This window comes from Pinus tabuliformis, chromosome 1_2 (genome assembly GCF_031772625.1).
Source record: "Pinus tabuliformis cultivar Carrire ecotype Pingquan chromosome 1_2, CPIR1, whole genome shotgun sequence".
NCBI lineage: Eukaryota > Viridiplantae > Streptophyta > Pinopsida > Pinales > Pinaceae > Pinus > Pinus tabuliformis.
The window spans coordinates 1,054,096,515-1,054,240,693 of record NC_142298.1 but is presented as its reverse complement, the minus strand read 5'-3'; the positions used below and the strand labels follow the sequence as shown (position 1 = coordinate 1,054,240,693).

Here is a 144,179-nt window from a genome sequence, read left to right as displayed (position 1 = left end):
TATATATATATATATAGCCTCTAGATCTACCAGACACTCAGGAATCAAATCTGTCCAGGTGAAAATCCTTGCTCAAGTTTTGCACTCAAAAAGAGATCAAGTATCTAATCAAGTGGAAGAACTTACCCGCGGAAGGGGCATGTTAGGTCCCTATAATACTAGTGTATTCCCTCATTGTTATTAGTGTAGCCCCCTTATTGTTATTGTTGTGCCCTTACATTATTATTGTTATGTTGGCTCTGATTATACTGTAACCCCTTAGACTCCTATATATAGAAAGGAGGTTGCCCCCTTGAAGAGGCTGATTTTGAAGTTGTTGATCTATCTTTTCTTCTATTTTGTGAGTTGGTTGCATAACATTGTTTCATCACTTCAAAAGATATCACTGTGTTGCCAAGGCATTGCAAGTAAATTCACCAAATCTGAATACTTGACCATCAGTCTCTATGTGTGTGTCTTATGCTAGATATTGGCTCTAAGGGTATCACTAGATTGGTTCTCTTCTCCCTCTCTTTTGCATTTATCGCTACAATGTTTTTATTCTCCTCTTTCTTCAATTCCTGCTTCTTACCATCAATGTTGAGTTCATCTACTGAAAACGAAAGAAGATACAATGCAGAGTATAAGACATGAAATACGATCAATACTTGAATATAAACTAAAGTATACTATAAAAAAATTATACGACATATACCTCAACATCAACAACCTCACTTGAAACACCTCAAAATACCCAGGTTATTACAATATAGGTATAATATGATTGATTATATTCCAAGGGTAAAAACTACAGGGTTAGATCCATGATATTATTTGTCAAGTATATATGCCAATGAGAGCATGCACAAGTATGAACTCATTAATTCAATGGAAAAATACCTGGTAGGTTGTGGGCCAACGACCTCACAAAGTTCATATAACTGGTTTGCCACCATATAATGAACTCGCCAAGACTTTTCCTGTAAAAGAAAGTGTAGTTTTAAAATAGATTGAGATAAGTTTTAGAATTTTGCTTAAAAACAAAATTGTAATATTTTCCAAACACTATGGATCAAAGGCCATTGTGAAGAACACATACAACATTAAACTCATCTAATTTATATAAAAAAAGGTCACTATATTCACTAACAAAAGACAAAGACATAAAAAATAAAAAATCTTCAAATATGTAATTAGTTGTTACAAATGAAAATGAATATAATGGATCTATCGATGTCATCAAGAATACAAAGTGAAAAATAGAAACATAATTAATTTTCCAAAATTAACAAAATCCTAAGAACTTTGTTGGACAATAGAAATGTTCTTCTCATCATTGTCCATGCCTTTCAAATCTAAATTTATAACAGGCTTGATTTTTTATTTTTATTTTTAACTGAAACAGTTAAGTTTTATTGATAGAAGGCAGGTCGGGCAAAGCCTATGACGAAATCACTCTTTCCACTTAAGGAATAGTTGCCTTGATCGGTGTTTCTGCATTTATGCTAATCATTCCTTCTTGCAGAGAGCATCCAATATTTGCCAATCTGTCCACGTTCTTGTTTAATCCTCTGAGAATGTGGCATATTTGAACTCAGGGGACGTCTTTCAGAGTTCTGTTTACTCTTGCTAGCTGTTTATTCAGTGCCGGATCCTTGAGCCTTTTCTTTTTTACCATTGTTTTTATCAGCAATTTTGAATCACCTATGATTAGAATTTCTTTTGGGTTTTTTTTACTGGCTATTTGACAGGCTTTCAAGAGACTGAGAATTTCAGCTTGGTTGTTGGTTTTCAATCCAAGACCCCAGCTGAATTCGTCTTTTTCCCATTCTGGAAGAAAATCACACCTCATGCTCCTGACCTCCCTGGGTTGCCTTTTGAGGCTCCATCAAAGAAAATAGTGCACTTGTCCTGGGATTTCCACCACTGTTGGAAGTTGTCCTCTGATTCACGGATCTGTCATCTTTCCTTTTGAATTGGACGTGTATTTGTTGAGTGTCAGGCCTTTCCTGTAAAATCTTCCAACCACACCCTTTCTTCGCTTCTAAGGGAGTTGTCATCCTTAACTGAAAAGTGGTTAAGAGTTTCTAGGAGGAGGTTCTTTGCCTGTTCCGCCACCTTTGCTGCGGACAGCTCAGTGTTATTGAAAATAATCTCATTCCAGGCTAACCAGATTTTCCAGCAAACATATTTTGGAGCAGCTATCCACTTTGTGTCAAATTGATTTACTGACAGTACGGTGGGGATAACTGGCATTCCAGGAGGTGAACATGGTGGCTATCGTGCTTTGAGTAGGGGGACTCACATTCAGCCCGATGAAGAAGATGGACCATACCTCCTTCGCAAATTCACACACTATGAACAGATGATTTGCAGTTTCCAGATCTCTTTTGCAGAGGACACATCTGTGTGGCCCTGCTATATTCCTTTTGCATAAATTTTCTCTTGTCAGAATTTTGTTGTGAAATAAAGCCCAGAAAAAGAAATTGATTTTGGGGATGTTGAAGCTGTCCCAAATCTGTTTCCACACAATTTCCGAGTTTGGCGAGTCTTGTTTGCTTTGCATTTGGTAGTATCCTTGGCTTGCTGTGTACACTTCATTCTTGCCCCAGCCCCAAGCGTCTTCGTCATCAGTATGAACTGGAGCGAAGTCTGAGATTGCTTCCTTAAGGGCAGCCAACTGAGCATTAAGTTGCTCTGGAACTCTGGGGAAAAACCATCTCTGCCAATTTCCTTTACTATCCCATTCCGAGATATCTTCGATTTTCTGAATGCCTTTTGCTCGAAGCCAAACTCTAATCTCAAAAATCTCATTGTTTTCAACAAGAGGGCGGTGTCCCATGACGCAGTCTTTCCATAGCTTTGTTTTTTTACCGTTCCCAAGAATACGATACAGGTGGGTTCTGAAAAACTCGATGCCTCTGATGCACAGTTTCCAGGCCTGCGTGCCTTTTGGTGATTTCTCTGGCTTGAAGGTCATAATAGACTGGTTTTTGAGATATTTCTGCTTGAAGATCTGGCTGACTGGGTGGCTAGGCTCAGCATAGAGCTGCCATAACAACTTGCATCCCAAAGCTATGTTTGCGTGCACAGGGTCACGAATTTGAAGTCCTCCCTCCACCTTCGGTTGTTTCACAGTTTCCCAACAGATTAAATGAAATCTTTTGGTGTTCCCGCACCCTCCGTTCCACAGACAATTGCTCATGATTCTGGAGATTTGATCTGAGATGGATTTTGGAGCCATTATGAGAGAAGCTTGGAATGTGGGCAAAGCCGAGAGAACAGATTTGAGGAGCGTAAGTTTGCCACCTGTAGATAGCCAAAAGCCTCCCCACACTACTATCTTCTTTTTGAATTTTGAGATTACTTCCTCCCACAGATGATTTCTGTTGGAGCCCATCGTTATAGGGAGACCCAAGTATTTGATTTTTTCCCATTCTACGTGCCCTGTATATCCCAAATCATCTGCGATTTGTTCAATTGTGTGTTGGTCTGTATTCCAACCATACACCGCACTCTTCCTCTCACTTACCAGTGCTCCCGAGATGCTATAAAATTTATGGAGAATGGTTCTGAAGGTATTTGCTATTGTTGAAGATGCCCCCCCCCCCAGCAGAAGAGAGTCATCGGCGAAAAGTGCATGATTCACTGGTTCTATACCTTTCACGATTCTGATCCCTGGTATACTGCCAATTTTTTTTTCCAAAGTCAACTTTCTGCTTAAGGAATCTGCCATCAGGATGTAGAGAAAAGGTGAAAGAGGACAAGCCTGCCTCAAGCCCCTGGTGGCTAAGAAGAAATTTGCAGGTCTACCATTTATCATTGGTGCTATCCATATCTTCTCCAGGCAAGCTTTGATTAGATTGATGAAGTCCTGGCTGAAACCAAAAGATGAGAACCCTGTACAAGAAAGAACGATTAACTCTGTCAAAGGCATTACACATGTCTAGTTTAATGAGCATACCTTGTTCTTTTCGTAAATGACTGGAGTGCAGAGCTTCCTGTACTTGAATGACATTATCCAGAATGTGTCGCCCTTTCACAAAACCCCCTTGGGCGGGAGAGATTAATTTTTGTAGAAGGGGTTTGATTCTGTTTGCCAGCAGCTTGGCCACAATCTTATAGGATGAATTACACAATGAGATAGGCCTGTATCTATCGAATGAGCCTGGGCTTGCTTCCTTTGGGATTAAGGCGAGGAAGGTGGAATTTATGCCGCCTCCGACCTTTGCCTTCCTCATGAAACCTTGAACCATTCAAAGAAGATCAGGTTTAATTAGCTCCCAACATATTCTATAAAAGTGGATTGAGAATCCATCAGGCCCGAGGGCTTTATCTGGCTCCATGGACCAGACAATATTTGATATTTCTTCTTCCGAAACTGGGCTTAGGAGTGTATCATTGTCGTCTAAGCTAACCAGATGAGGAATGTTTGTGAGGAATTCTACGATATCCTCCTCGCTCCCATCTTTGCCAGCGCTAAGGAGGTTTTGGTAATGCTTCACAGCGGCTTCCTTAATTTGTTCAAATCCTCTGCATACCTGACCACTAGATGTAGTGATTTCTGCAATGTGGTTTCGCGAAAGGCGAGCCCTGTATTGTCTATGGAAATATGTAGTATTTCTGTCCCCTGCTTTGAGCCACAAGCTGCAGGACTTTAATCGCCAGTATTCTTCCTCATGTCTGAAGGAGATGTATGTTTTCCTTTGGGTGGATTTTTCTTTGTCTAAATCTGTGGGTGAAATATCTTTCTCTTCCAAACCAAATTGAAGTTCTTCCAACTGATTTACTGCTTTTTTCCTCTGGCTGGTGGGGGTGTTAGTGGCTTTCTTTATCCATTCTTTTAGTGCCTTCTTGGTGTTTTTCATTTTTTGCTCCCATACAAAGCTTGGGGAGCCTGAGACATCTGTTTTCCATGCTATTTGAACAGTTTCAAGGAACCCTTCCCTTTCGACCCAGAGAGGGCTGAATCTAAATGGAAGAGGACCAAGGTCTTCTTCTTCCTTTAAGCACAATAGAATTGGTTTATGATCTGAAGTTAGTTTAGGAAGGATCTTGGAGAAAACAATTCTATTGTCCATCATGATAGAGCTGCTAGTGAGGAATCTGTCCAGCCTTGCTGAAATATGATGTTCCCCTGTTCTATTATTTGTCCAAGTGTATGCTCCTTTCACAGGCTTAAAGTCTACTAAATCCCATAGCTGAATGAGGTTTTCCACTGTGGAGAGGAAGGGGTCTCTTGTAGAGGATCCACCTCTCTTTTCTTTGGGGTCTAGGATTATGTTCAGGTCTCCTCCTATGACAATATTTGTAGGGTTGAGATGCTCTAAGTAATCCGAGAGTGTCTTCCAGCACTCTTTTTTTTCCTCATAATGCACCGGGACATACATATTAAACAAGGCTAGTTTAGTATTACTTGTTGTATGACGAAGTTTTGTATATATCCAATGTTGGGTCTCATAGGATCGATCTAGAGTGAAGGAATTTTTGGACCAGAATGTGCCTATTCCTCCAACCGAGCCTCTAGCACTGACTGCCTTTCCTGAATCAAATTTCCATTTTGTATTACTAGTGTTAAGAAGGATCTCCCATTCTGTTTTTGTCTCTTGGAGCATGAGTATGTCTATGGGTTCCATTTTCATTAAATCTTTGATGGCCTCAGCCTTAATGAGATTCCCCAAACCCCTGCAATTCCAAGAGACCAGCTTCATCATTTACAACTTGTTGGGGTGGGTCCACCTCCCTTGGAAGCCCTTGGTCTAGTATTCCTCCCAAGAGTCATTTCAATAGTGGCTTGACTTCCAAGGATTTTTTGCCTTTCTGATTCTTCTTCCCTAGTTTCCTTGTTTGATCTCCTTCCGACTCACTTGGATGGCCTTTCAAGGCATTCATCATCCGAGAAGCCCACATTTTCTACCTTCTTCTTCTTCTGTTTGATTATGTCAGCATATGAAGGGGAAGAATTATTACTTAGATTCGGATTTGGAGTGTTACCTGGATCTTGAAAGTCGATGTTGTTTGGCTGGGGAGGATCTTCCTGTTCTGTCTCCGGAGGATCTGAGGGAGGAGTGAGAGATTCGAAGGGATTTTTGTCCTCCACTGTGTTGATTGCTTCCTTGTTTCCGGCGTTTTGAAGGCTTTCGTTTTCTTGCCCTGATTTGTTCCCTGTCTCCTTGCCTTTGTTTTTGTTGTTCTGCCTGTTATTTGTTGTTTTCTTTACTTGCTTCCATTGCTCTCCTTTTTCTTTTTCTGTGGTTTCCTCATTTTTCTTCTTACAATATCTTGCGAAGTGCCCGTATTTGTGGCAGTGTCTGCATTTGAAAGGAAGCTGCTCATAATCGAGCTCTTGGATGTGAGTCCAGTCCGCCACTAATAGTTTAATGGCTTCAGGCAGCCCAATTTCAAGGTCAACCTCTACGTAGATTCGAGCACAAGAGTATTGATCCTTCCTTGGCGCCTGATCTATATATCTGCCGAGTGTATTTCCGATGGACTGCAGTGAGTTCTGACTCCAGCAGTGAAGGGGAAGATGAGGAAGGCGAACCCAAACTGGCACCGCCGTGGGCACATCTTGAGTTGGATCAAAGTCGGGGGACCATTTATTCAAGTAGAGTCCTTGAGGGCCCATGAAATATGGCCCATTTCTGAAGATCAGGCTTCTATCTTCCGCGTTTTCGAACACGAACACAAAAAAACCTTTGCCCACGAAATGACTTTTTATTCCTTCTTTGACCAGGGGAGTCCAGTTACGCTTTACCCACTCTTCGACAGCTTTCGGGGAAGGCCATAACCCTGTAAACTGACCAATAAGGCCTCTTTCGGCAAGATTCAGCGTTGTTCTACAAGTATCTTCCACCGGTAGAGACACCGTTGGAATGCTTCCCAGTTTTTTAACGAACCTGAGCTGAGGACCAGAGGACTGTCGTTTCCCAGCAGCTGCGATGAGAGACCTGAACGCTTCAAGCTCAGGAGGAGGAGGGGGAGAATCTTCAGAGCCGCCGCCAAGATCCATGGCGAAGAAGGCCACCCACGAAAAAAGGGGACCAACCAACCGCAGCTAGGCCACAAGCGGAGCCCCCATGCGAGGACACAATGCCAAGACCCAGCAAAAAAGGCTCGGTCCTGAGCGCTGAGCGATCGACAACAGGATGCTGCCAAGAAGAAACAGCGGGAGGCTGTGCAGGGTGAGGGAACGCTTCAGGGAGGGCCAAGCCCGAGCTTAGGAGAGCTCAGCAGCAGGAGGCTGCCAAGAGGAGGAGCTACAGGAGGCAGCAAAGGCTGCTAGTTCAGACCTGTGTGCGCTAGAGTCCGCTCAAATTATCCACGATAGGCTTGATTTCTTTTCAACCTATAGGTAATACTTAATTATGATTAAAGGTTCACTACGCCTACACTATTCAAGAAAAATATTAAGATTATTATGCTTAAAGTTTTACTAAGCCTCCACTATTCAAATATGAGATTAAGATTATTATGATTAAAGTTTCAATAAGCCTCCACTATGCAACCATGACAGTAAGATTGGAGGAATCACTTTAATTCAATTAATAGTAAAGTTCATAACATTAGTTTTAGTCAAATCAAGGTCAAAGGTGTATCAAATAAAGATGTGAGGATAACTTATGCATAGAAGGCATGTCAACACAGTTTGGGGAACTAGAATCACTAAACTAAAGGCCATGTTTTGTGTAGCTTAACTCCAAATACTTTGATGTTTCTTTTGGGTACTTGTAATGACATACAACTATTTGACAGATGAAACTAAAAGCTATAATACTTAGTTGTTTTAAATACTTGAACAACCAGTATTGGACCATAGACTACAATGTTAACATTATTGCTTTTAAAATACTTGAACAGGTTGAATTGGTGGCTTTAGCTGAAATAGATGGGATAGTAGGAATCAAAACTATTCCTTGTCTCCACATGTGATGCTATTTTTTTCTCATCTGAAAGAGGAATCCATATAAATTTTCAAGAATCAACATTCAAAATTGTTCTCTGTTAAGTGACAAGTAATTCCTATCCTCATATGTCTACCTAAGTCTTAATACATTGCTAATTACAAAGCATGTACTTATCATTTCACTAGGAACTAGCAACACTAGATGGTAAAAAATGTTTCAACTTTAACCCAAGGATATACAAGAACACTGCAAAACATGTATTGTTTACTGACATCCATGTGCCAATTTCAATGAATGCAAGCATTCAAATTTTCAAATTTTGATAGTTATACTTCCTTGAATGGACTAAGCATAAAATAAGAGTGTTTTGGTTCAATAATAAAATTTGATCTGATTTTTGTTATTCGAATATAGCAACAATAAATTTAGGTTATGCATAAGTATACAGAATTCTAGTCAACAGTGCAAGGAGTATTTTTATAGTGAAATGACAATATTTTGATCTATTGAGGAGGAATAGTCATAAAATATCAACATTTCTTCAAAATCAAATTGGACACTACAAGACATGCTTGAAAAGGACATTTATACAATCTCGGTACATTAGTTGCAAGGGCCATGAAGGGATTGTATACTAGAAATGATTGAGTGAAGTTTAAAATGAAAGGATATCCACTTCAAGGATTTCACTTTTACCTTGACACTACCTGCAAAATGAGATACATACTTCCTCCAAATTGATACCAATTACAATCCCCATAGATCCTTCTTTAATAAGAGTACAATCTCGACTTTTTGGTCTATGTTTGGGTTCCAAATGCTCTCAACCCCCATAACATGAACAATGCTTTAAAACTCGAAATTAGCTTTGGGTGAAACTGTACTTAGATCAAATTCAGTTGATGATTCTACTTATAAACCATTTCACTAAAAAACTCCATAAAATATGAAAATTTTAATCACTAAAGAAACAAACACACACACACATCAATCATTCAATGTAAATTCAAATTAGTAGAGACCCAATATGTAAAGTTTGTTCATGTATATACCATTTAAGGGTGAATATAACAAAATGGAACTAATAAAAATGCATATCCAAAACAAAATACATAAAGAGTGGGGCTCTAGATGGCCTCTAGATCCAAGAAAAAACATGTCACTCATCTATATGCCATGTAAGGACGAATATAGAAAGTGGAACCAAGTGCAATACAAATCTGAAACAATATACATAAACAATGATGCTCTAAGTGTCCTCTAGAGTCCAAAACACAACACGATACAAGCTACTACATAACAATGCTTTAGGGTTTCAGGGGGCTGAGGGGTTTTGGGTTTTTTTAAAAAATGTTTCATCCTCTAGATTTTGTTGCAACCACACCCATACTGGTTTGGTGCAGAATCAAAACTAGTCAATCTCACAAGATTGGTTTTCAAACTAGTCATTTCAGTATGGGAAAGATCATCAAACCAGTCCAAAGGCTAGTTTAAAGGGTTCTACTGTAAAACTGATACCAAATTACATGATGTCAAAATCTTTTTCTGTGGTTTACCAAATTGGAAACCAAACCGACAACAAAACTTAATATAGTTTGTCCAAAATTTCCATATACTAACTAGATACACACAAAAAGGTATACTAACAAAGACTTCATTATATCAGACATTATGCCATAGTAATGGTAAATTCAAAGTGAAATAGAAAAACCATAAGTTAACTGAAATTTCATGAGCTTACCAATGCTGCCACAACATACCTTAATCAGGACTCCCGTGATGGATGCAAGGGAGAAGGTGATGGAAGCACTCAATAGAAAAAGCAAGAGAATGGGAGTACATTGGTTAATGAGATCAAAAAAGGGGATCTACAAATCAAGAGTTGAAGAAATTTGAGCTAACACCTCTGTAAAAAATTATGCCACACATACCACATTCTATGCACTGGAATGCTAAGTAATTTACTTTTGTGGTTAGATAAACAAGAAAGAGGAAGGGTTTTCCTAAGTATGAAGACATGTATGAGTTATATGCCTGTGTTCGCATATAAAAGGCCTTCAGGTTCAACAACACCTTAGAAAGAATAAAAGGCAATAGATTCGGGTTATGGGATTCAATCAGTAGCGGAGTGCCCCTTCATCGGGAGAATAAGGAAAGCCTAAGTTCATGGATTGCAGGAAGAAGCCATTGCCATCTTCCTAGAGAACATCATAGATAGTTTCTATGGATTGAGGCCATTATTTTGATGTAAAGAGGAAACATGATTTACTTTTCATCTTTATGAACAGATCAATTTGTTAATTGAAGCGAACCCAGAGATGTAGCCCATATGAGCAAACTTTGTTATTAATTGGTTGAGTATTTCCCATGTCATTTTAGTTCTTTTAAATTTTAGTCTTTAAATTCTGATTTTAAACATGAACCTTTAGCACTAACTTCAGATCAATGAGTAAGAGGTTTAAAAGTCCCAACATGTTCAAAGTCCTCCATGTAAAATTCCTAGCATGTTCAAAGTTCATACCCTAGTCGTTTTGATCATGGTTGAGTAAGTGAAATCTAAAGTTTGAAACCAAATGAGAAGGAACTCAATTTACCAGGTTAACAACTTGAAATCAAAGTCAGATTTAAAATTGGGAAAAAGGCCTTTATGTTGTCCATACACAAAATTAGAGGGCCTAAAGAAAACTATTGTTGATCAATTTGGGACAAGGAAAAGCACTAGGCTAGAAAAATATTGTTTTTATAACATTGCTTATTGAAGACAAAATTGGCCTTCACCTTTTTTTGTTTTCTCCAAGGTTCATTGGATGAATAAAACACTGGGTGATGTCAACTCCTGCTATTTTATTTTGTTGACCTTTAGATTTCAAATTATTTTGAAGAGTTTTCACTGATGAATTAGAAATGGTAGCCGTAAAATAGTGATATATTCAGGTAGTCAATACAAGTATTATTTCCAAGAACAACTTATACATATCCTCCTTATCAAAGGCTAGTTCAAGATGGTTTTCCATGGATGTGTTAATATGGAAAATATTGGTGAGTATTTTATATTATTAATTAGCATTAAAGGAGGAAAATGTAAGCAACAGACAAAAGGAAAAAATGGTTGGATTTATCCCTGTGTAGTGGGAAAATAACTATTAACATGAAAACAATTACACATAAATACTATTGCAAAAGGGTCTTCTATAGGTAGTTTCAACATTATAGGCCATCAATCAGCATCATTTCAACTAGTAAAAAGGTATTGTGTACAACTACTTCAGCCTTGAATAGGTTTTAGAACTGTTGGGTGTGGAGCCTCATTATCTTCTTTAGAGGTATTGCCGCATTGGACCCCAAATTTTTCGCCACTAGGGGGGCGACAACGATTTTTTACAGCGCCCCCCCCCCCTCTGGCAGGGGTTCGGGGGTAGTACCCCGAAGCTAAAAAAAGATGTAAACTTTCTTTGTAAAATATTGTAATTTCGTAGTCAATCTGCGTCGTTCATTAGGCGGATGATCTGATGGTAGAAGTTATATTTAATTTAGGGTTTTTTTCCCTAGAAGGCAACCCCTTGCTATATATGAGGGAATTGTATTGCAGCTTAAGATATGTGCAATCTGAGCAAGAAAGATAGAGGATTCTGTGTGAGAGCGAAGAGGAAATTATAGTGGATCAGATGTAGGTTATATCTCTTCATTTTGCTGGATAATATAAAAAGAAGGACTGGCTGTTTCTCCATGGACATAGCCCAAATTGGTGTAGGTTTTAACCCCGTACAGAAATTACCTACATACGAATTCTAAAACACAGAAAATAAACAATGTGAGAGCATAACACATAAAACACATATACACAAAGATTTTCCCCTGGATCCCAAAACCGGGACTACTGGCTTGATTTTTCATTATGTTCCTTTCAATGTTACAATACATATTTATACATGCCGAAGTATCCAATACCATGGACCGAAAACCATAGGTAGGTCCGCCCAACCTAACATAGGGTCCACAAAAAAAAATTCCCAGGGCACTGCCCCGGACCCCGTAGAGGGGGGCTACCGGCCCCCCGTTGCGCAATCGGTGCAATGAAGGGGGGGCTTCGCCCCCCTCTAACCCCCCGTTTCACTACGTAGGTTAGTCGTGGAAAGAATATAACACAACCCAACATTCTCCCACTTGTTTTCTTTCCACAGGGGGCCACAGGAGAGCTTAGTCATTTATCCAACCCTGAAACGCCCATTGTTTCTCTACACAAAGAGAACTCCTCAGAGCTCACAGATTTTATCAATCCATCTGTAGTATTCTTCAAAGTGTCCACCTTTACCAGCAACACCTTTTTGTCTTGTATCATATCCCTCACAAATTGATACTAAACATCAATGTGCTTTGTCATTGAATGATAAGTAGGGTTCTTCGCCAAGAAAATTGCACTTTGGCTATCACAGTCTATCCTTATAGCTCCCTGTGCTAACCCCATACTTGAACACAATCTCTGCAACCAAACGACTTCCTTGCTTGCATGAGTGGCTGCCATGTATTCTGCCTCTGTAGTTGATAGTGCCACTACAGATTATTTCTTACTCATCCAACTAACTGCACCTCCAAACAGGTTAAACACATAGCCACTTGTAAATCTTCTCTGATCTAGATCTCTAGCCCAGTCTGCATCAAAAAAGCCACGAATATCCAACACTTTGTCCAATCCTGGTCTTCCTTGGTATCTCAAACCATAATCACTAGTGCCACGCAAATACCTGAAAACCCGCTTCACTGATGTCCAGTGCTCCTTCCCTGGTTTTGACATAAACCTGCTCAATACTCCCACTGCATGTGCAATGTCTGGTCTAGTACAGACCATCGCATACATCAGGCTACCGACTGCACTTGCATATGGAACATGGGACATGTCCTCTTCCTCTTCTTGTGTCTGGGACACTGTTCAACAGATAAATTTACACCTACAGGAATAGAAACCTTCACCGGTTTACTATCATGCATATTAAACCTCTGCAATATTATCTCGACATGCTTCCTTTGGTTTAACCAGAGCTTCCTCTTTGTTCGATCTCTTATAAATTTACACCTACACGAATAGGAACCTTCACCGGTTTACTATCATGCATATTAAACCTTTGCAATATTATCTCGACATACTTCCTTTGGTTTAACCAGAGCTTCCTCTTTGTTCGATCTCTTTTAATTTCCATGCCCAAAATATAGTTTGCAGCACCAAGATCTTTCATGTCGAATTTGGAGGACAATTGTGTCTTCAAATCCTGGATAATTTCTTTGTCATTTCCAACCAGCAACATATCATCCACATACAAGACCACATAAATAACACGGTCACCAATTAATTTAAAATACACACAGTGATCTGCTTTGCTTCTAGTGAAGCCAAGTCCCTGTATAAATGTATCAGATTTATGATACCACATCCTTGGTGACTTTTTTAACCCATACAGAGACTTCTTTAACTTGCATACCAGTTCTTTCTTACCCTTCACCACAAAGCCTTCAGGTTGCTTCATGTAGATTTCCTCTTCTAGATCCCCGTGAAGAAATGTTGTCTTCACATCCATCTATTCTACCTCAAAATCAAAAGAAGCAGCAACAGATAAAAGTAATCTAATAGAAGCTACCTTGGCAACAAGAGAAAAAATATCACCAAAATCAATTCCCGGCACCTGGGAATAACCTTTTGCTACCAACCAAGCTTTGTATTTCTCCACCTTTCCTTCTGCATTTGTCTTCTTCTTGAACACCCATTTGTTTCCAATGGGTTTCCTTCCAGCCGGCAAATCCACCAGATCCCAAGCCTCATTTTTGTGCAAAGATGCCATTTCATCAACCATGGCCTCTTTCCAGAGTTTTCCATCCTCTAAATCTATTGCTTCCTTCGCAGTTCTGGGATCATCATCAGTAATAGATAAAGTAAAATTTGAACAGAAAGCAGATGGACTATACCTTTCTGGCTGCCTTCTTTCTCGAATTGATCTTCTCACACCCGGAGTTTGTGGCTCTTTATCTTCTGATTCCTCCTCTACTGTAGAGTCTGATTCTTCCTCCTTTAGCTCAAACTACATCTTCTTAGATTCCTTTGGTTGGACTTCATGTTTAATAACATCTTTCACCTCTCTGAACACCACATCTCGGTTGTACACAACCTTCCTTGTTACTGGGTTCCAAAGCTTATAACCCTTTAAACCATCCTTATACCCAATAAAGATGCACTTTTCAGATTTACTATCCAAATTGGTTTGTTTCTCCTTTGGAACATGTACATATGCATCACATCCAAATACCCTCAGATGTGAAAGAGAGGGTTTCTTACCAGTCCATACCTCTTGTGGAGTCTTATCCTCCAACGCTGATGAAGGTGATCTATTGACCAGGTAACATGTTGTCTCCACTGCCTTTGCCTAGAATTCTTGTCCTAACCCGGCACCACTGAGCATGCTTCTTGCCCTTTCCATCAACGTCTTGTTCATTCTTTCTACAACTCCATTTTTCTGAGGTGTATATGGAGTAGTCTTCTGTCATGCTATACCACACTTCTTACAGAATTCTTCAAATTCCTTACTACAAAACTCTCCACTGTTATCTGTCCTCAACACCTTTATCTTCTTCTTTGTCTGGTTTTCCACCAGAGCCTTAAATTCTTTAAACCTGTCAAAGACTTCAGATTTCTTCTTAAGGAAATATATCCATGTATTCCTTGAGAAGTCATCTATAAATTATACATAGTACATAGACTTGAACCTTCACAGGTCCAAACACATCACTGTGCACAAGCTCTAATATCTGTTTCACCCTCTAACCACTAGAAGGGAAACTCACCCGATTCTGCTTCCCCTATACACAATTTTCACAGAAGTCAAAATCCAGAGAGCTATTACTCATACTGTTGTGGGGAAAAGTATCCGATGCGGATGACCCTATCCCTACTCTAAAGGTGACAGTCTTTAGCAACAACTGAAAGTAAAAGCTTTGATGTTTTCCTTTATGAAAGTACAGAGAGAAGGAAGAAAAGATTAACCAACCTGGTGTCTTTCGCTTAGTCGATCCTTGTCCTCTCTCTTTGTCTCTTGTTCCCAGCTCCTTGCTCTCTTTGCCGGTCCAGCTACACACAGATCCTGCACAAAACAAGAGAGGAAACTACAAGATACATGTACTCATAACTGATGCATGGATTAGAGTGAATCAAATATACAAGTAAATACAATCCATCAATGTAATACAAGTATATAGGAGAACATGCAAAACTTTATTGATAGAAGTAACAGGGTTCTGAGAAGGTTACAACCAATGATGGCTCCAATCCAGCAGCACCTCCCCAGCAGCAAGAACTCTCCTCTTCACCTCTAGTAAAACAATCACCCAATAGCTCTAACTGTAAACCAACAGCACCTCCTTGCTTTACACAAAATTCCAGCCTCCTTAGACCTCATAGAAGAGCTCTATATATAGGAGAGAAGAAGAGAGGATGAGTCAGCTTGAGGCTGGCATAGAGCTGACTAGTGTCCTCTCCCTCTTCAGTTAATCTTCAGTTCTTGAGTCCACTTGGAGATCCTTGCTTACACATGGTGATCAAGTACCTCTTACTCATCACAGGGCGAATCTTATGAACCAAGTGTCAGTTTGGAAGCTTCCTGGGCAGTTGACACCTTGCAGGATGACTGTGCCACTTGGCCAATCTCGCCCAGCGCAGGTACAAGGAGGGACAGTTGCATTCCAGCGCAGAAGCTCAGTGGAGCAGCTGACATGATCCAAAATAAGCCTGTTTTGAAGTGTTTTCAGGTGGAGAACTGATTGGAAGTGCTGTTGTTTGATGACCTTGTTCTTTTAGGGGTAAGAACAACATGTTTAGGGACTGAGGATCCCTGTAATTATCGACATTTCATGCTCCATGCTGCGAGGCACAAAAATGTCTATAACAGTTGCCCCCTAAAGTATGAGGCCGTTTATCGGGTGAAATGCTTTATCTAGAGGGTCCGAAGTTCGTTCCAGTGCTGAGGAGAAGCCCTGTAATACAATACAATACAATACATTATTTTTCATTCTATTTTCATGATCTAGCTGAGGCGGGCATTCCCATGCTCAGCTTTTATAAATACATTTTGGTACATATGACAGACGATCGTCTGAAGGTAGACTGATAATTTTCTGCTGAAATTATTATCCTTTGAATAGGATGATCATCTGCTGCAATGATGTACATGGCAAATGCTTTTATATTTCCTGAATATATATTGCAGCCCGGATGGATGAAACTAGATCCGGGGTCTTCAAACTCGTTTGATCTTCACTCTAAGTACAAGTCGATCCATGTGAGAATTGCGCTGAAGTCGAACATGGAAAGACATCGCTTGATTACCGGTCAATAATGAAAACCGTTAACAAGCGCGAGAGGAATCACCAATAATGACGATGACCCTCAAGGTACTGTAGTACAATTCACGTGGCGTGAATAAAGGACTTGGCATCGAACGCCACGCAAAATCTTCTGGTCGAAGGTCATTGATGTATACCTGTCGCCGGAAGTGAGAAACTTGCCATTGAGGCATGCAAGCTTCAAAGTACTGATGGGGGTGTTCCTAGATCAACTTCTTGGATAATGAGCTGAAGTCGACAAGAAGCGATCCGTCAAAGGAGGGCCTTAATGAATCCCACATCAATGACACGGAACGGAGCTAATGATTTTAGTGGAGGTGAAAACAAACTGTGACATATGATTCAGGGTGGCGATCATGAATGGATGAAGGATAGTGTATGGTAGTGGATGGGACACGGTTGACACTTTCAGAATGACCCCTCTTGAACATATAACGACACTGATGCGATGGATCGGTAGCATTACCCCAAATGTGGATGGTTTGGCGAGGACCATGGCGATGAGACCGGTGAATGAAACAACCCAACCCGATGTGGTACGGAGGAAAAGTGTCATGTTCAAGAGTGACTTGCTACCATTAAACTTTGAATGTTCTCCCGATTTTTCCCCAGTCATTTCTGACCAGTACCTCTTTATTTTTGTCAAGCTTGAGGAGGATAACATATGCTTGTTCTATAACCTGCCCTTCGGGCAAGCCCATCGCTATGATTTAACGAGCCTAGCGATAGGGAAACTCGTTCTCGTCTAAAGACAAGTTTGTCGCTATTTAATCATTTTAACGAGTCTAACGACAAGGAAAACTCGGTCCTTTTCATTTTTAGAGAGTCTGAAAAGGTACAGAAAGTCAACTCCATAATTCCTTTTTCGTCATCTAATCCCTTAAGTCCGAAAAAGTATAAAACAATACAGAAGGGATGGCTATTCGGTACTTTTACGAGCCGAACAAGACAAGCGCTCGATCTTTTTGTGTAATAATCCCTCAGGTCCAAAAGATTAAAATCTAGAGGAGGGATAGCTTTCCGGTCGTTTAACGAGCTGGAAGGCCAAAACTCGGCAAACTTTTCATATTTTTCGAGTCAGTGAAAAGAGCTCAAAGAAGACTCGTCTTTTGAGGAACGAGTGATAAACAGGGATAGCAACTGATTCCAGGTACAAATTGGATTTTTCCAATCACGGTAGTGTCACAAGGATGGCTAGGTGAAATCACTCTTCGCAGCTGTTCCTCAAAAAGGGTAAACACACATATGGGGGTGAACGACCGGCCAAATGAAATGGAGGTGGCGGATGAAAACACAACCAAGGCTTTTAAGGCTGATAAATTTACGATCGCAATGGTTATTTACCGAGATAGGTTCATTTTTTAATGAGCTTGAACTTTGGCGAAAAAAATTTGCTCACACTTTTCTATTTTTTAACGAGCATAAATTTTGTGGTAAAACTGCTCGATTCATGGTCAAATTTAATTTTTTTACTTTTACTAGCTTTTCTCTTTTCAAATGTAGTGCTTCATCTTTAATTGCTGCAACAAATTTTGTTAGAAATGGACAATATTTGCATGAAAACGAGATTATAACCCTAATATTTAACTTTAAACTGTGTAAAAAGTCATAAAAAGGGGTTTTTACCTCTCATTTACCATTTCATTTGCATTTTGCTTGTTGGAGCTCTGGAGGTGCCTCTTCTTCCTTGATTTTCACCAGCTGATTCCGGGAGATTCTGTGGACGATTTTCGGCGCCGTTTGGACCAGGTAGGAGCTAAACCTTAGCCCTTCACTTTCATGGTTTCCTTTTTCAGTTTCATGCATGTTTTTCAGAGTTTCTGGGTCCCAGGGGTTTCATTAGGGCGCCCTGGCATCAGCGCAGGTTTCCCTTTCGAAATCTGCGCTGTATTTCAGGCAGCCTTAAGGCAGACTGCCTTACAGCGCAAGGGAAAGCCTCTCTGCCTGCGCTGGGCCTAGAAAAGCTGACCTTGCATGTGTTTTTTGATGATTTTTTCGCCAGATTTTCATCAAAATCAGGAACTTACTCCTTCTCTTGTTTGATTGTAGGGAACTTTGGACAAAATGTCCCTTACATGGCGAGAACGAGAACATGAAGCAGAGGACATGGTTGCACTCCATGACCCAGTCACGGTGAACGCGCTTCGGAACTGTGGCCTGCTGAAGTTCTTCCGTATCTCTAGCATGAGAGCACAGATTTCTTTACTGCAGTATATGCTTGATGCTTGGGATCCTGTTAACCAAGTATTCCAGATTAGGGGGAAGTCCTTCCCCTTGACCATAGAGGACATGTACTTCTTGACTGGGTTGTCAAGGCGGGGTGCCCCCATTTCTTTGTCAGGTACGGCTCGAGGGACTACTTCCACCAGAGACTATATCCGTCAGTATTGCCGGGAAGGTTCACAGCCGAGCAAAGACGGCAAGATCAATATCCGTGACATCACTGACAGGTCTCTCAGGTCCATTCTGTTTACCATTGGTAGGATGGCCGGTAGCGCAGCTTTACATGTTGCCAACAGATCTTATATGCAGCACGCCTTGGAGTGTCTCCGACCGAAAGTGTTTAACTGGTGTGATGCAGTACTTGTCCAGATGAAAAGTCAATTGACCAAGGTAAAGGACGGGGGGCTGAAGAACTTTGGATTTGGTTCTATTCTGACTGCCTTTGTCTTGGAGAAAATCCCATTGATGCAACCTCAGTACATCTTGCTTGATTTGCCTTCTCCGACCGAGCCACGCATGCAGAGGTGGGTTGACCATATGTCCCGGCATGCTGGTCAACCTCATATTACTTTCACTGAGTCCTTCTTTAGGTGGTTCGAGCGCCAGGAGATGGCATTTTCTGAGTATCCATACGTGGGTATGGACTACCGAGGTGATCCGGACTTGGTGCTTCCGGATGGTGAGCAATGGGGCGCTATTGGTAAAATCTCTGACCATATCACTGTTTATTGTTTTTATTCATGATGTTTACTGTTCAAAACTGATCAAACTCTTGGGTGCATGCAGATGTTGGTCCTGTTCGTCCAGTAGCTCGTCCACGATCGCCAGTTGCTACCCCAGCAGCAGAGCCTGCTAGGAGAGTTGTTATCCGCGACCTTGGTGATACTGAGATACTTGCAGCTGTGCAGGAGCAGGTTGAGAGCCTTACTCGTGGTCTTCCGGATGTACAGATTGACGAGTTACCTTTACAGTTGCAGCGGCACACCATTGGCGTGCCTAGACGATGGACTCGTCTCTTGCGCATGATCGCACAGACCGTGACGTACTTTCATGAGCACCACTAGGCTAGGGTGCCCCCTAGCATCTTTTTGAGTTCTAGGTCATATGACCAATTTTGTTTTGATTACAGCACATTATGTACAAACTATAAACAGCTTTATATATTTTGATTTTCGGAGTTTATTTCAGTTTATTTGTGATCCACTTACATAGCACCGATGCATCTTTTTTTATATATGTTGTAAATGTCTATCTAATACATAGTTTGCTAATGAATCTGTTAATGTGTTCAAGTTTCTGGAAATATGTTGGTATTGAATTGAATCAAACTCTCTTTCCAAAATCTTAACTCTTAGAAACATACGATAAATAGCTGGATTGCGGACTGAATATATACCAGTGAGTTGTAGTATCACAAGTTGTGAGTCTAGCCTGACAATTAGTCGGCGTATACCATGAGCGATGGTATCAGAGAGGAGTTCAATCAACGCACTATACTCAGCGATATTGTTCGTTGATCGTCCAATACACACACCTCTGAAACTCACTAACTCGTCGCTTGGATCAAAAATGGCCCAGGCTGCGGAGGACAAATTCCGCGTACTACGACTCGCTCCGTCGGCATATCCCACATATGTATCAGAATAATTCGACATCTGCAACAAACGAGAAAGGTGGATTACTTAACCGAAACAAACATTTTAGCGAAAACAAAATACAACAAAAGCACTCAGGTTACTATTCAGGCATAGTAACGCTTGAGGTACAACCCGTTACGGGGTTGCGCCAGTGGTATTCCGTCATAATCCATTAACTCGTAGGCCCCTTTTGCTAACACCCTTTTAACAATATAGGGACCCATCCATAAGGACTGAAATTTTCCTGCTCCTAATTTGTCGGATTCTTGGTCGTAAAGCAAAACCAAGTCACCCTCAGAGAAGTTGCGAGGTTTGACATTCTTGTCAAACTGTGCTTTGACTCGTTTTTTATGGGCTTCGTTCGCCAAAGCGGCGTCACGACGGTTTTCATCCAACTGGATCAATTCCAAGAAACGAGCCTCTTCTTCTGAGGTTCCGGGGAGGAGGTCAATTGCGAGTTTAAGAGACGAAATTTCGCACTGGATCGGTAATACTGCCTCTAGGCCATACACCAATTGGAATGGTGTGAACCCAGTGGCGTTCTTTACCGAGGTTCGGTAAGCCCATAATGCTGAGTACAGGATTAGATGCCATCTTCTCTTGTGAACCCCGATCATCCTTTGCAACATACGCTTCAGGACCTTGTTGATTGCCTCAACTTGTCCGTTGGCTTGTGGATAATACGGGGTAGAGCTGTCGTGCGATAGCCCTAGTTTGGCAGCTAACTCAACCATCATGTGATTGCGAAAATGCGATCCATGATCTGTCACTATAGCTTGCGGAACGCCGAACCTGGCGACTACATGATTGAAAAAGAAAAGGGCAGTTGTTTCACCAGTGTTATCCAATGTAGGCATCGCCTCGGCCCATTTGGTAAAATAGTCAACAGCGACTATAATATACCCATGCCCCCCGGTCGAGGTGGGGTTACATTGCATGAAATCGATGCCCCACTTGGCGAAGGGCCCAACAGCAACTATCGGCTGTAAGGGTGCGGGTGGTCTTCTGGTTTTGCTATCAAAGATCTGACATGCATGGCAACTTCTGACAGCTATTATGCAATCTTTAAACATAGTTGGCCAGAAGTATCCTGCTCGTAAGATTTGTTGTGCTGTTGCATATCCAGATTGATGCCCCCCGCACGCGCCTGAATGACAATCATTCAGGGCTTTTTCGGCCTCCTCATGGGTAAGGCACCTCCTCAGAACCGTATCGACGCCACGACGGTAAAGTGTATCACCGACGATCATGTAGTCTTTAGATCGGTATCGTATACGTTTCCGTTCCGAGTGTGAGGTATTAGGCCTAAATATTTGGGTTTGGAGATAAATAATGATGTCTCCATACCACTCATCGCTTACTAATATCAGAAACAAATTTTCATCCACGATTGACTCTTCTGATGTTTCATCGTTGGACGACGATGGGAGATCGCATAATAATTCCGCGAAAACTAGAGCTTTCTTCGATTTGGATTTTACAAAATCTAAATCGAACTCTTGAAGGATGGCTATCCATTTTGAATATTTGCCCCCAAGCAACTGTCGCGACAGTATATATGTCATGGGATTGCAATCTGACAGAACGGTAGTTTTCCTAAAGAGGACATAATGTCGAAACCTTTGAATCGCTTGAACAGCAGCAAGCGCTAGTTTTTCAACATAGGAATATTTACTTTCTGTTTCATTTAAGTTTTTACTTAAATAATAAATAGGATGTTCAGTTCCATCGACTTCTTGCACTAAGACCATCGCAATGGTCGTATCTGCTGCAGCTAGATACAGGTTAAAATCTCTTTGATAGTCCAGGGCGTACATTAATGATGCTCTTACTAGACAATCTTTCAGAGCGTCAAAGGAAGCTTGCGCAACCTGGTCCCAGACAAAAGGTACATCCTTTTTCAAAAGACGAGTATAACCTTTGGCAAGTTCTGCGTAATTTGGAATGAACCTCCTCAGAAAGTTTGCTTTCCCTTGGAGTTTCTGAATCTGAAGCAAATTTGAAGGTGGAGGCAAATTAATGATTGCCTGAACCTTACAGGGGTCGAGACGAATCTCGTCCTTAGAGACCACAAAGCCAAGTAAACGACCAGAACCGACGCAAAACACACACTTGTGCGGATTGAGTCTTATCTTGTAATGTCGACAACGTAGAAATATTGCTCTCAAATGCCGCGGATGATCAGTCCGCTTCCGCGAATGAGCCGGAAGATCGTCGAGGTAAGGTTGAACAATGTTCTTGATGTCATGGAAGGCATAATTCATTGCCCTCTGAAACGTCGCCCCTGCGTTCTTCAATCCAAAGGGTAATTTTCGATAGGCGAATGTGCCCCACGAACAAATAAATGCAGTCTTAGACTGGTCCTGTGGGCGGATATTTATTTGATTATACCCGGAAAATCCATCCATAAAGGAAAAGATTTCACATCCGGCGCATTCATCAATTATCTGGTCGATGAAGGGTGTAGGGTAGTTGTCCTTTGGACAAGCTTGGTTTACATCCCTATAGTCGACGCACACTCTTATCGTCCCTTGTTTTTTCATAACAGGGACAATATTCGATACCCAATCGGTTAGAGGAACCGGGTAGATGAATCCAGCATGGAGAAGTTTCTCAACTTCTACCTTAATGGCAGCGGCTTTCTTCGGATGTACCTGTCGAAGCCGTTGTCTTACTGGTTTGACATCAGGATACATTTTAATCTCATGTTCAACTATGCTCGAGTCAATGCCTGGCATTTCATCATATGACCATGCAAAGACATCTCTAAATTCGCGAAAAAGAGCACTATATATTTCCAGTTCTGAAGGGGAACAACTTTTGCCGACATGAATATTCTCAACAACATCAGATTTTGTCGAGATGTTTATGGCTACGGTCTCTTCAATATTGGATAGGTTTCTCTCTGAATCCACCGTATTTACAGTATTTGTTAGGAATTCAAATACTGAAGGGTGGTATAGGTCGTGTTGAGTTTCTTCTTCACACTCTGGAAGAAGGGAACGATGGTGGTGATCATTCCATGGTGCCCCCTCAATCATCATTGATTGTAAGATTCCTTCGTCAGTCCCATGAACTTTTGACCATGGATCTAATGGGGTACCATATTCTTCGGACCTATCTACCCAAACGCTTGACGAGCGTTCATTTGGGCTCGCCTCCCATGCCTGAAACATTGATTGCTACAATATTTCAATAGGGCTAGGTGGCAACACCACTTGATAATCCATGACGACTTTGCCTTCTGCGACCTTCGACGAAGATACCATGTTGCATGTTGCTACAAACGGGATATCCACTATATGGAAAGGAGGTGGCAACGCGAAAGTTCCCATCATTGTGGGATCTTTTAGCAAGCCTACTCCGATATCTTTTATCGAATGGTCGCTCCCATGGATCAGGGGAATGCTTCCAGTAACTTGTGAACCATTAGGGAGGAAATTATGTTGGTCGACGATCGTAATCCCTCCTTCAAACGGGAAAGCGATCTTCCTAAAATATGTCGACACTACAGCTGCCATGGCATATATCCATGGTCTTCCCAGTAGGATGTTATAGTCAAGATTGCCATCAATGACTTCAACATCAATCTCTACTGTTTTTCCTCCTAGTTCAACCTTAAAGTTATTTAGGATACCGTACGGAGTGTACGACCTACCGTCAAAGGCTTTCAATGTCGTCGAAGATCGCGACAAGGTTGGAGATCCAAGAGTTTTCCAGCAACTCATCGACATGATACATGTCGATGCTCCCTCATCAATAATCGTTCTATGAACAGTTTTGTTGAGTGCTTTCACTTGAATAAGGAAAGCTCATTGCGCTGGTAACTGAGGATCATATCCTTTGTGATCAAAGGATACAAGATTGGAATCTTTAGGATCCACTCCACCAATTGCTGATAACAATGCCTGTCTTTGGGATGGGCAATTTTGTAGTACCTCAAGAGTCGACATAGCAGATGGCGATTGGGCCAAATCCTCCACTATATTATAGTGTTGCGCCGCTCTGGCGCGAGGGTTGAATGTCGATTTGTGGACTACTCCCTTAGGCGGCTTTATTGTTAATTCATGCGTGAGGGGGGGTACAACTTCTGCCGAAGTTGTTGTCGAACTACTGGGTTGATCTTTCCCTTTGTCGTTCGACACCGGCGGATTCCCATAATCTTTATTCCTAGTCGAGATCAAAGCATCATTTTGCTTAGAAACCGATAGCATAAGTACTTGAGATGGGGAAGCATTTCCACTATCAACCATATTTTGACCTGGGGTAGGAAATGGATCAGTCAACACAGCTGTAGTTTGGGAACTTTTAAAGAACCTCTTTAACTCAACTTTGAACGGACAGTTCTTTGTCGAATGATTTTCATCGCATATTTGACATGGAGGAAATTGTTTCCTTTGCCCAGGAGGGTTTGAAGAAGTTTTTTGAGGGGATGACCCACCTTGTTTCTTCTTCTTCCCTTTGTTTTGTTTCTTCTTTCTTCCTGGTTGATTGGAGTTTTTGTCTTTATCCGTAGATACAGCATTTACCTCCGAAGCAAGAATCTCTTGATTTGCTTTTTGATTCGAAGTCTTACGGGCTTTCTTATTCGAATCCCTTGTCGACTTAGCGTTTGCAGTTCCAATCACGCCATCACTGGCATGAGAGTCACTATTCGATCCGGGAGGAGGAGGGATTGAAAATTCCGGTCTCGGGGCATCAGGTATCATATCATAGAGCGTGCCCGACTGAGTATACACTAAGTCCAAATATTGAGCACGAGCAATAACTTGCTCCTCTGTTACGACGCCTCCCTTGGCCACATCTTCTGTTATTGCCGGCAGAAGCGACTTTATAAACCACTCAGCTAATAGCTGATCTGGAACATAGGTCTTTACCATTCTGCGACGACGACGCCACTCATGTATATGATCTGATATATGTGTGGCTGTTGTCTGCTTGAAATTGGTCAAGATCTCTGTTCCAGTTTCGTACCTTATAGGTAACTGAAAGTGTGTTAAGAAAGTCGTGGCTAGGGAACTAAAATTGTCGAAAGAGGCTCTAGGTAATTCAATATACCATTTGGCCGCCGGACCAGTCAATTTCCTCTGGAAAAGACGAAGCCTTATCGAATCATCATTCAAGGTATTCGACGAACACCACAGATGGAATGTCATCACATGATTCGACGGGTCTTCGCCAGGATTTCCATTGAATTTAGGAATGTCCGAAGGAAGTTTGTGAGGAATCGCTGGCCACCAATGGGCATAGGCGATTGGATCGTTCGTCAATCGATGTAAGTCTGGTAATTCTAAGGTCACCACGAATGGCAACTGTTGATTCAGGTTTGGCGAGGCGTACCCAGGATACGACGGAATCGCCTGAGCAGTAGGTCTTTTCATACCAGCATAATGCAACTGATGTTGATATGACTGATATGGTTGGTGGGCTTGGCCACTGTAAAGTGGTTGGTTTAACCCGTTCTGAATATAGGGTTGCCCACTATTTGCAAAGATCTGTTGCTCAGACCCTTGGTACACCTGTTGAAACTGAGGTTGTTGGTATTGCACCATCCATGGTTGTGAAGCCATGTTTTGCTGTGCGACACTAACCGACGGACCAAGATGCGGGGTTATGGTTCCCGTTTGTATCTGTGTCGTCCCGGCAGTTGGCGATTGTGGTTGTGTTGCAGGGTCAATAGGCTGTTGCATTACAACTTGGGGTTGCATACAACAGGCATCGATTGAACTTGCGACACGGTTACAATTGCTGGCGTCGTCGGGATACTAGACATAGGTACACATTGTTGCATGGAATATACAACTCTTGGTTGTTGGGGTAACATAGGTACCCAACCACTCGTCGTTACTTCAGTCAAACCTGAATGTGGTTGAAAACTGCCGTATGGGTATCCCCCCGAAAGGGGAAGTGAAAGGGCATATTGCCCCCCATACGGTAACAATCCGGAGCTCAAGGGTATAGATGGCCTTTGAGGACTGGATGGCCCAAACTGATTCCCAAAGGGATCAATTTGTCTAGTTTCAACATAAGAATTACCGGGTATTATACCGGAAGAACAAACTGGAACAGACCAAGTTGTCATAATAGTCCCTGGGTGGACTCCTTCTAGCTGATGAGAGCTTGTCGGGACGGCTGGTATGCCGGCAAACATCGTTGGATTGGCAGCAGGAGCTTCTGCTGTCGCTGTGTCGTTTTGCACAGTCCTAGATGTCGACGGTTGCTCAGACATTTTAAGTCTATCCAATAAACTTCCTAACGATTCTTCAGGAACTTCCAGTGGCGATGGACAAACTTCTGATGCAGAAGGAAAAAGAGTGGTACCTACTCCAAAATGAATTGGAGTATTTGCTTGCTGGTCCTCTACGATTTCCTCTATTGCAATCAGACCAGGAGGAAGAGGAAGACCGTCAGGTCCGTAAAAGATTTCTGGTGCCGAAGAAGGGGTTGCTTCGACAGCGACAGTTGTTTGAACAACAAGACTCTGTGGACCGGTTTCAGATGGAACTGGTTCAGTTATGCAAGTACTTGTCTTCAGACTAGGATCAGTACAACTGTCCTTCTGTTGCTGTTGAACTTCTTCAATAGAGGCAGGGATTCCAGAAATATTAGGAGTGACCAGAACCTCAGATGTTGTCGGAACTGATGTTCCAACTTTAATAGGAGATTTTGACCTGGTCAAGCGAGTTCGCTTTGCCCGTACTACTCTTGGTTCCGGAGACAAAGACGGTTGACTCGCGAGTCTCCCCGAACGACGGAGTTTTAATTGACTTTCCTCCACGGTTGCGGATTACTTGATCAACTAAAATACAAAAAGGGGAATTATGTTTCCGTATTGAATGAATTTTATTAGACGCTTTTAGACACAACTTTGCTTTTTCATGTTTTAAGAGTCGAGAAAAAGCTAAAGATGACTCTAGTCGCCTTCGATGTATTAACGAGCCCGAAGTGACAAATGCTCGGTTGGACCTTTTCAGTTATAGAGTTTGAAAAGGGCCAAAAGAAACTGCTCTGGAGATCTAGGCAGAGGGTGTGCCAAACCTTTCGCGAAACCACAGAATACGTTTTACGGTACGGGTGGTCGATCTTCGTGAATGCTGTGTTCACTGCATCGCGATCAGTAGGGCGGTCGACACGGCTTCCTAAGGATAAAGGATAATTGCCTATAGGGGTCTCCCAATATACGCGACGGTACGCGGGAGCTCAAGTCCGTATTAGTGCTATCGTCCCTCAGGAGGAATCACCCACCTTCGTAGAGATCGACAGTCACTACGTTTAACGACGCCGGAACACGTCTCTACCTAGACCTCTATTGTGAGCGTTATGTTACAATGCGTTTTTAGATTCATTCAATATATTTTAAGTTGATCTTGTTTATCAGTTTGTCTTTCAGGATCACCACGAGATGTATTGGTACAAATTCCTAAATGCAGCTAAAATGATAAGCAAGCTTTCACAATCTTTTTAGCTTTGAAAATCCTAACTACTGAGGGGAGAGAAAAACAATATCTTTCCGCACAGAGCACAAAGCACAAACTAATGCACTTTCTCCTAGATCAGACACCCAAACTTATCAAAAATGCAAATGCAAGATGCATGTATTTCTTTTCTTTTCCCTTAATGTTGATGTAGACAAAAGGAAATTGTTGTATAATTTTCGAATTCAATTTGAAGCGTAAACAAACAAGTATTGTCTAAAATGAAAAGACGCTTTACAGGTACTTGTTTCAACACTAAAAATATATGAATTCAAACCATAAAGTGAAAGACAAACAAACTCAAACAGCCATGAACAGTAATAAAACTAGCTCACAAGATCACAAAGACACTTTTACAGTTCAGGATCTAAGAGGTCACAGCTATACTGGTTCGCTTTTCACAATGGGAAACTGTAACTGAAACAAGAAATACTGAAAGAACATTCACAGTTTCATCACACAACTGAGGCGGAATAATGTCAAGGAGAATGGTTTACAGCAAGTACAATGACCAGCAAGCAATCAGCAAAAAATCAGTGAAAACAAGGCCAAGACACAAAGGGAAAGCTGAGCAAGACAATGGCTAACTGGACCAGCGCAGGTTCTAGTCTGCCAGTTTGACTCTCAGCGCAGTTCCCGAAGGGAGCACCTGCGCTGTAATGCAGACTGCCTGTGGACAGCCTGCACTGACTCACGAGAGTTTCGTCTACAAAGAATTCCGGGTCATAAAAAGCTCAAAAATGCACTGTTTTTGCTGAAATAAAAAGCTATAGGTCAAGTACAAGCTAAGGGATGATCAAGAGGATGAAAAGCTATCACAAAGAGTAAAGAGTCTTTTGTAGATAAGCTCTTCAAATCTTGAATTTGCTCAGCAAATGAGCAAGAGTAGCAGTCCCTCTACTTCGCTTTTGATATAGTCAAAAGCTTTTCGATTTGGTACTCTTTTCTTCAAGAAATGAATAGCAAAATACTACAAACACCAACAAGATACTAGGCTCCCCAGCGGAGTCGCCAGTTTGTTGTGGGGAAAAGTATCCGATGCGGATGACCCTATCCCTACTCTAAAGGTGACAGTCTTTAGCAACAACTGAAAGTAAAAGCTTTGATGTTTTCCTTTATGAAAGTACAGAGAGAAGGAAGAAAAGATTAACCAACCTGGTGTCTTTCGCTTAGTCGATCCTTGTCCTCTCTCTTTGTCTCTTGTTCCCAGCTCCTTGCTCTCTTTGCCGGTCCAGCTACACACAGATCCTGCACAAAACAAGAGAGGAAACTACAAGATACATGTACTCATAACTGATGCATGGATTAGAGTGAATCAAATATACAAGTAAATACAATCCATCAATGTAATACAAGTATATAGGAGAACATGCAAAACTTTATTGATAGAAGTAACAGGGTTCTGAGAAGGTTACAACCAATGATGGCTCCAATCCAGCAGCACCTCCCCAGCAGCAAGAACTCTCCTCTTCACCTCTAGTAAAACAATCACCCAATAGCTCTAACTGTAAACCAACAGCACCTCCTTGCTTTACACAAAATTCCAGCCTCCTTAGACCTCATAGAAGAGCTCTATATATAGGAGAGAAGAAGAGAGGATGAGTCAGCTTGAGGCTGGCATAGAGCTGACTAGTGTCCTCTCCCTCTTCAGTTAATCTTCAGTTCTTGAGTCCACTTGGAGATCCTTGCTTACACATGGTGATCAAGTACCTCTTACTCATCACAGGGCGAATCTTATGAACCAAGTGTCAGTTTGGAAGCTTCCTGGGCAGTTGACACCTTGCAGGATGACTGTGCCACTTGGCCAATCTCGCCCAGCGCAGGTAGCCTTCATTAATCTTGACTTCCAGCGCAGGTACAAGGAGGGACAGTTGCATTCCAGCGCAGAAGCTCAGTGGAGCAGCTGACATGATCCAAAATAAGCCTGTTTTGAAGTGTTTTCAGGTGGAGAACTGATTGGAAGTGCTGTTGTTTGATGACCTTGTTCTTTTAGGGGTAAGAACAACATGTTTAGGGACAGAGGATCCCTGTAATTATCGACATTTCATGCTCCATGCTGCGAGGCACAAAAATGTCTATAACACATACCTTCTACCATACCTTTACCATGAAGTATTTGAAGGCCCTTCTCTCCAATGTGTCCAAGCCTTTGATGCCATAGCATGGTCTTCTCTCCAGAGACCACTAGATTTTCTGCTCCACTTTCAGGGACCACATAACTGTTGCACCCATCAAAAATAGTGCTACCTTGCAGCTTGTACAGAGTTCCAATCCGAACTCCCCTCATCAATACCAGTGCTCCCCGAACCATCTTGCAGGTATCCTTCTCGAACACTGTTTTTACACCTGCATCATCCAGCTTGCTTACAGAAATCAGATTTCTAGCCAATGCAGGAATATGCAGAACACCCAGAAGTGTTCTAACCCTTCCACCTTGCAACTTCAACGTTACTTTTCTGTGACCAACGATTCTAGCCTTCCTATCATCCCCCAAGAAGACATCACCACCATCATATTTCTCATACTCACAGAACCACTCTCTATGGGGAGTGAAGAGAAAGGATGCACCTAAGTCAATCAACCATGCCTCATGATCTACATGTGTACTTGAAGAAGCCAAGTACACATCCCCACCTTCATCTGAGGTGGTTTTCGCCTCTGCAGAAGGAGCGTCATCAGATCCCTTTCCTTTATCAGGAGCTTTAGATTTACAGTCCCTTTTGTAATTCCCTTCCTTTCCGCATTTCCAGCACACCACCTTTACAGGTTTTCCTGGAGATTTAGATCTCCCTCTAGATTTAGATCTCCCACTCGATGACTTATTTTTGTTTCTGTTCTGGGACCGTCCTCGTACAGACAAGGCATCACCATTCTGGCTCTCCATATTTTTCCATCTCATCTCCTCCGTCAGCAAGGATGAGACTATTTCATCAAACTACAAGGCAGTTGCATTGCTACCTATTGCAATAACCAGACTATCCCACGAATCTGGTAGAGAACACAACAAACTAATGCACTTATCTTCATCTGAAATTTTGATATCAACAGACGATAACTGACTTACCACAGTATTAAACGCATTCAGATGCTCTGTCACCGAGTCTCCATCTTTCATCCTCAAGTTATACAGGTTTTTTCGCAAGAACAGTTTATTCACCAGAGACTTAGATTGGTACAAAGTCCCTAACTTGTCTCACAAAGCCTTTGTCGTAGCTTCCCCTGATACGTTCAACAATATTGAATCTAAGACACACAATTGCATTGTGCTCTTTGCCTTCCGATCCAACTTCTTCCATTCTTCATCAGACATTCCCGTTGGTTTAGTACCCGGATCTACTGCGATCCACTGATCTTTATCCACCAACAGATCCTCCATCTTGAGTTTCCACAACTCAAAACTCTGACCATTAAATTTCTCGATCTCTATCTTTCCACTGCTCGCCATCTTCTTTCACCACCAGAGTTGATCCCGCAAATCTCCCACTAAACAGGGTCTACCACAGGTCCGAGCGAAACCCCTCAGCAACAAAGGTGTCCCCTTGAAGCCAAAACAACTCTGATACCAAATGTATGTCTTAACCCCATACAGAAATTACCTGCATACGAATTTTAAAACACAGAAAATAAACAATGCAAGAGCATAACACATTAAACACATATACACAGAGATTTTCCCCTGGATCCAAAAATCGGGACTACCAGCTTGATTTTTCATTATGTTCCTTTCAATGTTAGAATACATATTTATACATGCCGAAGCATCCAATACCATGGACCGAAAACTATCATGTCCAAAACCATGGACCGAAAAACATAGGTAGGTCCGCCCAACCTAATATAGGGTCCAAAAAAAAAATTTCCCAGGGCACTGCCCCGGACCCGCGTAGAGGGGGGCTACCCCTTGTGACCCCCCCGCTGTCTAATCGGCGCAACAAATGGGGGGACTCCGCCCCCCCCCCCCCCCCCCCCCCCCGGTTCACTACATAGTTTAGTCGTGGAAAGAATATAACACAACCCAACAATTGGTTGAACCACGTATATCTATGTCTCTCTCTTGTTTTATGCATTTTCCATGGTTTTGTTTCTGCAATATTTTATGTGTTCCATTGCTCTATAATATATAATTTTCGAACAACTGGTATTAGAGACGAAGGTCTATTTGGTTGATAAACTCGCAGGATAGAAGGGTTCCTGGTTCGAGTGGGAGAATTGCTCGAAGATGGTAGGTTTACGATCGAAAAAAATTAATGGCCAAAACTACTAGTTGTGGAAGATGCAAATGCAAGATTATCTGTATCAGAAAGATTTGTACCTACCATTGAGTGGAGACCAAAGAAGCCAACGAGTATGATAGACACATAATGGGATATTCTTGATAGAAAGGCACTTGGAACAATACGATTGTGCCTAGCAACGTTAGTAGCCTTTAATATTTCAAAGGAAATGACAATAGAGGGTTTAATGTTGGCATTGGAAAAACTATATGAAAAACCCTCGTCCTCAAAAAAGGTATTTCTTATGAAACTTTTATTTAATATGAAAATGTTAGAGGGTTTATCTATTGTTAATCATTTAAATGAATTTAATACGATTATCAATCAGTTATGTTTTGTAGGGGTAACTTTTGATGATGAATTTAGGGCTCTGTTATTTCTGTGCTCATTGCTAGAAAGTTGGAATGGTTTAGTTCTGGCCATTAGTAACTTTGTCTCTAGATGTAGTACTTTAAAGTTTGATGATGTTGTCGGTGCAATCTTTAGTGAGGAAATGTGACAGAAAAGCTCTGATGAGACATCAAGTAATGCTTTGACTGCAAAGACTAGGGGAAGAAAAATGGAAAGAGAAAAGAGCGTAGGATATCACAGTAAGTCAAGGAAAGGAAGATCCAAGTCCAGATCGGGGATAGTGCTCTAAAAATTCGGGAAGAAAGGACACCTGATGAAAGATTGTAAGTCTCAGAAGGGAAAAGAATGAAACATGCAATAAGAAAATAACCATGAAGCGAATGTGACAGGTGATGTGTTACAAGACACTTTGATTCTTTCATTAGAAAAAAATATTATTGATGTTTGGGTAGTAGTTTCAGGGGACTCATTCCATGCCACACCTGATAGGAAACATTTTCATGATTATGTTCAGGGAGATTTTCGACAGGTTCGTTTGGGTGATGATGAAATCATTGAGATGGGTAAAGTTTTCATAAAACAGTAGAATGAAAACCAATGGCTATAAAATGAGGTAAGGCATGTTCCATATCAGAAGAAAAATATAATTTCAAGAGGTCAGTTGAGAGGTGAAGGCTGTGTAACTAATTTTACAGATAAAACCTGGAAGGTCACTAAAGGAGCCTTAGTAATAGAAAAAGGAGAAAAGGTTGGTACATTGTATTTATGCAATGGTGTTTCTAATTATGTTAATTGTTTAACCTCTGCTGGAGCATATACAATATTGTGGAATCATAGGCTCAGGCACATGAGTGAGAAGGGGATGAAGATTCTTCACTCAAAAAATTTGTTTTCAGGTTTGAAGCATGTTGATTTGGAATTCTATGAGAATTGTGTTTATGGAAAACAAAAGAGAATCATATTCCTCAAAGTTGGGAAAGAAAAGAAGAGTGAAAAACTAGAGCTTGTGCATACAAATGTATGGGGACCTTCTCAGGTATCATCTCTCGGTGGCTCTTGTTATTATTTTACTTTTATTGATGATGCAACCAGAAAAGCCTGGATTTATTGTATTTGAAATAAATATGATGTATTTGATACTTTTAAGAAATGGAAATATTTGGTTGAAAATGAGACACAAAAAAGGTTGAAGTGTCTTAGATCAGACAATGGAGGTGAATATTACAACAAAGAGTTTGATAAGTATTGTTCAGAGAATGGAATTCGTAGAGAGAAGATAGTTCCAAGAACACCACAAGAAAATGGTGTGTCAGAAAGGATGAACAGGACAATCATGGAGCATGTAAGGTTGCATGAGATTACATGCAGGGTTGCCTTTACAATTTTGGACAGATGTTGTAGATACTGTTGTTTATCTAATAAACAGAGGGCCTTCAAGTTCCTTGGATGTAGGTATTCCAGAGGACGCATGGACAGGTAAAAAGGTAAACTATTGATTTTTAAATACTTTTGGTGGTGAAGCCTTTGTCCACATTAATAAAGAAAATAGAACAAAGCTTGAGGCAAAATAAAATAAATGTACCTTTATTAGATATGGTGTTAATGATTTTGGTTATCACTTATATGATTATGAAAATCACAAAATCATTAGGAGAAGAGATGTCATATTCAATGAAACAGTTTTGTATAAGGATCAGATGCAGGAAAAAGAAAATAGAGAATACACAATGCTTGATGAGATCACAGAAAAAGTAAAGGTGCCTGAAAATCATCAACAATCAGAACAACAATAGCAACCACAACAGCAACAAACACCTCAAACACCTGAAATTGGTATTAGAAGATCTACCAGGATAAGTAGACCCCCTGAATGATACTATCCTTCATTATATTATGTATTCTTGACTGATTATAGTGAACGAGAATGTTATGACGAAGCAGTGTAGGTAGAAACCAGGAAGAAGTGGGAGCTAGCCATGAAAGAAGAGATGGACTCCTTGGTACATAACCAAACTTAGGACTTAGTCAGGTTGCCTGCAGATAAACCAACATTGCAGAATAAATGGGTTTACAGGTTGCAGGAAGAAGATGGAGGTAGAAAAAGGAATAAAGCTAGACTTGTGGTGAAGTGGTTTGCACAGAGAAGAGGTATAGAATTTGATGAGATATTTTCTCCTGTTATTAAAATGACTTCAATTAGAACTATTTTAAGTCTAGTAGCAGCTGAAGATTTACATCTTGATCAGTTAGATGTAAAGACGAACTTTCTCCATGGGTATTTGGAAGAAGATATCTATATGTAGTAGCCACAAGGATATGAGGTTAAAGGGAAGGAGAAACTAGTGTGCAGGTTGAAGAAGAACTTGTATGGCTTAAAACAGGCTCCAAGGCAGTGGTATCTAAAATTTGACAGGTTTATGTCTAAACAAGGTTATACTAGATGTCACTTTGTTCATTGTGTTTATCTCAAAAGGAAAAATGATGGCAGCTATATTATATTGTTATTGTATGTAGATGATGCTTGTTGTAGGGTCTAACATGTAGGAAATAAATGTGCTCAAAGGAAAATTAGAAAATTCATTTGCAACGAAGGATTTGGGTACTGCAAAGCAAATCCTTGTTATGATAATAACTAGAGGCAGGAAAAATCGTAAATTAACATTGTCTCAGAGTGAGTACATACAAAATGTGTTGAAAATATTTAATATGTAGAATGAAAAACCAATTACTACACCATTGGTTAGCCATTTCAAACTAAGTAAGGAGATGTGTCCCAAGACACAGGAAGAGATCAATTATATGTCTAAAGTTCCATATGCATCAACAGCTTGAAGCTTAATGTATGCAATAGTCTGCACAAGTTCTGATATTGTACATGCAGTGGGAGTTGTAAGCAAGTACATGAACAATCCAGGAAAAGAACATTGGATGGCAGCGAAGTGGATTTTTAGGCATTTAAGAGGTACCACATATCAAGAATTATGCTTTGGCGATTCAAACATTCCTCTACAGGGATATGTTGATGCAGATATGGCAGGTGATAGAGATAATAAGAGGAGCACCACAGGGTATGTGTTTACTGTAGGTGGAACAGATGTCAGTTAGGTTTCAAAATTGCAAAGTGTTGTTTCACTCTCAACAATGGAAGTAGAGTATGTTGCTGCTACAAAGACTAGTAAAGAAATGATTTGGTTACAAAGATTTCTGGATGAAATGGGTAAGAAGCAGGAGTTGGGAAGGTTATATAGCGACAGCCAGAGTGCCATTCATCTTGCAAATAAATCTTCATTCATTCCAAGACTAAACATATACAACTCAAGTACCATTTCATATGGTCAGTGTTGGAAGATGGACAGTTGAAGTTGGAAAAGATACACACTATCCAAAATCTTGCAGATATGTTAACAAAAGTTGTAACCAGGGAGAAACTGAGATTCTGCTTGGTTTCAATTGGTCTTCAAATATGATGATGATGATGAGAAAAAACTAGGTACAAAGTCGAGTCATTGTCCAGAAAATGAAGCATCAGTGGAGTTTCTATAATCATTCTCCAAGTGGGAGATTGTTGGGTGTGAAGCCTGGTTATCTTCCTTAGAGGTATTGCCGCATTGGACCCTAGTTCATAATGGTGCGGAAACGCCGCCCATTTTTTCACCGTAAGGGGGTCCGGGGGGGCGATGAAGATTTTATATAGCCCCGCCCTTGGCAGGGGTTTAGGGCAGCACCCTCGAAGCTAAAAATAGACGTAAATTTGCCTTGTAAAATATTGTAATTTCGCAGTCAAACTGGGTCGTTCATTAGATAGATGATTTGACAGTAGAAGTTATGTTTAATTTAGGGTTTTTTTACCTAGAAGGAAACCCCTCACTATATATGAGGGGATTTTATTGTGGCTTAAGATATGTGTATTCTGAGTGAGAAAGAGAGAGGATATTGTGTGAGAGCGAAGAGGAAATTATAGCGGATCGACTATAGGTTGTATCTCTTATTTTGCTGGATAATATAAAAGGAAGGACTGGATGTTTCTCCATGGATGTAGCTCAAATTGGGTGAACCACGTATATCTGTGTATCTCTCTTGTTTTATGAATTTTCTGTGTTTGTGTTTCTGCAATATTTTATGTTTTCCATTGGTCTGTAATATATAATTTTCTAACAAGAACTTCCACCTTGGCCATTCTCTAATAAGGTGAATGCTACAATAATATATTGCTACTAAGATTTGAAGGGTTCTATCAATGTCACAGAGGAGTAATACATATATTCCATGATGATTTCTAGCACTGTTTGAAATAAAAATAGAGAATGTTTGGCAATAGACTTTATGCCAATCCTCCACTCTCAATTCTGGTATGATATGGGAGGTCATGAAAACATGGAAGCTGCAAATTTATGCATTGTTGATTTTTCCGAAAACATATGACTGGAGTTTCTTTGGTCAATGTCCTGTTGTCTTCTATAGGGTGTTTGATGGACATGGAGGAAAAGTTGCTACCCATTTTGTTAATGACAATCTATCTAGGTTCATTGTAGAGAATCTTGATTTTCCTTTAGCACTGGAGAAAGCAATTAGAATTTTTTTTACAGAGACAAGAAAACATTTGTTAAGGCTTATTTACTTCATATTGTTCTCTCATCAAGTACAACAACCCTAACTGTAATGGTCTCTGGGAGAACTCTACTGGTTGTAAACGCTGGAGGCTATCAAGTTGTGTTACCTAGGCATGGACAGGCTATAGAAATGTCAAGGAATCACAAGCCTTGTTGCAAAAGACAGAGATAACATATTCAAGGATTAGGAGGACATGTGGATGATGTTTATTCGAACTTTCAATTAAATGTTACAAGGGTTTTGGGTGATTAGCATACAAGGTATGAAATATCTTACTGTTGGTTGTAGTAATTTGAGTGCAGAGCCTGAAGTAAAGAAAACAAAATTGTCAAAAGATGATGAATTTATTTTCATGTATCTGGGAAGCTTTACAAGCCAAAATGCAGTTGAGTTTTCCAAGCATAAGTAGTAAGAACACAATGATCTGAAAACATGATGTAAGGATCTTATTGATGAAGCTATAAAAAGTAAAACTATCAACAATTTTACTATGTTCATGGTTTGCTTCCATTCTGAGCCTCCCCCCAATATCATTATCAATAGACCACACGTTTTGAAAAAGTATTTCTATAGAAGATTTCTACAACCTGCAAGGCTTTTCAAATAGCTTGTGTGAACAACATTATTAGGGGTTGATGTAAATGTAATAAATAAAGGAGAGTGCGCTAAATAATCTAATAATGAATTGTGAATAATATAATTATGAATTGTTGTCATTCATGTAAAATTCATACCACGGATATTGTGGTTTCACCAATGGCGAAAAAACCAAATTGAATGCAAACTCCAGCTGAAGAGGAAGTTCGAGGGGAAATTGTTCAGAAGAATATCAGTCAACATCAAGGACATGGACCTGCCAAAATAAATCCTCTCAGAGGCAGAGATCAAATCAAGGCCAAACCTCTACATTAGCTACTCATGAAAGAAAAACTACAAGCTCAGTTGATCACTATGACATCTTGTCCCACAAATATTCCAAACCTTCCCCATAGTTTATTGATTCCAATTTTAAACACATCTGGTGGAAAAGTAAACAAAGGGAAAAGCCAAATATATAGATGGAACATCAATGCTTAGCAAGTACAACTCATTTCTAGAATTTTGCAATTTCCAAGCTTTTCAAACTGGAGCCCCTTCAAGTATCTGGGAATGCTAATAACATTAGGCCACCCATCATCTATTGTTTATTGAGCAAGATTAAAAATAAAATGATTGCCTGCAATTCTCAGTGGTTAAACCTGACTAGTAGAGTAGTGCTCATAAAATATGTCTTATCCTCTCTTCCTCTATATCAATGCTCAACTCTTTTACAAATAGATCAAAAAAATTTAGTCTCAAAGAAGAAAATACAACTCTAAAAAGTTTCATCATTTAACCTGGAACATGATCCAAGCTCTGAAGGACAATGTCAATTTGGAAATTAAGGACCCTACTGTCATGAATATTTTCCTTGGTGCAAACATCCTTTGGTGGCTTATCTTTGGGACCCACAAATGGTGGAAAGAAACAATAGTCACAAAAATATGTTTTCCCTAGTAGAAAAAGGTCCTGGAATCCTAATAAGCCTCTCCTAGAGGAGAAAGGGTCTCCAATCTTGTGACTGTAAAGTAGCAAGCCCCCTATTATAGTCCGATCTGAAGTGGATTCCAGGTAATAGAAAAATGATAAAAATATGGGAGGATGGTGTAATGAGGAGAACCATTGCTTAAGAACAAACATGAGTTAATGGAATTAAGAAATCAAATGATGGCTTAGGGAATCAAAATTATTTTTGGTCTCTCAATATGGGATGAAGAAGAGGAAGGGATATGGTTGGTTGGATGGAGAGCTATGTCTCCTCTAGATAAACTTCTCTCTCGACTAGTTGTTTTCCAAATGCAATCGAATGGTATATCCAATTCCTTATTTATCATATGCATAAGAACTACAAAGATTCATGATGAATTAATGAATTACTGAATTAGTTCAAATAATACATCATGTATGCAAGCAAACAATTATTATCATAAATAGTAAGATAGGTTGCCAATCTAAGATTATAACTATTTGTTCCTATGCAAACTTCAGTTCTCATATTATATCTAAACTTAAACCTGTAGAATAGTCTAAGCAGACTTTTAAATGAATTAGCACTCAAGATTCAACAATAGTGCATGAATCAAATTATTAACTCATACATTCAAAATATAAATTGAAAGACTTGAATAAGAATTTATTTCAATTAAATTTTGTAAACAATAGTGCTAAACATCATTAACTGAAATAATTCTTTATTAATAAATGAAATCAAATTACAGATTCTCACAGTATGGTAGTAGTACACAATGTTATGGACCTGTAATCGATCTTTGCTTGTAGCAATGGCCTCCTCCTTACAACAATAGTACAGAATAAAAAATGAGTTTCTCTACAAATAGATGAAAACACAACAATATTGATCCTCCTTTCCTCGATTCCTCTCACCTACAATTCTAAATCCCCATTACAATAATGCTTTTAAGAAATCTGGAATTGCAGAGAAGAGAAGCCCCCATTTTTGTCATGTGTACTCAAGCTCCTTTTATAAGCCCTTTGAGTTTGTTTAGCTTCCTAGACTTGATGCTCCAAATTCTGCATCATCCACCTGCCACCTCAAAAATCCACTTTATCAATTATAAATTAAATTTAAGACAAATTTTGTAAATTAATCAATAAAAATAAGATTTAAATAACAAAAAATACTAAAATATATTAAAAATAAAAAATATTAAAAAATCTAAATAGTAAAATCAAACTAATATAAATCATAAAAATAACAAAAGTAAAATAGGCTCTAAAATATGTTAGAAATACAAAGTACAATAAACTTAAAATAAAACTATTCCAATTATAGTCAAATTGTAATAAGCTAAGATTATTTTTAACTAAACCAAAGAAATAACACAAAATATTTAAGCAATTAACAACTGGCCAAATACAATAATTCGACGGCAGATTTAGTATTGAAATGAAACGAAACGATCAAAGTAGCCAAATCCCACATTTTTCTCATAATTTAAAATGACGAGGCTTGTAGAAACGCGTGGCGCCTGGGGGTTGTATGTTGCGCTGTCATTTGAGTTGTGTATGATGGCGTAGTTTTGTGTGAGCTCATCCACTTTCTATTTACACAACAATTACTAAATGACTTTCTAAAGTGTAGGCTTCGTTCATATTTAAATCCTTTTTCATCTTTATTCTTATGGTGGAATTACATATAAGGTTGGTTAGTAAACTTTTTGTTTTTGTTAATATATGAAATGCTATGTTTTATTTTATAATTTTATTTTTTTATATACAATGTAATAATTTTCATATATTTTTACTCAAATTACATATTTACATTATATGTTAAATTTAGTTGATATTTACAATTTATGATTTTTGTGCACTTGTCCAGTCATGAAGAAGGGAGACAACCAATGCAACCCAAACATGAAATGTGAGATGATGTGACAACAAAAAGTGTCGCATGACCAATGTCATCATGAATACAAAAGGTAAACATTAAGCAAACAAGGAAACAATTGCAACAACCAAGACATGATCAAATCTTGAAAATTTTCCAAAGCCAAGTACTAAAGACCGAAGGAACCATGGGTCACCAAGATGCTAAAGAAGGGAATTTTATGAAATTGAAATGGAGGGTCCCCATATTTTGTGAAAAAATTATGGGGGGGTTGTTGGCCAACAACAAAACCGCATCGTCGGTGCGACTGATGGGTTTGAAGCCGCAACGTCATTGCTCTGGTGATGTCGCGGCTCGACCTCGGGCCAGGTCGCACAGTCCACGTGTTTGTTTCAATAACATGTGGTCTCGGGAATGGTCTCGGTGCGGGTTAGGTCATGACAGATGCATGCACCATGCGTCTATTTGAGGAACATATGTGCATACGACACATCTGTGATGACCATAGTTGCGCACTAGTTTAAAAAAATGATTTTTTATAGCCTAAAAGGCTAAATTTTTCTTTGGTATCCTTGATGCCAGGATGGGAATGCTCTGCAGAGAGCGAGATTGGCAGCCACTGCGATTAGCAGTTGCAGAGGATCCTGTGGTTAGCAGGACATTGGCTCGTTGGGGGTTGTTGAAGTTCCTTCAGAACTCCCTTTTGAGATCACATGATAAATTTTTGCGATTTCTTGTGTAGTTATGGGACGTGGATCGATAAATCTTCGTCATTCAAGGGTCTGATCTGCTGATCAATGTGACAATGAACATCTATTTTTTCACTGGGTTGGTACCTCGAGGAGAGGTTTTGTCGTATCCCTTGCCAGCTGGGCAGGTGAACATACAGAGATGGGCAGAGGCTCATTGTGGGTCCAACCCTATAGAGGATGGCTATATCAGAGTACCATCCATCCTAGATCTTATGGAGAAAGTGATGCTATCCATGATTGTGTGATTGGTGGGTTCGGCTGCTCCTCATTGGGTATCGAGGCCCACAATTTCGGTGTTGCTGAGGTTACAAGCAGGGCACTTTTTTGATTAGGTTGGTTTGGTATATAGGGGGGTGGTCTCCCAGCTGACAGAGGTGTTGCAAGGTTTGTCTGGGATTTTTTTCTATGCCAGCATCTTGTGTAAAATTTTATACAATAGGGTCATGATGTTATGACTGTTTATAGAAGTTCCCCCAGGTCCGACTAGGGAGCCTAGGATGAGACAGTGGGCACCTGTGATGCAATGAGCTAGAGGAGTGTAGCGAGTCGTTATTGGAACGCCGAGGTGGAGGGTTACTTTTTGTCCAACCCTTAGATGATTTTGGATTTTCCGTATCGTGGAGAGGACTTTACGAGTGATCCGGATATGGGGCATCCCTCCGGTGATGCTTGGGGGCCAGCAGGTATGCGACATGTTTTATTTCTGCTTTTCAATTTTTTGACATGTATATTTTACGATGCGTTTTTGTTTATGTGATGTTGATATCATGTCTTTGTTGTTGTAGATGTGGGACCACGTGGGCGACCACTTTCCTATTTGGTAGGAAATGATCCACGACGCATGAGGGTGGCTGGAGATCCAGTTGTGCCGCAACAACGGTGAGATATCCAGGAGGAGGAGCTTGAGAGGTCAATGCAACATTAGTGACTTGAGATTGGTGGTCCCTCTGGTGAGGGGACGAGCTCATCTGCTGCCACGGAGACAGAGAGACATCAAGAGTGTGTTGATGCAGCAGAGGCATCAGCTAGAAGTTGTGGTGACGCGACTCCGAGACTATGAGGATGGTTAGGGCCAAGATGAGGCTTTGATGAGGGTTATGCCCAAGGATGGTTGGGTGAGATTGGGAGAGGTGGTGGTGGAGACAAAGATGGCGCGTAATTGGGCACACAGACTAGTTCTTCGGCACATCACAATGGAGTGGCCATCGTTGGCCCGATTTTGGAACCTGATGCAGAGATTGGTCCTCAGGAGAGAGGGGGAGGGTCATGATCCTAGATTTATGTGATAGGATGCATGTAATAGGGAAAACACCCATTACGATGATTCTCCCCTGTTTTTTGGGACTTATTTTTCGTGGCCATGAGCCAATAGATGTACAACCATTTTTTGTACACATATATTTTTGATTTGTATATACAAGATTATTTTTTGGTGGCTCTCATGATGTGTCTTATGTGTCTATATTTTTTATCTATTTCTAAATTTTCTTGAGATGGATATTATGCTTATGGTTTATGTATCTTGATTGTTATATATATGTGATGCATGCCAGTCTAGGACTTTATTAGCTATGCGACCAGTTGTATTCTTTTGATCCCTTGGTATATGTGTAAATGTGATATGATCAAAATTTCGAGCTAACCTTTTTGTGTGCAGATACTTCCAAAAAAGGCGTGAATCACAAACCTAAAAGGTCTTTTTCAACTGTAATACAACCAACCGGGAATCAAGAAATACATGCAAGCGACGGATACCTAAGTGGGAGGCATTGGCCAAGAGACCTATGACGATGTCATATTCAGCTTGATTGTTGGTGGCTGACCTGATACAAAGTCCATTAAAGAGATGAGGTGTCCGACCAGGAGAGTATATGGCTTAGGCTATGGCAGTGAGGTTTTTCAACCATCGAGAGGCACCATCAGCAAATCCGTGATGATAGGTTGGTGGATGATCCATCTATGACACATGATGAGAGAGTGATTTTAGAGTGGGTACATGATGAGGTGATCATCATACAAAAAATAAGTCATGGTGCATACATGTACATTCTAGGGCTACTTGAGCATTTTTATGGGTGAAATTTTTTGAGGTAGAGACCATTGATGGGATTTTTTAGGCAAGTCCCATCGGGATCTGATAAGATGTATGCCCCCTTGAGGAGGCAATGTTTGATAATGTATGGGCCCTTCCATAATGTTTCGAACTTCCCGGGTCCTACCGCTTCTTGGGAAACATCGTAGCGGAGGACTAACTCCCCTTCGATAAATGTCCAAGGGGTGATGTTATGATCTAATGAGGCTTTGACCCTCTTTTTGTGTGCTTTGTTATTCGGGAGATATTCTCGTCGACTTTCATTGAAAAGATTCAGCTATACTAGCCTTTGTTCCAAAGGTTTGGTGTCAGTGAGAAGCTCGATGGCTGAGTGTAAGGTAGGGATCTCAAACTCTATGGGAATTACAACATCGACCCCATATACTAGTTTGAAGGGTGTTAACCCTGTAGATTCCTTGACCATTGTGCGGTAAGCCCACAGGGTTGATAACACCACGTGGTGCCAATTGGTTTTGTGATTTTTTACCATACGATGCAACATTGTCTTAAGAACCTTGTTGATAACTTCTACCTGGTCGTTGGTCTGAGGGTAGTATGGGGAAGCAAACTCATGAGAGAAACCAGGTGTTTGATTCAGGTGAATATTGGTGGCCACGTGCTTATTCCACCTAGACCTTTAGCCAGATTCATCTCTTTCCTTGTGTATTTTAGCATTTACTATTTTTAGCAGCTTTTTGTGTCCTAAAGTTCTAGAGAAATTTTGATTGCCTAAATGGCGTTTTTTTAGGTCCGCTGTAGGCCCATAGCCTGCTGCAAATCCTGTAGTACTTGGAGAGACCTTTCCAACAAGATATCGTACACGCCAAACAGAGATAATATGACCAAGTTACGACCTCGGGAAGTTGGTTACCCAACTAACCCTAATGGGGCACACAAAATCTTGGCGTTACATCTCTTGGGGTTAGGGTTTTGGTTGTTTAGGGTTTTCTCTTGTTTTTCGATAATAAATAGACCCTTGAGCATCATTGTAACATAGTTCAGAGGCATGTAGCCACCACATCTCTTCTCAAAGATAAGTTGTCATCGCCCAAACTATTTTATTTCCATTCTATTTGTAAGCATATTTCAATATTATGATATTAATGAAATGAAGTGTTATTTCTGCTGCATCTTTGTATTTATGGTTATGTCTATAATTTGTTGTGTTCATGTTTAAGTTCAGATCAATGGTATCAGAGCAGTCTGTTCATTCTCTTCTTTTTTTTGCATGTCCCCAATGAGGTCAGGTTATAAGGAGTTAGGGCTCGATTTGGTTGAGCCTTTGCAAAACCAACCTCGCAAACCCTGATGGCCTCCCATGGCGGAAGAAAAGAAAGATGATGGGGTAGGAGATCCTTTCAAAATATGGATTGAGGAAGCCCACAAGCGATAGATGAACGCGATGATGGATAACTTTGCCCAGATCCTTCGATTGCTACCCACGGGTGACGCATCTTCATCCAGCAGCCACTGTAGAGGCACCACTCCTTTTAAGGTACAAGTTAACTTTGATATTCTCATATTTGAGGGCCAGATAGATGCAGACGTTGTAGATGAATGATTGAATCTTTTGGAAGGATATTTTTCAGTTCATGACTTTTCCAATCGAGAAACGATTACTTTTGCACTTCTCAAAGCCACCCCACACGTCAAGGATTGGTGGAAAACCGACAATGAACAAAAGGACACAAGCGAATCCTCACTATTTTCAGTCAAACCCACTTGTGATTCTTTCTGAGACACCATCAAGAAACAATATTACCCTGTCAGGAGTTATGACGATAAATACATAATGTGGAACACACTATGGCAGGGAAGCGACAAAGATGTGTCGAAGTTCACAAATGTTTTCCATACCCTCCGCATGAAGTTGGGTATCAAGTATTTTGAGCAGCATTTGGTACTAAATTACCGAAGTTGTCTACCCAAGTTCATACAGGACAAGAGGGAGTTCTCGGACATCTCCTCGCTCAGAATGGCAAGCCGATACGCTGTCAAGATCGAGCAGAAATTTAAACAGAAGAAGCGAGACTTTGGATCTGTGAATCTGAAGCAAGGAAAAGGTGCCCCCAAACCATATATAAAAGGCCAAAGCCAAGGTGGAGTGACCCAGGACAACCCGACGAAGCTGAAAGAAAAGAAAAACACCACAAATCCAAAGAAGGACACGGGAAAATGGTGTGAGTCTCATAGGAGCTCCACTCACAACACAAGCGAGTGTCGAGCCAAGCAGTTACTGGTGGTGGACCTGAAGGCTTCCGAATCAGACGCGGGTTCCAATGCTAAGTTAGAACCTGACAAGGGGAATGAAAAAGGGAAGGAGTTCATTGACGCAGAGCCCAGTGCCACCGTGGCTACCACCAAGATCCAGAAGAATGAACCTGAAGATCCAGAGGAGGGGGAACGCCTCTTCCACTCACAGATGTGGGTTAAGGGTTCTCCGTTGCAGTTCATTATCGATAGCGGAAGCCAAACCTCATTTCAGAAAAGGTCATGAAGCAGTTGGGCCTACCAAAAGCATCACATCCACAGTCGTACACCATCGGGTGGCTTCACTAAGAACGAGATCTCTACATCAGCCAGTAGTGTCACCTTCACTAGTAAAAAATGAAAAATTAGTTAGTAAAAAAATGACTAAATTTTGCATATAAACGACCATTGTTCAGTGGGTGACCAATAGTAGTTAATTTACAGTATCTTATAACGCAACCAACTTTTAGTCGTTTTTAGCTTAGTCATTAATTGGTTGTCTCAATTTTATTATTTAGTAGTATATATAGTCTTTAATTTAGTCATTGATTTAGTCATTAATTGTCACCATTAATGACCAACTATACAACAAAATATATTATTATATGATCACCCAAAAAAACAAATTAATGACCAAAGAAATATGACCGAAATGTTGATCGTGTTATAAGATACTGAAAATTAGCTACTAATAGTTGCATATATGCAAAATTTAATCGTTGTAATCACAAATTTATCATTTGTAATAGTCATTTATTTTTGTCGATAGTTTCATATTATATAAACGACTGATTTATTTGTTTATATTCATTTGATTTACTTTCACTAACAATCATTTTAAACCACTAATTTAGTCGTATATTCATTTTATGTGTGTTCACCATTAATCAATATAAACTACTAATGTAATAGTTTTAGATTAATTTCATGTGTTCATTATTTATCAACATAAATTAACTAGTATGATTTTGTGATTAAATTTATAATAAAAAAATTGTCATGCAATGTGGATGTTCGTCTAATTTGAAAACACAAAGTTATATATGTTAATTACAATACTAAATAATATCAAGTGCAAATATAAATAATTTCAACCACATAAATTATATTATATAAAATGTCATGTATTACAATATGAGTTTCCAACTTAATATTGGTTGGACTACAATTTACACATGAAATATTGTTTCATCACTTCAAAACATTATCATTGCATTGTCAAGGCATTGCAAGTGAATTCACCAACTCTAAAGATTTGACCATTAGTTTGTATGAGTGTTTCTCATGCGGGATATTGCCTTTAAGGGTATCACTAAATCGGTTCTCTTCTCTTTCTTTTTCTGTTTTTTTCACTCCAATACTATTATTGTTCTCCTCTTTCTTCAATTTTTGCTTCTTACCAACAATATTGATTTCCTCTTCTGAAAATGAAAGAAGACACAAAACAAAGTAAACTATAAATAATATGAACACTTGAATATAAACTAAAATAAACTATAAAATATTTAAACAACATATACCTTAACATCAGCAATGTCTACAGCCCACGGGGCTTTGGATTGACGGTGAATGGGTGCACTGTTAAGGCACTCCTTACGATAGGTCACTAGTTCAAATCCCCTGTGAGTGCTTACCTGTGAGTGCTTACCTACCCAAAAAAAGAAGAGAGGGGGGGACCGCGTGAGGCTAGCTTCACAGAGCAACGACTACCTCTCGCTCCCTGCAGTGGAAGGATAACACGCCCGCTATTTTGGATCATTTACTTTTTTTTTCGCTGCCCTCCGCCTCCCCGAGCTCTACAAGTTGTCCGTGCTCTCACGGGCTGGCTAGCCGCGCTAGGGCTGCGCCCCTCTGCGTCCCTCTGCCATGGATGAGTTGGGCTCCTCCTATCAGTCTTTTGTCCTCCCCCAAAGCTGAAGATGTCGCATTCAAGACTCTTCTAACTTCGCTGCCAGCCAAGAAGAAACCGAATGCTTCAAATTTTGTTAAAAAACTAGAAAACATTCCGGAGGTCTCCCTTCCTCCGGAAGGGCCGATGAAGGTTGCTATGTCGTTGGCAGAAAGGGCCCTGGTAGGTCAGTTCACTGGCCTTTGGCCTTCTCCCAAAGCCACAGAAGCCTAGGTCTGCAGAAACTGGAGACCATTAATCAAGCAAAGTGTCACCTCGTATTTTCTAGGGTGAGGTTATTTCCTGTTCGAGTTTATCTCAAAAGAAGACAAGGATCTAATCTTTAGGAACGGACCCTATTTTATGGGTCCTCAAGGTCTCTATTTGAACAGATGGAATCCCGATTTTGATCCAACTGAAGATGTTCCGTCGACAGTTCCAGTGTGGGTAAGGCTTCTGAATCTTCCTGTGCATTGCTGGAACTGGGACTCCCTTCAACATATAGGCAACGCGCTGGGAAAATTCATAGATCGCACAAACACCAAGGATCAATATGACTGCGCTCAGATATGTGTCGAAGTAGATCTAGAAGTGGGACTGTCGGAGGCTATAAAGATAAATGTAGGACGCTGGACTCACGTGCAAAAACTTGACTATGAGCAACTTCCTTTCAAGTGCCGCAAGTGCCAGGAATACGAACATTTTGCCAAGAACTGCACAAAAAATGAAGAGGCGGTGCAAGGAAAGGAAGAAGGATGGAAGCAGGTCAAAAGGTCAAGGGCTAACCCTAAACTCTCAAACCCTCCTGGAGCTACAAAAGGAAAAGGGCTGCAGCCTTCTTCTAGTGGCCAACCAAAGGCACAAGAGAATGTGTTCACCCCTCTTTCCTCTACCTCAATCAAAATACATGAAACAGAACAGCAGCAGAAGGAGGCAAATGAGAAAGAGATCCTTGAAAATTCCAGGCAAGGTGAGAGCACAACAGTAAGCCCTAAGGAAAAGGCTACAAATATGGAAGAGGAAGACCTAGATTCGGAAGAATCTGAGGAGGAAGGAGAAATAGGAGACTCCCAAACATTGTCCCGTAGATCGACAAGAGGAAGGAAAACTGATCGAGAAAAAAGAGAGCGAGAAACATATAAAGACAAACTCCAAGGCAGCCAGCCAACGTTGGAGAAGCTGCTAGCAAAGACACCGAAGATTACAAGAAGTCATGGACAGGGGCCCAAAGGGGCCACCCATTCTCAGAAAGGTAAATAATGAATATTGTCTCCTGGAATTGCAGGGGGTTGGGGAGCAAGCAAAAAGAAGAAGCAATGAGAAGTTTGATTAGAATAGAAACCCCAGATATCCTTCTGATCCAGGAGACTAAGTTGGAGGAGAAGAGCTTCCTCCAAGTAAGCAGGAACCTATGGAGAAAAAGTGGAGGGCAGGCTGTCTCAGCCCGAGGTGCATCGGGAGGGCTGGGAGCTCTCTGGAATGAAGACAAGTTGGAATTGGTCAATGGAAAGCAGAATACACACTGGCAGCTTATGCAACTCATAAGCCGAGAAACAAGGGAGGCCTTTAGCCTCTTTAATGTGTATGTGCCGGTAAACGCAGGGGAAAAGAAGCAGTGTTGGGACTCAATCAAACTCATGGCTGAGGAAGAAACGTTGAGAAATATTATTATCGCAGGGGATCTGAATATAACCCTAAGCTCCTCCGAGAAGAGAGGTGGCAGCATAGTAAGAGACCCAGCGAGGGAATGGGTGGAGGATATCATGCAAGATTAGGATTTGCTCGACATGAAACCTCTGAAAGGTAAGTATACTTGGTCAAATAAAAGAATTGGCCCTAGCCATATTGCTGTGAGATTAGATAGATTTCTTATTCAAAGTTCCTATCTTCTCCTTGGTTTAGAAGCTAGGATGCTCATCCTGCCATGCAGTATTTCAGATCATAAATCCATAACGCTGGAACTCTTAGCACATAGAAATTTTGGGCCCATTCCTTTTCAATTCAGTGCTCTATGGATAAGGTATCCAGACTTTATGGATAAGGTTAAAGAGAGTTGGAATCGGCCTGTCATAGGGTCCCCTTTCTTTTTTTGGGAAGAAAAATTAAGAAGAGTAAAGGCTGCTTTGAAAAGCTGGGCTAAAACTCTCCAAATTCGGCTGATGAAAGGAGAATGGCCCATGCCTCCCTCAAAAAGCACCAACTGCAGATGGAAGAGGAGGAACCCACGGAGGAATCGACAGTCATAGAAGGAAATCTATAGCAAAAATTCCATAAAGCTTGTCTGCAAGAGAAAGAATATTGGAGGCAGAAATCCCGTAGCTTGTGGTTGAAAGCGGGAGACAGGAATACCTCCTTCCACAAACAGGCCCAAGCTAGAAGGTCCTTCAACACAATTTCTGAAATAAAAGAAGATCGAGTTACCCATAAGGACTTTACAAGCATCAAAGGGGTTGCCTTCTCCCACTTTGAGAACCTATATAGTGAAGTCGAGGGAATGAGCCAGGACACTATGTTCTTGGATGTTGTCCCCTCCAAGATCTCTTCAAATATGAATCAACAACTGGAAGCTAAAGTCACCAGAAAAGAGATAAAGGTTGCGCTCTATGAAATGGAGCCGGACAAAGCCCCGGGTCCGGATGGCTTCACTGCCAGATTCATTCAAGTCTGTTGGCAAATAGTGAAGAAGGATCTGCACATAATGGTATCCAAATCTCAGTGCTGCCAGAAAATTGGAGGAAGCACGAATTCTGCCTTTCTCGCCCTCATTCCAAAGGAGAAGGGAGCCAGCACCTTTAATAGGTTTCGTCCGATTTCATTATGCAATATTGGCTACAAGCTCATAACAAAAGTGATTGCCAACAGATTGAAGGTCCTCTTGCCCTCCATCATTCTTGAAAACCAAGGGGGGTTCGTTCAGGGCCGGCAAATCGTGGACAACATAATCCTTGTGCAAGAGGCGATTCATTCTAGCTTGCAGCGGAAAGAAAAAGGTATGGTGATCAAGTTGGACCTTGCTAATGCGTTTGACCGAGTTCGTCACAAGTTTCTCTTTGGCGTGATGCACAAGTTTGGGTTTGGTCAGGAGTTTATCAGATGGGTCCGGGCTTGCATCTCTGAGCCCTGGATTGCCCCTCTGGTGAATGGAAGAGCAACGGAGTTCTTTAAAGCCTCTAGAGGGTTGCGCCAGGGCTGTCCTCTTTCCCCTCTTCTTTTTGTTTTGCAAGCTTCAGTTCTGAGTTTTTATTTAGAAAAGTGCCAGATAGACCAAGAAATTATGGGTCTTAGGATCGCTCGAGGTGTCAAGGATATCAACCATGCATTTTTTGCTAATGATTCTCTTTTGTTGGGTGCTACCTCCGTATACTCTGCCTCCAGATTCAGAAAAGTGTTGGAAGATTTCTGTGGGACTTCGGGCAGCAAACTAAATGAAGGAAAATGCCATTTTTATGGCTGGAATATCTCCAACAGCGAGCTCTCCTCAATTTCCAGATGTATGGGTTTCGTTGGCTCTGCCTCTTGGAAATCCTTCATCTATTTGGGCCTTCCTATCTTCTAAAGGAGGAACTCTAGTAAAGATTGGCTCCCAATGGTCAAGAAATTTAAGAAAAAAATTCAGTCTTGGGGCTTCTCATGGTTGAACCTTGCAGGGAAAACAGTGCTAATTAAGTTTGTCCAATCTAGCCTGCCCATCTTCCAATTCTTGGCCATGTTGGCTCCCTCCAACATCCTCAAGAAGATGGAGTAATGGATTCGAAGGTTCTTTTGGAAAGGAGGCAAGCAAAATGACAGAAAGATCCCCCTTGTTAGTTGGGACAAAGTTGCCAAACGTCTGCTAGGAGGAGGTCTGAATTTCAAGGATCTGAGGACTCAAAATATTGCTATGGGGGCTAAGATTCTGTGGAGACAAATAGCTCCGAAACCGGGCTGGGCCCAAAAGGCGTTATGGAAGAAATATTTCAAGGGTCAGAGGCTACGAAGCTTGGATGACCTCACCCACACCAGCAAAGGCTCTCAAATTCACAGACTTTGCATGCAGGCCTTACCACTGATACAAAAGCATTCCTATTGGATCCCGGGTAATGGCAAGCTCATTAATATTTGGACTAATAAAATCATGAGCGAAGAACCTTTGGGTGAAGTCCAAGAGCTCTCTGAGCTTCGAAGCTGGACGTTAAACAGTGGCATCAAAACTTTGTGGGATATTTCTAGCTGGAAGGATAATTCGTGGGTAGGTTGGAAGAAGCCTCAAATGCCGGATGCTCTAGATCAGGCGTGGTCATTCCTACTGACTAAGCTGAAGGGAATGAGCCCGATGAGCATCAGGAAACAAGACAAGAGAGGCTGGGGCTCTCTAACTGGTTCTTATATTGTTGCACAAGGCTATGCACAGCTCAGGAAAATTCCCCACGTCCCTTGTGTTGTGGGGAAAAGTATCCGACTCGGAATGACCCTATCCCTACTCTAAGGGTGATAGTTCCTTAGCAACAACTGAAAGTAAAGCTTTGATATTTTTCCTTTATGAAAGTACAGAGAAGGAAGAAAAGATTGACCAACCGATATCCTTCGCTTTTGTCGATCTTGTCTTCTCTCTTCGTCCCTTGCTCCCAGCTCCTTGTTCTCTTGCCGGCCCAGCTACACAAAGATCCTGCACAAACAAGAGAGGGAAACTACAAGAAACATGTACTCATAACTGATGCATGGATTAGAGTGAATCAGATATACAAGTAAATACAATACATCAATGCAATACAAGTATATAGGAGAACATTCAAAGCTTTATTGATAGAAGTAAAAGGTTCTGAGAAGGTTACAACCATCAATGGCTCCAATCCAGCAGCACCTCCCCAGCAGCAAGAAATCTCCTCTTCTCCTCTATAAAAGCAATCACCCAATAGCTCTAACTGTAAACCAACAGCACTTCCTTGCTTTGCACAAAATTCCCGCCCCCTTAGACCTCATAGAAGAGCTCTATATATAGGAGATTTGGAGAAAGGATGAGTCAGCTTGAGGCTGGCATAAAGCTGACTAGTGTCCTCTCCCACTTTAGTTAATCTTCAGTTCTTGAGTCCACTTGGAGAATCTTGCTTCCACTTGGAGATCAAGACCTTCTTACTCATCATAGGGCGAATCCCTTGAACCAAGTGTCAGTTTGGAAGCTTCCTGGGCAGTTGACACCTTGCAGAATGACTGTGCCACTTGGCCAATCTCGCCCAGCGCAGGTAGCCTTCATTGGTTTTGACTTTCAGCGCAGGTACAAGGAGGAGCAGTTGACATTCAGCGCAGATGCTCAGTGGAGCAGCTGACATGATCCAAAAATAGCCTGTTTTTGAGTGTTTTCAGGTGGAGAACTGATAGGAAGTGCTGTGGTTTGCTGACCTTGTTCTTCTAGGGGTAAGAACAACATGTTTAGGGACTGAGGATCCCTGTAATTATTGACATTTCATGCTCCATGCTGCGAGGCACAAAAATGTCTATAACAGTTGCCCCCTAAAGTATGAGGTCGTTTATCGGGTGAAATGCTTTATCCAGAGGGTCCGAAGTTCATTCAAGTGCTGAGAGGTGTCCTATAATACAATACAATACAATATATTATCTTTCATTCTGTTTTCATGATCTAGCTGAGGCGGGCATTCCCATGCTCAGCTTTATAAATACATTTTGGTACATAGAACAGACGATCGTCTGATGGTAGACCGATAATTTTCTGTTGAAATTATCATCCTTTGAATAGGATGATCATCTGCTGCAATGATGTACATGACAAATGCTTTTATATTTCCTGAATATGTATCGCAGCCCGGATGGATGAAACTAGATCCGGGGTCTTCAAACTCGTTCGATCTTCACTCTAAGTACAAGTCGATCCATGTGAGAATTTCGCTGAAGTCGAACATGGAAAGACATCGCTTGATTACCGGTCAATGATGAAAAACCGTTAACAAGCGCGAGAGGAATCACCGATAATGATAATGACCCTCAAGGTACTGCAGTACAATTCACGTGGCGTGAATAAAGGACTTGGCGTCGAACGCCACGCAAAATCTTCTGGTCGAAGGTCATTGATGTATACCTGTCGCCGGAAGTGAGAAACTTGCCATTGAGGCATGCAAGCTTCAAAGTACTGATGGGGTTGTTCCTAGATCAACTTCTTGGATAATGAGCTGAAGTCGACAAGAAGCGATCCGTCAAAGGAGGGCCTTAATGAATCCCACATCAATGACACGGAACGGAGCTAATGATTTTAGTGGAGGTGAAAACAAACTGTGACATATGATTCAGGGTGGCGATCATGAATGGATGAAGGATAATGTATGGCAGTGGATGGGACACGGTTGACACTTTCAGAATGACCTCTCTTGAACATATAACGACACTGATGCGATGGATCGGTAGCATTACCCCAAAATGTGGATGGTTTGGCGAAGACCATGGTGATGAGACCGGTGAATGAAACAACCCAACCCGATGTGGTACGGAAGAAAAGTGTCATGTTCAAGAGCGACTTGCTACCATTAAGCTTTGATGTTCCCCCAATTTTTCCCCAGTCATTTCTGACCAGTACCTCTTTATTTTTGTCAAGCTTGAGGAGGATAACATATGCTTGTTCTATAACCTGCCCTTCGGGCAAGCCCATCGCTATGATTTAACGAGCTTAGCGATAGGGAAACTCGTTCTCGTCTAAAGACAAGTTTGTCGCTATTTAATCATTTTAACGAGTCTAACGACAAGGAAAACTCGGTCCTTTTCATTTTCAGAGAGTCTGAAAAGGTACAGAAAGTTAACTCCGTAATTCCTTTTTCGTCATCTAATCCCTTAAGTCCGAAAAAGTATAAAACAATACAGAAGGGATGAATTTTCGATTGCTTTAACGAGCCGAACAAAACAAGCGCTCGATCTTTTTGTGCAATAATCCCTCAGGTCCAAAAAGATTAAAATCTAGAGGAGGGATAGCTCTTCCGGTTGTTTAACGAGCTGGAAGGCCAAAACTCGGCAAACTTTTCATATTTTACGAGTCAGATGAAAAGAGCTCAAAGAAGACTTGTCTTTTGAGGAACGAGTGATAAACAGGGATAGCAGCAGATTCCAGGTACAGGTTGGAATTCTCCAATCACGGCAGTGTCACAAGGATGGCTAGGTGAAATCACTCTTCGCAGCTGTTCCTCAAAATAGGTAAACACACAAATGGGAGTGAATGATCGGCCAAATGAAAAGTGGAGGTGACGGTGCACAAACACGACCAAGGCTTTTATGGCTGATGAATTTACGATCTCAAAAGGTTATTTACCGGTTCATTTTTTCTGAATGAGCTTGAACTCTAAAGGAAAGCCTGCTCATAAACTTATGTTTATTTTTTAACGAGCATGAACTATGCGCTAAAACTGCTCGGATCTTGCGTTTATTTTTTAACGAGCATGAACTATGTGCTAAAACTGCTCGAGATCTTACGTTTATTTTTTAACGAGCATGAACTATGTGCTAAAACTGCTCGATGAAAAGTTTGCATGCCCCCAGCATAATAATGCAAATCGAGGTGCATGCCCCCCAAGCTTCATTGCATCCAACTTTGTTGGTTGGAATGAAGGTTTACCTCGGGGATTTGTTTCATTTTTTAATGAGGTTGACACAAGATAGGAACTATCCTCGAAGCCGACAAAATATCTAGGAATCTTCCGAATCCAACCAGAAGATTGGATTAGATTTCATTTTGTAGGTTTCCACCGTGGCCACTCCCGCCAGATTACTTGGAGGCGGTAGGGCGAAAGTACCCATTAAGGCAGGGTCTTTTAGGAGACCTACTCCGATATTTTGAAGCAAATGATTCCTTCCGTGGATCATTGGAATGCTTCCTGTAACTTGTGAACTGTTGGGGAGAAAAGTTTGTTGGTCGACGATTGTAATTCCTTCTTGGAAGGGAAATGCAATCTTCCTGAAGTAGGTCGACACAACCGCGGCCATGGCATAGATCCAGGGCCTTCCTAGTAGGATGTTGTAATCGAGGTTTCCATCAATTACTTCAACATCAATTCCTACTGTTTTGCCCCCCAGTTCAACTTGCAAGTTACTTAAAATCCCGTATGGAGTGTATGATCGTCCATCAAATGCTTTTAACGTCGTTGACGATTTCGACAAGGGTGGTGAGCCTAAATCTTTCCAGCAACTCATCGACATAAGACATGTAGATGCCCCCTCATCAATAATTGTTCGATGAACAGTTTTGTTGAGGGCTTTCACTTGAATAAGGAAAGCTAGTTGAGCTGGTAATTGCGGGTCATATCCTTTATGATCAAAGGCCACAAGATTGGAATCCATTGGGCCAATCCCACCTATTGCTGATAATAAAGCTTGCTCTTGGGAGGGGTAATTTTGTGGTACCTCAAGTGTCGACATACTGGACGGCGATTGGGCCAGGTCCTTTACTATATTATAATTTTGTGCTTCTTTGGCACGAGGATCTCCCTTTGGCGACTTTATCATTGGCTCAGGAACGATGGGTGGCACAACTTCGGTCAAAGTTGTTGTTGAACTACTAGGTCGTTCGTTAACCTTGTTGTTCGACAGCTTTGGATTCCCGTAATCTTTATTCCTTGTCAAAGCATTATTCTGTTGCTTTGAGGTAGACAACATAAGCACTTGGGATCCGGAAGCATTTTGATTAGCAACCATATTTTGACCTGGATTAGGAAACGGATCAGTCAATACTGCTGGGGTTTTTGAACTCTTGAAGAGTTTCTTAACTTCAGCTATATGTGGACAATATTTCGTCCAATGATCCTCATCGCATATATGACACCCTGCCGGGGGTTTCCTTTTTCTTCCTGTCTTTTTCTTCTTGCCCCCTGGTTGCTTCAGTTGTTTGCCCTTGTCGGTCGACATGGAATTTACTTCTGAGGCAAGAAGTTTTTCATTTGCATTTTGACTGTAAATTTTGTGCTTGCCAATCACGTCATCGCCGGCGTGAGAGTCATTGTTTGATTTAGGAGGAGGAGGAATTGAGAATTCCGGTCTAGGGGCATCAGGTATTTTGTCGTAGAGCGTGCCAGACTGAGTATAAACCAAGTCTAGATATTGCGCACGAGCTATAACTTGCTCTTCTGTTACGACTCCCCCCTTGGCCACATCTTCCGTTATGGCCGGAAGTAATGACTTTATAAACCATTCAGCTAATAGCTGATCGGGAACATATGTTTTTACCATCCTACGACGACGTCGCCATTCATGTATATGATCAGATATATGAGTGGTCGTTGTCTGTTTGAAGTTGGTAAGGAGTTCTGTTCCCGTTTCATACCTTATCGGTAATTGAAAATGGGTTAAAAAGGTTGTAGCTAAGGCACTGAAGTTGTCGAACGAAGCTCTAGGCAATTCAATATACCATTTTGCCGCTGGACCCGTTAACGTCCTCTGAAAAAGGCGAAGTCTTATCGAATCATCATTCAGGGTGTTTGATGAACACCATAGATGGAATGTCATCACGTGATTCGACGGGTCTTCACCTGGATTTCCATTAAATTTAGGAATGTCTGATGGAAGTTTGTGTGGAATCGCTGGCCACCAAGGGGCATAAGCAATTGGATCATTCGTCAGTCGGTTTAGATCTGGTAATTCTAGAGTTGCTACAAAGGGCAACTGTTGATTCAGGTTAGGCGAAGCATATCCAGGATAAGATGGAATCGCCTGAGCAGTGGGTCTTTGCATACCAGCATAATGTTGGCAACTTTGACAAGGTTGATGGGTATAACCATTATAGTATGGTTGCCCATTACTTACAAAGACTTGTTGCTCAGGTCCTTGATATGATTGCTGGAATTGCGGTTGTTGAGTTCGAACCAGCTCTGGTTGTTGGACCATTTGCTGATGCCCAATACTAGATGATTGACCAAGATGAGGAGTCACAGTACTTGTTTGATCCTGAGTCGCTCCAGATAAGGAGGCACTGACCTGAGGTTGCGATTGAGATGTCGAGACAAGAGGCTGTTGTATGGCAACCTGAGAAACTTGGGGTTGACATACAGTAGGCAGCGCTTGTACTTGCGACGCAATCACCATACCAGGTATAGTGGCAACATTCGACACAGGGTGGACTGGTTGCATAGAATATACAACTCCTGGTTGTTGAGGCAGTATTGGTACCCAACCGCTGGATGTAATTCCAGTTTGACCTGAACTTTGTTTTGAACTCACGGATGGGCATCCTCCCGGAGGAGGTAATGAAAGGGCATACTGCCCCCCATATGGTATCAATCCGGAATTCAAGGGGATCGATTGCCCAGATTGACCTCCAAATGGATCAATTTGGCGAGTTTCAACATAAGAAATACCAGATGATAATCCGGATGAAGAAATAGGAACTAACCATGTCGTTGTCCCTGATTGGACTCTGGCTTGTTGTTGACAATTTCCCGGGACAGATGGTATACCAGCGAACATCGTTGGAGTAGCAGCAGGAGGCTCTGCTGCAGCTGTGTCGGACGACACAGTCCTAGATGTCGACGGTTGTTCAGACATATCTAGTCTATCCAAAAGATTTCTTAGCGATTCAACAGGAACTTCCACTTGTGGTGGACTAACTTCGAAGATCAACGAGGGAAGGGTGATGATTATTCCGCTTAAAATAAATTTTTATAACGACGCTTTAGACACAACTTGCTTTTTCAGTTTTAAAGAGTCGAGAAAAAGCTAAAGATGACTCTAGTCTCCTTCGATGTATTAACGAGCCCGAAGTGACAAATGCTCGGTTGGACTTTTTCAGTTATAGAGTTTGAAAAAGGCCAAAAGAAACTGCTCTGGAGATCTAGGCAGAGGGTGTGCCAAACCTTTCGCGAAACCACAGAATACGTTTTACGGTACGCGGGAGCACAAGTCTGTATTAGTGTTATCGTCCCTCAGGAGGAATCACCCACCTTCGTAGAGATCGACAGTCACTGTGTTTAACGACGTCGGAACACGTCTCTACCTAGACCTCTAGATGTTTGCGTTATGTTACAAAGCGTTGTTATGTAAATTGGATTTATTTTAATGTTGATCTTGCTTAGCAGTTTGCCTTTAAGGATCACCACGAGATGTATATATACAACTTCCTAAGTGCAATCTAAGATGAGAAGCAAAACGTTTCAATCTTTCAACTTTGAAAACCTTAATCTACTGAGGGAAAAGAAAGACATCAACTTTTCACACAGATCATAGAACACACACTAAATGCACTTTCTCCTAGATCAATCACGCAAACCTATCAAAATGCAAATGCAAGATGCATGTATTTCTTTTCTTTTCCTTTAATGTTGATGTAAGACAAAAGGAAATTGTCGTGTAATTTTCGAATTCAATTTGAAGCGTAAACAAACAAGTTTTGTCTAAAATCAAAAGACGCCTTACAGGTACTTGTTTCGACACTAAAAATATATGAATTCAAACCATAAGGTGAAAAACAAACAAACTCAAACAGCCATGAACAGTAATAAAACTAGCTCTTAAGATCACAAAGACACTTTTACAGTTCAGGATCTAAGAGGCCACAGCTATACCGGTTCGCTTTTCACAATGGGAAACTGTAACTGAAACAAGAAATACTGAAAGAACAATCACAGTTTCATCACACAACTGAGGCGGAATAATGTCAAGGAAAGTTGGTTTATAGCAAGTACAAATGACAAGCAATCAGCAGCAAAATAACAGTGAAAACAGGGCCAAGACTCAGTGGGAAACCTCAGGAAGACATAGCCTAACTGGTTCAGCGCAGGCTCTGGTCTGTCAAACTGACTCTCAGCGCAATTCCCGAAGGGAGTACCTGCGCTGAAATGCAGACTGCCTTTGGACAGCCTGCACTGAGACACGAGAGTTGCGTTTACAAGGGTTTCTGGGTCATAAAAAGCTCAAAAATTCACTGTTTTTGTTGAAATAAAAAGCTATAGGTCAAGTACAAGCTGAGGGATGATCAAGAGGATGAAAAGTTATCACAAAGAGCACAAGAGTCCTTGTGGATCAGCTCTTCAAATCATAAACTTGCTCAGAAACTGAGCCAGAGCAGCTGCCCTCTACTTTGCAATTGAAGGACTCAATGGCGGTTCGATTTGGTGCTCTCCTTGTTTATGAGATGAATAGCAAGAAACACAATAAACCAACAAGATACTAGCTTCCCCAGCGGAGTCGCCAGTTTGTTGTGGGGAAAAGTATCCGACTCGGAATGACCCTATCCCTACTCTAAGGGTGATAGTTCCTTAGCAACAACTGAAAGTAAAGCTTTGATATTTTTCCTTTATGAAAGTACAGAGAAGGAAGAAAAGATTGACCAACCGATATCCTTCGCTTTTGTCGATCTTGTCTTCTCTCTTCGTCCCTTGCTCCCGGCTCCTTGTTCTCTTGCCGGCCCAGCTACACAAAGATCCTGCACAAACAAGAGAGGGAAACTACAAGAAACATGTACTCATAATTGATGCATGGATTAGAGTGAATCAGATATACAAGCAAATACAATACATCAATGCAATACAAGTATATAGGAGAACATTCAAAGCTTTATTGATAGAAGTAAAAGGTTCTGAGAAGGTTACAACCATCAATGGCTCCAATCCAGCAGCACCTCCCCAGCAGCAAGAAATCTCCTCTTCTCCTCTATAAAAGCAATCACCCAATAGCTCTAACTGTAAACCAACAGCACTTCCTTGCTTTGCACAAAATTCCCGCCCCCTTAGACCTCATAGAAGAGCTCTATATATAGGAGATTTGGAGAAAGGATGAGTCAGCTTGAGGCTGGCATAAAGCTGACTAGTGTCCTCTCCCACTTTAGTTAATCTTCAGTTCTTGAGTCCACTTGGAGAATCTTGCTTCCACTTGGAGATCAAGACCTTCTTACTCATCATAGGGCGAATCCCTTGAACCAAGTGTCAGTTTGGAAGCTTCCTGGGCAGTTGACACCTTGCAGAATGACTGTGCCACTTGGCCAATCTCGCCCAGCGCAGGTAGCCTTCATTGGTTTTGACTTTCAGCGCAGGTACAAGGAGGAGCAGTTGACATTCAGCGCAGATGCTCAGTGGAGCAGCTGACATGATCCAAAAATAGCCTGTTTTTGAGTGTTTTCAGGTGGAGAACTGATAGGAAGTGCTGTGGTTTGCTGACCTTGTTCTTCTAGGGGTAAGAACAACATGTTTAGGGACTGAGGATCCCTGTAATTATTGACATTTCATGCTCCATGCTGCGAGGCACAAAAATGTCTATAACACCTTGCTGCCCAGCGACTTGGCGAGGACTCTGGAGGCAGAAATGTGTGCCAAAAATTGATTTCTTCAGCAGGCTGTTGTGCCACAACAGCATTTTAACGGAGGATAGACTGAAAAAGAAAGGCTTCCTGGGTCCTTCTAGATGTAATCTTTGTCTGGAAAATGAGGAAAATGCCACTCATTTATTGATTGAATGCAAGTTTGCCAAGAGTATTTGGGCTGATGCGTTTTCCTCATGGGGATCCTCTGTTCGTCTGCCAAACTCGATTGCTGGATACTTTGCTGATTGGGCTCATCTCTATCCCGGAAAACTCCCCAATAACAACTGGTTCAAGGCAACTTGGATGGTTTATCCAAAATTCATTTTCTGGCAAATATGGATTGAGTGCAACCACAGAATTTTTCAAGAAAAAGCGCAGAAGGGTAACCTTGTTTTGTCAAAAGCCAACGGCCTGCTCAAGGAATTTCTCGGTGAGAAATTTGAGAAGCTGGGAAAAAATAACTTAAATCCTCAAGAATTGGCGTGGGGGAGCAAGCTCGGCCTTCAGTTTTCTGAGGAGGAGAGACAGTTCCAAACTACGAAAAACTGGCAGATCAGGCTTGTTGAGGGCGATTTCCACATTTGGCTCCATAATTGTGACAGTTCTTCCTTGTTTTTTGATGGGGCCGCCAAAGGCAATCCAGGAATTGCTGGGGCTGGGGGTGTCATCAGGAATGCGAATGGCTGCATAGAGAACAGGTATGCCTGGGGCCTGGGCCACAGTACAAACATGCAAGCTGAGGCCATGGCTTTATTGCAGGGTCTTAAGCATTTACAGGTTCTTGGTATTGAGAAAGCCAATATTCTTGGTGACTCCCAATCCTTGATTCGAATTCTTGTGGATAACACGTCCCCGAGGGACTTTCGGCTAGCAAGAGTGGTTTCCAGAATAAGGAAGCTAGTTGGTTCCTTTCTTCAGGTGAATTTTTTCCACATTCTTCGGCAAAATAATAAGGAAGCGGATGCGGAAGCCAACAAAGCAGTCCTCCTTCCTGCAAGCACCCGGATAAGAGACGAGGTTGAAGATTGGGATCCAATCCCTTAATTTTGTTTCTCATGTATTATTGTCTTTTACTTCAGCAGTTTGTCTGTATTCACAAGCATGGGGAAATTAGGGAAATAGGCTTGACTAACAGAGCTAAGAAGATTCAAAATATTAAGGTTAGGAAGGCAGTTTTTCTATATGTTGAGGATAGCCGGTTCATGGGCTTCCTAAATGTAACCGGCCAGCAGGCTTTGGATTTCCTTTAATACAAACTACATCCGTTTTCGTTAAAAAAAAACATCAGCAATGTCTACCATTTTTCTTCAGAAAATCAAGAAACTCGAACAAGTTTTCTTCAGTGGGGCGATAGTGGCCACTATGTGGCTAGATGACCTGTATAAACAAAGCAAATAAAATGTCACCATAGAAAAAAACACCTTAGAAACTTAGCATTCAACCCTCAGGAAAATCTTAGGCACAATCATGCTAACTAAGTTACATGCTAAATGGAAAGAAAAAGACAACATATAATAAATAATGTATGACAGTTGGCTAGAAAATTGCATCACAAAAGAAAAAAAATCTCCTTTGATTACCCATACATATTTAAAATTTCTCCTATTTAACAGTCAAGAAGAAGGTCAACACACCTCTCTTTCAGCTCCTCAACAACTAGCATTAGCCCATTATAACAGTGCAATATGATGCCCATCCAAGAAGTACTAAATTTGAAATGAAATGATGGTGACCATGGGTGCAAATCAACCCTGAAATTTTTTCCAGAATCAAGCTTCAAACCTGCAATTTTATCTTCAACCCCAAATACAAGTTTCTCCACAATGAACTCTTTCCAATGCTCCAATACTGAATGCTCTACTAAAATATTGCTTTTCCTTAACATATGTGCCATTATAGAGGCCTCTCCACACAATGACCCTTTAAAATAGGGCTGATACATCATAAATAACATTATAATAATGCCAGACATATGCATATAATTTTTTAAGAAACAAAAACAATATTAAGCTACAAATGCATGTGAAAAATTGTTCCATCAGTACAACAAAGATTAATTGAATTAAGGAAGCACTTTAAGTTTCAACTAGAAAATAAAAAATAGATATTAAAGGCTCAGATGCATTTAAATACATATTATAAAATTTTATAAAGTGTTACGTTTTCTGGCCCTTACCATCCACCATGTTCAATAACATCCTTTGCAGAAGCATCCAACATGCCAACCATTGAAGGATGCACACAAATTTTCTCCAGAGATGTACCTTTTGTATATTTGGACTAAGATCCAAAAAAAAGGAGGCGCACCATTTAGATTACTGTTTGATGATAAACTTCCTCACCGATATCTTCAAAGTAGCCAACAATTGCATTGATCAAAGAAAAAATATAATAAAGAATTCTTACCTGTAAGTATTGTTTAGGCTAGGGAATTACAAGTTTGTTGAGAACATCATAACCAATGAATGAGTTTTTCATGATAAATATCAAAAAATAAGATGGAAGCTAAAACACACCCAGGCAAAAATAGGCAGAGCATGAAACAACTATGAGAGGTGGCGCTAAATATAAGAGAACCAAAAAGTACCAAAACAAGAATATAGACATAAAAATGAAGATTTTTCAAATTCATGCATTAGTTATACTTGCATGTTTCCCAGGATGAAAGCAAACCTAAATAATAAGATCCATCCAATTTATAACAGTCATAAGCAGATCCAACTGCAATTTTCTTCCACTCATACATGTAGGAAAACACTATAAGACATGGGTCATAGGGGGTTACATGGATTCTCACTAATCAAGAGGGCGAAATAATATATTGTTAATATTTCCATTCTGAACTACCTCTTTGATTCATTTCCTATGCTTCACCTTTGATAGGGAAATCCAACTAGGAAGAAAGGTGTGCTATGAGCATAACCCTATTGATTTCCATAACAAACAAGAAGATTGGCTATCCTATAAATGAATATCAATGGTTTCTAGGGATGCCAAAAGCAATCCATGAGGAATCACCAACGCCAACATAGCATTTTAAAACCACGGTATTGTTTATTGCAACCATATTCGAAAAAATGACCAAAATACTGACAGTTTTAACTTTTAGTGTAGATGAATCAGAATAGCTTTCTATATTAGTTGAGGTTATTTACCAAGAAATTCTTTGTACAATCCTACTAAGACACAACATTATGATGAACATTCTGTTGGAGAGAGACTAGACACGTTCAGGGGAGGGTTGTTGACTTTCTTCCACTTTTATTAGCAGTGATAGCTTCAACAACCAATGGACATGTGCTCCTTTAGGGAGTTCATGAGAACCTTAGGATCTTTTCATTGACTCATGAAAATGACTTCAATATCCACCAATCACATAATTCTCAGCACTTAATCAAAGGCAATTCCTTCACCCTCTATGCTTGATCATTATAGCAAACAAGGCCACATTGAGCTCTAAGTGATTTTAATATGGAGACTCCATGACTACTAGGCTGAGCCAAAATCTGGGTATCTGGACATCATTAGGTGAAAATCTACTCTAGTGATGACTGTTGCATGTTTGTTCTATGTAACTATGAGCATGGTTGTTGTAGTGGTTACTCCACCATAAACAAATCCTGCAATTCTCCTGCTAGCTTTGAACCCTTTTTTTTAATTTTCAGATAAGAAAAATAATTGTTGATATAATCCTTTCTAGTATAGATCTGCTCTAAGGGTCTGAAGCCATATTGGATGGCCGAGTATAATTTGTAGGCTTATCTTTGGCAAGAAAGTCTTGCCACCGATGTTATTGTTCATACCTTTGCTTTGGACAATCTGATGTGAATACTAAAACTAAGAGTATTGGAATGATGCATTCCAACATCAATTCTCGTTTGTGGAACTTACCTTATCAAACAGTCTTCGTATCCCTGTAGCAACACACAAGACGTACTCAAATATAGGATTTGGGATTGTCAATTGCAATGGAGTAAATCTCACCTTCTAGAGCACACAGAAAATGTATTCATTGCTAGGGTTCAAATGAGCTCCATACTATTAAAAGAACTCACTTGGCAGGCAAGAGTGAAATCTACCACAAAATTCATAAATTGGTGTCTTCCAGAATTGGTTTTCGCTTCATTGAAAGCATTGTATCTTTCATTATCACTGAGGCATCGAAACTAGACAAGTTCAGGGGAGGTTTGTTGACTTTCTTCTGCATTCATTAATAGTTTCTGCTTCAACAACCAATGGACATGTGCTCCTTTAGGGATTTCATGAGAACCTCAAGATCCTTTCATTGACCCATGAAAATGAATTCAATATCCACCAATCACATAATTCTCAACACTTTATCAAAGGCAATGCCTTCACCCTCTATGCTTAATCACTATAGCAAACAAGCAAACAAGGCCACATTGAGCTCTGAGTGATTTTAATCTGGAGACTCTCTGACTACTAGGCTGAGCCAAAATATGGGAATTTGGACATCATTAGGTGAAAATCTACTCTAGTGATGATTGTTGCATGTTTGTTCTATGTATCTCTGAGCATGGTTGTTGTAGTAGTTACTCCACCATAAAAAAATCCTGCAATTCTCCTGCTAGCTCTGAACTCTTTTTTAAATTTTCGCATAAGAAAAACAATTGCTGATATAATCCTTTCTGGTACAGATCTTCTCTGAGGGTCTGAAGCCATATTGGATGGCCTAGTATAATTTTCAGGCTTATCTTTGGCAAGAAAGTCTTTCCACCAGTGTTATTGTTCATACCTACGCTTTCGAAAATCTGATGTGAAGACTAAAACTAAGAGTATTGGAATGATGCATTCCAACATCAATTCTCATCTATGGAACCTACCTTATCAAACAGTCTTGGTATCCCTATAGCAACACACAAGTCGTACTCAAATATAGGATTTGGGATTGTCAATTGCAATGGAGCAAATCTCACCTTCTAGAGCACACAGAAAATGTATTCACTACTAGGGTTCAAATGAGCTCCATATTGTTAAAAGAAATCACTTGGCGAGCAAGAGTGAAATCTACCACAAAAGGAATAAATTGGTGTCTTCCAGAATTTGTTGTGGCTTTATTGAAAGCATTGTATCTTTCATTATCACTAAGGCATGGAGACTAGACACGTTCAGGGGAGGGTTGTTGACTTTCTTCCACTTTTATTAGTAGTGCATATGTTAAAATTGGCAACTAGGGCCAAACTCCACATGGGTCATCTTATTTATGACAGATGATATTTTTCTTGGATTCCTCTCTTCGAGAGGTGTAGGATTGATCTAAAGATCATCTGATTCCGACATGTAAAAATGGAGATATGAATTTATTTGTATTATTGACAAATTGTCAAGGTCGGCCAGCAAGCAAAACAGGCATTTTAACCCCCAGCTCATCCTCAACGTTGCATATAAAAGGAGGAGACCTCAAGTCATTATTTCATCATCTCATCTCATCACATCTCTCTCTCCTCACTTGATTGGGTACACAAATCTGGCAGCTTTCTCTCACATGTGCAAAGGAAGGAGGACGTTTTCTATTGACTACATTGACCAACATTGACCGAGCTGTAGGGAGGCTTTCTAGGGCTGCGTTGACCAGCATTGACTGTGGATTTGAGTGAGGAAATTATGTTTGGGCAGGCCGCAATTCTGGGCATGAATTCCAAGGCTATTTGACCCCTACATTGATCAGTGTTCATTGTCCTAGGGCTGGTCGCAGGGTTGACTTCTGTTGACCAGATTTGACTGGACATTTTCAGACTGTTTTGGACTGTTTGGGTTTGCTGTTGGAGGCCGAAGTTGACTGGGTTTGACCGAGCTGCTTAGAAGAAGAATTATGCCCTGTTTGACCAACGTTGACTTTTCTGGTTAGGGATTTTCTGCTGCTGTCATAAATTATCAGATTTGTAAATTTGTATTATCTCTCTCTACTGAACTATTGAAGAATATAAGAAGAATTGATCAAGGGTTTCCCCACATTGGGGTTTGTCCCTGGCCGGTGCCACATCTTGTGTCCTCTTGTCTTGGCTTGTCTTCTACTTTTTAATTTTATGTTCTATCTGCATTTTACTATCATGCTGATGTGATTGCTAAACTGGATATTGATATTGGGCTAATAAATAAATTGAAGTAAATTGCTCTTAAGCATAGAACATACCAAAAATTAACAACACGCTTCAACAACCAATGGACATGTGCTCCTTTAGGGAGTTCATGAGAACCTCAAGATCTTTTCATTGACCCATGGAAATGACTTCAATATCCACCAATCACATAATTCTCAGCACTTTATCAAAGGCAATGCCTTCACCCTCTATGCTTGATCACTATAGCAAACAAGGCCACATTGAGCTTTGAGTGCTTTTAATCTTGAGACTCTTTGACTACCAGGCTGAGCCAAAATATGGGTATCTGGACATCATTAGGTGCAAATCTACTCTAGTGATGACTATTGCATGTTTGTTATGTGTATCTCTGAGCATGGTTGTTCTAGTGGTTACTCCACCATAAAAAAATCCTGCAATTCTTCTGCTAGCACTGAACCCTTTTTTAAATTTTCACATAAGAAAAACAATTGCTGATATAATCCTTTCTGGTACAGATCTGCTCTGAGGGTATGAAGCCATATTGGATGGCCAAGTATAATTCGCAGGCTTATCTTTGGCAGAAATTCTTTCCACCAGTGTTATTGTTCATACCTATGCTTTGGACAATCTGATGTGAAGACTAAAACTAAGAGTATTGGAATGATGCATTCCAACATTAATTCTCATTCGTGGAACCTACCTTATCAAATAGTCTTGGTACCCCTATAGCAACACACATGTCATACTCAAATATAGGATTTGGGATTGTCAATTGAAATGGAGCAGATCTCACCTCCTAGAGCACACAGAAAATGTATTCACTGCTAGGGTTCAAATGAGCTCCATACTGTTAAAAGAACTCACTTGGCAGGAAAGAGTGAAATCTACCACAAAAGTCATAAATTGGTGTCTTCCAAGATTGGTTGCGGCTTCATTGAAAGCATTGTATATTTCATTATCATTGAGGCATGGAGATTAGACATGTTCAGGGGAGGGTTGTTGACTTTCTTCCACTTTTATTAGTAGTCCCTTCCTCAACAACCAATAGACATGTCCTCCTTTAGGGAGTTCATGAGAACCTCAGGATCTTGTCATTGTCCGATGAAAATGACTTCAATATCCACCAATCACATAATTATTAGCACTTTATCAAAGGAAATTCCCTCACCCTTTATGCTTGATCACTATGGCAAACAAGGCCACATTGAGCTCTGAGTGCTTTTAATATGAAGACTCTCAGACTACCAGGCTGAGGCAAAATCTGGGTATTTGGACATCATTAGGTGCAAATCTACTCTAGTGATGACTGTTGCATGTTTGTTCTGTGTATCTCTGAGCATGGATTTTTGTAGTGGTTACTCCACCATAAAAACTCATGCAATTCTCCTGCTAGCTCCAAACCCTTTTTTAAATTTTCGTATAAGAAAAACAATTGTTGATACAATCCTTTCTGGTACATATCTGCTCTAAGAGTCTGAAGCCATATTGGATGGCGGAGTATAATTTGCACGCTTATCTTTGGCAAGAAAGTATTTCCACCAGTGCTATTGTTCATACATATGCTTTGGACAATCTGATGTGAAGACTGAAACTAAGAGTATTGGAATGATGCATTCCACGATCAATTCTCGTTTGTGGAACCTACCTTATCAAACAGTGTTGGTATCCATTTAGAAACACACAAGTCGTACTCAAATATAGGATTTGGGATTGTCAATTGCAATGGAGCAGATCTCACCTTCTAGAGCACACAGAAAATGTATTCATTGCTAGGGTCCAGACGAGCACAAAAGTCATAAGTTGGTGTCTTCTAGGACTAGTTGTGGCTTCATTGAAAGCACTGTATCTTTCATTAACACTGAGGCATTGAGACTAGACACGTTTAGGGGAGGGTTGTTTACTTTCTTCCACTTTTATTAGTAGTGCCTGCTTCAACAACCAATGGACATGTGCTCCTTTAGGGGGTTCATGAGAACCTCACGATCTTGTCATTGACCCATGAAAATACTTCAATATCCACCAATCACATAATTCTCAGCACTTTATCAAAGGAAATTCCCTCACCCTCTATGCTTGATCACTATAGCAAACAAGGCCACATTGAGCTCTGAGTGATTTTAATCTGGAGAATTTCTGACTACCAGGCTGAGCCAAAATCTGGGTATTTGGACAATCATTAGGTGCAAATATACTCTAGTGATGATTGTTGCATGTTTTTTCTATGTATCTCTGAGCATGATTGTTGTAGTGGTTACTCCATAAAAAATCCTGCAATTGTCCTGCTAGCTCTGAACCCTTTTTTAAATTTTCGCATAAGAAAAACAATTGCTTATATAATCCTTTCTGGTACAGATCTGTTCTGAGGGTCTGAAGCCATATTGGATGGACGAGTATAATTTGGAGGCTTATCTTTGGCAAGAAAGTCTTGCCACCAGTGCTATTGTTCATACCTATGCTTTGGACAATCTTATGTGAAGACTGAAACTAAGAGTATTGGAATGATGCATTCCACCATAAATTCTCGTTTGTGTAACCTACCTTATCAAATAGTATTGGTATCCCTTTCGCAACACACAAGTCGTACTCAAATATAGGATTTGGGATTTGCAATTGCAATGGAGCAGATCTCACCTTCTAGAGCACACAGAAAATGTATTCACTGCTAGGGTTCAAACGAGATCCATAATGTTACAAGAACTCACTTGGCAAGCAAGAGAGAAATCTACCACAAAAGTCATAAATTGGTGTCTTCCAGGACTGGTTGTGGCTTCATTGAAAGCACTGTATCTTTCATTATCACTGAGGCATGGAAGGATTTGAACCAACTTTGATGTGGTCCTCCATATGTTCCACTCAGCTTCATCCTGGCATAGTGATAAGAGCACATGGTCAACACTGCTGCTCGCCACATTGTTTTCCTAAAGGGATTGTATGCGTACTGCTACAGACTATTTTGAATATAATCAACATTTGTTTTCATCCTCCTTAAACCGAGGAACAAATGACCAATCATGGAAATATCCACAAGGATGTTCAGATTTGTCAACAGGAAAATCTCAAGCTCTCTCATTGCTCCAATTGCACAAAAAATCATACAAGTTTGATGACCCTTAGGTGAACTATCATCTTTTTATTTTTTTTCTAGAAATGAGAAATTGAATGAAAGGCATATGTTCATTTCACTGTTGGAAAAAACTCCCGTTCATTTTCCTGTTGTGTAACTAAATTTCACAGAAAAATCCTCTAGGAGCAAATAATACTGTTGTTCTATAAACCCACACCAATATTATCTATACCATTAAGTGATTTTCCATAGACATCAAATTGACAAACATCAATTTCCTTATGGCTAGTTCACCCTTGCTCTATCCATCATTCTTTCCGATAATGGAAAAATCCCTGGGATACAACAATGGCTCCAAAACATTATGTATTTGATTTGAATGGCTATGATGGAATTTTTTGTTTGTGTCCCATGTGGTTTTAGCACACTATCATCATAATCAACAGGAAAAGACAGTCCATAAAAAATCAATGGGTGATAAGTGAATTTTGTATCCTTGGGAAACCATTTGAATGCCATCTTTTTGGTAATCTTAACAAGATGTTGTTCATTGCCAAGCAAACCACTTTTGTTCATGTTTCCATCATTTTCATATAGAGGAATAGCCATAATGGGAGAGATGCAAAAGCCAGTTTCCATTGTGACAGGAGACCCGGATTCCTTTTCTTTCTGGTGGTAATTATCAAAATTTTGTGATCCCTAAAAACAAATTCATGTGACCTTCCCCTGTTCTGCTGAGAATGAAATTCCAAGCGAGAATCATTCCAATTGGGCCTGTTATACTTACTCCCTAGCCAACCAGGATGGTAGCGATTTTCCCTTCCAATTTCATAAGTTTGTTCAAATTCTATCTCATAAGTGCTGGAAAACTCATGATCCTCTGCATTCATATTTTTCTCAAACCTGGAATCTGGTTTCGCTTTTAATGCAAAGTGAAACAAAGAGTTGGACATCCTTGTCGTCATAGGATGAGATTGGTAAATCATTTGCAGCAATGGTGGATGGTGGCTCATTTACAACCAAAGTGGCCTAGTTCATAGGGAAGGTATCAAGAACCTCATAGTTAAAAGTATTCTCTTCACAAGTATATGCAATGCTCAGGGAACTCTTTTCTGATGTGACCTCTGTTGTGGGAATAAATTTGTTCCCTCTCCAATTACTATCATTGTCAAACTGCAGAGCATTGTCTTGTTCAATTTTAGCACGTGTCTCATTACCATCACGGAGAAATAAAGTTCCCTTGCTACTTAGCTCTAATTCTGAGTGCAAATGTTGTGTTATGAGCTTTGGGAAGGCTGTATGGTTGAAAATATTATCATATACAAAGTGTTAGGATATTCCGACACATAGGATATAGTTAAGTTCAACTTGGTCTAGTATAGAGTTAGGTTAGAGTTAGGTAAAGTGTGTTTCTTTACCGTTGTACATTTTGTAACTTACAATCCGACGGTCACGATATGTAGTGATCCGACGGTTCACTCTCACCTCGGTATTACCGACACTTGATCCGTGGCTTGACACCCGATTGGTCCATGAGTTCTATTTAAAGCGCATGGAGGGTCATTGTTCGGGTAATCCGTGCATGAGAGAAGCTTATGTAAATTTTCATTCTTTGATTAATAAATTGCCTGTAGTACCCACGTTGGGACAGGCCGTGGACTGTTTCCCTCCTTGCACTCTGAGGGTTTTAACCACGTCAAAAATACTGGTGTATTGATTTGAGATCTGGTTGTGAGCGGTGTCCTTTTGGTATTCTTTCTGTGGAACTTACCCTGTAAATTCCTACATGGTATCGGAGCTATTTGAGGGCCGCGTCCGTTGGTGATCCAAATCTGAAGCCGGTAGAACTGCATGCGGCTGTCGTTTCCTAGATCTGCTGTTTCTGACTGCTTTCGGGCCGAGAGGACTGCTCTGTTGCGTTCGGAGCATCTGTTCCAGTGAGGAACCCCTTTCGTTTCACGCGAAAAGGTTTCCGGTAGCCCTAGCTGCGTCATTTTTCAGATCGGGAGGTATACAGTGTTTCTTTTGCAGTTTACTGTTATTTTCTCTCTGCTTATTTCGGTCTCAGTTTATTTAGCCTTTTTTTTAACCGGATCTATACCTTTCATTTCTGCGTATGCTCTTTGCCCTGCGACTCTGTGCGATCTGGGCAAATCAGAAACAGAAAGGAAGGATTTTTCTCATGCATATGCTCTTTTCCCTGCACCTTAGTGTGATCTCGGAAAATCAGAAACATTGAGAAAAATATTTAGTTTTTCGGCTAAAGCTAACTTTGAGATTTTTTTTTAAATTTCTAGTTTTTTGGCTAAAGCTAACTTCGAGCCGCAAGGTTCGTTTTTCTTTGCATATTCGTGTCGGGTTTTGTGTTTTGTGTTTTGTAGGGAAAAAGAGTTTTCTCAAGGCAAGCACGCAAACCAAGCGCCCCCCCCCCCCCCTCTCTCTCTCTCTCTCTCTCTCTCTCTCAAATTTTTTGTATAGATCAATTGGTTCAAAGCTATTTTAAGAGAGTAGAGGTCTTGGGTTCAAGTCCCATTTTGTGGGGGCGGATTTTTTCATTCCCGCACATTCGCGCACTTTGCCGGCAACGTCAACAATTTTTTTTCAAAAAGCCATAACTTCTTCATCCGGAAGCCTTTTTCAGAGCCGTTTTTTTTAAAACCGCCTATTTTTTCGAGATCTATCCGTTGGAACACTTACTTTCAGCATCTTCAGCTTCAGTTTTTTTTAAAATGGAAAGTCCATGCCAAGTCATTCTTGACAGCACTAACTACTTCCAATGGGTAGAATACATGGAAGATTTACTTAGAAGTAAAGGTCTCTTCAGAATAGCCACAAACCAAGAGAAGAAACCAAAAGATGAAGACAAGGCGGCAAAATGGGAAAATAGACAAGATCAAGCACGTGGTTTGATAGGGATGTCTATTTCTCCTGATCTTAGATTCCACATTGCAGGACTTGAGACTCCTCATGAAGCATTAGAAAAACTTGCTAAAATTTTTGGGATTAAAAATGAAATTAGAGCCCATCAACTTGAAAATGAGCTGCTTACTTTGGATCCTAATAATTTTTCTTGCATTGAAGATTTCTTGTCCAAATTCAAGACCCTTAGATATCTCTTGGAAGGTGTTAAAGTTAAGAAAGAAGATGGTAACTTTATTTATTCCATCCTTACTAAGTTGGGACCAGCCTACTCTGTATTTGTTTCCACTTTCCATTCTACAAGGGAAGCTTTCATTTGTCAAGGACAAGACTACAAGGCCCCTTCCTTTGACTCCTTTTGTGATTCCTTAATAAGAGAACAAGAAAAACTCTTACACCTTGGTCTTCTTAATCTTGGAAACTCTTCCACGAAAGCGTTAGCCGCCCAGCAGCAACCAAATTCAAAGAATCCTAAGAAGTCATATCCTCAAAAGAATGGTCCTAAACCATCTCAGCCTCAAAATGAAAGATCATTTCAGCAAAATGATAAGACCAATAAAAACAAATGGAAGAAGACTGATAGACATTGTAACTTTTGTAATCGAGATGGCCACTTAGAATCTAAATGCTTTAAGAAGATGGAAGCCTTGGAAGCCGCAATGAAGAAACATAACATCCATGTGGAACCTACTTCAACTTCAACTTCCGGAATGGCACTTTCTGCATCTCATTGTCAATCATCTCAGTCTGGTTATGCATTAAATGTATCTTCTTCTTCTTCTCATTCTCATGAGTGGCTCATTGATTCTGGAGCCTCTTGTCACATGGCCAAAAACCAAGCCATGTTTTCTTCTTTAAATGATTGTAACACCAAAAATATATATATTGGTGATGATAGATCTCTTAATGTTGTAGGGACTGGAACTGTTCATCTAGACAATGGTCAGTTTAATGATGTATTATGTGTTCCAACCTTATCCTGCAACCTTCTATCTGTCTATCAGATAACTCACTCAGGTGAAGGTAAAATTGTTGAATTTTCACCTCATGATGTTGTAATCAAGGATCTAAAAGATCCTAAACAGATTCTAGCTACTGGTCTTGCTGATGATTCCAAAAGGTTGTATAAGTTTCACAACTTTGGGTCATCCAATCTTCCCTCAGTATTTGTTGCTCATAATGATGAAGTGAGCAAACTTTGGCATGAGCGATTTGGTCACTTAAACTATCGCTCCCTTCAGCATCTATGTAAAGAAAATATGGTGACAGGTCTTCCTATGGTATCTTGCAGAGATGGTGTTTGTTCCGGATGTGTACTCGGAAAACATCATCGGGACAGTTTTGACAAACGTGCCTCTTGGCACGCCTCAGCCCCTTTACAGCTTGTGCACAGTGATTTATGTGGTCCTCTTCCTGTTGCTTCATTCTCTGGCTGCAAGTACTTCTTAACTTTCATTGATGATTTCTCCAGACGCACTTGGGTATACTTCTTAAAACTCAAGAGCGAAGTATTTAACACTTTTTTAGCCTTCAAAGCCTTTGTTGAAAAACAATCAGGACATCAAATTCTTAAGCTAAGAACTGATAATGGTGGAGAATATGTTAAAAACACATTCATCAACTTTTGCATCGAAAATGGAATTCAAATGCAACATATTGTTCCATACACTCCACAACAAAATGGTGTAGCTGAAAGGAAAAATCGCACCTTAAAGGAAATGGCTAATTGTATGCTGCAATCTAAAGGACTCAGTCTTAGTTTTTGGGCCGAAGCAATTAATTGTGCAAATTATATAATCAATCGCACTCCTACTAAGGTTCTAGAGAATATCACTCCAGAAGAAGCTTGGAGTTCCATTAAACCAGATGTAAGTCACTTTTGTGTGTTTGGAAGTGAAGCATGGGCCCATATTCCAGATGAAAAGCATAAAGCTTTAGAACCTAAGAGTGAGAAATGTACTTTTGTTGGATATTCTGAAGATGTAAAAGGTTATAGAATTATTCCATTTAAGTCCAAAAATGTTATCATTAGAAGAGATGTAAAATTTGATGAAAATAAATCGGCCTGCGAGCCTAGTCCGGCAGATGTGCCACCTCTTCCTATCTCTTCTACTTTTGAAAACCTTTCTTCTTCAGATGATGAAAGCGAGGATGATAATCCTCCCCCACCTTCTCAGGATCCTCAACTTCCAAGATGGGTCCGTGCTACTCGGGATGCAGCAGGTGATCTTGCCGGTGATCCTACAGATCAGCGACGTACACGTTCTCAGTTTGAAAGAGCCTCTTCTTTACTGGCTCAAGCTCCAGTAAATCATGATCCTGACACTTTTGCAGAAGCTTCAGGCCATCCACATTGGGAAGCAGCTATGAATGAAGAATATCATTCATTAATGACAAATGATACATGGGATCTTGTTCCTCTACCAAAGGGACGCAAACTTGTTAGATGTAAATGGGTTTACAGAACCAAGTATGGACCAGATGGGAAAGTTGATAAACATAAAGCTCGTCTCGTTGCTAAGGGCTTTTCACAGGTTGAAGGCATTGACTACACTGAAACCTTCTCCCCTGTTGCCAAAATGAACTCTATCCGCCTTGTTCTTTCCCTTGCTGCCTCTTTAAAATGGGAAGTCCATCAGATGGATGTTAAATCTGCCTTCTTGCATGGGGACTTGCAGGAAGAAATCTATATGGAACAACCCATTGGCTTCATACAAACAGACTCCAGCCTTGTTTGTCGACTTAAGAAATCCCTTTATGGCCTCAAGCAAGCTCCTCGAGCTTGGTATGCCAAAATGGATAACTTTCTTTTAGAATCTGGCTTTTCTAGGTGTCATTCTGACAATACTGTCTACACCAAGAAAGTGGGCAACTCTCTTATCATCCTTGTTCTTTATGTTGATGATCTTATTCTTACTGGTAGTGATCCCAACCTTATAAACCATGTGAAGTCCAGCCTTAAAAAGAAATTTGAAATGACAGACTTTGGACATTTACACTATGTTCTCGGTCTTCAAGTCTTGCAATCCCAAGAGGGTATTTTCCTTTCCCAGTCCAAGTATGCTTGTGATATTCTTCGTCATTTTCACATGGAAGACTGTAAGCCAGCCCCTTCTCCCTTTCAGTCTGGAGTCAAACTTTCAGTCTCTTGTACTTCTCCTGAAGTTGATGCTACCTTATACCGTCAACTTGTCGGAAAACTCTTGTATTTAACCCATACTCGTCCTGATCTTTCCTTTGTTGTTGGCCTTGTTGCTCGTTTTATGCAAAACCCCTGTGAAAGTCATTGGAAAGCAGCTAAAAGAATACTTCGTTATGTTCGAGGTACAGTACAGTTTGGGATTCATTACAGTGCCAAAGTAGCTCCTCTGTTAGTTGGTTTCACTGATTCTGATTGGGCTGGTGACCCTGATGATCGGAAGTCTACTGCCGGTTATGTCTTCACTCTTGGTTCAAGACCTATTACATGGGCTTGTAAGAAACAGGCTGCCATTTCTCTTTCGTCAGCAGAAGCAGAGTATCGTGGTGCCGTGGAAGCTAGTAAGGAAGCCTTGTGGCTTCGTCAGATCCTATCAGAGTTTGGCTTTGAGCAGCAGCATCCAACCACACTTTGGTGTGATAATCAAAGTGCCATTCAGCTATGCAAAGATCCAGTCCAGCATCAGCGCAGCAAACACATTGAACTACACATGCACTTCATCAGAAAGCTCATTCATGACCATGTTCTTGAAGTGCAATATTGTCCAACAGATGATCAGGTTGCAGACATCTTCACAAAGGCTCTCACAGAGGCGAAGTTCACTAAACTTCGATATATGCTTGGTGTTACACAGTAATTTATCACTGCCTTCCTGTCAGTCTCCCTGCTGTGCCCAGAATTCACAATCACTAAGTGCTTGATCCCTGAACTGGCTTAAAAAACCCATTTTTCCAAAGTTTTGTTCATCAGCGCGTCTGTTCTTAAAATAACCGCGATGACAGGCGCCTTCCAGTGTATTCTGTGCGCTGCCATCGCGAAAGAACATCACTTTTCCGCGATGGTCCACAGCGCGCCTTTCCCATGTTCTTCCGCGCTGACATGGCTTCTTCAGTTATTGATATGCGCTGACAGCGCGGCAGATTCCCTATAATCCGCGCTGATCCAGTTTGGGCGAATTTGTTCAAACAACCTGCCTTCCAGATCTCTCCAGGCTTGGTTGTTAGCTTTGTGAATGTCGACTCCCTTCTATGGCATGTCTGTTCGACCCTTTCCAACAACTCCCCTTGAAGATAAGCTCATCCTTCCACCTTTTTAGGAGACTCCTTCTCCTATATAAACTCTCACCATTACCATGAGCAGCTAGTTAGACTTAGCTTGGAATAGCTTGGATTGTGCAGAGCTTGTAGTGCTCAGATTGCTGCTATAGGTTTGGTGTGCTAGGTGTGGAAGTGATTGATTGCTTAGGGAAGGTTGTTTGTGACATTTGTGTGAGAGAGAGAGTTGTTTGTCTTGGGAGAACCATCCTCAAAGGTGAATGCTTGAGATACATGCTGACTGATCCCTCTTGAGAAGGTTACCGACGTCAGAACATTTGGTTGTACTCTTCTCTATTCTGATTAATAATAGATGACTGCTATTATTGTTCCATTCTCGTTTGTCTATGCAATGGGTAAATGTGAATTATGTCTTTTCTGACTGACATATGGTTACTTTTACTAGATTTCACGCTTGCGTTTGCTTTCTCTTCGTGTGTGCAGGTGTCCGTTCGCGGGGATCGCGGAGGATTGTGACCAGCTGAAGCGAAGGAGCGAAGGCAACATCTCTTCGCCAAACGACAGCGCAGGAATCCAAGTAGGTGCTCTTTACTTCTTGTTTAATTGTAACTAGGAACATGCGTGGCAGCATTGTGTGATTGTTGCTAGACCCTTGCTGGGCTAGTAGGGATCGCCTCTATCCGTAGAGGGGATTTACCTCTCCAACAATTTGGCGACTCCACTGGGGTACCCCTCTGGACCAACTGGCTCAGTTTACAATCCTTCAAATCAACCAGCCGTCCAGCAAGGGTATCCCCTTGGGCAGGGTGGACAACCCTATGTTCAACAGGGCCCACCTGCCCCTCAAATCACGAATCCTTCTGGGCGAGGGGGGCAACCTGCTATACAGCAAGGCCAACCCTCTGCTCAGCCCATATACCAAGGAGGGCAGCCTGCCGTACAGCAAGCCCAGCCCTCTTCCCAACCCGGTTACGGTGGGGGACAAACGGGCCAACCATCTATACAGCCAAATCAACCCGGTGTCTACCCTCATCGTCAACCTGGACAAGCTGGCCAACCTCGACGTCAACCAGCTATCCAACCAATTCGACCACCCGTTCCGCGAAGACAACCCTTGGTGGCACATGGACAACCTGGCGTCCAGCAAGGCTATCCTGCTAGCCAACCAGGTCCATCTCGAATCCGACCAAGTCAACCTTCGGGACGTATGGCCCAACCTCAGCCGGTTCAAGGACACTACTCTGGGCCTCAGACTCAAACAGGTTATCAACCCTCATACCAAACGCAGCCTGCCTACCAGGCTCCGTATGGGACCCAGCAGTCGCATGGCTACCAGCAACCCCAGGGGCAAAATCAGTATGCTCCTTATCAAAATTATCAGCAACCACAGGTCACTCCCTATCAAAATTATCAATACAGTCAACCTGGCGGGCAAGCTGCTAATTCATGGGGAGCTGGGGGGCAAACGCAGGGACAGTCGTCCGCACATGGACAAAACTCCTACGGACAAACCCCCTATGCGCCAGGGCCTTTTGGACCAGGTCCATCGGGACAAAATTCCTACGCGCCAGGTCCTTTCGGGCCGGGCCCGTCCGGACAAAGTTCGTGGGGGCAACCCCAATCTGGGTGGAACCCTAATACCGCCTCGAACCCTCAGCCACAGATGTCCTTCAACCCGCAGCTACCATTTTTGGCTACGTTGGAACTACCCGATGTGTCCAAGTTAACAAACGATCCTATTTTGCATAACTCATATTGGCCACCGGTTCCGACCAAAATACCAGGTGACTGTCCAAAGTTCGACGGCAAAGCCGGAGAGGACCCTCAGGCCCATGTAATGACTTATCACCTTTGGTGTTCATCTAACTCATGGCTTGATGATTCTATCCGACTTCGCCTCTTCCAGAGGACTCTCACTGGCTCGGCTGCAAAATGGTACATTGAACTTAACCGCGGCATGTTTTCAGACTTTAACTCGTTGGCTATGGCCTTTCTGACTCATTTTCAGTTACCCATTCGGTACGAGACTGGGACCAATTTGCTCACGTCTCTGAAACAGGATACGGCAACGCACATCTCCGATCATATACATGAATGGAGAAGGCGCCGTCGTTTGATTAAATTTTGGATTCCCGATCAACTCCTGACCGACTGGTTTACCACGTCCTTTGTCCCTAAAATTGCCAAAGATATTGCAATGGGGGCGTGTGTAACTGAGGAGCAAGCAATCGCGCGAGCTCAATACCTCGACTTAGTGTATTCTCAGTCAGGTACTTTGTATGACTATTTGCCAGATGCCCCGAGGCCCGGACAAACCAAAGCTCCACCAAAACCTTCCGTTGATGGGGTTATTGGCTCCGTGAATTCATCAAGTAAGAAATCGACCGCGAACTCTGGGAAGCAGAAACAAAACGCCTCTAACGAGAATGCTTCTCAGAGCCCATCCATTCCTGGGAATACCTCCGAGGTAAATGCCGTTCAGTCCACCGCGGCAGACAAATCCTCGAAAGGCAAAAAGAAAGGAAAGGCCAAAGAAAAATCCGGACAACCTAAGCAGAACCCTCCTAAACCTCCCTCCGAGGAAGGAGCCAAGCGGAAGCCTAAGTATCCTTGTCTCATTTGTGAGGAGGATCACTACACCAAAGATTGCCCCAGGCGGTCCGAGGTTAGTCGGCTTTTGAAAGGTGCTTCAGGGTCCCCTGCCGTGCTTAAAGAGCCTTTCCCATCCCAGCAGACGCATCAGGTGGCAGACCCTTCTCAATCCTCTTCCTCGTTCGGTTCTCAAGTATTCATGGCTGGAACCATTCCCATCCATGTCACGACTCGAGCGAAAGATTATCCATCTTCAGCCGGGAAGGAGCCGGAGGTCCCCTCCAGCGCTCCCACGTCCAGTTCTGGCCCTCTTCACATTGAACGGCCCAGCACCGAGACGATCCCCCGACCCCCTCCCAAAGGTGTACTCAGGAAGTCATCTTATAACCCCAATGCTCGTGCCGCTCAGCATTATAGCATTGTCGAGGACTTAGCTCAGGCTCCGTCTGCTATGTCCGCGTTAGAAGTCCTCCAGAGCTGCCCCTCCCAGAGGAAGTCCCTGCTATCAGCGATTGGTGGCATAGACCCGGCAGATTCGGATTTAATTTCTTTTGACCTCGAAGGTTTCACGCAGAGATTGCCTCATCAGGTGGCTTTCCTTATACAAGTTCTCATCAAAGGCAAGACGATTCACCGTACTGTCATTGATGAAGGAGCCTCAACCTGCATCATGTCGGTTGCTTGTTGGAAGGCTATTGGTTCGCCTGCTCTGAGCCAGTCTCCCACCACCCTAGAGGCTTTCGATGGAAGAGAATCTCGTCCACATGGTATCCTCCCGCGTTTACCTATCTCTTTAGAAGGGAAAACGGTAGAAGTCGAGGTTGAAGTCGTTGACGCTAATCTCACTTACAATCTCCTCCTAGGACGAAGCTGGACTTATGCCATGCAAGCCGTGGCTTCCTCCTTATTCCGTGTCGTTCGTTTCCCCCATCAAGGGAAAATCGTCACAGTGGACCAGCTGTCCTTTTTTGCTTCCTCTTCTGAAGGGAATGTACCATTCGTGGAGCATACCTCCAAATCGCTAGTGAGTGTGGGTGCCGGATTATTTAAAGATCCCTCCTTAATGGGAGTCTTTCCCCTCCCACCTCCAAATCTCGCCTCCGTTAACATGATCACAGCACGTTCTGATCCATGGGTTCTCCCTCCCGTGAATCAGGAAGACTCCTGGGGCGAGATGATGCCGTTGAGCCCTGCCGAGCTCAACTACATCGAGATAGTCGCTGCATCGGCTTCAACCCCTGAACCTGCTCTTCCAAGCAGCGTTCCCGGTTCACCTGACCCCTTCCCTTGGTTGGGAGAGAAGGCCACTTCGGACCCCCTGAAGGAATCATTTCCCTCCGACGAGGCTATCATCGAGACTATGTCTCCCGAAGAGCTCCCTTGGTCAGATCACCACCATCGCTCTTCGTTTCTCCCTCCTCATTCGGAAATGGCCACGTGTCTCGGACGGTTTGCTTCATGTCTCCCATATATCCCTCTCCAAACACCTATCCAGTTATATCAAGTGTCTTCGGAAGGGAACATGGGTAACATTACGCAGACTCTGGCTATCGACATCTCTGTCAAAACAGGGGTTGTCGAAAATATTTATATTGGAGTCACATGCACTCCTGAGGAAATTCAGCTTTATACAGATCTATTTCGTGAATTTCGTGATGTTTTCGCATGGTCTTACGAGGAAATGCCCGGCATTGACCCCAGTATCGTGGAGCACGAAATCCCTACCTATCCTGGCGCTAAGCCTGTTCGTCAGCGTTTACGCCCAGTGCACCCTCGAAAGGCTGCAGCCATCAAGGCCGAAGTTGAAAAACTTCTTAGAGCTGGTTTCATTTATGCCATTCCCCTCACGGAGTGGGTATCTAATATAGTTCCTGTCAATAAAAAACAGGGCACTATTCGGGTTTGTGTTGACTATCGCGATATCAATCGCGCCTGTCCAAAAGATAATTTTCCTACGCCTTTTATTGATCAGCTTATCGACGATTGCGCAGGAAGCGAAATTTATTCGTTCATGGACGGCTTCTCTGGTTACAACCAGATCAACATAGCCCCCGCAGACCAGCACAAGACTGCTTTCATTTGTCCTTGGGGCACCTTCGCTTACAAGAAGCTACCTTTCGGTCTTAAAAATGCCGGCGCCACTTTCCAGCGTGCGATGTCGTACGCTTTTCATGATATCCGACACATCGTACAGCCTTACCTGGATGACCTACCCGCTCATTCAGCTAAACGCCAAGACCATCCATCTCATTTACGCGAAATCTTCCTTCGCTGTCGACACTACCGTATTCGACTCAATCCGCATAAGTGTGTCTTCTGCGTGGAATCTGGCCGACTACTCGGGTTTATCGTCTCCCGGGAGGGCATCCGTCTGGATCCCCTTAAAGTCGAAGCCATTCTGAATCTTCCTCCCCCTGCCACTCTACAGCAGTTACAGAGCTTGCAGGGAAAAGCTAATTTTCTTAGACGATTCATCCCAAATTATGCCGAGGTGGCCAAGGGTTTCACGCGATTACTAAAGCGAGACACGCCCTTTCATTGGGACGCTATCGCTCAGCAATCTTTTGAGCGTCTTAAAGACCTTCTGGTCTCAGCTCCGCTCCTAAGACCTCCGAATTACCACCGTGACTACACCCTTTATCTGGCCGCTGCCGATACCACCATCGGCATGGTTTTAGTGCAAGACGACGACGATGGCACGGAGCACGTTGTATACTATCTTAGCCGCAACCTTCTAGATACGGAGACTCGCTATGCGTATGTCGAGAAGTTGGCATTGGCCGCTGTCTGTGCCGTCCAACGTTTCCGTCATTACATCCTGTTGCGCACGACGACCGTGATCTCTGACTGCAACCCCATGACCTATATTCTGTCACGTCAGTTGCTGGGGGGCAAATACTCGAAGTGGATCGTAATCCTCCAAGAGTTCGACTTGGAATTCACTGCCGCCAAGTCTAAGAAATCACTGGTCTTTGCTGAACTGCTCTGTTCCTTACCATCTCAGTCTGCACCATCTCATTCAGAGGAGCAGATTCCGGATGAAACGCTATTTCTCATCAGCACTCTCGACCCATGGTACGGGGACATCATCGTATATTTACAAACGTCTTCGTTTCGTCCCAATACATCGAAAGATGCTCGACGACGAATCCGTCACCAAGCTCAACCGTATCGCATTTTGGGCGACACCCTGTACCGCCTCGGCGTCGATTCTATTCTTCGCCGATGCTTAACCCTCGAGGAAGCTGAGCGAGTCTTGAATGACTGCCACTCCGGCGCTTGTGGCGGCCATATGTCCGGATACGCTACCGCTCAAAAGATCCTCCGCGCTGGTTATTTCTGGCCTTCTATATTCAAGGATTGCATCCTTGCTGTACGCGCATGCCATGAGTGCCAGGTTTACCACCGGAAGATGCGTGCACCTGTTGCACCACTGCACCCTGTCGTAACCGTAGGTCCATTTGCAAAATGGGGCATCGATTATACGTCCTGTAACCCTCGTTCGGCCGGGGGGCATGGGTACATTATCGTTGCTGTGGATTATTTCACCAAGTGGGCCGAAGCGATGCCTACATTAAACGAGGACGGTCACACAGCGGCGCAGTTTTTATTCAATCATATCATCACTCGCTTCGGAGTCCCTCAGGCTATTGTTACAGATCACGGAAAGCATTTCCGAAATCATATGATGACAGAGTTAACGACCCAGCTAGGCTTGCGGCAAGATAGTTCGTCACCGTACTATCCTCAATCTAACGGTCAAGTCGAAGCCGTGAACAAAGTTTTGATCACCATGCTTCAACGCACCGTCAATACACACAAGTCAAACTGGCATCTAATGCTTTTCCCGGCCTTGTGGGCCTACCGGACTTCTGTGAAGGATGCCACCGGTTTCACCCCGTTTCAACTGGTCTATGGACTGGAGGCTACCCTTCCCGTCGAATGTGAGATTCCTTCATTAAAATTAGCTGTCGAGTTACTTCCCAACACCACTCCGGTGGAGGAACGGCTTCTTTACCTAGAACGGTTAGACGAGACTCGTCGTCTGGCTTCTCTGGCTATCGAAGCACAGAAGAAGAGAGTCAAAGCTCACTTCGATCAGAATATTCATCCTCGTTCCTTTGTTGAGGGAGACTTAGTACTGCTCTACGATCAAGCTAAGGATAAGCTAGGGGCAGGAAAACTCGAATCCATGTGGTTAGGTCCCTACATCGTGAAACGTGTTTTACAAAAGGGCGCATATGAGTTGATTGACTATGAAGGAAATCCTCTTGACAAGCCCCGTAATGGGCTGTATCTGAAGAAATACTATGCATAGCTGCTCACATTCACTTTGTATATACGTGTGTTTTTGAGTTTTTAGTGCATGAGTTTCTTTTTGCTTTGGTATGAAGGCATGTTTTGCCCCTTATTATGCTTTGTCTTTCCTGCGCAGATGTCTCGTACCCCTTATGTTGGTTTCGCTGATGGTGCCTGCCGTAGCACTTGTAATTTGTCTTCGGCAGCGTGGGTGATCTACGATCCTCACGGAGAGTTGTTAGACCTTCAGGGTGTCTGCCTAGGTCGTACCACTAACAACGTTGCCGAGTACAGCGCTGTAATCGAATTACTTGCCGAAGCAGTTGACCTCGGCATCCGAGAGCTAGTGGTGAACCTGGACTCCCAGCTGGTTGTCCATCAACTCAACGGACGATATTCCGTCAGAGACCAGCGCATATTAAGGTTGTACCTACGTGTAAGATTGTTAGAGCGGAATTTTGATTACATTACTTATCAGCACATTCCGAGACGATTAAATACGTTGACTGATGCATTGGCAAATCATGTATTAGATAGACATTTGCGTAACAGATAAACATCATACAGGAAAGCATAGATAGCATAGTAAGACCATAAGCATGTGTAAATAAATCATTTCAAGCATAGTTTGCATGTGTGTGCTTTTAAGCTTGCATTAAAAATATAAAATCCGTGGGTCAAGTGTCGTGCAAATTCATACATAAGATCACAAATTGTACTGAATAAACGCATAACATAAAGAACACATCATCACATGTAACAATGACCCATCCAAAAATCGGTATGTATATATATATATATCGTGTGGCGCACTAAGGCGCTCAAAAATAGAAGTGCATGTCCCAAAATCTCAATACATCTGAGTCATATGTCTCAAAATAGCAGTGGAAATAAAACCTAGACAACTAGTCAGCTGGATGGTGCTCTCTGTAGTACACAGCTGCTCGTGCCACCCGCCTCAGAAGGCGGTGCACCCTGGGTTCCACCCCCACTGTGTTAATCTGATGCTCTACGGGGACCTCCTCGACCCCCTGGTAGTCAGGCACCCCCTCCAGCAACCCCTCAAGGTTGCGAGCCACAGTCTCCGACGCGTTAACCCCTGGAGGGGCTAAGGCCAAAGCTCCGGCTCCCTGGCCCTCTCTCCGTGCCGTGGCAGCCAGGCCAATCGGTCTAGTAGGCCCCACATCTGCATGACAAGACATTTATTAGGACATGTACATAAAAAATTAAAAAACATTGCAAAACTCAAAAGTCACAAGTGTCATACCTGCATCGTCCCACTGTTCACCTGGAGGCAGTACTAAATCAGGGTCATTGCGGAAATCCATCCCCGCATATGGCCAATCCTGCACGAAGATCTCCTGCTGATCCAGCCAGTCTCTGAAAAATGCTCCCCAGCTATGTGGCCGGCCGCCACCCCCACGTGGCATGATACGAGCCCATCGTGAGGCCCTCGTCTCTCGAGGATCCCTGGGGGCATCCACAGCCATCGACTGCAGCCGCATGGCTGGCACTCGCTCCAGAATGAGCGGGACCAGGATCGATCCATAGCCGAACTGCTTCGTCTCCCCGCGACGGCAGTTACTCAATTGCCTCTTCATGTTGTTGGACACTGCCGTGCACCAATCAAACACTGTAGGCTCGAGGCATTCAAGAGCTAGTAGGAGATGGGTCTTGGAAGCCTCATGGTTCGCCATGCTACCCGCTGCCCGGGTCACCATGAACAGGATGGTGCGTAACACTATGTCTCTCACTGAGGGGATCGAACACTTCCCACTCCGCGTTTTCACTGCCCCCGGGCAAACCTGAGCCATCAGGTCATCCAAAGTACCACCGCTAGGTCGCTGCCCCTCCAAGATGGGCCTCGCACCTCGGCGCGACAACCCAGTCAAGAAAAAGATATCCATGTGGTCGAACTCAATGTCGTGACCACGGATGGTGAATTTCTGGTCCACCGGGTTCCATGCTCTAATCAGCAGCTCCAGAAGATCATGCTGAGCTCTCAAGCGCGGCGTGAGGAAGAATTTCATGAAACCGCAAGCCCGCATGGCGTTGCAGCAATTCACATCTCCCCAAGCAGCTACATCTTCCACATCGTGAACTCTCTCTTGCCATTGGAAGGCCATGATGTCCTGCACAAGCCATAAAAAACAAGTTAGAAGTGCTGGCATGTAAAAATTCACGTTCATTTTCAAAAACAAAATTTTTTCCGCGCCAGCGCGGCTGTTTTAGAAACAGCCGCGCTGACCATGGCAGCCCTTTGTAAAAATTCGAGGTCAGCGCGGAAGAACACGGCTTTTCCGCGCTGACCGAGGGCGCATCCATGCACCAAAAAATTGCCCAATTGGGCCAATTCGACCGTTAAAAACCTACTAAAATGAACCAAAATGCAGGGCAAGGGAACGAGAACCTACCTGGAAGAAGCGGATCGGAAAATGGTCTCCGTACGGGCTGGAAATCGCTCCGTCAACTTTTTGGCTCCTCCACGTCCTTCACGTTCCAAAATAGTAAAATGGTAAAAATGACTTATTACTCCCCCCTATTTATAGTAAAAACTCCTAAATTGCCATATTTTTGGGTTTTTACCATTTTTAACCATAACTCTAGCCCTGATTTTGTTAAAAGCATGTTTTAATGTGTTTTTTACGCATATCGAATGGATTTATGCGGGTAGTGCCCTTGTGCAGGTACAGGTACAGCAGCTTGGTCATGACGGTCCACCATTCATGTGATCCCCAAAAGTGTCGTCTCTAAGCTCTTTTCCGACGTTAAACAAGAGAAGATAGCCGAGCTTCCTTTCAGCTCGTTAAAAGGAATGAAAGGCGGTCGTTTTTAAGCTCTTTTTCCGACCGTTGAACCAAAAAGATTGCCGGGCGTTTGTCGTTTCACGCTCGATATCGGCTCTAAAACGACGTGTTTTCGACCGCTTTTTTACTTTTTCAGGTCGAAGACACTATTCATGAAAAGTACTCCTCGGTTGTAATGACCGGGCGGTTCTTTCGAGCATAGTTTTATACTTTTTCGGGCTCGAGAGACACAACTGTACGAAAAAGGACCCCCCCTGGAGTCTCCTTTTCCGCATTCTTTTCAGACTCTCGAAACAAGAAAAGAAGCCGAGTTTCTCCTTTGTCAGGCTCGTTAAACACTCAATGACATCGGATATTGTCAACATGACACGCATCAAGCATATGTTATCCCCGTCAAGCTTGTCATCCAAAAATAATCGGGGCACCTGCCTGCAAAGGTGGGGAAAATGGAACTATGATTACAGTCGTCTCGGCAGTACGTCGCTCTTGAACATGGCACTCCGCTGTTTCGTGTCTGGGTGGGGTCATCTCATTTCGTTTTCACTAGCCTCCATGGGTTTGGGATATCCTATTTGACCTCTCATCTGTTCATTGCCATCACCATCTTATCCGCTGCTCATTTGATGTCAAGTACTGCCAAACCCGTTACAGTGCCGTTATATGTTCAAGAGAAGTTGTCCTCTGCCACAATGCAACCTCGTTCGCTATCTCATCACAAACTATTATACCTCTGTCTCGTGTCGATGATGTGGGAATCATCATGGCCCACCTTCGATCAAGGTCCTTTCTCGTCGACTCCAACTCATTATCCGAGAAAGGGACTTAGAGACTCCTTCCAGGTGCCTTGGAGCCTGCATGCCTCAATGGCAGGTTCTTCGTGTTCGACGCAAGGTTTTACATCATTGACCTTCGATCGAATGATTCCGTGGGTGTTCGACACCAACTCATTGATTCACACGCCACGGATTGTACCTATAGTACCTTGAGGGCCATTGTCATTATTGGTGGTACCTCTCGCGTCTGTTAACAGTTTTCATCATTGACTGGTAATCAGACGATGTTCATGCATGTTCGACTTCAACCCATGTATTCACATGCTTGGACTTGTACTCTGTTCGGGTCGAGATGGAGCGCAAGACCCTGGATCCTTGCTCATTATGGTCCAGGCTGCGATTTTGTGGATAATCATTACATGACTCATTGATGGATGGCTGCGCCCATACCTGAGTCTTCATGGATGGCTGCGACCATACCTTATCAGTTTTTGGTCCCTTTGACTGGGTGGCTGCGTCCATACCACAGACCATTTTCGCATGTCTTTTGGATGGCTGCGCCCATGCCTAGACTGCATGTACTTGATTGTCAGAGATTTTCGGTACTTCTTGGTGGTGTTCCAGTTCGGCGTGTGTTGTAAAGCATTTCACCCCTCCCACTCTCTCGGTCTTCATGCTTTAGGGGGCATCTGTTACACAGTAATTTATCACTGCCTTCCTGTCAGTCACCCTGCTGTGCCCAGAATTCACAATCACTAAGTGCTTGATCCCTGAACTGGCTTAAAAAACCCATTTTTCCAAAGTTTTGTTCATCAGCGCGTCTGTTCCTAAAATAACCGCGATGACAGGCGCCTTCCAGTGTATTCTGTGCGCTGCCATCGCGGAAGAACATCACTTTTCCGCGATGGTCCACAGCGCGCCTTTCCCGTGTTCTTCCGCGCTGACATGGCTTCTTCAGTTATTGATATGCGCTGACAGCGCGGCAGTTTCCCTATAATCCGCGCTGATCCAGTTTGGGCGAATTTGTTCAAACAACCTGCCTTCCAGATCTCTCCAGGCTTGGTTGTTAGCTTTGTGAATGTCGACTCCCTTCTATGGCATGTCTGTTCGACCCTTTCCAACAACTCCCCTTGAAGATAAGCTCATCCTTCCACCTTTTTAGGAGACTCCTTCTCCTATATAAACTCTCACCATTACCATGAGCAGCTAGTTAGACTTAGCTTGGAATAGCTTGGATTGTGCAGAGCTTGTAGTGCTCAAATTGCTGCTATAGGTTTGGTGTGCTAGGTGTGGAAGTGATTGATTGCTTAGGGAAGGTTGTTTGTGACATTTGTGTGAGAGAGAGAGAGTTGTTTGTCTTGGGAGAACCATCCTCAAAGGTGAATGCTTGAGATACATGCTGACTGATCCCTCTTGAGAAGGTTACCGACGTCAGAACATTTGGTTGTACTCTTCTCTATTCTGATTAATAATAGATGACTGCTATTATTGTTCCATTCTCGTTTGTCTATGCAATGGGTAAATGTGAATTATGTCTTTTCTGACTGACATATGGTTACTTTTACTAGATTTCACGCTTGCGTTTGCTTTCTCTTCGTGTGTGCAGGTGTCCGTTCGCAGGGATCGCGGAGGATTGTGACCAGCTGAAGCGAAGGAGCGAAGGCAACATCTCTTCGCCAAACGACAGCGCAGGAATCCAAGTAGGTGCTCTTTACTTCTTGTTTAATTGTAACTAGGAACATGCGTGGCAGCATTGTGTGATTGTTGCTAGACCCTTGCTAGGCTAGTAGGGATCGCCTCTATCCGTAGAGGGGATTTACCTCTCCAACACTTGGAGTTCAGGAAGTTGTCACTAAGGGGGGATAGGCTCTAGTGCCTCCTTCCTTCTCCACTCCTTCAGATCCAGGAAAGACTTTGAACTGAGAAACATAACCACTATTTTCTTGAGCTTGATTAAGGTGGTTGATCTGTCTGTCTTCAGAATTATTCTTTACAACTTGATCACACTTATTATCATTCTCTTCTTGGGCAGAGTTTGGTTCTGCCGTAGGGATGATCTGATCACAAAATTCACAATCTATATCAGTGCTGGAACCAGAAGACAGAGGCTGACCTAGAGTGTCTTCTTTGTTAATAGCTTCATAATTCTCAAGAATGCAGTAAACTTGTATGATATTTTGGTCATTGGAGCAACAGTCTTGGGACAAAAGTGCTATCATCAAATGATTTCCCTTGTAGGGGGGCTCTATATCAATGGATGTAACCCCACTCCTTTCCTGGACAGAAGAATCTCTAGCACGATCATCAATATTCAGTTTTTTGACGAAATCAAGACTCGTTGCGATGCCATGAGTGCTCCTAGGAAATTTGCATCCTTCCTTATCTGTGTCATTGTGACTATTATCTTCATGAATGCATTATCAGACTGATTTTCTGCCATAGGAAAATGATCAAGTCATGCCCCTTCAATGTGATTCTCAGCCACCAGCCCAATGTGTTTTTGTCTCTGCAATTCTCATATCATGACAAGGGTCATCATTCAAAAACATGAAGAAAAATACTTTCCATGAAGTAGACACACAGACTTATTTAAATAACGTGATTTAGAGGCTATCTCTCTACAAAACTACATGATGGCTCTCTTATTTGTGTTTCATGTTCTGCTACAGAACTACTGCCATAACCCTTAGTGGAATAAATCATAAGAATGTCATCTTCATTTTTATCACACCATTTGCTTCACCTTCAAATTCTGCCCAGAGAAAATCAGGGTGGCCTTTTAGCCCCTGAAACTTCTACAAACTTCTGACTTATCGACGGGAAACTCATGATCTTCCCTTTTTGCAGTAATCAACTTTTTTTTGTCAACAATATCTTCTTCCGGGTCTCCCCATTTGTCCTTCGCTATGTCAAGTTTCAGTAGCTTTTTGGACAAGATTATACGTTGATCACTGTTCACGGGGTCCTGGAAAAGGTTTATCTCTGCCTTTCTATTGCCATATTTTTTTCCACAACTGCACACAGTGAATTAAATTCTTCAAATGCTTCAGCGATTTTTTGGGAAACCAAATCCGTGGGATTGCTATGATAATTTTTCATAATGACATCAAATATTTTCCTTATTTCAACATGAAGATTGAGCAACAAGTCCCCATCAGAGTTTTTGATAACTGTTCACAGTACCTGCTATCTTCTTCAATGGCATCTTTGACAGGTTAAAGACAATCTTCTTCTTGTAAGGCCACCATCAAATTTTAATAAGTATCTTCATACCTTGAAATCTTGGACCCCAATTCTTGAGAACGTATTCAAATAAATCTGTTATAGAAGATATACTTTACTGTGTGCAACAATACATGAAGTTTAAACCAATCCCTTTATGGCGCCAATGAATAAGTGAATAATTTCATCAGGTTGTCTTCATGAATTGCATCTACTTCTGAGGTTTATTTCAAAGGTCATACAATATGAGGGATGGCTGAAAAAGGGTAACCATCAAATTTTGGACAATCTTCAACCAATCCACATTATAGTGGTTTGGGTACCTTGGGATACTCTTGCCACCAATTAGCCTTATATATCTCATGACATTCCCAAGGAGCCATGTTTCATCAATATGGGAGCTTAAATTGATAATAATGCAATTCTGTAACTTTTCATAATGAGTAGAAAATGTGAGCTGTCAATGTCTTCAGAATGATGTGTCTCTCACCTCACAAGCACAATCTTCAAAATCTTTAAAGAAGAAGGTCTTCGTTCTTCCAATGGGTCACCAATATGAGCACAAATTTTCAAAAATGAATCCTCATCCAATGTTGTATCTTTTCTATAAATGTCTTTCAGGAAATGGTCTTTATCTTCGGCAACAATACCAAAATATTATTACGCAAACTTATACCTCTTAAGATAAAGTCCAAAAGTTGAAGTGCAGTTTGAGTGCAACTAAAAGGGAGGCCACTGTCCAGTGTCACCCCACCAACCCTCTTCTTCACTTTAGACTGGCTCTCCTCCGGCTCAAGGGGGTCGTCCCTAGATTAAGATTTCTTGGTTTTAAGGTAATGAGTTTCAAGGTGATACAAAGACTAAATCTAACAAAATGGTTCTAAAAGAGTTTTAGATTGTGGAATTTGATGGAAGGACTAGAGACCACTCTCTTTCCTTTGGGAAAATGGGGTCAACTAAGTACCCCCTTGGGAAAAAGTAAGTGGATCTAGGGTTGATAGGAGTCACCAATATGAACAAAAATCTTCAAGAATGAATCCTCATCCAATGTTGTAGTTTTTTTATAGATGTCTTTCAGGAAATGGAGTTTATCCTTGGAAACAATGGCAAAATGTTATTACACAAACTCTTACCTCTTGAGATAAAGTCCAAAAGTTAAAGTGTGGTTGGAGTGCAACTAAAAGGGAGGCCATTGTCACCTCACCAAACCTCTTATTCACTTCAAGCTGGCTCTCCTCCCCCTCAAGGGGGGGGTGGGCTTCCCTAGGTTAAGATTGCTCGGTTTTAAGGAAATGAGTTTCAAGGTGATATGAAGAGTAAAGCTAGCAAAATGGTTCTGAAAGGGTTTTAGATTTTGGAATTCGATGGAAGGACCAAAGACCAGTCTCTTTCCACTGGGAAAATGGGGTCAACTAAGGACTCCCTTGGGAGAAAGTAAGTGGATCTATGGCTTAAAAAAAATTTCTCCACCTGTGTTGGACCAAAGAGAGAAGTGACAACATGAATCACAATTTGCCAAAAGATTCCAGGAGCAAAGCATTCTGGGAGATAATTTTATATAATATATATTTTAATGTGGGAGCAGGTTTTCTCACAAGGTTTCTCACAACATCTGTAATTCCATGAGCTATACAAGGTTTTCTCACAGCAGAGAGGAGATTTTTCATAACAAAAAAATGATTTCTCATCATTATGGCAGAGTGAATTCACAAAAGGCAGGCTTTTGAGTGATTTTTTGGAAATGCTAAATATATTAGTTCAGAGATCAGCTCAGCACATCATGGCGCAAAAGAATTACATCACATGAAAAAGAAGAGTCCCAAGAAAAAAAGCCAAAAAGGAAAGCATTTTTGGGCTTCAGGGCATACCTTTATATAAAATTCTACAACAAGGTTACCAAACTCACCCCAGACAATGACTCATTTAGGCCAAGGAGTGAGAAAGGACTTGGACTCAAGAAAACCTCAAAAGTTGACTCAGGAAATTAAAAAATAAAAAATACACCGAAGTTCAGGATAAAGGGGATATTTTTCATAATATGAAAATCTACAAGGTGCATATAATACAAATTTCTATTAATTCCTTATTCAGAGTACATAGATGATAACGCATGCTACAAAACGTCATAGATTTTAGGCAAATTGACATGTCTATTGGTTTTTTTATCACTCAAAATTGTCCTTACAAGGTTCTATCATCAACCTAACAACTAAGGATCAAATGGAACAATCAAGAAGAATGCCCTGTCACCAGCAAACTTCTCTCACTTTGGAACCAGTGCATGCTAGTTTTAAGAGGGTATCCCTAGTGGCATTCACTGAAATATGTAAATTGGGTCAACGATACACACCCAAAAAGAAGTGAATCATAACACTTAAGTACTTAAAGTAAAGGTTTCTTGAATAAGGGGAGTGATATACTCAAAACTACCAGTTCAGAAAATCATCATTATAAACCAAAGAGTACACCTGAAACATCATATGGCTGCCAAGAGAGTATTCTTCATTGACAAAGTTGTAGACAAGTACAATGTCCATAGGCAGAATAACACTGCTCCAAGAGATTTTAATAGGTTTCACACTGCCAACACTGCTCAAGATTATTTCAATTCTACTATTCAGAGGTCATCACTAACCATGTCAATAGCAGGCCTGAGGAATCAATACCAAACAACTAAGTGCATTGAGTAATCTAATATGAAAGGGACAAGAACTGTGGATGAATGAAGAGGAAAGGTGGAATCAAAAGTAACCAGTCCATTGTCTACTAACCTTCTCCTCCTCTTATACTTGAAGAAGCATAATCCCAATAATAACTCTACCCAAGAATAGGTGCCATGCAAGGTCACATGCATCTGCCATGGATCAAAAAGAAAAAGAAACTGAAAGTCAAAGAAACCCTAATATGGATGATCTGATCCTCATACTCATGTGCATTCATGAAAAGCAAGAGACAGAGTCCAAGTAGGCCACTCTATATGGATAAGAATAGATCATCTCCAATAACATAACAAAGCTTCCAATGATAGCATGCATCACTCCTCAAATAGGGTGGTCCAATATAGCCAAGAAAAATATCCTCAACTTAGCATGCATCAACCTTCCTCTCCCTGAGTAAATAAGCAAAATCACCTTGAAGCACACTTACATAAGGTGCCATCCATACCAAGCATATAACTCCTGAAAAAGCACAAGTGGACAACCATGAATAGATCTCCATCAAAAGCACATGCACCTAGGTGCCTCCTTTTCTCCATGAAAAATAGATCATTCAAAGCATGGTGAAACCCCAAGATAGGGCACTTCCATTTTCCAAAACAAGCATCCTCAAATTAGCATGTAACCCCACCAGGAACAATGCCAACCTGCCAGAGACAAATATGGAACCTCCCTTAAAACAAATCTGATAGTAACTTCATCAACCAAAGCACTTTGTCTTCCTGTTTTAGCTCATATATTTAATGGAAAAAGTGTCAAGGACATATGGACAATAATAGAAGAAGATCCACTAATGCACAAGATAGGCACTCCAAAATAGCAGCAAGACACCACACATAAATTCTTCCATAATTCTCAAAAGTACTCCACAAGAAAAGCACCTATTTCAGCCAAGATAGGCCAAGCCAATTGTTGTTATAAAGTCATTATGCAAGGCACATAAAATCCATTAGATTTTCTCCACAGACATGTGCATAAGGTCCTCCATGAACCTGTGATACATCGAGCAACAGAGGCACACTAGCAACTCCTATGTTCAGCTCAAAAGTTCAAGGAATAACTACACTGTCTGTTGGAAGACCATATAAATCACAAAAAGAGAGAAAATAGAAAATCAGTCTGCAACCTGCGCCCTCATAACCAATAATATATGATGCCCTAATTCTGGGTTCTCCTCAAAATCCCTGAAATTTTTGGGTTTTCTTCACAAACACTATAGGATCTCATTATGATCACATGCAAACTGAAGCACCTACCGAAGTAACAAAAACCAGAAAAAACCAGAGACCGCTTGTTGATGAAGCAACCTCATGTATGTTAAAAGTATGTGTTTATGCCAATCTAATATTGTAGGCAAGTTCTCCATGATGTGTTCTACCTTCACCTAGTTTGCATGTCAAAAATACCCACAAGAAAGTGATATTGGATAGGGCGATGTAAAAAATGAACATACATCTTTTTGAAAATGAACATTCTCTCTCTCCTTTTTGTGAATTTACAAGGCCATGTTGGACATGATTGATGATGTTTTTTGTTGCTTAGCAGCTAAATTCTTCACTTCTGGCATTGAAACAAGCATTAAATAGACTTTACCTATAAGACCTGTAGAATTTAAGAGCCCTGCCTTAAATTTCCCAAATTGAGACAGGTGCCCATTATGGAATATGCTGCCTTGTCTGCAAATATAACATGTCTTTAGTCTAAAACCAGAATGTGAACAAGTAGAAGTGGTTGTTGTTCTAGCAGTGGTTTCCAGGATTCAGAGAAAGTTTTTGAGTATGCACTTAACATTGGCACATTGACTAAAGCCCAAATCTGCATTTAAAAGTTGCATTCGAAGCCCTCCCACATGACCATCTAAGGCACTACTATGGGAGGAAACATGTTGAAATGATGAAACACCTCCTTTGGGGGTTTCATCGTTATGGAATGGTGAAACACCTACTTTGGGGGTGTCATTGTTATGGAATGGTGAAACACCTCCTTTGGGAGTGTCAATTTGCCAAGAGTAATTGGACATTCATTCAAGACCATTACTATATTTTTCTTCAAGAAAAGCTTCACTGGTGTGCCACATTTTTTGGAGATTGCAATTATTTGGTTTGGTCATCCTTCATTGGGATTTGACAGTGCTCAAAAGTTTTTGCCTTATTCACCCTCTGGAAGATTAGGTATAAGTATGTTTTTGAGCCATGCCTCTGTTGAATGTTCATTTTTTGCACCATATGGGTTGATGAGGTACATCCCAAGTTGTTGGCCAAGGGTGCCTTATTGATCAACAATGTTCAAGCTCTAGATTATATATATTATTTTGACTTTATTTCAGCTCTGCAATACCCATACTTAATTTTCTGGATTTAACTGTTTCAAAGTAGCTCTGCAATACTCATACTTAATCCATTCTGGATTCCTGCTAAGAACTGAGGTGATCTACCTCCTACATCCAGGAAAAATTCAGAGTTAAAGAGCAATTCTGGGAAAATCCAAGACAACAACCCACAACACGGAAAATCTGGGAGAATGGGGACTTTTCAATTGCAAGGAAAATGATAAAATTGTAGGTGAAGATGTTCATTTTACGTTGAATGGAATCAAGGAGAAGTTCTATCTTTCACTCAGAGCTTGGTTATGAATTGAACTGAACTGACCTTGCTCTTCCTCATTCTAAACCTTGGAAGGTTCCTGGTGTGGTTGGAACTTGGGCTTGATTCCTTCCAACTTAAGAATCTTGCTCCTCTAATTATTTTAGTTTTATCTGGTTGGGCACCCAACTCCAAATAAAAAAAATATAAGGATTGGGGCTCATCTAATTACACAATGAAGCTTGGTTATGAATCTCAGGTCTTCCTTGACAACCCTCCCCCATGTCCTCTTTTTTTAGAATGTGAATCTCCCCTTCATTTTTTTGAAGCTTAGCGCCAACATTATCTCAATTCATTTAGAAGCAAGCCCCTTTTAAACGACTTTAGATGGCACTCCCCAAGTATGTGTGTTGGAAACCTTGGCATACATGTAACAAAGCTATATTCCAAGACATTTAGACTAATCCAACACTAGTAGCTGATAGAGTTAAATCCCTACCAGCGAAACATATTTGAATCAAATGCCCCAAGTTATATCGGCCTTAATTCTTGGATTCATATGAAACAAGATGGATGGATGAATCCAATATTCATCCTCAACTTTCCCCTTGTCCTCTTAGGAACAACACTGGAAATTATCCCTCCAGAGAAAGTTATCGAGAAAGGTTAACATTTTGGGATTCATACATCCTTTCTTTTGACAGGGCTTTAAAAAAAACCTAGTTGTGACAGGTGAGGGGGGCATTAATTAGCCCTAGTGGACAAATTTAGCGAGCCTATTCCTCGAGTTTGGGCACATCTTCAAATAACCAAGCAAAGTTGTATGCACTGCTACAAGGTATGAATCTTGCCAAAAAATCCCCAATTCACAAGTTAATTATTGTGGGAGATTCCAATAATATCACAAGGCACATAAATCTCAGCACCACTCCCTCAAATCTAAATTTATAATCCATTTTTACAATCCCTATGTTCTAGAATATCAATCCATCCATGTACTCTGATATCTCAATAGATTGATGGACCATTGGGTAACCTAGCAATCTCATCCACTAAGAATGTTATGTGGAATAATTCCACCCAAATCTGCCTAGTTTCGTAACTCTTGTCCATGACCCAAGGAGACAAATCTACTAGCTAGCCAGATGAACAACCGGTCACATTGTGGGGGGAGGGGAGTTTGTTGGTGCATAGCTTGGGGATCCGACATTATGAAATCATTATGAAAATTGCAAGGAATATGTCCTTCACTTTCGTGAATGCCACTAGCAAATACAATAAAAGGATTAACATAGGTTGGTATCCAATTATGGCATGGGATATTGGTGATCAAATGCTCTACAAGCAAGAGGAACTACAATTCATTATCATGAAATTAGTTGGGCCATGTATTTACAGATGTGTGAGCTCCATGAAAAACCTAATTGGTCCACATGGCTCAGAGTGCACATTAAATATTGTCAGGTGTTTGGCTCTCCACCATGCTAAGACCCCTCTTTCTATGGCCACCATCTATTCCAATTTCAACAATTGGAGAGACAAATATTTTAGGTTTCCTCAACTTTGGAAAGTTGGTTTGAGCTTACAGGTGGTTCGGATTTGGAGTCAAAGTATCCCATTGGCTTCAGTATCAAGGGAATCAAAGATGAATAATTCCTATCTCTGATGGCACTCTGGCTAAGCTTAAGGATCATATTATGGCTTTGTATCTATGTTTGGACCTGCTAGCCACCCAAATAATGACAACAACTGAGATATTAATAGAACACAAGAATATGATTAAAGGAAAAATGATGAAACAAAAAGTTTGAGAAGACGGTTGGAAATTTTGCAAGTGGAAGGTCACATAGCTCCACTTACAACATCCTTGGTAAACTTGGTTTTTTCTCCCCTAGCAACCCTGTCTAATTCAACTTTGGTTGCCTCCTCAGACAACATAGATACTCTATTTTTTTAATGATATGCATATAGTGTAAGACTTGATATGTAGTCAAAATGTGTAAATACATGGGTGTTTTCTAAAGGGAGTATACCTTTAGACCTCCCTGTTATTTTGTATTTTGGTCATGGGTAAGAAAATGTGTCAAGTACAGTATCTCTTTAGATTTTTTTTGGATAATGACTATACTACATTTTCTAAATCTAATTTTGTTGTGCTTTTACATAGACGTTGTTTGTAGGTGATTGAATATACTCTCGGTATTACAATGGTTATGGATTGTATGTTGTTAATGGAAGAGAAAAGTTAGTTCAAAATGAGGAAGGAATACCTACCACAATTAATAAGATGAATACAGCTGAGACTGAAGGAGAAGCTTCAACTATAGATGAAAAAAACATATGTCAATATAGAAAGTTTGGATCACTATACCCACATTGAAGGATCTTCAACAAGGCTTGGAAAGCACCTATCGAGATATGCCACTCCATTTGGAAACAAAGTTTATTCATGGTGATGATGAAGACATTCACGGGTGGATAGAGGAAAATCATCCCAAAGTGATTGACCTTGAAATTGTAAGAGTAATAACATAAACCACCATCAAGGCACAAATAGCTAAACAAGCCTGTCTTTGTAATGTCCTCAACGAATTAATGACCAAGGGGACTTAGTATCCTATTTGTCCCCATAGGCTATAGTCCATTAAATAGGGGATAAAAACCCAAAACTTACATTGGGCGAGTTTTGGGTAAGCTGGACGAAAAAACCCAAAGTTGGGGCTTTGAGTGTGACGCACTCAACCACTTAAGGAAGTGAGACCCCTCATAGAAGTATATAAATTAAGGAGGCTTGGATTCAATTGGAGGCATCAATTCATTCTATCTTGAGCAATAGCTCTAAGGGTTTTAAGACCCCATTTTCTCTTGCCAATTTCGGTGATGAAAAATTCCACCCTAGTTGGTTTTTCTTCTCCTTTTACCTTTGTTCAGGCACAAAAATCTTTTGAAGGGAAAAACGGATTGTTCTGGGCACCTTCTCCGTGGCAGTAAGTTCCTTTCTTAAGACAACCAGCTCATAGAAGCATCAATTCCTGAAGCAACGAAGCTCACTGGGATCATTTTGTGGTAGGGGGTCCTTTCCTAAGGCATCCAGTTCATGCGGGCATCATTTCCCGAGACAACGAATCCATTTGAGTTTAATTCAGTGACACGAGTCAGTCTGGGCATAGCAAATCAATTGAACAGTGAGGTTCAGCTAAGGATCCCTTGCTCTAAGTCTTGGATACAAAGACGTTTAGTTTTGGGTTAGGCAGCAAAGTTGCTTTGGCATCAATCTTGGATTTCAGGCATCCTTGGTTTGAAAGTAGCAGCGAAGGGTCTGATTGGGTGGTGTGAAGGATTCAAGATAAAGCGAAAGCTAAGAGAAAAAGTTTAAACCGTCATTGAAGCAATCTCATCAATCTGTTCCAAACGGGTTCTCGAAAAACCTATACAGTGGCTACAAGGACCTCGACGTCTGGGCTTGAGATAACAGTTTCCATAACTGGGAGCTACCAGGAAAACACGTCGAGGCCTTAATAGAAAATAAACTACCATGAATCAATGAAACGGAAGCCAATTGGGACACTAAGACCATATTAGATTATTTTTATTGTTGTAGTAGGGCTCGCTAAAATTCTACATTGAATTAAAGCCTTGGGAAATTAAAGTGGTAGACAGGATCAATTGTTTTGAAAGTAAATGCCATTGAATTATTTGCTGACGAAACTATAACAATAATATATATTATTTTCCTGCAAAATATTTGGAATATCTATTGATTCAAAATAAGGTTGTAACTGTCGAATTGAAATGTATTGTTCGACCTACTACTGACTGAGGAAATATATTATTTAAGTGTTTACGAAGAATGTCTTGTTCTTACTTCGTGAAGTGTTAAAAAGAAAATTGTTGAATTGTACCAACTGTTTAAGAACCCTATAAAATTACCTTATCACACTACAATGGTATCATAGCACAAGCATCCCGCCATCTTGTGGTGTATACTAGTATATGCCTCCTGAGGATACCAGCGACGTCATTGTAAGAAAGAAGAGGAATACCCACCATTTCGCCATGGGAGAGAGAGTAGAACATGACCTTGCTATCTTATTCAAGGAATTGATACAGGGGAAACAACAAATGAATCGACTATTGCACCAGCAAGGACAACAAATGCTTCAAGGACAACAATAGATAGCTCAATATTTGACCCAAGGACAAGAACAAATTTCTATGTTGAACACTCACCTCACCAGACAACCAAATGTCGTTGCTACCAATAGGATGACAACTGAAGGAAGTGGGCATTACAATCTTGTCCCACCTAACAACCCAACCAGCAGAAAAAATTTCTTAATTTTGAAAATGTTGTAATGAGAGCACCTCTCGGCTCCTCTTTTGTACTCTGTTCCCTCTTTTGTCTGGGTCGTACTGTAAATACAGCCTATGCTATGACCAGTACTTGCTTTTTGGCAGGGTTTTGTGTCGGGTTCTTTCCCACACAACCCTTTTTTGTAATTTGTCAGTTTACCAAGTAATATACTATCTTATTTACAAAAAAAACCCAACCAGCAGAAAAATAAGTAGCCAGGCACTTCTACCTCAATTTTCAAACAACCAAGTGCTAGCAGGCCAAGGGGAAATTGAGCCAAATCAACTCCTAAAAAATTATGTTCAGGACTACGCACGATTAGAGGAGGCCACTCGAGCAGCTATGTCCTTCAACGAATACAGTAACTTCCGATATAGGAATATACCTCGAGGACAGCCCAATGGAGAGCTAGCTCGCAAGGTAAGTAAACTCCCTTTACCTTCCTTTGATGGATCATCAAAAAGTTCAGTAAGGGCTTGGGTACAGAAATTGGACACCTACTTCAGGCTCAACCCCATGGAAAAAACCAATGCCATCCAATTTTCCACTCTACACCTTGAAGGAGAAGCCCATGAATAGTGGTACCATGGTTTGGTCACATTAGGGCACACAAATATTGTTTCTTATGAGGATTCTACACAACGCTTGATAGACATATTTGACTAGAAGCACCTCGACATCCATTTCAGGGAATTAGAAATGCTAAAACAAACAAGGTCACCAGATGACTTCATTACAGAAGTTGAGAGAATTGTTGTAATGGTGACAAACATATCATAAGAAAGATTAGTCATGCTTTTCATAGAAGCCTTGGTTGAACCATTGCATGGATGGGTTCGGGCATTTAACCCATCCACCTTCCAAGAAGTAGCTAAGAAGGCTCGAGATATGAGCAAAGCCTCTTCATCCCAAGCCCCAGCTAAACCTTATATTCCCCCAGGAGATAAGGAGAAGAATCCTCCCCAACAAGAAGGAAATCGAAGGAATAGTTTAGGCGATGCAACTCGAAATGAGCTCAGACGTAAGAAGTTATGCTTCACATGTAAAGATCCGTGGGAGCCAGGGCATCGTTGTATAAGAAAAGGGAGAATTCGTTATATAGAAGTCATATCCGATGATGAAGATGAGGAAGAAGCAGCACCAACATCAGTTAATGAAGGCCCACCACAAGTAGAAACCAAAGAAGTGGGAACTGAAACTCCTAAGGTAGAGCCCCCTCAAGAGGAGAAACAAAGTTTTTTTTAGAAGATTCAGATGACTAAGTGTTTACCATGTTTCCTGTGCAGCAGTGTTGGAAACAGATTATGAAGAGAGATAGTCTTGCAGAGCAAGGTTGTTCATGACTACACAGAGGTAACAGTGGGCCTGCTTTTTGAAGAGCACATGGTTCCATTCCAACCAAATGTTTCGTGCTATGATCAAAGGGAGAGATTTTAATTTTTTTGAGTGCTTAGCTTGAATCTAAGTTCTTAAACAGTCTTCCACTATATTTCCTTGTCGACTACAAGCTGGCCCCTCAAGATTTTATTATAGAAATTCCCACTGTAGATCAACAAATTATGCAATAGACTAAAGCAAAATACTTGATCTACTTCTACAACCAATTTAGCGAAAGCTTAATCAAACATGAGCAACATCAATAAGAACACATATAACTGATAAGAAGGAATCAATCACACATAACACAAGATATAACCCGGGGAAAGCCTCAGCCTAAAACCCCAACTCTGTATTATCATACAAGTGGAAATATAGCCAATATTACAAAAAGAATCAGCTCAAAAGCTATCCTATTCTCTCTGCAATACCTCTGCTGCTCATAGACAGTCAAATGCCTCTATCTAACCTCTGGTCTGCCCTCCAAGCCTCCTATTTCTTTGCGCAATTTTGATTGGGGTCTAGTGCAGCCAATTGTGTGAATTGGCCTCTTCACACACTCACTAACCTCTGATCCAACTACGCAGTCCTGAAGGAGATAAATCCTCATCATGGATGAGCTTCCTTTATAAGAAAAATATTCATCCAATTGATAGTACACTATCCCTTCTCTGATCTCCACTGGGTCTCTGTCTGAACTGACATGCATGAGTTATTCATGAGAGAATCTTCAGTTATCTGAAGTGCAACAGTTATATGCAAGCATGCATTAACTAACTGAACTCACATTAATTTAAACAAACTGTTTAAATCAATCTAACTGGACTTGACTCTGTTAACTGAGCCAACTAATTACAACTTAAATTAGAACTCATCCTTATCTCTTTAACTGATGGATAAATTCCTCAATTAATAGAGAATTTGTTGCATGTCCTCACATAGACTTCATGTTTTATTTTTCACAACTAATTAACTCATGATGAGTTAATTAATTTATTTTCAAACAGCTGTTAAGTTCAAATTCGAATTTTACTTTCTATTTTAGTCCAGGGACTGACTAAAATTGGAATCCATCCCGAACTGCTAAAAATAGCAATTCTATTTTTAGCACTTCCATTTTTCATTCCTTGTTGCCCAATCCAACACTGGTACCCAAACTGCTATTTACAGCAATGCTATTTTTAGCATTTTTTGTTGCCATTTTCAACACTCCCTCTCAACAAGAAAGGCATTCAACTCGAACCCGATCCTGTACCTTTGGAATGTTCTGCATGCAACACTTCTACCAAGCGTGGTTGCTCCAGCAACTCTCAGGAAAAAAAAAAAAAAAAAAAAAAAAAAAAAAAAAATCCCCACTAACCTCTCTGTTGGGCTAGAAACATACTCTGATGTTGAAGCTCTACCTGCTGATGACAAGTGCTCCCTCTATGACCTCTGAGCTGCTGCAACACTCCATGCATCTCGCACCGTTGCACACCTCTATGTGCCATCCTGCACTGGTGCAACACTCCTGTGCCTCTCGCATTGTTGCAACCTGCTAGCTTTACACAGTGCTGGGACTCCTGCACTGTAGCTCTCTCTGCTGCTCCATCTGCATTTGTCTCTACCCAATCAGTCAGTCCTGCTACTCCTCATCGGGGTTCCTGTAGCAAAGTCGAATCAAAGAGGTTGGGTACCTCAAGGATCCTGCCCCTATTCCAGCCTTCTTGGGACGATCACTCCACATTGCCCCACCTCCTACCTGGAGGTATGGATGCATGTGATCCCTCTGCCCACTTGGCTCAAAATTCCCCCCTACTGGAGGTCTCTGCATGAGTGGATGCCTCCACTCGGTCTCCTCTCGGCTTCTCTAGTTGTGGCTACTCCACAACCTTCTGAAGCTGCTTCACCAATTGTGGCTCCTCCACAATTGTCTAAGACTTCTTCTGGCGCTGCATATTGAGAGGTAATTTACTCTCCCACTCAACCACCAAGTATCTAACCTTTGTCTTGCTCCTCAAGGCTTTGCATGCATCTTGTACCTCAAGTTCATACAAGTTCTTGGCTAGCACACCAATCTGTTTCCACTTTCCCGCCATCACGAAATTTTCTGGAAAAAGAGCTGATTTTAAATCAGCGATATCTCCCTCATCCGAACTCCGATTCAGCCGATTTTTGTTTTGAATTTGGGTCTTTTTCCACAAGGAATCCAAATCTGCTATTTGATTCTGAAAATTTTGTATAGAAATTTTCATATCTTCTCTGAAAACTCTCGGTCCAAAACTCAAAACTTCGAAATCTCCTCTATTGTATATTGTTCTTCTCCTTTGATCACCTTTGCTCTGATACCATGTAGAATTTTTCTACAAATCAGCCAGCTCTGATACCATGTAGAAATTCCCACTATATATCAACAGATTATGCAATAGACAAAAGCAAAATACTTGATCTACTTCTACAACCAATTTAGCGGAAGCTTAATCGAACATGAGCAACATCAATAATAACACATATAACTGATAAGAAGGAATCAATCACACATAACACAGAAAATATAACCCGGGGAAAGCCTCAGCCTAAAACCCCAACTCTATATTATCATACAAGTGAAAATATAGCCAGTATTACAAAAAGAATCAGCTCAAAAGCTATCATGTTCTCTCTGCAATACCTTTGCTGCTCATAAACAGTCAAAGGCCTCTATCTAACCTCTGGTCTGCCCTCCAAGCCTCCTATTTCTTTGCGCAATTTTGATTGGGGTCCAGTGCAGCCACTTGTGTGAATTGGCCTCTTCACACACTCACTAACCTCTGATCCAACTACGCAGTCCTGAAGGAGATAAATCTTCATCATGGATGAACTTCTTTTATAGGAAAAATATTCATCCAACTGATAGTACACTGTCCCTTCTCTGATCTCAACTGGGTCTCTGTCTGAACTGACATGCATGAGTTATTCATGAGAGAATCTTCAGTTATCTAAAGTGCAGCAGTTATATGCAAGCATGCATTAACTAACTGAACTCACATTAATTTAAACAAACTGTTTAAATCAATCTAACTGGACTTGACTCTGTTAACTGAGCCAACTAATTACAACTCAAATTAAAACTCATCCTTATCTCTTTAACTGATGGATAAATTCCTCAATTAATAGAGAAACTGTTGCATGTCCTCACATAGACTTCATGTTTGATTTTTCACAACTAATTAACTCATGGTGAATTTATTTATTTATTTTCAAACAGTTGTTAAGTTCAAATTCGAATTTTACTTCCTATTTTAGTTCAGGGACTAACTAAAATTGGAATCCATCCCGAACTGCTAAAAATAGCAATTCTATTTTTAGCACTTCCATTTTTCATTCCCTGTTGCCCAATCCAACATTGGTACCCAAACTACTATTTATAGCAGTGTTATTTTTAGCACTTCTATTTTTAGCATTTCTTGTTGCCATTTTCAACATTTATTTCCTTCCATACTGCCAATGTAAATGGACAATGTATAAACAGGTGGTCAATGGATTTTGAGTTTTCCAAAAAAAGTGGGCATCTGCTTGGTCCATTGAAAGATCTTTTCTGAAGAATGTCCCATATAGGAACTTTGTTTTTTAGGATGAGCCATATGAACATCTTGGACTTTGGAGGGCATTTAAATTTCCACAAGTTTTCCCCCATCAAGGGTTTTCCAAGGTCCTGGAGGACTGCGCCTAGTGATATCCTGCTTTTAGAGACTAATCGCCTAGAGGATTGGGAGACCAGATTAAGAGATCTTCATTCTCAGATATTTTTACCAGGGATTGCACCAATCTGTTTATATAATTCCTCCAATCATCCACCCAATTTCCTTCAAGGTGTAGTTTTTCTGCTTATCTCCAGCCTCGGAGTCCATCGACCAGATTTCTCACTGAGATTTAATTTAATGCACATGGTGTATAACATATTTGCAGCAGATTTGTAATTATTGATCTAGATGTTCTTATAGTTTATCATCTTTCCATTTGGCTGAAAATGTTTGTTTTTTATAAGAGTTAAATGTAATTCCTCCAATCATCCACCTAATTTCCTTTAGGGTGTAGCTCTTCTGCTTATCTCCAACTTTGGATTCCATAGAAAAGATTTATGACTGAGATTTAATTTAATGTGCATGGTGTATAACATATTTGTTGCAGATTTGTGATAATTGATCTAGATGTTCTTATAATTTATCATTTTTCCATTTCGCTGAAAATGTTTGTATTTGTTTGTATGGCAGCCAAACTTACTTGTAAGAGAGTAGCAAGCTGCGACAACGCCCTGTGTAACAGACAAAACCCTTTGAAACTGTAAATTGCTCCATTGCTGCAAGCCCCTTGTCCCTTGGCCAACCTCTTTGACGCTCTCTGCCAGAAGCCGGGCTAAGACCTTCAAACCCTCATGCACCAGAGCTTCATGAAGTCATATTGACAGATCTGCCAATCCATCGTTCTGCAAATTCCACCAAGATCTCACTCAACGTCGAATTGCTCCTGCCTTTAGTTTCGGTGGTGAAACTCCTTACTTTGGCTCTCGAACAGTCTTTACCTTTGTATTTTCCCTGCTGCAATTTCATTGCACCTTGTTAACCGATAAGCCATAGCAATTTAAGATTTAGATCCAAAGCCCATTCTATAAACACTACCTGACCCGATCCCATTCCTCTATATTGTGATAGGCCAGTATGTGAAATCATATTGCATCATGCATCATACTGCTAAAGCTGGAGAAATGGTGTAAGTTCTTCCTTCTTTTCGCACGCCTGTACAAATTAGAAGCAAATTTCTACTAAACTTACAGGGCAACCTTGAAAGAACACCCCCGAAACCTGAAAACCCCCAGCAAATTCAATAGCATTTTAGTTAAAAACCAAAAACAGAGAAAATGGCTCCAAAGCACTCTTTGTGAACCTGCGTGGAATTTTGTTTGTCAGTTTGTGAACCTGCGTGGAATTTTGTTGGTCAGTTTGGTTTCCTTCTGACTCTGTTTATTTTCAATAATTGAATGGCGGTGAGAGCAAAAGACAGACATTTGAAAATGTTATGGCAAGATACCATTTTTCCTTTTACATTTTGTTTTTAAGTTTTCTTTTAATTTTTCCCTCCATCACCTTGATTTTTGTTCATATATCAAAGAAGTTTTTTGCGTTTTAAACACCTTTTACCCAAAAAAAAAAAAAAAAAAAAAAAATTTATGAAAAAAAAAATTGTAAAATAAGAAGAAAAAAAAAATTAATTCATCTCTTAAATTATTTTTAAGATTTATAATGCTTGTATAAGTTTTGGAAGCTTTTTACCTTTTTTAAGTCAATAATATAATTTACATAATCCCTTTACGATTATATTTTAAACATTTATTTCGTTGAAGATATTTTAAACATGCATTTTTATATCACAGCAGAAGAACATTAGCAACAAATTTAAAATTATTTTGTGATTAAATTGGTTATAATTATTTTTAACATGTATTTACAAATATGGAAAAATATCTCGAGTATTCTCGTAGGAAAAAAAAGGGTTAGCTAAATAATTTGTTATCAGTGTTGATAGGTATTTGGCTAGTTTTACACTATCAACGTAGACATCAAAATAAGCTCTGTGTGGTAAAAAAGTATAGTGAAATAGTAATGTCATAGGATTAATGACCATTTCCAATGAAATGTTTGTTTTAGTAAGGATAAATAAGCTATGGAGATTTTCCATGATGTTCAATAGAGGGCGTCAACATGGGAAAGGTGATAGTTTGGCTCCCACATGCTTTAGAAATTGATCTCGTTGACCATAAACATTAGAGGTGGAAAAAAATCCTAGGCTCTAGAGCTAAATTTGTACCAAATTAGCTATATCTTGAACCACAAATTGTTGTTGACCTCATGGATATGATATAAATTTGGTGGCTTGTAGGGTAGTCTCGTCATGAAATAATTGTCATTTCTTATCTAGTCATATTTTTTAATCCTAGACTAAATTAGTCATTTAAGTTAGTCGCTTTTAGTTTAGTCACTTATTAGCTAGTTTTATATTCTATCCCTAGACTAAATTAGTCGTTTAAGTTAGTCATTTTTAGTTCGGTCACTTAAAATTGTTCATATTTAATAGTAATTCACTTGAAATAATTGCGGTGACTAACGTTTTTAGTCACCTAGTCATTAATTTCATCATTTTCTACTAGTGTACTACACATCAGACTATAACTAACTAAATAGATAGTGTGGGTGCTGGTATTGCTCATAGTATGAGATGATGATGCGTGGTTGACGTCATGATATGGGACATATTGGGGTGGTAGCCATCTCTGGATCTTAGTATTGGTGTGATGTGACTTCCTAGTGTGGGTTTTCCTCAATGTTGCTCTCGCTGCACAAAAATGTGGAAGGTACTAACAATTCCTCATATGATGTGATTGAGAGAAGATGCGACAATAACAATGTGTGATTTTCTCTTGATTAGAGAGATGGATTTGTGGAATTTGGACCACTAAGCGAAATATGTCATTAAACTTACTCAATTCGCAACATTGCTTTACTAAGTGGTTGGGTTTATCACATAGGGCGCATGTGACAGGTGATATATTTTTCCAGACGGCCTTATATCATTTTTCTCCCATTCTAAATTGATGATGGTGAGGGGATATGTAATGATGGGGGCCTTTCTAAACTATTGGTAATCGTTTCTCCTCAAACACACATAAAATGGACCTAGATGCTTCATTCCTTGGTGGTGTGGTATGATCTGATGGTTCAGTAGTTGACTTGACTAAATTAGAATTCTCAGCGATAAATCATTTCATGAATCTTAGCATAGAATGTAATCAAGAAAGATGGGGACAATGTCGCACATGGATTTCCTACACAAATATGCCAAGTACGACGTTTGTGCCTGGGTCTGGTGCTTTGAGTGATGCGGGTAACTGGATACAATCGGTTAAAGGCCCCTAATTCTGGACATTGGTTGATCAAATGATCTAGTTCGTTGCATGAAGCACAAGTGGGTGAGGGTATAGGTGTTGCTAGTTCGGTTTGCCTCTGATTATGGCAGGAGTTTGATGGACCAAACAAGGGATAGGAGTAAGAAGCTTCTTCCCTCACGACGTAATTTTTTTTTTTTTTATCCATCCTCTGCTGGGAGTAATTAGGTATCGGTTTAGGTGAGTGCACCTAACGCATCTCGATATCGAGGGATTTCTGGACAATGATGAGTGTAATTTTTGTATTCCACGCATATGGCGCATGTATGGTTGGTGTGTAATGCCTTATGACACACGAATGTGTTCTTTTCTCCAGCAGGGGGAGGAGGGTGCACTGTCGCTCTTGGGGCATGCAAAAGATCTTTGAGCTCGTTTAACTCGGGGCACCTATTAGTGGGGTGCCCAACTGTTTCACACAAAGAAGAGGGTTGAGGGACCCTAGAGGAAGGAGTGTTTGAAGCTTCCACCTTTTTACCTTTTCACTCATCCCTTGTTCTAGCACCAGTTGGTGTCCGTGCAAACGCTTCTTGTGGTGTTGTGCTATCCTGAGGAGGAATAAGACTGACGTCCGTTGTAGTGATTCCTAAGCTTGCTGACGTGAACTAAGGGGCTAGATAACATACCAGTATCGTGAGAGCCATATGAAGCAACAAGAGTGTTGCGATGACTTGGTGCAAGACAAAACCAGGTGGGGGGGGAATAAGAATGTTGTTTGAGTGATGAAATATGGTAAGAAAATGGGATCGGTAATAACATTATTGTTGGTATCTGAAACTGGTTCTTGAGCTTGGGAGGTGTTTGATGAAGTCACCATGCACATTGGTGATCCTCTGGTTGGAGAAATCTCCTCTATGATAGGAGGGTCTCCTGGGAATGTCCCTAGGAGTGTTGATAACTTAAATTAGTCTGGGTTGAGTTTAGTGTAAGTGGTGATCCATTTACGAGAAGATGAGACGAAAGGTAGCACATTGTCGGGTGCAAGTAATGTATTCTTCTCATAATATGTGAGTTGATCTATTGTAATGATTTTTCTGTCATGGGGGGACATCACTACCCTAAACACATATGAGGCAACTACTAACATCTCGTACATGTAACTTCGGTCCAGTAGGATATTGTAATCCAACTAAGTGTTTAATACCTCAATATCTATTAGCACAGTTAACAAAGTTACCGATCAAACGAGAACTATTACCTCAAAAGGAGAACTCTAATAAGAAAACCCCGAGAAAACATGAGAAAGCAACCTGAAAACGAAAAGTGTTGATGTTGAAATAATCTTTTTTTTGGGGTAAATTTTCAACATTTTTTAAAAATGGAAGTAAAAGCCATTTTTTTTGTGCAAAAAATACCCTGAAAACGAAAAGTATTGATGCTGGAATAACATATGTTTTTATCACTGTAAATTGTCAACATCTTTTAATAATGACGTTGAAGATAAAATATCATGACTCTGAAAAACCTTAAAATTCCAACAATAGAAGTGATATTAAAGATAAAATATCAAAAGTCTTAAAATTCCAACGATTTTTAGGCATGGTATTAAAGATAAAATATCATGTCTTTGAAAAGCCTTAAAATTCCAAGGATGACATTAAAGATAAAATATCACCTCTATGAAAATCCTTAAAATTCCAACAATTTTCAGCCATGGTGTTAATATTATTTAAAAAAATTATTACCATTTAATTTATATTAATTTATTTTTATTTTAAGTTTATCATATTAATAACAATTTATTAAATATAATGTCTTTTTTATATAATGTATTGAAGTCATTGGATAGGAAACACTTCAGTTATGATGAATGAACAATTTTACAAAACAAATGAATTTATATGTGATTTTGGAGTTTTTGATACTCTTTGCATTAAAACAATTATTTTTTTGGAAATTTGTGTCAATATTTTATTTTTAAATAATTTTAAGATTTTGAAATTTGCAAATTGTTTTTTAAAAACTATATTTCATTATTGAGAAATATATATATATATATAAAATTTAATATTAAAATTATATTTCTTTTGAATTTAATAAATCGAAACTAATAAACATATTAAAGATTATGCAAAAAAAAATTGTCGTTTCCAAAATCCTATCGACCGCTAAAGAAGTACACCATCAACAAAAAAATGTTCTCCTAGATTTATTACTTCTACATATTTTTTATTTTGACATATATATCCAATCAAATATATTGAGAATATAAAAGCATTGAAAAAATAATAATAACAAGTAAATAAAAATATTTATTTTAACATAAAAAATTGAAAAACATGAAAAAAAAGAATAAAAAAATATTAAAAAAAAAAATCAAACATAAAAAATGTAAAAAAAAACCAAATTGGTTTAAAAAAAATTAAAATAAAAGAAACATTTAAAAAAAACATAATTTAAGATAAGAATTTTAAAAATAGACATATATATATATATATATATAATATTGATGAAATAAATTAAAAAAAATTAAGACAATTAAAAAAACTTGAAAAGAAATGGTTAAAAAAAACTTTAAAAAAAATTAAGCTTATAAAAAAACATTTAAAAAAAAAGGATAAAATAAAAATGAAGAAATTAAAAAACAAATTAAAATTATTTAAAAAGACATTAAAAATAATAATTAAAAACATTGGAAATATTTTTTTGAGAATAATTTTCGGCATAAATCACATCATGATTCATTTGTTGACGCGTTTCGAACCAACCAGTGTGGTTCATCGTCAGGACAAGTTGAAGAACCAGATCATGGTTGCAGTATAAATAGAGAGAGCAGGTTATCTAACCGTTATATTTGACCAGGTTATCTAAAAATTTAGTTATTTATTTATTTTTAAACTAAAAATTAGGTCGAAGATCTAACAACCTAATTAGGTTATGTGATTATTACCCATTTAATATTTCCTCATATTATTTAATGTTATCTTTTGAAATATTTTAAATAAAAAATTCCATTAGTTTAATTAAAACTAACTAATTTATTATTTTAAACTAATGATAAGTCCCTAAATACAGTAAATTCTTTATTAAACTAAGAATTAAGTCGTAGAAATAACTAACTAATTAGGTTATTCGATTATTACTCATTTAATATTTCTTCCGACTGATCCATACCATAATATTAATATAATTTGTTTAAGATTTAAATAAAAAAATCCATTTCCTAGTTGAATTAAAACTAACTAATTAATTATTGACTTATTATTTGTCCCTTTCCATATCTCTTGGTCCTATTCGATTACCCTGTCTAATATAGCCATTTCCTGGTCAAAATAGCTGTTAGATAACCTGCTCTTTCTATTTATACTGCAGCCATGATCTGGTTCTTCAACTTGTCCTGACGATGAACCACACTGGTTGGTTCAAAACGTATCGACAAGTGAATCATGATGTGATTTATGCCGAAAATTACTCTAAATTTTTTTGATATGGGTCACAGAAGTTTAAATTCAACAACATTGAAAATAATAATTAAAAACATCGAAAATTAAAAAAAAAATAAAAACAAAAACAAAAACAAAAACAAAAAACAAAAAACATTAAAATAATTTATTTCTTTTAAATTACAAAAATAAAAAATAAAAAACAAAATTGAAAAAAAAAAAAAAAAAACTTATTACAAAAGCAAATTTTGTTAAAAATAAATTGTTAAAAAAAATAATAATTAAAAGAAAATAATAAAAATAATAATTAAAAAACAAATTCATTTAAAAAATCATAATTTATTAAAAAAAAATCAAAATTAAAAATTAAAAAAATAAATATATAATTTAAAAAAGTAAAAATCAAGATAAAAACAAATTAAATAAAATAAATAAATTTAAAGAAAAAATTAAATTAAAAAAAAATTGAGCATGCCTCGCATCCACTTGGGCGGGGATGTCGATTCTCAGAATCGACCTCCCCGCCCAGGTGGCCACGGGGCTTAGCCCCTGGGTGAGCTAGGAGTTGCGCGTAGCTCTCGGCCAGGCCTCGTGGCCACTTGGGCGGGGAGGCCAATTCCAAGAATTGACCTCCCTGCCCAGGTGGTCGCGAGGCCTTACCCTTGGGCAGGCGAGGCACTGCGAGCAGCTCCCTGCCTATCATCGGTCCAGTCTCCACGACCACCTAGGCAGGGAAGCCAATTCCTGGTTTCAGCCTCCCCACCCAAGTGGCCACGGGGACTGACCCCTAAGCAGGCGGGATGCTGCTCGCAGCACCCCGCCTGCCCAAGCGGCCAGGTCCCGTGGCCACCTGGGCGAGGAGGTCGATTCTCGCTTGCCCAGGGGCTAGGCCCCGCGACCACCTTGGTGGGGAGGCCGATTCTCAAAATCAGCCTCCCTACCCAGGTGGTTGTCGGGTTAAGGCCTTGGGCGGGTGGGGAGCTGTGAATCGGCCTCCCCACCCAGGGGACCGCGAGGCCTAGCCCTTGGGTGTGCTAGGAATCGGGTCGCCCACTCAAGTGGCTGCGACACGGGCCAGATTTGGTTTTTTTTTTTTTTTTTTTTTTTTGTAACTCAATTTTTTTACTTTATTTAATTATTATTGTGTTTTTATTTTTTATTTTTCATATATATATGTTTATTTTTTTTTAATTTTACATGTTTTGATTTTATTTTTTTTGAATTATTTTAAATTGATTTATTTTTATTTTTAATTTAAATTTTCATTATTTTTAATTTTTAATTTTGATTATTTTAATTTTGTAAGCATGACTTTCGGATTAATCACATTAGTATTATTTGGTCGATGTTTCGAACTAGCTAATGTGGTTCATCCTCAGGACAAAGGTGAAAAAATATATAGATACTAATGAATAAATAGCAAACATACATCAGAATTAGCCTTTAGGAAATTAGTTTTTTTAATTAATGTATTTTTAATTTTTAATTTCAATTCAAAAAACTAGCTGTTGTAAAGTAGTCGTTAATAAATATTTAATTATTTATTAATAATATTAAAGTTATTGATGATGATGATGATGATGATGATGGTTAACGTCCACTGAGACCAAACTTTGGTCTATCGGACCTAAAGAAACGAATTATTTAGTTTGATTTAAGATTTTATTCATATGCTCAAAAAGCTTGGAGAGAAGCCTCCCGAGCTCACTATAATTTTGACATCGTAAAAGGCTAGGAAGGTCAGTATTGCAACAAAGATTTTGAAACTTAGATCTAATGTGGTTGTACGCGGGGCACTCTAAGAGGAAGATATTTTCATCCTCGATGTTCATATTCTCACAGAGATGGCAGATCCTTTCCATCCATGGTATTTTAGGAACTTCCCAATGACTTGTTTCACTATGGAGCTCATGCGAGTTCGTTCTAATCTTGGTTATATTAATTTTCTTCTTTGAGCTAGTTAAAACAAAGAGATAATCTTCTAGGGTGGGGTTGATGACCTCCTTATAATATCTTAATTTTCTTTTAGCTGCTAAATCTTTCTCACACCACATTTTTCCTTTGAACTTAGAAGTAACAATATTGTTAATGTTATTAATGTTTTGTAATGCAACATTCTCGTCGATCTCCCAATGGTTTAACCAGGCCCTAGTGTCTTTATACCAACCTCGTTTGAGCCTTAGGTGGTTTTGGCTGGAATTTAAAGCTAGCTTAGGAAGTCTATGGTCTCCTATGTTATTGAGTTTGTGCTTGTACAACAGAAGCCTAGTCATAGCTAGGCTCTCAATAGGGGAAAGGCTCACTTCTATAAGGAGAATAGGATAGGGTGTGTTGCTTTTAATTTTGAGGTTATACGTTATAAAACGCTTCTAGATTTGCTCAATCTTTCTCCAGGATTCTCTAGAGATTCTACAACCGCAAACCTCACATCCATATAAGATAATAGGAGTGACTAAAGTTTCAAAGAAGAACTTCTTTCTATCCCACATTACGAGGTTTGTCATTTCACAACTATTTTCAAGACCAAAATAAGCTTTCCACCCCCCATTAATCATTTTCTCAATGTTGTAGTTTTAGTTGAGCTTGTGATGAATATCAATTCCTAGGTACTTGTAGGAAGACACCTCCTCCAAGTTACTATTTTCATACATAAAATTAGCGTAAGTGTCCTTCTTGGATTTGATAATCATAACTTTTGTTTTGTCAGTGTTAACAATCATACCCATGGTAGAGCAGAAATCCTTAAGAAGTCTAAGTTGCTTATCAAGATCAGATGGGCACCTTGCGAGAAGAACAATATCATTAGTGTAGAGAAGAAGGATGACAACTATCTCAGATAAGATTGTGCCAACACACCCTGCTTCCTCTAAACAGCCTTCTAGCTTGTCGATGTAAATGCTAAATAGGGTATGGGAGATGGGGCAACCTTGTTTAACTCCGATATTACACTTAATATCTTTCGACCAACCCTCATTGCTCTTTAACTTGGCAATTACATTCTCGTATAACCTTATAGCGGCATTTGTCAACTCAAAAGGAACCTTTAGCTCTTCTAATCTATTCCATAGGTTGTTTCTAGGAATCGTATCGAAAGTCTTTCTAAAGTCCATAAAGCAACAAAAGAGATTGGATTTATCATTGCAGCATTCCTCCACAATGATCCTAAGTGTAACGAGGTGGTCTGTTGTTTAGTGTTGCCTTGTAAAACCCACTTGGCCTTTAGCCCGCTTACCTTCACTTTCAAGCCATATGCTCAACTTCCTTTCGAAAATAATACCATATAACTTGGCTAGGAGAGGGCTAATCATAATTGTCCGATAGTTAGAGGGGTTATTTGTATCCCCACTTTTAAAAACAATGATAATGAGGTTTTGAGTCCATGGTTTAGGGAACCCTTACTTGACTGCTTGATTGAAAAGCTTGTGGATGTGGGGGATGAGTACAAGACCTCCAATTTTTAAGATTTCCGCCTGGTAACCTTCAATGTCCTTAGCTTTCCCATTAGTGAAGCAATTAACCCCAAAATCAATGTCTTCTAATGAGAAAACTTCTTTCATTGTGAGAAGGGTTTCAAAGTTATCCGTGACATTTGGAGATTCAAAAAGCTTTTTAAGATAGGAATTCCAGTCGTGTAAAGAAATTTTATTATTATCTTTAGTTTTCTTAGTTAGAATCTGCCTCCGTAATTTCTTAGGAGCTACCTTAGAGAGGTGTAAGAGATTCTCTTGTCTTTTACGAATATATTGCCTTTTTTCCTTTTAGTTAGGGCTTTGTATATTTTTGTCTTGCCAATTTTAAGAGATTCATCAACAGCTTCCTTAATTGCTCTCCTTGCACTTTTACAATCTTTGTCATACCATGGGTTGGTTTTTCTATTTCTTTTATTACTTGAAACTTCAATTGAGAATTTGTTAATAGAATATGAGAGGGTTGTAGTAAAATTATGATAGACATCTTCTATGTTGTCTATAATAGACAAAGGAAGCAAATTAGTTATTAATTCATTTAGAAAGAGAATTTTATTTTATTTTTTTATTTTTTTTATTTTTTATTTTTTATTTTTATATCAAAGATTAAGTTCTTTTATCTATAAGGATTATTTTCTATGGGATCTCTATGCATGCCAAAATTGAGAGTTATAAGTAAAGGCCTATGATTAGAGTCAGGCTCATGGTCGTTTAAGATGTCAAAATTTATTATTTCATTGTACAAAGGGAGATTGGAAATAACATATTCTACCACGCTGCTACCAAGCCCCTGGATGCAGATCATCTGGCTAGAATTGGGCCACTTCTTTAGACCGTTGCAAATTATGAGATCCTGAGCACTACAGAGCTTGACTAGCTCCGACCCAAACAAATTCTCCTTGAGGTCTTCAGAGCTCCTTTTGTACTGGCTAGCCTAAGTAAGGTCTTCGTCTAACCAAAGAGGATTAGGGTTGGGATGATTGTTTAGAAGAATAGCTTGGTTGCTTGAAGTTCGAGCATTAAATTCACCCATTAAAAGGATATTACCTTCATTCCTTAGGCTAGAAATATCATTCTCTAAACCATTGTAAGGACTATTTTTATCTAGATTCTGTTTCTTATAGAAGTTAGAATTGATGGGGGGGAAATAACAGTTTGCTATGTAGGTCTTTTTATCATTAATGTTAGTAATCTCTATCCAACTATATTGGTTGTAAGGGTTGTTTTTATAAATCCTAGCATGGGGAAAGATGTTCTTCTTAATGTAACAAGCTATACCACCAATGCCTCTACGGGAGGATCGCTTGTTCCAGGTAGACCATAATGTAAAGCCATCTATGTTAGGGACCTTAGATTATTCGTGCTCCCAAGTTTCAACAAGCAAAATAATATCAACATCATTCGAGATCCAACTTAGCTTGGGGTCTTTGTTCCATGGAAAGCCCCGACAGTTCAAAGAAAGAACCCAGAGCATGTTGAATTGCTATTTATTATTATCTTTTTGGTTTCTATCTCGAATAATGGCTTTTATATTTCTGATTATTGCCCATTTTCCTTCCTTCCTAGCTTCCTTTACCTTTTGAACCTCTTTTCTTAATTTTGCTTGATCTTTTGGAATGAGATCTTCATTTATAAATATTCTCGTTCCTTTTAGACTTGAGGTTTTACTAAGTATGTCATACTTATGGTCAGTAGAGCTCACCTTTATTCGGATCAACCTTCCTTTATTCTCAGTTAGTTTCCCCAACCTTGTTGCTTCTGTGAGACACGTTGTTTCAATTTGTAATCTATTATGTAATTCTGTTTGGGCTATGGCTAAAGTATCATCGTCTACCTCCTCTTTCAAACCAAATATTATAAGGTTCAAGGCCCTTTTGTTACGCTCATGGTCTAATTCTATCAATTTTTTCATTTCATCTTTAATTGGTTTGATATCTAATTTACCTGCCACACTATTTAGGGTGAGGCGGCTATTAATTTTTTCTTCTAGTTCTTTAATCATGTCCTTCATTTTAAGACTCTCTAAAGTATCAACATCTCCTTGCTGGGATGTTTGGTTCATATCTTGGTTTTGTTTTTCTATAACCTGCAACCTAGTCTCCATTGCCTCCATTTTATTCTCCAATAGTTCTATTTTATTTTCTATTTGTTTTTGGATTTTGTCTTCAAGAGATGTGAATTTATTTTCCAGCATGGCTTCTAACTCTATTTGTAGCTTGACTTCTCTTTCTTCTCTATATTTCTCTAAAGACTCTATATACTCATAAAGGATTTGTAGAGTAACTGTGCTAGGTCTACCTTTAGTAATCTTTGGTAGCTGTGGTGAATTATTCATACTTGAAAATATATGAGCAGATATGTATTAGAAAAAGATAAGGAATGTGTGCACCTGATATCAGCAAGCTGGACCGCAGACGCACGTGCCCTGGATTGGATCGAACCGCAGCCCGCAGACTCGATTGGATCTGGAAAGATGAATGTAGAACCTTGTTATTCTTCGCAAAAATGGAATCGCAGACCGGCACCGCCGTAGATCCAAGTCAATATGCTTCTATGCCACAGATGTGAGCCCGTCGTCGAGGTGCAATCATGCCTGCTTACTGCTGCCCTTTCCCTATCGCAGTTCTTGAAAGATCACGTCAGTTGAGCTATAGAGCAAACAATGTACAATAAACGACTTCTTACAAGGGCTTCTCTACTAGCAGATCCCATCACCGAGGCTGACACTTGTTTTGGAACAGGATTTAATCGCAACAGACTAGTGAACACCCTGACAGATTCTCCTGTACCCAAACATGAATTTTCGCTGCATAGGGTTCCACAGAACTTCGCTCTTCCAGATTTGTATCGAAGTCCTCAGAACCACAGAACCGCACCCTAGAACCGTAGAGGTGCTTTAAATTATTATAATAACAAATAACAAATTATTTATTAATAATACTAAATTATTATATATAACCAACTTTTTTACTTAAATATAAAAAAACATTTAAAATCATATAAATAACCTTATTTATGTTTCATAAATAAATAAATAAAATAGATTAATAGAAATAGAATTATTTATTAATATTATTATAATAACCCTATAAGAAATTATTTATTATTTATTAACAATATTAAATTATTTATTTAATAACCATTTTTGTTTATAAATTGACCAAAATAAAAACAAGTTAATAATATCTACTAACCTTATTTCTATTCCATAAATAAATCAATAATTAGAATACCCAAAGATAAAAATATAATATAATATTAACATTTATGAAATTACTTATTATCTAAAAAAAAGTTATTTTTTTCATTTTAATTGATTTAAATTTTTGTATTTTAATAATTTATTTTTAATTATTTTTATTTTTATTTTTAACTTAAAAAAATTGATTTTGATTTTTTTTGTTAATTCTTTTTCTTTATATTATTTTTTTTGAAATTATTTCTCATTTCTATTTTTATTTTTTATTTTATTTTGCGTTTTATATAATTTGTTTTTTCTTACAAGTTAATGTTGTTTTTTTGTTTTTTTTTTTTACATTTTTATGGGTTTTTCTTTCTTCTTTTTAATATATTTTTTTATATTTGATTTTGTTTTTGTCTTGTTTTATTTATTTATTTTTTATGTTTTATTACCAACATGAAAATCACCAACATTTAAAAAAATATATCCACACTTAATACATTAGAAAATTTAAAGTGTAAAAAATAAGCCCTCTAAACAAAAAGGGTTGATGTTGCATTAACACTTTTCAAAATCAACATGAAAATCACTAACATTTAAAAAAAATGTTCATACTTGATATATAAAAAAATTTAAAGTGTCAAAAATAAACCCTCTAAAAAAATGTGTTGATGCTGCATCAACACTTTTCAAAATTAGCATGAAAATCACTAACATTTAAAAAAAATGTTCATACTTGATACATAAGAAAATTTAAAGTGCCAAAAATATGCTCCAAAAAAAGGGTTTATTCTTAATCACCACTTTTCAAAATCGGGTGATTTTTTGCTACCTCAAAAAGAAAGGGTACTAAGTAATTTTCCCATTTGATTGGTAACTATGTTGGTTTTTGCAACCAACTGGACTAGCACACCTTGGTATAGGCCAATGGGGGCTGAAGGGCACCCGTCGTATGCTCTAAGCGTGATGTCAGAAGGCTTGAGTTTGGGGGATCCCAGTTTCTACCAAACAGATTTGGAGGTTATCCATGTGGATGCCCCTTTGTCGACAATGCAACGATGGATGGTTATGTTTTGGGCTGAGACTGGAATTTGGAAAGAAATGGCTGATGGTAGTTGTGGGGTAGCTTTATCCAAGTCAAAGACCATTAGGCGAGAATCTTCCATTCAATTGCGCCTAGAGAGAAAAGTAAGGCTTTCAGTTGGGTTGGGTATGTTTGCAGGACCTCTAATGTTGACATAGTCGACAGTGATTGTGTTAAAGTCATTGACTATGTTGCAGCTATGAGCAACTTTTGAGTTATGTCATGCTCGGCGTAAAGGTCCTTTGACCATATTTGGCACAGGTTCTATAGGAAGTCAAGGAATGGTCAACGACGCTGTAGGTATTTTCATAGTCAAGGTTGATGGGTTGGGCTTTGGGGGAGCTTCATAACTTCTATTTTGCATTTGCAGGAGAATATATTATCCTATCATGAAAATGTCGTGATTAGAATTATTATGGGGTTCCCTCCAGAAGGATGTGGATGGGATGATTGTTGATGAGTGTTAACCACTCCCTGATGGGGGAAAGGGTCTTGCATTACTGCAGTTTGTTGCCCTCCTTGCCCCCTATTGTCTTGTATCCTTTTTAACTCAGGGAGTTGAGGACAATGATGGGTATAATGACCATATTCCCCACATATGGCACAAGAATGATTAGTTCATAGACTTGTATTCTTGTTTTTATTATGTGGGTTCTTGTTGGTTGATTCCTAGTTTTGATTCCGTTTAAGATTGCCCCTTGCTACTGCACGCGGGGGTTGTTGCTGGTTGTTTCCCCCTTGTTTAGGCTCTCCCTTTGGTTTTCTCTTAGCAACAATAGGTGGGTTAGTTGGGTTCAACTGCTCCTCTGATTGTTGTTGTTGAGCAAGAGAAGATTGCATTAGATTAACCCTTGTGTTATTTTGCATTGGCAGGTTATTCTATTGTTATGCGGGGAAAGGTGAATACTGGTTTCCTTGTACCTGCTTGGTATATGGATTTTGGGAAGAGTACATTGTGTTCGTATTCCTAGAGGCGTACTAGTTTCCCTGTGGGGGAGGAGATGAGCTTCCATGTCGGGGCTGATATTGGTTAACCCTACTAACCAGATTCTGCATCGGTGTGGGTTACCATGGTAGTATCTTGTATGTTGCAGTGATGGTGTGTTTTGCACATCATCAAATACTTGGCCACTAAACGAGTATCCATGGTACTCGTAGGTGTTGCTGAGTTGGTTTTGGGTTATGGACCCAATCAATCCATTAGCGGCATTGGATGCGCCTAGTGTCTCTTCATAATTCTGCAAGTGTGGGGCATCTGGAAGCACATGATAGATATATCTAGACTAGGTGTATATAAGCTCCAACTGTTGAGCTTTACTAATGGCTTCGTCCTCGTTACAAGGGGATGAAGTTTCCACGTCTTTTCAAATTTCTGATGTCAAGAATCTAAAAAACAAGTCGAGAAGGATTATTTCTTCAAACTAAGCTTTACACAAGCTATGGTGTTTCTTCCATTCATGTATATGATCTGATATGTGGGTAGTTGTTTGTTTGAAGTGGGTGAGGAGTTCCAAGCCTGAATCATGACGAACCGAGAGTTGGAAGAATGTGAGGAAAGTTGTAGCTAGGGAGCTGAAGTTTCCATGTGACGCAGAAGGTTGATCAATGTACCATTTTGTTGCAGGCCCAACAAGGGTGCGTTGAAATAGTCATAATCAAATAGTATCATCTGTGATACTATTAGATGAACACCATAGGTGAAAATTCATGACATGGTTTCCTGGGTCTTCTCCCTATTTCCCTTCAAATTTTGGAATGTCCGAAGGGAGCTTGGTGGGCATCCCTGGCGAATTTTGGCTATGAGCGATCGGTTCATTGGTTAGCTTACTTAAATCTAGCAGGATTAAAGAAGCTAAGAATGGGATCTGCGAGTTATCCACCCTTGCGAAATGTTTTTGGATAGCTATATGTAAAGGGTTCCTTTGTGGGGAAGTGTTAGAAGAACTACCTCGATGGGTGTCTCGCAGATTGTCTAGAGGAGTGGTATTTCGTCTCCCCAAAGGGATAGCGTGTGGGGACCCTTACGGGGTTGTGAAGGGTGTGCTTTGACGGGGAGGGGTCCCGAGAAAATATGCACCAATAAAGTAATATCTGTAGAAATTCCCACTGTAGATCAACAGATTATACAATATACTAAAACACAATACATGATCTACTTCTACAACTGTTGGGTAGCAGAAGCCCCACGTAACGGTTTTGGGGCTCAAAGCCTGCAATTTTGGGTAAAAATATGGTAAAGACTCCGCGGGATGCACGGAGCGTGAAGTGTAATGAGTCAAGTCAAAGGGTTGTCTGCCCGAAAATAATGTAAAGTGAGTCAGCCTGCCCATGGTCCACGGACCATGGAAATGTATAAATAGAGCAAGGCTCTAGGGTTAGGAGGTAGTTAGTTTTTGATATGCATTATTGATCTGAATTGTAATGGGTTTATGAGGCAAGAAGTTTTGGAGCGTCTATAAGTTCAAGTCAAGGGTATTGGTGGGTAGATAGAGGCTCTGCAGTTGTGTGCGCAGAGGCTTGGTAGAGTCCGCAGCTGTGTGCACGGACCCCTGCAGCTGAGTGTGCAAGGCAGATCTGGTTGTATTGACGGAAGAGTTGAATAAAGATAAGTTGGTTCCGAAATACTGTGTTGAATTTGGAATATTGTGGATTTGGTTAATTCACGGTTGATATTTTTGTTTGATATGTATGCTTATGCATATGTTATATGCAAATCTATATCTCTTTTGAGTGCGCGCACTGGTTATCTCTATTAAATGTTTGCTTAAAGACCGTAACAAGTAGATCTGATCTATAACAACTCATTAAATAATAAGTATTAAGGAATTGCCCTGTTCCGGATCTACGCGGGAGCAGAGTGGCGCGAAGCCATAGAACGGTGCGCGAGCTATCCAGGCCCCATCAAGACATCCCAAGGGTGCGGAAACCTGGTTCCAGCACCCTCCCCTGCTACCTCGAGTGAGACCTTAGTCCGCGCTCCGCGGGTTGTTGCCGAAAGGGCCGATAGCTACGGGATTTGTTTGGTTAAATAACTCTTCTGAACCTGGGTCAAGCCCATATAAGCCAACAAATGGTTCTGTTGCCAGGACTGGGATTTGCCTAAGGGATGTCTGATGTCAGAACACTGGAACCCTACAAAGAAAGAGCTTGAAGACAGGTTGGATCAGAAGCTTCACGAATTTGTGGTTCAGGAAAACAAAAACCCGCGGATATCAGAGGAAGAGTGGTTGGATCGATACATATACATAGATATCCACGAGATCTTCTTCGCGACATTCCTGATAGAGTTGTACGAGTGGATCGTGAGGTTAGCCGACAACGTGGGGAGGTGCAAATTAGATCAACCTATTGTGTGGACTCCATAATTGGTGCGCCAGCTAGAAGCATCAGAAGATAAAATCACGCGCGCAGTAGATCACTGGTTGGATCAGGTAATAGGAGGTTTTATCACTGAGTTCGCGACAAACACCACTGTGAGTTATAGTGAAGCAGAAAGGCGCTTTCTCCAAGGACCGCGAGGTAAGTATATCAAATCGTTGAACACTTGGATTAAAATGTTGTTGTGTGAAAAACGGATTATGCACCGTTATTGATGTCTTGCGTAACGTGGAGCGGAAGAGGTTATCGAGGAACCGAAGGATTAGAGAATAGTCCTCTGATTTCTATTTCACGAGAGAGCGAGGAGGAACTCGCAGGGTTCTCTCCAAGAAGTGCAGTCCGGTTGATTAAGGGGCGCTTTCCACTGATACCACCTCCGTCCACGCCACCACCTACTTCACCGACATCAAATCCATCTACACCGACCCCACCCCCACCTCCGCCACCACCGAAGGTTGGGATGGCGAGCGCAGTCAAGTTGCCGGTATTTAGGGGCATAGGAAATGAGGAACCAAGTCAGTTCTGGTTTGTGGTAAGGGCTGTATGGGAAGCCCAAGGCATAATAGATGATAACATAAAAAAGGCTACTCTGGTTAGCACACTGCAAGACTGCGCGTTGATGTGGTATATAAAGTACTCAAGCGATCATCCGAATGTGGGAATAGCGGCAATCCAGGACGCATTAAACAAAGAATTTGGTCGACCAAAATCAGAGGCACAGTCGGTTATTGGGTTCAAGGAGATCGCGATGTTACCTGGTGAAACCCCGTGGGATCTGGATCAGAGATTGAAAAGCACCATCCGCGAGGCTAACATGACATTGACGGATGCGCAACACTGCGTGTGGTTTGTGGCGTCTTTGACACCACATTTGAGGACGACGCTATCACAACAAAAGATCTCAACCCAAGCTGAAGCATTAGAGACCACAATGAGGTTGCACGAAACTCCAATATAGGATCCAGGGTTGGGAGTTCAACAAATCCACGCACAAATACAAAACGTATGTCTGGAAATACGAAGTTTGAAACAAGGACAAGCGCCTCAGCCAGAAGTGCGCAAAGCAGTGTGGTGTATCAGATGTAAGGGCCAGGGCCACGATAAGGATCACTATCTGGTTTTTGCGAACTATATGGCAGCGGGGGGACCAATATTGTTGCGACCAGAGGTACAAGCAGGGCCAAGCGTGGCACCCGCACTCTGGTGCACAATCTGCCAGGTGGGAGGAAAGCATGCCACGGACAATTGTCATCTATTGCAGAACCTAAGACAACCCCCCCCCCCTCAACAATTATTTTGCAACTTCTATAGGACGGTGGGCCATGATGAAAGAAATTGTCGTAGTTACGAGATGTTGATGGATCGAACACCTGCTTACAGGATGCAGATGGAGGCGCATGGGCAGGATCCCGCCGCAGCAATCGCGCAAGGAGGATTCCAAGGACGCGGATGGGGGCGCGGGGGAATGGGACCCAGACGCGGACGGGGACAATTAATCTGCTATAATTGTGGAGGACCGGGGCACTACGCGCGTGATTGCATGAACCCGACCAGAGCCTGTTGCCCGTACTATTACCAATTTGACCACAAAGTAGTTGATTGCCCCACGCTAATTGCTCAGATGCGGGAAAAAGGGGTGCTTCCGGCTACCCCCACTCAGAACATCCAAATGATGAAGGCTGAACCGCGCGAGGAAGACCCTAACGTGAATATGATGCTCAGAAGTGGCACAACTACAGGGGAAGATAAGGGGAAGAAGCCAGAGGAGGATGCATGGGTTCGTAAGGCCCCCACAAAACAACTGGAATTTGATTTGGAGCGTGCAAAGGAAACATTTATGGAAGCTAAGAAGAGCTTCGCGGAAGCTTCTACTTCGGATCAAATGGAGCCGGAGAAGGATACTTCTATGCTAACCACCTTCTTAGAGACATGCATGAAGTTACTACGGGATGCTAAAGCGGTGAAGGGGCTGTAAGAATTGATAACTAGGTGCGCAGGAGCGGATGAACCTCGAATGGTCTGGAAGCTAGGCAAGCATGCATTGCGCACCGAACGGGAAATGCGATTGACTGCCCAGATTGGGGACTATGAGATGGATCAGGTCATTCTGGATTTGGGGTCAGACGCGAATGTCCTACCTAAACAGACCTGGGAGCGCATGGGCAGGCCCGCACTACAATGGTCCCCTATCCAGTTGTGGATGGCGAACCAACAAAAGATCCTGCCCATGGGAAGACTGCAAGGAGTTACAGTAGACATCGACGGTGCAAGCACACAAACTGATTTTGAGGTCATAGAAATTGTGGATGACAGTAACCCATATCTTGCATTGTTAGGGATAGACTGGGCAACGGATATGAATGGAGTCATCAATCTAAAGAAATGAAAAATGATATTCGAAAAGAAATCTCTCCACGTAGTGGTTCCGTTGGACCCAGCTGAAGGGGCGCGCTATACTGAGCCAGTGCGCGACGAGGACAGTGACGGTGAATTGGACTGTATCTACCAGATCACAGCGCAAGATCAGGACTGGGTGAATCCGACAGCAGACGGAAGAATCTCATGGGACCGTGATAGTTCCTGCACGTCGGACTCAGATGAAGAGATTGAGCGATGGCAGAACCGATTACATGAGGTAACGACACTAAATTGTAACAAGATGGTTAGATCACTACGCCGTGTAACAATAGAGGCAAGGGAGCGGCCAGTTGGTGAGGTTGCCACGAAAGCAAAGGAACCAGTCGACCAATGTGAAGCGACGAAGCCGAGACAAAATCCGCCGGAAGTATCTGCGGAGGCACCGCGCACGAAAATTGCTTCAGGAAGGGGTACATGCCCAAAGATGCGGCGGAAGTGGTGCGGATGTCGAAGGTAGGTGCACGCACGGGTTGGAGGGAAAAACGGGGTAAGCATCCATCGCCAGCATAGGCTGCAGGTGTATGGTGTGTAGACACCCAACCAGATTAAAGTCAGAAGCCCGAAGTCACCCCAGCAATCCGGTTCGCCAGCAGTCTGCGACAAAGTCAGGAGGGGACTAGGGGGAAGCACACATAGTGTCCGCTCGATAAAGCTACCCAATGGGGAGTTGCAGATACCGCGGGTTCAACGAGCCTATATTAGAAGGCAGAAGGACACCCAGAAACAGCGGGGTAACAGCCGGCCTCGCGAAATCAATCAACTATGGACGCGACTATGAAAGAAAAGCGCGCTAATAGAGGAGGGAATCAGCAGGATGACAAGTAGCGACACCCACGTCGGTCGAGGGCGTCAACAAAGGAGGGAACTAGGCCCGGTCAGGCCGCGATCTTTCTATCATGGCTACGCCCGCACCTACGAAAAGATACACCCCACACAGCTGCGCGCGAAGAAATAAAAGCTCCAAAGGCACGCGAAAGGTGCTTGCAGCCCGGGCTAGCAGGAAAATTGAGACATCGCACCTGGGGTGCGACCACCTGACTAGCTATAGACAGCACAGTCTTAGCGCCCCAAGCAGTTGAAAGAAGGTGCGGGACTATAAACAAGTTTGCGGGAAGATGGTGCCGAAAACAGGTTCTGTACATAGTCATTTGGTCCGCAAGATCACGGCTGCACCTGGAGTGCTATGCTACCACGAGGAAAGGTCAAAAGGTGACCGTTAACACCACTGTTCCTGACAAGAAATTTAAGTTATGGCAGGGAGGAGCAGGCGGCGGGCCATTAAGACGGGAGTTCCGAGTAAGATCCAAAAAGATCTGCCGCCTAGACACTGGTACTAAACTGAAAGTGGAGGGAAGGGATCTATTCAAAGTTACGTGCTCCTCTAACAACCTGTGGATGGCACTGGGATATTTGCGATTTGAACCAGTGAAGAACAGCAAACACTTGGCTACCAGGCACCCCATGAGTACCATGGCCAGAACACGAGCATGGTTCGCGGAGGAACTGCATTCAACTCAAGAAGAGCCAGATGACATGACTCAGGCCCCCGAGGTTCCAAAGTCCCCATGCACACCGCGACCCAAGAAAAACAAGCAGACGATAGGGACAGTCAGGGTCTCACCGAGATTCAACAAAAGGTCAGCAGTCGAAAAGGGAAAAGCAGTCACCACCGAACCCACCGAGGACGATGAAGATTTACAAGCCCTGATTGACCAGATTGAGGCATAGGATGAGGAAGAAGAAGATGTGTTCCAAATCCCTTCATTACCCCCATATGTCTCTCTGTGGAATGGGACGACCAAAATATTAAAGGACCTGGACGCTGCAAAGAGTACACTACAGACCTCGCTTCTCCCAGATGAGATAAGGTTTGATGGTTTGCCGCTGGGCCGCATACCAAGTATCAAGTTCGAAGATTGGGATCTAGCGGACAGCGACAAGTTCCCCCAATTGGCCACAGACAAGTTACTACTGCGGAAATGGCTACTAGGTGTGGAAAAGGCGGGCTTACTCAATCTGAGGTGGATACCCCACTATCACCACGCGACCATCACCATATTTGTGATCCGATAGTTGCTCTGTCTGATACATGATGGGTATCTCTGGTTGGAGGAGCCGATTCCGATCACAGCCGATTTAGTCCACCGAATTACGCACCTGCCAGTTAAAGGGAACGACCCCACAGACATAGCTGGAACAAGTAGCGAGGTGGGCCTCGCAGAAACAATGAAGGCTAAATATCAGCTGGAAAAAGGAAAGCGTGGGTATGTAATAGCAAGCATCAACAATTGCGCAGTGCGAGTTGCCACTTAGCTACTAGCCAATAAACTCATGAGGAAGTGTCGCGCAGATGAGGTGCCAGCTCCTGTCATTGCGCTTGCGGAGCAGTGCGCAGAAGGGGTTCAGTTCAACTGGGCACAATTTTTATGCGACGAATTTTTGACAAATTGTCAGGAAGCATAAGACAAAGGTAAGACATTTCATTATGCATGGTTGCTACTATCAATCCTTCTGGTTGCAGGAGAACTGCCGCAGGGTAGCCAGTTTCCCAGCATTGAGGACAACCTACCTGAAGCAGTGTGGTATACTTCGCTCTGGGCTACAAAGGACGCAACGAGGGTTTTTGAAATCAAGGTTTTTTGGACCTTCATGGAAGGGAGTATCCGGACACGGATCGCTCGCAGACCACGGATGTCTCCAACGATATACAACAATTTCCAAAGCACGGCCGAGTTCAAAGCAGACATGCATCACTTATATATCCGGGCACGAAAGGATCCAAAGTGAGCATGGGTCACACTTCCGTTCATTGCAACAGACGATGCCATTTACGAGGTATTAGCAACATGGCCTCCAGAGTGGCGCGCCCCAGATAAGGTTGTCCTGGAAAAATGGCAGCACAACAGTGGAAAAAGGAACTCCAGCAGCGACTCACTCAATTGGCAGAAAAGACACGATAGGGACAAAAGGCAGCTTCGCAGCAGGAGGCAACCAAGGAACTGATAGCCGAAGAGACCCCGACAGATCAGGAAATGGCCTTGGAACAGGACACGCAAAGGGAAATGGAGACACAGGAACACATGGACCATCTTACAGAATCGACCCAAGTCAAGCGGCCGCATGGTCAGGAATCGCCGCACACACACAAAAAGTCCAAAACAGCGAAGGCTTTGGAGAAAGAGTTTATTGACAGCAGCCAGCCAGCGAGCAATGTCCCTACCGGTGAGTTGGCAGAGCTAATCACAGAGCAGACAACTATGTTGGGGGAGATCCAAGCGCAGTTGCAGGCATTATAGGTGTGACCCCTAGGCGGGGTCATCCTAAACCTAGCAGAGGACACAGCCGCAGTCGAGCAGATGGTGTGCACTCACATAATGAACACCTTAGCGTTGCCAGCAGGCGCTGTCCTAGAAGAAGTCGCAGGTGAAGAGCGTAGTTGGGGATTGAATCTGGCCGCCCTTCCAAGAGAAACACTATACCAACTATAGGATGGGGTAACTAATGAGCTTCGTACCAGGGACAGCCGCACCCTCAAAACCTTGACGGAGCACAAGGCAAATTTGGAACAGGTCACTCTCCAGCATGATGACTTGGTCGCACACTACCAGGAAGTGGAACAGGCCGTGACAGAGGCTTGCAGCAAGGTACTGGAGCTAGCTATCCCCGTGGACCTTCCAACAACTGCCAAGATTCATCACATGGCTGCAGGATTCCGTACGGCCCAGGAGGAGGCCGCGAAGGCTCAGTGGGAGTTAAATTTACAAATTGCAGAGCTAAGACTAAAGGCGCAGCCGCCCACACCTCCGGAAGTTCGAGAATGGCATCGCGGCGAAATTCAAGCCGGACTGGAAATGATAAAGCGCGTTGTCCAAGATTTCTCGGGACTGTTAGATTAGTCCCTCCTTATGCTCACCTCCCTCTAGGAAGACCCAACCATACAGCAAGTAGAAACCAAAGCGCGGGAGTTGCAGCAGGCTTATGACACAGTCCGAGGGGCTACACAAACGGTCGCTATCACACAACGATTGGCCAAAATGAAGGACGCCCACGCTCTTAAGGCACAAGTTGACGTCGTTTGGCAACAGGAGGTAGTGCTAAAAGAACGCATCCAACCCTGGCTCGCTGAAGCATTCGCGGTCTCTACAACCATCGAAGGCAAGTTAGCGCACATGCAGGCAGTAGGTGATCCCGAACAGGCAATTTCAAGTGATACGGATGCATCAGCGGCTCGCTTAGAATAGGTACAGAGGATAGCGGCAGAGTTTGTTGAAAGCACGCGCAACGCGCATAAATTGCTGACTAACCTCCGCGCAAAGATTACCGTGCCGACCAAGTGACTCGGGACAAGTCATGATGATTGTGTTGGGGGACTGTTGGGTAGCAGAAGCCCCGCGTAACGGTTTTGGGGCTCAAAGCCCACAATTTTGGGTAAAAATATGGTAAAGACTTCGCGGGATGCGCGGAGCGCGAAGTGTAATGAGTCAAGTCAAAGGTTTGTCTGCCCGAAAATAATGTAAAGTGAGTCGACCAGCCCATTGTCCGCGGACCATGGAAATGTATAAATAGAGCAAGGCTCTAGGGTTAAGAGGTAGTTAGTTTTTGATATGCATTATTGATCTGAATTGTAATGGGTTTATGAGGCAAGAAGTTTTGGAGCGTCTGTAAGTTCGATTCAAGGGTATTGGTGGGCAGATAGAGGCTCTACAGCTATGTGCGCAGAGGCCTAGTAGAGTCCGCAGTTGTGTGCGCGGACCCCTGCAGCTAAGTGCGCAAGGCAGATCTGCTTGTATTGACGGAAGAGTTGAATAAAGATAAGTTGGTTCCGAAATACTGTGTTGAATCTGGAATATTGTGGATCCGGTTAATTTACGGTTGATATTTCTGTTTGATCTGTATGCTTATGCATATGTTATATGCAAATCTATATCTCTTTTGAGTGCGCGCACTGGTTATCTCTATTAAATGTTTGCTTAAAGACCGTAACAAGTAGATATGATCTATAGCAACTCATTAAATAATAAGTATTACGGAATTGCCCTGTTCCGGATCTACGCGGGAGTAGAGTGGCGCGAAGCCATAGAACGATGCGCGAGCTCTCCAGACCCCATCAAGATATCCCAAGGGTGCGGAAACCTAGTTCCAGCACCCTCCCCTGCCACCTTGGGTGAGACCTCAGTCCGTGCTCCGCAGGCTGTTGCCGAAAGGGCCAGTAGCTACGAGATTTGTTTGGCTAAATAACTCTTCTGAACCTGGGTCAAGCCCATATAAGCCAACAACAACACTTTGCGGAAGCTTAATCGAATTGAGCAGTATCAAAAAATAAAAAATATAACTGAGAATGAGAAGCAATCACACATAACACAGAAGAAATAACTTGGGGAAAGCCTCAGCCTAAAACCCCAACTTTGTATTATCATAAAAGTGGAAAATAGTCACATAATTGCACAAAGCCTTAGCTTGGAAGCCGACCAGCTCTCAGTATAATCCCTCTGCTGCTCATAGACAGTCAAAGGCCTCTCACAACCTTCTCCTTTGCCCTCCAAGCCTCCTATTTCCTTGCGCAATTTTTCTTGTGGTCCAGTGCTTCCACACATGTGAATTCCCACCTCACACTGCTCACTTGGCCCAGTAGTAACTGTGCAATCCCTAAGGAGATAAATCCTTCTGCATAGATGAGTTTCCTTTATAGGAAAAATCCATCCAACTGATTGTACACTCTCCCTCCTCTGTTATCAACTGGGTCTCTGTCTAAACTGACATGCATGAGTTATTTATGAGAGAATATTCAGTTATCTGAAGTGCAGCAGTTACATGCATGCAAGCATTAACTAACTGAACTCACAATTAATTCAACAAACTGTTTGAATTAATCTAACTGGACTTGACTCAGTTAACTGAGCCAACTAATTACAACTCATCCTTATCTCTTTAACTGATGAATAAATTCCTCAATTAATGGAGAAACTGTTGCATGTCCCCGCATAGACTTCATTTTTTATTTTCCTTAAGTAATTAACTCAAGATGAATTAATTAATTATTTTACAAACAACTGCTAAGATCAAATTCGAATTTTACTTCATTATTTTAGTTCAGGGACTAACTAAAATAGGAATCTATCCCGAACTGCTAAAAATAGCAATGTTATTTTTAGCACTTCCATTTTTCATTTCTTGTTGCTCAGTCCAACAATGGTACTTGAACTTCTATTTATAGCAGTGCTATTTTTAGCACTTCTATTTTTATCATTTCTTGTTGCCATTTTCAACACTCCCTCTCAACAAGAAAGGCTTCAACTCGAACCCGATCCTGAACCTTTGGAATGTTCTGCATGCAACACTTCTTCCAAGTGTGGACGCTCCAGCAACTCTAGAAACAAAAAAAACTCCCAACTGACCTCTCTGTTGGGCTAGAAACATACTTTGATGCTGAAGCTCTCTCTGTTGCTGACAAGTGCTCCCTCCCTGACCTTTGAGCTACTGCAACACTCCATGCATTTCTCACCGTTGCACACCTCTCTGTGTCATCTTGCACTGGTGCAACGCTCCTGTGCCTCTCGCATCGCTGCAGCCTGCTAGCTCTGCACTGTCTTGGGATTCCTGCACTGTAGCTCTCTCTGTCGCTCCATCCGCATCTGATTCTACCCAATTAGCCAGTCCTGCTACTCCTCGTTGGGGCTCCCGTAGCAAGGTCTAATCAAAGAGGTTGGGTACCTCAATGATCCTGCCCCTATTCTGGCCTTCTTGGGACGATCACTCCACATCGCCCCACCTCCAACCTGGAGGTATGGATGCATGTGATCCCTCTTCCCACTTGGCTCGAAATTTCCCCCTATTGGAGGTCTCTGCATGAGTGGATGCCTCCACTCGGTCTCCTCTCGGCTTCTCTAGTTGTGGCTGCTCCACAAACTCCTAAAGCTGCTTCACCAATTGTGGCTCCTCCACAATCGTCTGAGACTTCTCCTGTGGCTACATGTTGAGAGGTAATGTACTCTCCCTCTCAACCATGAAGTATCCATTAGTTGCCTTGCTCCTCAAGGCTTTGCATGCATCTTGAACCTCAAGAGCATACAGGTTCTTGACTCGTGAACTGATCTGCTTCACCTGTCTCGTGGTGATGTGTCGAAGGAAAACCTTTCCCTTACTGAAGACTACATCATAGCCTCTGTCTTCCAGCATTGCGATCGACACCAAATTTTTCTTCAGTCCTGGTACATACTTGACATCGGTCAAGGTAATGCGAGCTCCATGCTCCCTCTGAAAAACAACTATGCCTACACCTGAGACACTATACTTTTCATCATTACCCATCACGATCTACATCTGGAGATCCTTCTCCTCTAAGGTACTGAACAAACTCTTGTCGTCGATCATGTGGAAAGAAGCTCCACTGTCAAGAAACCAACCACTTCCCACCATGGATGATACCATGCATACGAAAAGTGTCAAATCCAACTCGAACTATGAGGCCAGTGCCTCACCTTTTGATCCTTCCACGGATCCCTTCTTGGATTTCCTCAGTAGACAATTTGTAGCAAAATAGCCCACCTTATGAAAATGAAAGCATCGCACTTTCGATTTGTCAAACTTCTTCCCACCATGGGAAGAACTCGATTTGGGATGAGAATCCTTCTCCTTCCCTTTCTTTGCCTTACTCGCTAAGGCACAATTTTCTTCATCCTCCTTGGATAAAGAAGATCCATCTCTGGTGCTTCTTCTTATCTCCTCCTGCATCAGATCCGACCAAAGTTGTTACCAATCTGGTAGTTTTTCTCTTCCATTAACAGAGTCTTGGTAGCTATGCCAGCTCTTAGGAAAACCGAGGAGTGCAAGACTCACCATGTCATCATTAGCGGTCGTGATCACTACACTTCCAAGCTCATCCCTGTAGATGGTGAGCTTGTTCAGATATGTAGAGATCGTGTCGCCCTTTTCACACTTGATCTTACGAAGCTTGTCTTTTAGTGCCAACTTCCTCTGATCGTTGCTGTTCTGATATAGATCTTTCAATGTTTTCCACATCAAAAATGGTGTCTCCTTCCCATGGAGGCTCGAGACAATGTGGTCTCGAACTCCCTCCAGGAGGATTCTCCTTGCTCTAGCCACACATTTCTTCCATTCTGCCAGTTGAGTAGCATCAATCGGCTTGGGGACTTCTTGATCAATGAAGTCCTTTAGACCGTTATCCTCTAATACTGCCTCCATGCGATCCTTCTAGGCTATATAATTCGAGCTACCATCAAGGGCATACTTGAGTCTTAAACCGTTGAACACCATTGGTGAAATTGAGATGTGATAAGAACTCGATTTCTATATTCAGGAACCACAACCTTCAAACTCTCCTTCTTGTATACTTTTCTTCACCTTGATCACCTTTGCTCTGATACCATGTACAAATTCCTACTGTAGATCAACAGATTATGCAATATACTAAAACACAATACAAGATCTACTTCTACAACACTTTGCGGAAGCTTAATCGAATTGAGCAGTATCAAACAAGAATAGATATAACTGAGAATGAGAAGCAATCAAACATAACACAGAAGAAATAACCTGGGGAAAGCCTTCGCCTAAAACCCCAACTCTGTATTATCATACAAGTGGAAAATAGTCACAGAATTACACAAAGCCTTAGCTTGGAATCCAACCAGCTCTCAGTATAATCCCTCTGCTACTCATAGACAGTCAAAGGCCTCTCACAACCTTCTCCTCTACCCTCCAAGCCTCCTATTTCCTTGCGCAATTTTTCTTGGGGTCTAGTGCTTCCACACATGTGAATTCCCACCTCACACTGCTCACTTGGCCTAGTAGTAACTGCGCAATCCTGAAGGAGATAAATCCTTCTGCATAGATGAGTTTCCTTTATAGGAAAAATCCATCCAACTGATAGTACACTGTCCCTCCTCTGATCTCAACTAGGTCTCTATCTGAACTGACATGCATGAGTTATTTATGAGAGAATATTCAGTTATCTGAAGTGCAACAGTTACATGCATGCAAGCATTAACTAACTGAACTCACAATTAATTCAAAAAACTGTTTGAATTAATCTAACTAGACTTGACTCAGTTAATTGAGCCAACTAATTACAACTCAATATTACAACTCATCCTTATCTCTTTAACTGATGGATAAATTCCTCAATTAATGGAGAAACTGTTGCATGTCCTCACATAGACTTCATGTTTGATATTCCTTAAATAATTAACTCAAGATGAATTAATTAATTATTTTACAAACAACTGCTAAGATCAAATTCAAATTTTACTTCACTATTTTAGTTCAGGGACTAACTAAAATAGGAATCTATCCCGAACTGCTAAAAATAGCAATGCTATTTTTAGCACTTCCATTTTTCATTCCTTGTTGCTCAGTCCAGCATTGGTACCTGAATTGCTATTTATATCTGTGCTATTTTTAGCACTTCTATTTTTAGAATTTCTTGTTGCCATTTTCAACAATATCCTATAATGGTGGCTATGTGACGTCCTCTATGCCTAAATGGCAGGAGTGTTGACACACCTCCCAGTAATGGGGGGACATTTAAGAAGCGTATAGATTGATAGGGAGCTGTGGGGTCCCCTATGGTGTCGATTTAGAGTGTGTCCTACTTTGTATATGGTGAGGGAAGGAGATTATTCTTGAAAGAAAATAAATCACATACATAAAACAAAGCAGAAAATAAAAAGATTACTTTCCCTTTAACTTTAGCCTATGTGATCAATCAAACAAAAAATGGTTTTCGTTTGTTTTTTCATGTGAAAAAAGATCCTAAGAAGACCTATTCATCCTTTCCACTCTCAAAGTAACTAGGCCTTACATAGATATCTTCTAATGGGTCCTGGGGAAATGTTCCGAAAGAACTGGCGACGCCTTCCAGCAACGAAAGAATCAACAACGGTAATGGAAATGAGGCTCAATTTTTGTCGCATCATCACCTATAGGGAAAGGATGCCCTAGATTTTTGCCACTAAAGTACCTTCATCCCACATGAGCATTTGAATCTTTAGCTTCTTGGTAGTCAGTTACCAGTACCGAGCACTAGATGGGTCAGGTAGCCCCAAAGAGTACCGCACACACTGGATCTAAGACGAACCCCCTCTGAATTAGGTCTCTGCCATGCTCAGGTATTATTTTCTGTGGGATGATTGAAGGATTTTAAGCTCCCTAAAAATTCAACTGCTATGTTTCAAATATGTAACATGACCATGAAGGATTATGGGATGCCTACCCCCAATGGTCCTAACCTAAACTATAAATTTTTTGGTGGCCCCTGTGGGGAATTTAGTTGGTTCAAGTTATGGTTTCTTTTAAGGGTCTTACTTTTCTTTAGGGTGTGATATGTAAGATAAAATAAACTAAGTATCAAAAGCTCCAGAAATTGGATGCCTTCTAATACAAATTTTATAGAAGCTTAGTGTGTGGTGTGTAATTGTGTGCAAGTGATGAAGTGAGCATGTAAAGTGTGAGAAGATGTGGATATTCAGTGATTCGTTCCAATATTCCCCTACTTATACTAGATTTCAATTGTTCCTTGCATGAAAAAGAAGTGATATGCGGATAATGGGTTGCTTACTCTTTTTCCTATTACACTATGTGAATTTCAAAACAGGGAGATGGAAATTCAAATGCTTTAAGAAAGTTTTCATATGCAAGCCCAGGTTCATCTAAGAGATGCAAGGGAAGTAGAGATTACTTACTTTCTGTAATAACACTTTCTCCTAGTCCCATAAAATGAAAGAAATGAATGCTTTGGTTAGTAACAATATTTTTAGATGACGGGCCACTTACTCCTTTACTAATTAAGTTATGTGAAGATTGTGAACAAAAAGCAAAGATAATCTAATTACTCTACTAATTGTGATTAGTAAAGCAACTAAGCAATCTAAAATGACTGTAAAAAAATTGCAGAGGTGAAGGCAATTCACTAAAGGCTGCCAATCACCTGAAAAATGTGAAATTACAAGGTATTTTTTGCTTTCAAGAAAACTGCATGGGTTTCACGATGCACAAATGCGACGACGCGTCCGTTAGAGGAAACGTTGTGGAGTGCACGTCTATATGAGAATAAGCGTCGACTGGAAATTATAAATTAACAAGTTTCTCGGCCCACCATAGGTTCACAGGGTCCTGCAAAACTTCCAGAGAGGTATTGAACACCTTGTAGGTCGACTATGCAGAGAGAAGATCCTGCAAACACAACCTTTAGATTAAAGAAAATACAACATTATGGTTTCCAATTTTGTGGTAGTGTTTTTGTGGCAATGGTGTATCAAAAGACACTTCCTTATCAATTGGTTGTTCCCTGCAAAGGAACACAGACAAAGTTGATGTTATTATTGAACATACTTAGATAAACAAAGCATTGTAAATAGTGAAAACAATGCACACACAAACATAAATGAAAACAAAGAGATAAATACACAAACAATGCTCAATGGGGGAAACAAGTCAACAAATAATGGAAAAACTCCCTCTATTGATTGTTGGTTATAGAAATTGAATACAATAGATGAATATTAAACACTTGAAGATAATTCTTTGAGCTATGGTGCTAAAAAATCCTAACAAGGAGGTTATTTTCCTCAATATCTTTGCAAGCTTCTCCTCTCCCTCAAAGAAGTATGGAGACTCTCTCAATGGTGGACACTTCTCCTCTCACTAAGATGATGGATTGCTTAGAAGAAATATGACCAACATTCTAGTGCTCTTACTTTATTTGGTTTCAACAATGAATGTCTCTTATTTGGCCAACATAACATTGTCTCTTATTTTCATTCTCCCATGGCCTATTTATATATAATTTTTGAATCTATCTTCCCTCTCTTGGTTCATGAATTAAAATGACTCGTGAGTAGGACAAGATGATTACATTGAGGGCTACATATCTTCAGGGCAACTCGAATTCGGTTGTCCTGGACTGAGATCTTGCCAGGGAATCGCCTCCAAGTGTGTGAAGTGGTCTCGAATTCGCTAAGTCAACCATTTTCTAGACCATGCGGCTTTCGAATACAATTCCATGCAATGCACGACTATCGAAAAAATAGCCACAAAGCGTTCAATTTTTAAACTTTATAAACTTTGGAACTTAGGAGAAATTAAATTTTTTAAACTTCATGATGTCTTTCGCTGGCAAATCTTCACTTGTGTATTCTGCTGGACATCTTTTAACATCTTCTGGATTGTGCAAACATGTGTATGATTTTATGGTGTTAAGACTCCTGCTATCCCAATATGGCTCCAATAGTAGTGCCAGAGGCATATGCAGAAATATGGAATGATAAGGTCCAATTAGGTCCTCATGACATAGAAGCTTCATATACGCACTTTTTTCGAACTATAGAAGCATTTTGGCATTTGCTAGTACATATAAATTTCTTGTCTTTGAGAGTAGAAAAAGTAAATGAGATGCAAGTTTAGAAAAAAATCGATAAAATGATGGAAATAATTGGCATGTGCTAAAAAGATAAGTACCTATTTCAGTGATTTTGGAGAGGGAATTTTTAATATTACCTCAATTTTTGTTGGATCAGCTTGTATCCCGGTAGAAGAAATATAATGACTAAGTACATGATCCCGGTGGGTATTGGTGGCCACCTGCCTATTCCACCTAGACTTCAAGTTAGTTTCATTAGTTTTCTTGTTTATAGAAGCATTTACTATGTTTCACAGTTTTTCAGGTCTTGAACTTCCAGAGTAGTTTTGACCCCTAAATGGTGTTTTTTGAGGTCCACAATAGGCCCACAGCCATATGAAAGGGCCTATGGAAAGTCTTGTAGTGCTTGGAGATATATTTCCAACGACGTATCGTACATGCCAAATGGAGATAATATGACCAAGTTACGATGTCGGGAAGTTGGCTGCCTAACTAACCCCAAAGGGACCCACAAACTCTTGGCATTCCATCTCCTGGGATTAGGATTTTGGTTGTTTAAGGTTTTTCCTTGTTGTTCAATAATAAAAAATCCCTTGAGCCTCATTGTAACATAGTTGAGAGGCATGTAGCCACCACATCTATTCTCATAGATAAGCTACCATCGCCCATGCTAGTTTATTTCCATTTTGTTTGTAAACATATTTCAGTTCATTGATATTAATGAAATGAAGTGTTATTTCTACTGCATATATTTATTTGTGGTTATATCTGTATTTTTTTGCATTCCTATTTAGGCTTGGATCAGTTGTATCAGAGCGATCTACTCTTTCTCAGTTTTTCTTTACATGTCCCCAACGAGGTCGAGGTATAAGGAGTTAGGGCTCGAACTGGTTGAACCCTTGCCAGACCAGCCTCAAAAACCCCAACGACCTCCCATGGTTGAAGAAAGGAAATATGAGAGAGCAGGATATCCTTTCAAAATATTGCTCGAAGAATCCCTTGAGCGATAGAGGAACGTGATGATGGAAAACTTTTCCCAGATCCTTCAACGACTACCCACACACAATGCATCTTCTTCCGGTAGCCACTTTGGGAGCACCACATCCTTTAAGGTACAAGTAAACTTTGACATTCCCATATTTTAAGATCATATAGATGCGGATGTTGTAGATAAATGGTTAAATATGCTAGAAGGATATTTCTCGGTTCATGACTTTTCCAACCAGGAAAATATTACTTTTTCACTCCTCAAAGTCCAATGTCAAGGATTGGTGGGAAACCTACTGCGAGAAGAGGGATGAGAGTGAACCTTCACTATTCTCAGCCGTACCCACTTGGAATTCTTTCCGAGACACCATCAAGGAGAAGTGTTACCCTATCAGGAGCTATGAATATTAATACATAAAGTGGACCATGATGCGGCAGGGAAGGGACTAAGGTGTGCCATAGTTCACAAATATTTTTCATACCCTTCACACAAAGTTGGATATAAAGGATTTTGAGCAGAATTTGATACTCAAGTACCACAACTATATACACAAGTACCTTCTGAGACACCATCAAGGAGTAGTATTGACTTGTAGGTAACTATGAATATAAATACAAAAAGTGGACCACACTATGGCAAGGAAGGGACCAAAATGTGCCATAAATCACAAATATTTTTCATACCCTTCAGATGAAGTTCGGTATCAAGGATTTTGAGCATAATTGGTACTCAAGTACCACAATTGTCTACACAAGTACATCCACGACGAGATGCAGTTCCTGGACATCTCCTCACTTGGCACCGCCTATCGATACACTGTCAATATTGAACAAAAATTTAAACAAAAGAAGAGAGAATTTGGATCTGTAAGGGAAAGGCACCCCCAAACCCCCAAACTGTAGAACAAAGGATAAAGCCAAAGTGGGGTGATCTAGGACAATCCACCAAAGCCGCAATAAAAGAACAACACCACGACGAGAAAGAAGGACACAGGGAAATGGTATGAGTTCCATAAGAGCCCCACACACAACACAAGTGAGTGTCGATCCAAGAAGTCACTCGTGGCCGAGCTGAAGGCTTCTGAATTAGATGTGTTTTCCGACTTTGAGTCAGAAACCGATAAGGGGAATGACAAAGGGAAGCAGATTATCGATGAGGATCCTAGTGCCAATTTGGAGAAATGCATTTTTGGTATGACCCAGGTTCAATATCTAGGGTACATCATTGATGAGCGGGGTGTGGATGTGGACCCAACCAAGATACAAGTCATTCAGTATTGGCCATTTCCAACCACTCTAACATAGATCCACATCTTTCTAGGTCTTGCTAACTTCTACCGCAGGTTCATATTTTTGTTCTCTCATATCAATTTGCCTTTGATTCAAGACACCAAGGGAGGAGCGAAAGATAAGTTCTTTTGGTATGAATCCCAATAGAAGGCATTTACCGAGTTAAAGCATCACCTCTACTCTGCACTGGTGCTCAAATTACCAGACCTGCAACAACCATTTGAGATCGAGACAAATGCCTCTGACTATGCTATTGGTGCAATTCTTACTCAGCAAGGGCATCCTGTGTCATATCATAGTGAGACACTTTCAGACACAGTCTGAAAGTATCCCACCAATGACAAAGATATGTATTCCATTGTGCATGCTTGCTGACAATGGAAACATTACATTCTCGGGAACAAAATGGTCATCCACACAGACCACCAACCCCTCTAGTTCATATAGACACATGGGAAGTTGCAGAATGATCGCCGTCAGAAATGTGCCACATACCTGCAACAGTTCCATTTGAAAATTAAGTACAAGAAGGACATCCCCAAAAATGTTGCAGGCTGCCTCAACCAACTTCCATTCATGGCGCTCACCGCTATGCTTGATTATCATGGGCATGAGACTACGAGGTGGCCACATCTTTACAAGAGAAATCCATATTTCGGAAACACATACTAGACACTTCTGGAAGGCAAGAAAGTTCCAAGTTTTCACCTCCAGGATGCACTATTATACCACCTTGGACACCTTTTTGTTCCTTCAAGCAAGCATGCCAAGATGATTTTGGAGGCACACTACAGTCGGGTCGCTGGACATTTTGGGGTAGTGAAAACAGTGGCAATGTTGCATAAGTATTTTTATTGGCCGAACCTTTGACAATACATTTGGAACTACATCAGATCCTGCATTGCTTGTGACATTTCCAAACCAACCATCAAGAAGCAAGGCCTATATATTCCTCTGCTTACTCCTAGTCGACCTTGGGAATCCATCTCCATGAATTACATGTCAAACCTTCCTTCTACTAAGCATGGCAATGACTTCATTTTCGTGGTCGTCAATAGATTCTCTAAGATGGCCATTCTAGCATCCTACAAGAAGACTATCACAACATAAGTCATTGTTAAGGTCTTATTTGAATGAGTGTGGGTATAGTTTTGGATCCCATAGTCCATTATCTCATATCGAAACAAAAGGCTCATAATTACATTTTGGTCAAGTATCTAGTCGATGTTGGATACCAAGATCACTAAGTCCATGACTTTCCACCCCCAAACTGATGGCCAAACAAAGGTCATCAACAGGATGATCGTACGCATTCTATGCATGCACAACTCGAAGCATCCACACACATGGGATGAAATCCTCCCCTATGTCTAACACATCTACAAAATAAATATCCATAGCTCAAATGGCCATAGCCCCTTTCAAGTGGGATTGGGATTCCAACCATTATGTCCCATTGATGTGGCCATACCATTTGTAGCTACTCTGGCAGATTTGGCTCATGTCCAGTCTAAAGCTGACAGGGCTAACATCTGCATTGATTTCATTTAGAATATCTTCCAGCAGGTCCATGACATATCTGATAGAGCCAATGCTAAGTACAAGTAGCGACATGATCAACATTTGGTGCCACACAAGTTCCAGGTGGGTGACACAGTTTGGCTACATCTACAGAAGGAACGCCTCACTGGGCCCCACCACAAGCTTCGTCTACTCTAATATGGTCCATACACCATCACTAAGGCTATAGGGCACAATTCCTTCGAGCTCAGCATTCCACCGTTCCTTGGCCTACACCCAATATTCAATGTGGACCACCTTCGACCATACTTTCCACAATTGTTAAACACATTCGACATTGCAGAACAACTCACACCAATGGAGTTAAACCCAGAATGCATGGAACAGGCTACAACTGCTTGAATCATGGACACAAAAATAAATAACACTCACCAATAAAGGATCCATCTATATCGAGTTTTCAAAGCGATCCAACTCCTTCACCAGGGCAAGTGGTTCATCGGGGACCAGGTTCAACAAAAATTTCCTCACCTCATGGAGGATCTGCATGCAATGGACACCATTTCTTCCTAAGGAGGGAGGAATGATCCAGGTGGATATTGGTGGCCACCCACCTATTCCACCTAGACCTCTAGTCAATTTCATCAGTTTCCTTGTTTATATAGCTATTTACTATTTTTAGCAGTCTTTCTGGTCCTGAACTTTTAGAGTAGTTTTGACCCCCTAAACAGTGCTTTTTTGAGGTCCATGGCAAGACCATATCCATAAGTAGGGGCTTGTGGAAAATCTTGTTTCACTCGGAGTTATATTTCCAACGAGGTATTGTACGCGCCAAACGGAAATAATATGACCAAGTTACGACCTCGAGAAGGTGGTTGCCCAACTAACCCCAACGTGGCCCACAAACTCTTGGCGATCCATCTCCTTGGGTTATGGTTTTGGATGTTTAGGGTTTTCCATTTTTGTTCAATAATAAAAAATTCCCTTAAGCTTCATTGTAACACTGTTGAGAGGCATGTTTCCACCACATCTCTTCTCAGAGATAAGCTACCATCACCTGAGCTAGTTTATTTCCATTTTGTTTATAAACATATTTCAGTTCTTAATGAAATGAAGTTTTATTTGTGTTGCATCTCTATATTTGTAGTTATATCTATATTTTTTTTGTTCATTTTTAAGTTCAGATCAATACACCTCCTTCATTCATCATCATATGGAATTTCTCAGTGCTCAAAGCAAGGTGAGCTTCCTTCCAATGTTTCAACATTTTCTCAAGATTAGCCAAAGCTATGTCAAATGTATCATCCTATGGAATAATATCACCCATATAAAGCTCATCACAGTCATTAACCAAATATAAAAATATTCCAAATAGAACCCACTAGAAAGTAGCAGGCTTGTTACAAAAATTAAAAGGAAGGACTCGGTAAATGTACATTAGGGACAAGTAAAGGTAGTTTTATCTTAGTCCTCAGGGGCAATCTAGAATTGGTTGTATCCATTAAATATGTCAAGGAAAAAAAATAAATTCTCACTTGGAAAAGTGTCAAGGATATGTTCAATAAAAGGAAATGGTCAGTGGTGTCATTGTGTGCCTTTATTTAGCTCTCTATATTATACACATGCTCCATTTGTTGTTACTTTTGGGTACAATGACTAGTGGTGATACCAATTGACTATCAGAAATTGGATAGATGAAATTGGCATTTAGTAGTTTTTGGAGTTCTTCTTTGACAACATCCTTCAAGGTTGGGTTCATTCGCCATTGCGATTGGAAAACAAGATGACAATCTTCCTTTATATAAATATGCTCAGTGCACAGATTAGGTGGAATATCCTTCATATCTGTGTAGCAAAAAACATATTTTTGCTCTTACGAAAACTAAACAAATTATTCTATTTCTAAGGAAGATACATTTGGACTGATATTCAAATTTTTTCTAAGCTCAATCTCAATTGGGACACTCTTATGGTCCGAGGAAGTAGGTATCAAATAGTCAACAATATTACCTTGATTAGGTTCATTCATTACATATTTAGGAGTTGGAATGCTAGCAGAGTCATAGATGGAGAAGTGCTAAGGAAGTCGTTGATGGTATTGTCCATTGTCTCATCCTTAAACAAATAGCCTTGCCAACTATGAGGAGTGGCTATACACCATCCTCTTCTCGTTCAAATTTTTAACCCACAAATGGCTTTCATAGTCTATACTTGGTTTGGTAGGGGGATATAGGACAATATTCTTTGTAGTGTTTCCATCAAATATTTTCATAAAACTTGATGTGTAACTAACGAATGTGCTAGCAGTGGATAACCATGGTCTAGAAAATACCAGGGGATGCCCTCACAAGTGATTTTTAGGTTGCAACACCAAGAAGTCAACTGGGTACTCCTACGAGTCTATAGAGATGAAAAAATTCTCTAGAATTCCTTTTGGTCATATTTTAGATTGGTTAACTAGTTATAACACGGTGGGGTAGGTATCATACTGGTAATTCCAAATTCCAAAGTTTCCTTGGTCATAGCATTTATTGCAACACCTAGGTCAACGAGAGTGTGTTTGGAGTAGTTGTTTTTCCTATCTAGATAGTTA

At 40.9% G+C, this 144,179-nt stretch overlaps 1 protein-coding gene and 1 long non-coding RNA gene across 4 annotated transcripts; both read right to left on the bottom strand.

The window, feature by feature from the left end:
- Positions 1 to 4,235: 4,235 nt before the first annotated feature.
- On the bottom strand, positions 4,236 to 6,991 carry LOC149209756 (uncharacterized). Its single transcript, XM_089398733.1, has 3 exons — positions 6,256 to 6,991; positions 5,847 to 6,144; positions 4,236 to 5,664 (listed from the first exon to the last, which is right to left on the bottom strand). The coding sequence occupies exons 1-3, from the start codon at positions 6,989 to 6,991 to the stop codon at positions 4,236 to 4,238; spliced, it is 2,463 nt and encodes an 820-aa protein (XP_089254859.1).
- A 32,164-nt stretch (positions 6,992 to 39,155) lies between these two features.
- Positions 39,156 to 106,555, bottom strand: LOC149209755 (uncharacterized). 3 transcript variants are annotated; one of them, XR_016252880.1, is made up of 5 exons: positions 106,481 to 106,555; positions 105,789 to 106,448; positions 62,680 to 62,783; positions 62,138 to 62,436; positions 39,156 to 39,462 (listed from the first exon to the last, which is right to left on the bottom strand). It is a non-coding gene; the product is annotated as an uncharacterized LOC149209755 (long non-coding RNA). The 3 variants fall into 3 exon arrangements; XR_016252881.1 differs by lacking the exon at positions 62,138 to 62,436; XR_016252882.1 differs by lacking the exons at positions 39,156 to 39,462; positions 62,138 to 62,436; positions 62,680 to 62,783 and adding an exon at positions 92,934 to 93,880.
- Positions 106,556 to 144,179: the final 37,624 nt, after the last annotated feature.

Bases quoted from the DNA above. Each gene is read 5' to 3' on its own strand.
- LOC149209756 (XM_089398733.1), bottom strand. From the start codon at position 6,991: ATGGATCTTGGCGGCGGCTCTGAAGATTCTCCCCCTCCTCCTCCTGAG. The intron at 6,145-6,255 runs GTAAGAAGAAAA...GCAAGGAGACAG, and splicing joins CGGGCACTTCGCAAGATATT to GGAACAAATCAGGGCAAGAA. The intron at 5,665-5,846 runs GTGAGTCGGAAG...TTGGAATTGCAG, and splicing joins TGCCTTGAAAGGCCATCCAA to GGGTTTGGGGAATCTCATTA.